General features: G+C 41.1%; 4 protein-coding genes and 1 long non-coding RNA gene across 11 annotated transcripts in view; 2 read left to right on the top strand and 3 right to left on the bottom strand.

Annotated features, from left to right (window-relative positions):
• Positions 1-6,913, top strand: part of LOC117551727 — an 18,514-nt gene extending 11,601 nt beyond the window's left edge. The window contains exon 2 of the mRNA XM_034224709.1: positions 5,994-6,913. Coding sequence (XP_034080600.1) covers positions 5,994-6,874 — 881 coding nt within the window. The 3' untranslated portion in view covers positions 6,875-6,913. The remainder of the gene's footprint in view (positions 1-5,993) is intronic.
• A 16,036-nt stretch (positions 6,914-22,949) lies between these two features.
• Positions 22,950-58,420, bottom strand: ncapd3 (non-SMC condensin II complex, subunit D3). Its single transcript, XM_034225269.1, has 35 exons — positions 58,270-58,420; positions 57,356-57,534; positions 56,474-56,636; positions 43,890-44,056; positions 43,380-43,550; positions 43,229-43,290; positions 43,061-43,148; positions 42,583-42,716; positions 41,708-41,780; positions 41,198-41,323; positions 40,030-40,282; positions 39,729-39,767; positions 39,299-39,385; positions 39,111-39,184; positions 38,820-38,954; positions 38,507-38,727; positions 34,852-35,043; positions 34,666-34,763; positions 34,067-34,176; positions 32,859-32,966; positions 32,468-32,582; positions 31,816-31,911; positions 30,989-31,227; positions 30,081-30,160; positions 29,497-29,634; positions 29,132-29,265; positions 28,682-28,890; positions 28,407-28,517; positions 27,677-27,844; positions 24,418-24,530; positions 23,932-23,972; positions 23,598-23,645; positions 23,443-23,505; positions 23,282-23,324; positions 22,950-23,190 (listed from the first exon to the last, which is right to left on the bottom strand). The coding sequence occupies exons 1-35, from the start codon at positions 58,334-58,336 to the stop codon at positions 23,121-23,123; spliced, it is 4,215 nt and encodes a 1,404-aa protein (XP_034081160.1). The 5' UTR covers positions 58,337-58,420; the 3' UTR covers positions 22,950-23,120.
• An 8,821-nt stretch (positions 58,421-67,241) lies between these two features.
• LOC117552694 lies at positions 67,242-68,212 on the bottom strand. Its single transcript, XR_004570013.1, has 3 exons — positions 67,993-68,212; positions 67,699-67,787; positions 67,242-67,265 (listed from the first exon to the last, which is right to left on the bottom strand). It is a non-coding gene; the product is annotated as an uncharacterized LOC117552694 (long non-coding RNA).
• Positions 68,213-69,757: 1,545 nt separating this feature from the next.
• Positions 69,758-120,847, top strand: LOC117552038 (zinc finger protein 239-like). 4 transcript variants are annotated; one of them, XM_034225251.1, is made up of 3 exons: positions 69,758-70,066; positions 72,790-72,922; positions 119,988-120,847. In XM_034225251.1, the coding sequence occupies exons 1-3, from the start codon at positions 69,962-69,964 to the stop codon at positions 120,653-120,655; spliced, it is 906 nt and encodes a 301-aa protein (XP_034081142.1). In that variant the 5' UTR covers positions 69,758-69,961; the 3' UTR covers positions 120,656-120,847. The 4 variants fall into 4 exon arrangements, with proteins under 4 accessions (XP_034081142.1, XP_034081125.1, XP_034081152.1 ...); XM_034225234.1 differs by having other exon boundaries at positions 69,758-70,120; XM_034225261.1 differs by lacking the exons at positions 72,790-72,922; positions 119,988-120,847 and adding an exon at positions 107,379-108,711.
• A 17,646-nt stretch (positions 120,848-138,493) lies between these two features.
• Positions 138,494-144,179, bottom strand: part of LOC117552006 — a 12,424-nt gene continuing 6,738 nt past the window's right edge. For 3 of the 4 annotated variants that reach the window (XM_034225181.1, XM_034225185.1, XM_034225190.1), the window contains exons 6-7: positions 141,502-141,717; positions 138,495-140,685 (exon numbers count right to left, since the gene is read on the bottom strand). In XM_034225181.1, coding sequence (XP_034081072.1) covers positions 140,018-140,685; positions 141,502-141,717 — 884 coding nt within the window. In that variant the 3' untranslated portion in view covers positions 138,495-140,017. Of the gene's footprint in view, positions 140,686-141,501; positions 141,718-144,179 lie in introns of all 4 variants that reach the window. The other variant, XM_034225199.1, reaches the window with a different exon arrangement.

The raw sequence follows: 144,179 nt of genomic DNA, 5'->3' as shown, positions 1-144,179 counted from the left end.
AATATCTTTGACAACTCTAAAATTTAGCTTTAGCCAATTACAGACCTTCGATAGAAACAGGCGTCCGTTTTACCTTTCAGTTGTAGGATCCTTAGTTGTCAGAGATTATTCCAGGCATCTCCCTCCGTCCGCTGGCTGCTAGTGTTTCCTCAAAAAAAAACTTTTCATCACGTCGGGGTCACCACTTGTTGGCGCAGAGTGGTTTTAAAACCCACCTCGGCTCCGCGTGTTCGTTTGGTGAGCATCTTGTAAAATCATAAAGGAAGGAATTCAAAGCACCAGATACAGGGTTAAACAATAATCTGTTTTAATGATAAACGGTAAGAATACATTACACTTTCAAAGGGGTAGGCCCACCCCTGCCCTGGTCCTAATGCCGGGAGAACATCATCAGTCTTGACGGCAGGAGGAAAGAGACCGGACACAAGACAGAACAGGCTTAAATGCAAAAACAAAACAGGAGGAGCTGTGGTCAGATGCTCCTCCTTTTAGGTTATCTCATTGGGGGATGCAAAAAGATGGCGTGTCGTAGCACCAGCGCGAGCCAGCCAGATAATAAACAAGTGTCTCTCCGGTTGTAGCAAAACACATCTGGAGTCCGTTATCTCACATTCTTGCAGACTTTCCTGACCGGCTGGAGATCTTAAGAAGAATATCCCCTTCCCCCCCTAGTCTCCTGTCCTGCATAACTGCACCCCCTTTATGTTGTAGCAATTTAGTACCCACACATGAAAGAATACAGCAGAGAAATCAATATAAAACACAAACACCAGTATAATTGAGCAGTTATTATACAGCCTTATGGCTCCTGCAATGCATACACATACACATTCTACCCTCTGCTGTCTATAGCATATGTCTATATAAGGGTATTTCCTCTCTGTCCCCTCCACTTCTCATATCTCCAGCTTCTTGTTCATATAAACAGCTACTATTAAATACAAAGTAATTAAGTACACACATGAATATATAAAAACACACTTCTTATATATCAGGGGACATTAAGATGAATATACCAAAAATACGCTGTATCAAACTTTCACTTCAAACTTTAAAGTTACTTCAATTTTCGCTCAGTATTAGCACAACAGGACAGATATCGTACGCAAATTTGTGTTGGGAGTAGGAGAAGTCAAGTCAGAGAGAGCGGCCGAGGAACTGCACGGCTGCAGCTTAATATCCTCCCGTCTCCCCAGGTGGACCAATCAGCATGCAGAAGGTAATCAGCTAACGGGCACCACCTGCTTGCTCACACACACACAGACACAGGAGGAGGGAAAAATGTACACACAAATGACCCAACGACCCAGGGTCGTAACAATACACTAAACAAGTTATCCAAAGTGTTGTCAGATGACATGGCATGCACTACTACTAGATGCAACTGGTGAATAAATCAGTGCACATACGGCACCTCTCTCTTTAATTCTTCCTGCAGGATTTTCTGCATCCCTCCATGTACTCCAGACATGACATTTGCCCCATCGTAACATTGACTGAGCACCTTGTCTGTACATAACCCAATGTCTCTCAACTTTGACAAAACCAGCTCAGTCAGAGACTTGGCATCACATGTTTTACTAGTTGCCATTGATACAAGTCTCTCCTTCACAGTGTTGCTTTTATCCACAAAGCGAAGCACAATTGAGATGTTTTCGCACCCAGTGGGGTCTTTGGTGCCATCCACTTTTAATGTGTACCACGCCTCTCCTATTTCATTTACTATTTCAGCTGTGATGATTTCACTCATGAGTTCAATTATCTCATTTTGTATGTGATTTGAGGTGTATGTGGCATTGGGCGGGATGGTGCTAAAAATCTTAGCAAGTTCTTTGTCCTTTTGAAGGGTGTACTCCATCATTGCTAGAAAAATACCACAACTCCCCTCGCCTCTTGCATCCAACGCATCAACAGAGCCACAGAAAGGCAACTGGTTTACAGCTATAAATTGAATTATGTCCACAATAGCTGCTACATAGGTGCGGTTTCTCTCCAGTTGTGCTGCATTTACAAGAGTGGAAACCTCAGTACTAGTCTCATTTCTTGCACGCCTCTCCTTCCACAAAGCCACTGACTTCATGTGCTCTTTGCTTGATTCATGCCTTCCCAGTCCCTTATGACGTACAAGAGCATGGCGCCAGTTGTTGTAGCTAGTTGTGGTGAAGGCATCTGACTTACTTGAACTGAAATGTCTACATGCATAGCAGAAGAGGCAACCCAGTCTCACGGCATTTCGTGTTCACCAACACGATTTTTAATCTATTGATTCGTGTTCCCCAACACGATTTGCCCCTTTTTTTTTCATGTTGCACAGCACGATTTTTTTTCGTGTTGCACAGCACGATTTTAAAAGCAATGTATTTCTATTGCCTGCAGCACGTCTTTTTCTCCGGTCGGGTCGAGGAATACCTGAAGCTGTGTGGTTCATAAAAACATGTTCTTACTCAATATCAAGCCACAATTATTGCTTTTATTTTAAATCGTATAATTTCGGACTTTTATTATTTTCAAAATAACACACTGTTATTTACTCACCAATAATACACAATTATCCTTGCTTTTATTTATTGGTTTAATTCCCTAATCTCGGGCTTTTTTGGCGTCCGTCAGGGACTGAATTTCAAAATAAAATATCCGGAAACAGACGTAGGACTATAAGGGACATTTCGAGCGTCATTGCGATTGTCAACCTTTCTGAGTTTAGGATGGCCGAAGACACTACACTACCCATAATCCCCAGCTATCGTTTAGGACTACAGTCCCCCGTAAGGTTACGCAGAGCGTCAAACAGCTGTGTGAAATGGAACGAAACCACGCCAGACTATCCAAAACTGGAATCGAACGCCCCCCCCCAGAACTACACATGCTGGATGCTGGCTATTGTGTTTCGCCAAATGTTCTATGGGACGTCTCTACTGAACGTTTTCGTTTTTCCCACAATTAGAAGTTGCCAGTATTAAACACATTGGCGTTATCAAATGTAAAACTATTATATATTATTTATTATAATTAATAAATGGGTGAAAATCGCTATATATACCCACATGACAGCTCATTGTTACTTTGTAATTCTACTCCACTACAATTCAGAGGTTAACCTGGTATTTTTACTCCACTGCATTTATTTGAGTTACTTTGCAGATTCTGATTAATTATGTGAAATATAAACAACCCTTAAATCAGACTTTAGTTACACCTGAGTAAAATTCAGGTAAGGTGATTATCAAGTGCCAACAATCAGATATTTGATAGTTGGTGCTTGAGAAGACTAAACATGTATCTGCAATTGACATGAATGGAAACGAGTAATAAAGTATATTCATTACTCGTTATTCTCTACTAATAGTTAATTAAAGACTGTATATTATGGCTATTTTGCACATCCCTTTCAAGATTTTCAAAGGTTTATTGACATATCATATACACAACTACGGTGTAGTTATGCAATGAATGAAACACTTGGGTCACAGGTTCCTCAACAGTGCATTACAAGACATCTATCAATATGTGTGAACCTCCACCATTAAACTGTCATATTCTGCACATTTCTTATTCTATCTACATACATACGAGTATAATTCATATGTATAATATCAGTTCAAATAAGTGCTTCAACATAGTTAACATTGCAGGAAAGCAATATATTAGACGTTAAGTACTTTGTCAGGCTTAATATTTATCTGTAGATAGATACCCCCAACGTTTTTTTCTTATTTAAAAGAAGACCTTAATCTGTTATTTAATGTTTAAATAAAGGTTAATTCGTTTTTCTGTTTTGCACCTCCTCCTATTAATATCTTTGTACATGCTGCACTAAACTGTTTTATTGTAGAGATCACTTTATAGTATCTTCTTGATTTTTTATATTCTATATTTCTATATTTATACTTTCCCCCTATGAAAGTATGTACTCTTAATATTTTTTTAATCAAACACAATAATTCAATAACGTGCTTTAACCACTAGATGCATACAAGGTACACAAATGTTTTCCGGATTTCATATCATATAAACACCAAATCCCAGCATGCATTGCGGCTAAAACATCCAATAAACGAGCTTAAAACCATAGCTGAGGATCTTGGGTAATGCCTATGTCCGGTTATTTTTATTTTGAAATTCAGTCCCTGACGGAGGCCAAAAAAGCCAGAGATTATGGAATTAAACCAATAAATAAAATCAAGGATAATTGTGTATTATTGGTGAGTAAATAACAGTGTGTTATTTTGAAAATAATAACAAATTAGAAGGAAAAAAATATTTTAAAAAAATACAGATTTCAGTATTCTGAGGCTCTGAGCCCCATTTATTTCCCTCACAGACGGCAACAAAAGTCCGAAATTATACGATTTAAAATAAAAGCAATAATTGTGGCTTGATAATGAGTAAGAACATGTTTTTATGAACCACACAGCTTCAGGTCTTCCTCGACCCGACCGAAGAAAAAGACGTGCTGCAAGCAGTAGAAATACATTGCTTTTAAAATCGTGCTGTGCAACACGAAAATAAATCGTGCTGTGCAACACGAAAAAAAGGGGCAAATCGTGTTGGGGAACATGAATCAATAGATTAAAAATCGTGTTGGTGAACACGAAATGCCGTGAGACTGGGTTGGAAGAGGGCATCTTTTTCACATGCATATTCCAGCCAATCTCTGTTTTTAAACCATGAGCTGCTAAATGAGCGCCTTACCCCACTGTACAGGCGAGTTCGGTAGCCTACTTTTTTAAATATACCTGGGTAGGCTCTGTTTTGCCGAGGTCCTCTGGCACTTGCGGGCCGCTGAGGGGTGGCGTTATTTGGGGCAACGAAGACGGCTGCGGCTGCTCCTCCTCCGCCTCCGTGGGAGAGGCGGGCAAAGCCGGCGAGTCGGGCGGGAGGTGTCCTCGACAGCAACGTAATAATGTCCCCATGATCTGAACTCTTACAGTAGATGCAGTGTTACTGCTGGCGATTAGGGCTGGTTGTTTTAACCATTTTCTGATGTCCATGATCATTGACTGGTGCTGCGTAAGCACCTTGCAGAGGAGATGACGAACGCGCAGCGGCACAGGTCACGCGCACCTGACATAATAACGTTACTTACCGTTTAAATTGACCAAATAAATGCAGCAGACAATGTTATTTAACCACAATTACGATTTATTTTATTTCAACTATATTCTTATTATTATTATTACTATTATTATATATGTAATAATTTTTTTCACTTTTCATTTTTCAAATGAGGGTGCATAACGACTCAACTGAGGGTGCAATGCACCCTTATGCACCCCCGTAGAACCGGGCCCGCGTCTCTAAACCCCAAACCCTCTCCCGTGCAGTCCTCTCGCCGGGTGCGGTGGCGCGCGCCTGTAATCCCAGTTACCGGGAGGCTGACGGCCCGTCTACACTACAGGCGTCGAAAAGGCTTGAAGCTGGGCGTGTCTGAGGCTTGGCGCTTTCTCGCGACCAACATGTGTGTGTGTCTGTGATGTGTGTGTCTGTGGTGTGTGTGTGTATGTGATGTGTGTGTCTGTGGTATGTTGGTGTGTCTGTGGTGTGTGTGTCTGTGATGTGTGTGTCTGTGGTATGTTGGTGTGTCTGTGATGTGTGTGTCTGTGGTATGTTGGTGTGTGTGTCTGTGTGATGTGTGTGTCTGTGGTGTGTGTGTGTGTGTCTGTGATGTGTGTGTTTGTGTCTGCCTGTGGTGTATGTGTGTGTCTGTGATGTGTGTGTGTGTGTGTGTGTCTGTGATGTGTGTGCCTGTGGTGTGTCTGTGATGTGTGTGTGTGTGTGTGTGTGTGTGTGTGTGTGTGTGTGTGTCTGTGGTGTGTGTGTGTCTGTGTGATGTGTGTGTCTGTGGTGTGTGTGTCTGTGATGTGTGTGTCTGTGGTATGTCTGTGTGATGTGTGTGTCTGTGGTGTTTGTGTATGTGTGTGTCTGTGACGTGTGTGTGTGTGTGTGTGTGTCTGTGGTGTGTGTGTCTGCGTGGCGTATAACTTTTTTTTTAGCATTCAGCTATCGGGTCGGGCATGCAACAGTGGCTGTCATCGTCAAGGAGGTTGCGGGTGCCATCTGGACCGCGCTGGTCGAGGAGACCATGCCGGTACCACAGACGGAGGACTGGAGAGCCATCGCTGCTGGGTTCCAGGAGCGCTGGATCTTTCCAAATTGCGTTGGTGCCATTGATGGGAAGCACGTGGTGATCCAGGCTCCGGCAAATTCTGGGTCCCTCTACTTCAACTACAAGTCCAGCCACTCCTTGGTACTGCTGGCTGTCGTGGATGCTGAGTACCTCTTCAGGGTAGTGGATGTCGGAGGTTTTGGAAGGAGCAGCGACGGTGGGAGCCTGCAGAATTCCGCTTTTGGAGAGAGCCTCAGAGATGGCAGTCTGCAGCTACCACCTGACACCGTCATCCCAGGAGCAGAGCGGCTGGGCCTTCTTCCCCATGTGTTTGTTGGAGATGAGGCTTTTCCGCTGCTGGACAACCTGCTGCGTCCGTTCCCTGGACGTCAGCTCACGCGTGAAAGGAGGCTGTTCAACTACCGCCTCAGCCGGGCCAGGTTGGTGGTTGAATGTGCGTTTGGCATCCTCTCATCTCAGTGGAGAATGTTCCGGCGTGTCATCACCACCAGCCCGGAGGTAACAGAGTTGTGTGTGAAGGCCACCTGTGTGTTGCACAACTTCCTCCGCAGGAAGACAATAGGAAGGTCATCACGCACACCTGTTGTCCCTGTCGTCGCAGAGTCGAGTGATGAAGCTCCAACCCTGCGTGATGCACCTATGATGGGCTCAAACAACGCCACACGCCGATCCATCCAACTGCGGGAGACCTTCTGCTCCTATTTGAATGAGGAGGGTGTAGTGTCATGGCAGCATAAAGTGGTGTAGGGTCACCATGGCTCCTCCAAACCAAAAGCTCTTTTAAGAGCTACCCATTTTCTTTAAAGAGCAAATATTCCAAATGAGCCATTTTAAAATCAAACATTCCTAATAAACATGTTTCTTGAATTGATATTATTATATTATGATATGACTAACAACCTTTTTCTTTCAGCCCTGTTTTTACTGATAAACCACTCATAATTTCAATAGGTTTTCACATGACCAATTACAGAAGAAAGCACATTATATATACCGACATACATGAAGCTTCTGGTATGTTGCAACTGACAAACCACATGAACAAGTGAAGACACAGTATAGCCATAACATACTTGAAATAATGTTTTATTTGGTGAATTTGAGTGAAGTGTGTGTGATGAGTGTAAAAAAATGTAATGTGGATCAGTATGTGTGAAAAAATTATTATATTATAAATTGTCCTGCTGGTCCATGTAAAAAATTAGCTGGTGTACCCCGAGGCGGACTCTTGCCCTCTGTGCCCTTGTCATCTGCCTCATGGTGGGCAAGAGGCTCTTGAAAAATTGCAAGTCCTCGTCCTCCTCCACCACTGGTGGGGTTGGCTGGGCAATTGCTGGGTAATTGCTGACAGCAGACAGCAGACTTCGTTCAAACGGGGACATCTCCCTCCCCCTCCCCCGTGTTTTGCCCCGGACCTCAGCATTCTCCTCCTGGCTGACTGCTGCTGGCTGACTGACTGGCTGGCTGGTGGACTGGCTGGCTGACTCACTGTCTACCTGGCTCTCTTCCTCTGCCACCAGGGTGGATGGAGGCAGGGTCTGCCGGGGGACATTGCTGGACGTCTCACGATCTATGATGAATGGGGTTAAAAACCCCATCACTGCCATGAAACGCCAGGGCTTGTACCCCCCTGCAGACCCTGCCCCGCTTCTTTTGGCCTCCTTCTCCATATTATTTTCCTTGCGGAACCTGTCCCTCAGACTCTTCCATCTCTTCTTGCAGACATTATCTAATGAAATGAAATGATAAAGTTAATAAATAATAAAGTGAATTTCTTGAATTTACTAAATTATTCCTCCATTAATGAATGCTATTTTTATGCTACATTCCATGCTGGCTAAATATACTGTCTATGCTTGATAGCTGTGAATCAAATGAAGTTTGATTTATATAGCACATTTATAAACGATTTTTGGTCGAGCCAAAGTGCTGTACATATAATAAAATTAGCCTACAGTAGAGACACTTTACAGCAAATACAACAGCACAGATTGTTCAGAATATCAGTATGAGAAAAACGACACCCTCTGCATGTATTATATGTTATATATTATGCTTATACTTATTATATTATATATAATATTTTTTTATTAATATATATTATATGTTATGCTACATTACTAGCTGGCTAAATATACTGTCTATGCTTGATAGCTGTGCATGTATTATATGTTATGTTATATATTATGCTTATTGTAAAGGAATATTTTAGTCTTGTTAAAGTATATAGAGTTTAGTGACTTGTCCTCGGGAATCTGTTTAATGGTTAAAGTATATTCCTGCCTGTAATGTGATCCATAGCTTCTCAGGAAGACACAGGTCAAGAGGTCATCTGATGTCTTGTCGGGGGAGAAGCTTGGCTCATGTGGGTTTGCAATGCAACGAGTCTTTGTCTCGACATCTGGCATGCATTAAAGGAAAACCCGCGTGTTTTAGGGCCCTCCTCTTCTAAGGTATAGATGTGTGCTTGGCGCTTTTGTCTTCAGAGTTGGCTGGTATCTTACATGAGAACTGTAGTATACTGTGATCTCTCCGGCCGTACGAATTCTCAATAAATATCAGTGTATTGACAGGCGAATCCAGTTTCCCTCATTTCATGATTGGCTCAACATTGCTGCAAAGAAGTTTTTACTTCACAATTGGCGTCGCGAACAGTTACCAACAGATCGTCGAGCTGGTGAGTGTAATTTCAAATCTATATTTTGACATTGCCTCGCCAGACTCTGTGATTGACGGTATAAAAATTACCTGTGGAACAGATAGATGCAATATTTTTGGTTCTCTGTGTGTGTGCACGGCAAATATTCGGAGAGACCTTAAAGAGGGCATCAGTAATGTGGAACTTCTGTTTAAAAGCAATGTAAAGATTTGTACTGAAAAGAATCGCCGAATTCTGGAGATTTCAACGGTTTAACTAGTTAAATCAACTCGCCTCGAAATCTCCCTGTTGCTGCTGCAAGGAGGGTGTGGGTAATTCCCCTCCCCCCCCCTGTGGAGAGCAGCACACGAGGAGAAACAAAGCACAGTCTCGTATTCTTCTTAAATCGCACCATTATGAGTTTTGGAACTAAACATAACTCTTATTAGGATGATACGAAATATTACGTCACGCTGTGTTTCATAAACTAAGGGGTTGTTGAATTTGGCTGTTGTTAAAATAAAGGGTACTGAATTTATTAAAAGTCTCTGCTCTCCGGATCGGGGAGGGCAGAGCACCACTAAATTAGCATAGTGGTTGTTGATTGAGAATAATGTGGTTATTACTCTTCAGCAGATTCCGTTCTTAGCACTTGTACAAGTATATATGAGTAAGAAGGCACTCATATTAAACAGATATTTCCCTACCCCCGCTGAAGTTTCCCTAATTCGGATTAAAATTAAGCTGGATGAGTTTAGCTGTCACCTGATATTTGTTGCGGGTTCATGTTTGTTTGTATAATTGTTTCGTGTTTGTTTGTCTACCCGCCGTCTTGTGCATGCTTTGTAACAACTAATAATGAATCAGTCCACAGCCAAGGTAAAATGAACTAAACGTTAGTTATCTCACCAAAAGTAAATGACAAGAACAAGACTCAGACATAATGATGATTGAACCCTTTTGCACTGTTTCTGCAAAATGAAAACTTTTTCATTATCTATTTCCAACTGGCCAGTGGAATTGGATAATTGATATAAGTTGAAGTTCAATTACAGTTTTTAAATATAGTTCAACATTCTTTATTAAACTGTTTCAAATTATTTCTAGTCATAATCCCCTCCTTTCTCTGCCCTGCTTGGTGCTGCAGAAGAAAAATAAAAAAAAATAAAATTAAAAAAACGCAAGACACGGGGTCAGAGACAGGCGTGACCTCTGGAAGGAAAAGATAATCTGAAGCAGACCACAGCACGGTGCGTTGGGGGTTTTATGGCCTCAGCACAAAGGAACATCTAATTTCAGCAGTCAGTTTTTTTTTTGGCAGAACTGTTGAGCATTTTTTAAATGTATTTTCATGCCTCTGCAAGGCTTAGTCTTTCTATCTGTAAAGCCACTGGTGTTAAGTAACTAAGTTCATAAACTCAACAAGTACTATACTTGGGCACCATTTTGAGATACTGGTACTTTATTTGAGTATTTAAATGTTTTGCTACTTTATTCTTCTACTCCACTACAGTTCAGTGGTACATGGTGTATTTCTACTCCACTACATGTATTTAATACCTTTTAGTTACTTTCAGATGTGGATGAATGATGTGAAATCTAATCAAGTGTTGAATCAGACGTTAGTTCCACCTGGAGTAAATCCACAAGCTACCCTGCAGTACACAAAGTCATTCAAACTAGCTGCACCTTTACCAGCTTTGAGAACACTTTCATGATCAATCATTATAAAACATATCATATATAGTATTTTGAAATAAACCAATCTGCACAGTGACTACTTTTACTGTCGCTATTTTCACTATATTTTGATGACAATACTTTTATACTTTTACTTGAGTAACATTTTGAATGCAGTACTTTTACTGTAACTTAGTATTCTATGGAAGCAAACAAGAGACAGAAGTATTTGAATTTTATTAGACACCGAATTTATAGCATTGAAAATAATTACTTTGAAAATCATGAATCTGAATTTTTTTTGCTCCGAATTTATCTATGTGAAATAAAAATGTAAAAATTCAAGTTAAAAAAATTCGAATGTTCAAATTCAGATCCCAAAAATTCAAGTGAAAAAAATTCGACATCAAAAATTGCGATGCAGCCTCATCCGGGCTACTCAGACAGGATAAGCAATCGAGCCCTAATGCAATCAAACCGACTTCTGGCCTATCAGAGCCAAGCGGCAAACCCCGGGACAGTGCGGTGAAGCCCAATGCTGCAAACTGTAGGCGATGGATGCAGATGGGAGCAATTCCCGTAGACCCTTTGTTAAAATGTCCAACTTAAAAAATGAACATGTTTCTAGCCTGGATCTACAAAAACATATTCTGTATATAGTTAGATTCCCCCTTCATGACAACGGGACTGCTGCTCCTAGCTCCTCTCTGCTAGCTCCGTTAGCTCCGTGATGCTACAGCGGCTCAGCTCATGAGGAGAACACTACTTGAACTCGGCAGTGTTTGTTGTGTTGGCTCCTGGTGGACTATTCGTCATGCAAATATAGGATTTATCTGCGGTTGAAACAGACCGTCCATGAATGCAGTTTCTTCGGTAAGTCAACCCTGCGTACTTTATGTTATGTTACTGGTGTTTTTATTAAGCTAACGTTAATGAATGTTTAGAGTTGGGGTAGCATTTGAGCAATCGTAGCTCCATCTGTGCTAACGATGCTATGCGTAGCATCCAAGAGTGTAAAACATTAAGTGGGATGCTACTGTCTACCAAAAGGCTTCTGTGCGAGGTTGCTAAAATAAGGTCATCCTTGTACGTTAGATAGTTAGTTTGCTATTTAGGTTACTGTATGCATTGTTAAGGTTCATTTAAATTCGCTATGCTCTACTATAGCATAAAATAGACTAGCTAACGTCAACGTATTGTTGAAGAGAGGCTTAGTGTATATTAAATCAACCTCACAATGAAATATGTGTATCTTTAAAATATGAACGTCACATTTCAAGATAATAACGCTCCCTTAGATATTGTAATATGGTTTGTTGAACTGGAGTTATTTATTGCAGCTAACCGCCTATCCGACGAACGACCCAAACATTGTTGTTTTTAATATTATTACCAATGCCTCTTTTAATTGTATTATCATCACACTTGAGAAACAGCCTTATCGTGGCTATACAACGGAACATGTAACTTAATATCTGCATTTAAGGACGATGAATAGCGTAGTCAATGCTTTAGTGACAAGGAAATGATTTGTTTAAATATGATATATGACGTTATCTGTGACTTCAGTGGAAATTAAGCTTATCCATTGCATTGCATTTGTTCAATAGGTGTGTGTCTAACCCTCACGTGTGTGATACATATGAATATGGCATATGAAAACAAATTAATTTGACTGACTCATGAAAACCTCATCCAAAGTAACAGTAAAATAAAAAGGACCTACACAATAATACTCAAACTGATACAGTATAAGGACTGTGATATCCAGCCATTTCTTAAGTATAACAATAAGATTATGACCTGTTTTTAAAAGAAGATAAAAAGTTGTTTGCATGGAAAGAAGTCTGTAACCCATGCATGTAACTTTACATCTGTTTGTTCAAAGTGTCCTCAAGATGATCCAGACAGGCTGGACCAGAGGAGGAGAGACAGATCTGGACCAGAGGAGGAGAGACAGATCTGGACCAGAGGAGGAGAGACAGATCTGGAGTCCTAGCAGCAGAGAACTTCAGCACGGATTCCAAGGTACACCTTTTTCATGCTTTACAAAGAATGCATAAAGTAATGACTCCAATACACTGATAGACATGCCATTAAACATGGCTGAATACTAGATCCCCTACACATCAGTGATGTTGAGTGGACTTTCTTAGCAAAAGGTTACATTTACATTACCAAGCAGCATCACATAGTGAGAGCTGCGACCCTTTGTCTTTCAGTGAGACAACCGAACAGAGCAAGCTTCCACAGTTGCACTAAGTTTTGATAACAGTTAAATATTATTTTAATAATACATTTATTTCAATGTTGATGAATTTAGAACGGTTTATTCATAATCTGATTATCTTTGTAGTACACTGTTGGATTTAAAAAACACATTCAAATAAAAAAATCATTATATTTATGAACAAACAAACACACCTCTTTCTTAAATAACACACTTGCTCTGCAATAATATGTCTTTTGATATTTCTGTTAGGAAAGGACACGCCTGAGAGACAGGACTGCTTCACCATGTTCTCTTTCTCTGAGGGTCCAGAAGAACATCCAAGAGTTAAAGGAAAAGCTGATGTGATGAGATTTAAGAGCAGTACAGGACATTCACTAAGAGACACTTATATTGTAACACAAAGACCTGCACACTGACTAGTTTTGTAGTCTAACAGGAACTTCATTTGTGTTGTTTTGTGTTTTACGTTGCACCTCAGAGACAGTGTGATTATGGTCAGGCCTATAAAGTTTGGCAAAAAAAAAAGTCAGCTGATCAAATGCATTTGCCTCACTTTATGAGCTTCACATCACTTGTGCCTTGTGCCGCCGAGTTTGGAACGTCATAAATAAATGGTACCAATCTTCAGTCAGATGTGAATGTGTAATCTAACATTTTCAGTAAGAATAACGGACAAAAGGAGTGCAAATACAAATTATTGAAATGTGAACTAAAAGTTATCAAGCATGAACCATCACCATTTATTTTTTTAAATAAAAAAACGAAATAAGTTACACTAAATGTTAATCTGTTAATTGACAGGCTAGGCCTGTGCAGGTGGTAACAGCTATGCCCAGCATGGGCTAAGTTCTGTAGGTGCAGCTGGTGTAAGTCCTCCTCCATCAGGTCTGCAGGGTCTTTCCCTGCGAGGAGGACTCCTCGCAGGGAAAGACCCTCAGCCCTCTCCGTCCAAAGCGACAGACAGGACGTTCATAAAGCTGAGGTTTCCCCCAAAGTCTCTAATCATCCATCCTGTGAATATGAGAGGGGAACAAATAGTGTAATAGATGCTTTGGACAATAAGAAATATAAAGTTAACTGTTGAGTTGCTCAGTTTTTTAGATTGACAGGGTTTAATAACACAAACAAAAGGAGAGAAATAAAGATTGGTCTTTCAATAGATTGTGTTGATTTTGTCTTTTGAATTGTTTGTCTGAAGTCAAGTAGCTAGAACTGTTACTTATAGTTTGAATGATACTGTCTGGTTATAATGTTTGGAGGAGGCATCACAGGTAAGAGCACCATTTGTTGTGTTCCATCCACAACAAATTGATGTGTGTGTATTTATTTATCTACTATTTCTTAAATCATTACTGTCAGTCCAAAACAAGAGATTTTGTTTTGGTAACATTTAAAAAAAAAAAAAAAAAAAAACATTATCTCTTTTCCACTACACTATCTTGAATACTTTAGTTTTTACGTCACTACATTTATCCAACAGCTTTAACATTGTAAAGGTGTCACTTCGGACTCTGGGTAATTATGACAGCATGTCCTACTCAGAGCCCTAGAGTCTCTCGGGCTCTGGTCCTACTATTTTGAGAGTTTGAACAAACCAGACCTTCATCTATTAATGTAGAAAATAGTCGGCACATTACACCATTATGAAAGTAATAATTAGTTAGCTCATTGTTCAAAATGAGCTCCAACTACAACAGTTAAGTCAACTCGTGCATCGGTAATAACAATAAATCAAATGATATAATATAATAGTATAACTTGTGTCTACTTTAAATACTCTAACAACACTTTCCTAATTATACTAGCATACTTTTACTAAAGTAACATTAACATGTTTAAATGCAGGGCTTTTGTAAGAGAGTATTTCGTATAGTGTATCATGGTCTACTTGACTTATCTAACCGAAGTGATCGTTACGTTACTTTGCAAACCCCCCCCACACACACACACACACAAAAGGACACGGTACCCGATTGCTTATCCTGTCTGAGTAGCCCGGATGATGCTGCATCGCAATTTGGACACCGAATTTTTTGACATCGAATTTTTGGGATCTGAATTTGAACATTCGAATTTTTTTCACTTGAATTTTTACATTTTTATTTCACATAGGTAAATTCGGAGCAAAAACATTCAGATACATGATTTTCAAAGTAATTATTTTCAATGCTATAAATTCGGTGTCTAATAAAATTCAAATACTTCTGTCTCTTGTTTGCTTCCATAGTATTCCTACACTCTGGTACTTCTACTTGTACTCAAGAACAAGATCTGAGTACCTAAGCTAACGTTAGCCAGAAACCTTCCATTTTGACACACAGAACAATGGGGTAATGTAAAGTAATTCACACAGCCTCTTCCCGAGGAGCAGCAGGTTCAGCTTCATTTAAATATGTCGTGTAGTAATAGATGGATTTATTTTTTCCTCTAAAGAGAGAATGTGTATTTTATGTTAGTATTTCAAAAAAAATCTCCTGGGGGAGAATCCCCCCAGACCCCAAGCGGGGGTTGGGTTTTCAGCATGTCAACTCTTTCACTTGTGAGGAAATGGCAGGATTGCCTCCAGGTCGCCCTTTTTATTTGCTACAAGACAAATGTGCCTTTTTTTATTTCATACAGTTCAATTTGGATTGAGACAGGGAAATAATCTAAACCTCACGCGTGGCGTTTCACTCTCCAGGAGCGATATAGCGTGTATGTAATTACATTTCAAATACTGATTTGAGCCCCACCACTGTATGGGTTAGCCCTACCATAGATTATCCAACACAAATACTCGGGAGCCGATAAGTCAATTAGTTGCTTATCGGGATAGGCACACAATAAAACAGTGGAAACAAACATGTGTTTGACTTTCATTAGTGAATGAAACTGTGTGCCCTTTATAGTCTGTGTCCAATATTGTGTATTTGTATATATATATATATAATATATATATATCCTAAATATATGCTAAGGTCCCGCTACTGACACGATAGCAGTCACTTCGTGCGCATGTGTGTAATTAAACCCATGATATCAAAATCTCACTCCAGCCAGGTACCCAAAGTTAGCAACCCTGCCCATACCCCAATAATATTTTATTGCAGATCAACATGAATCACACAAACGACCTATTTTGGATTCAAAACGGCAAATTTCCCCAAAAGATGACAAGTTTGCAGCCCTGCTTGTTATCGTTTTCATCACAGAGCTGGGAAAATGGTGTATTGATTACTGATCTGTGCAAGTCCAATTTGTTAACTGACTTTAGTTCTAATGTTAATGATTAATTTGATTTCAACCCATAAGTAATTATTTAAATTAACTCAACATTCCACATGATGGATTAGTGTTCCACATTTTTCCCACTAATTTGTTTATGATTAGGCCAATGGTAAAGAGAGACATTGATGACCCTGTGTCCTTTTTGTTAGCACGTGGTTCCATTTTGTCTAATGGCGTTGGACAGCTTCACTAAGAGTCACTCAGTTCTACCCTGCTACAGTCCGGCTGAGTGCAGTCACAGAGATGCTATGGCTGCTCTACATGACATTAATGGTTTGGTCCGAGAATGGACACCATTTCCTGCTCCCAGAGAGAATGACGCTCCTCACACTGAACATTACAGCCGTTGACACTGTCTCACGTGGGTCTGCTCCCCCCCACCGAGCCATGAACTGGAAGCTTGACGTCTGCTCTGAACACTTGGAACTGTCACACCAGCACCAACCCTTGGGTCAGTTAGATGAGACTAACGGCTTCACTTAGGGCATATGGGTCAGAAATATGACTCTCGTTACCATGGAGTGGGTTGTTTGTTTTTTAAGGCTATTCATACTGCTATGCAGAGTGAAGAGCCCCTACTATTTAAAAAATAGGCCTAATGTCAGGGGCCTCTTACTGCCTACTTCTGCATGTATTCACGTTATATGGACCATGTTTCCACCTGTTGAAACTAGAGGCTGCACGGAACTCAGGCTACAATACAACCATTTTGTTCTGCTCTAACGATTCAATTTATAGATTCTACATCAAAATAGTTCGTTTTTATTGTTTCCAATGATAACGTCACCTTAAGTGGAGGAATGCAAACCTGTTTTAAAATGTAAGCTTTTGAATTTCTTTGACATTTCTCAGTAATGACACCCTCAGACGCCCACTATCATTTATGCCAGTGGTTCCCAAACTTTGTTGTGCCCAAGGCACACCAAAGGACAAGTAAAAAAAAATCTCAAGGCACACCTATTGCGAAAAAATAAATAAATAAATAGCCCTTATAACACGTTATCACTCATATCATGTAAAGTATTTGTCAATGTGCATAATTATTTACTAATGCCAAATAAAATGTGACAAAGACAACTATATTACGAAATATTTCACAAATTAATTTGAAACTTTATCAAATTAGGCTTCATCAAACCAGCAACACATAATTTACACCAGACAGGTCACTCAGCCATGTTTATGCAGCACTGCACGTGGAGATGTGGACGCGCAAGTCACGCAGATTACGTACATATAAACCTACAAAGTACTGATATAGTCAATTAAAAAAAATAAAATTATTTTTGTGTAGTTGTATATTGCAATAATAACGTATGGTTGTCACAAAATCCCACGGCACACCCGGACTTGCCTCGCGGCACACCAGTGTGCCGCGGCACACCGTTTGGTAATCACTGATTTATGCTATGCTTTCAGTGGTAACTCAGATGCTTACATGGACTTGTATGTTTTTACTTCATATCTAACAGAAGTAAGAGAGAAAGAGATGGGGAAGTGAGTAAAGTGAGATGAAGAAGAGAGAGGGATGAGAAAGAGACAATAGAAAGAGATGGGGAAGTGAGTAAAGGGAGATGAGAGTGAGATGAAGAAGAGAGAGGGATGAGAAAGAGACAATAGAAAGAGATGGGGAAGTGAGTAAAGGGAGGTGAGAGGGATAGGAAGGAGAGAGAGGGATGAGAAAGAGACAATAGAAAGAGATGGGGAAGTGAGTAAAGAGGGATAGGAAGGAGGAGAGATATTTGCGAGTTGCATATTGACTCTGAGTTTTCTCGATTAATAGCTTATATAGACAATACCATGCTTAAATAGACTCCTAAGTTATTATTTCATATGTGACAATATGTAAGAAAAGAGAGGGAAGAGTCAAATTATATTGAGAAATTGAGCAATTGATTTCATATTGGAACATTCATTTCTCAAACCTATGTTTTATGGAAGAGGAAATGTACTTCTGATAAACTAATCCTTGATCAAACGGTAAATGGTGAATTAATATAACATTCAGAATCATTGAGAAAGGGTTATATCCACAGGGACTAGCTCACATTTAACTTAAAATAACATTTCTCTGCTTTGGACTGATGAGTATATGATTCTTGCATGTTAAATGACTAACACAAACCTTACATTTATAATGTGTCAGGAAGGCTCCCAAATCATTCTGAGGGGGCCTATCCTATTTTTGTAATTGAATGATAATGTGCTAATCCATTACCTTGAGTTGTCTGCACTCAGGAAAACATCCCTATTAAGTGTTAACCCAATAACTAGGACAGCTCTGAAGGCCAAGGGTCAGAGAGAGAGGATCACACTCTCCGGCTGCAGAGAGCACCCCCATCCACGGGCAAGGAGGCACGAGGTCGATCGAGATGAGAGGATTCTAATCTTCAACGTTCTGATGAGATGGGATGCTTCTTCATCTTTCTGCTCGGGGGGGGGGGGGGGGGTTCCAAACAGACAACTCTGCAGGACGAGCGATGGCTTCAGAGGCTTCATACAAGGTTCCATGTTTCTTGGAGGAGCAGATGTTTTCATAACCTCTCCCATCACGGGGGACACACCTGGATGCGCCACTTGGAATAGGCAGGTGCACTGCTCTCAAGCAGATAGCAGAAGGAATACAGGCAGATGAGCCTCTGTTTCACTGGGAGATCATAAAGTGCTCACTGAATTGAGCCACAAAAGCAGAGCAATTGGGGGGGATTGAGATATGGCGCTCTGATGAAGAAGAGTTCTGAGCCAATCAGCACCTCAGTGCTAATCTACAGTATCAGGATGCCTTTACACACCAGACATTCTGTGTCATAAAGAGAGGAGGAAAACATGTTCTTCTAGCTCTGATACAAAGATAACATTTGAATTGAATGATCAGATGATTACAGATGTACAATTAATGATTGTTTTTGTATTCCCAATGAACAGATATGTGTTAAATAGTGGTGATAAATATATTTTGTCAGATCAGATTACACTTTCACACTAAACTAATTAATTAATTGATATTTTCAGATTTATAAGGTATTGAACAATAAGATATTTCTAATATTGATTACAGACAATGTTACTATCCTTAATCATTACCAGGTAAAACAGATGTTTTGATATTGATTACAGTTGATACTCTGAATAAAGAACAGATGTTTTGATATTGATTACAGTTGATGCTCTGAATAAAGAACAGATGGTTTGATTCTTCCTTTTCAGATTGTTAAACATGTTGAGAATTGTTTAGTTTTCCCTTCAGATTTTGAAATGACATAATGATTGATAGTTGAAGTAATGTAATTAATTAAATATCATGCCTTACTCTTGAATAAAGCGTAATGAAGTAAACGTAAAGTAATGTTAAAGATTGAGGACACTGTAATTTTACAGATTATCTGTTTAATCTGATTACAGATTGATCGATTCATCACTGTGAATTTATACCTTAACTAGGAACCTTAGCTGGATATCTCATGATTCTGATTTATACCTCAATTGGATTTATTATAAATCCTAAATTCTAATTGTGTTTTAATAAGTAATTGCCTTGAAGTAAATCTTTGAGATGTAAACTGATTTAGAATTTGTGTTTGATGAATGAGATTAACTGAGTGATAAATGTTAAAAGATCTTATTTTTGAAAGATATATTTTGCTATAATATTGTTGTATTTCACGTGTTTATTATTGTGCTTTTTGACAAATGATGCCAAGCACTGAAGAGAGATGATTTTTATTATGATTGACTGTGTTCAATCATGGTGATTGAAGTATTTTCAATCTTGTTCTACTTTTGATGTAATTAATGTGAGTGAGCCCACACAACTCTGAAGACGCTTATTGATTTAAGTATTGACTGAAATATTCTTTAGACTAATGTTAATTGATTATCATAAATTGATAAAAGGGTGGATCTGTAAAGGAATATTTTAGTCTTGTTAAAGTATATAGAGTTTAGTGACTTGTCCTCGGGAATCTGTTTAATGGTTAAAGTGTATTCCTGCCTGTAATGTGATCCATAGCTTCTCAGGAAGACACAGGTCAAGAGGTCATCTGATGTCTTGTGGGGGGAGAAGCTTGGCTCATGTGGGTTTGCAATGCAACAAGTCTTTGTCTCGACATCTGGCATACATTAAAGGAAAACCCGCGTGTTTTAGGGCCCTCCTCTTCTAAGGTATAGATGTGTGCTTGGCGCTTTTGTCTTCAGAGTTCGCTGGTATCTTACATGAGAACTGTAGTATACTGTGATCTCTCCGGCCGTACGAATTCTCAATAAATATCAGTGTATTGACAGGCGAATCCAGTTTCCCTCATTTCATGATTGGCTCAACATTGCTGCAAATAAGTTTTTACTTCACACTTATTATAATGTTTTTTCATTATTATATTAATATATATTATATGTTATTATGCTACATTACTAGCTGTCCATTCAATGCTAAAACGAAGTAAACTGGATATAAACTTCCCAAACAGTTGAAAACCTACCAGTTTCACCAACTGTCTCTGCCACCTCCCGCCCTGCCTGGTTCCTCCGGTTTAGGTCCCGGTAGGTGAACAGAGTACAGTCATACAGGACTGGGACATTTACCACAGCAATGATTAATTTGTCCTCCATTTTATGACATATGGAAAATAGTCAAGACCTGCGGGATCAGCATACACGCGGTTTGATTGGCTAGCGCTTGTACTGGTGGGAATTGCAAAAACGGGATTTGATTGGCTGACGCCAGCTTCGAGCCTCAAAAGTTGAACATTGTTCAACTTTTGACGCTCGCGAAGCTTGCAACGCCTTGCCAAGCTACCCACAATGCAGTTCGGCGAAGTTTGAAAATATCCTACGTCACCCCATTCAAATGAATGGGCGAAGCGTTGAAAGCATTTTTTGACGCCTGTAGTGTAGACGGGCCGTGAGGCTGGAGGAGCGTTTGAGCTCAGGAGCTCTGAGCTGCAGGGACTATGCCAAACGGGTGTCCGCACTAAGTTCGGTATCGATATGGTGCTCCTGGGGGAGCCCGGGACCACCAGGTCGTCTAAGGAGGGGGGAACCGGCCCAGGTCGGACACGGAGCAGGTCAGAGCCCCCGTGCCGCTCAGTAGTGGGATCGCGCCTGAATAGACGCTGTAGTGAAGCCTGAGCAATACAGCGGGACCCAGTTTTAATATACTCTGAACCAGTGGTGAGCCGTGACTTGTATACCTAGGCCCTCTGACCCCCCCCCCTTCCCCTTCCCTTGAAAAAGAAAGAAGAGTTATTACGTCACACCGTATACTTCAGCGGAATATCAAAACAGCGGTCCGGGGTGCAAAACGCATCAATGACAGCAACCCTCTACCACACAAAACAACACCATTTATATAAACACCTATCATGAAAGGGCCACAGCCAATGAATTAAGTCGGCACGGCGGCCCACATTGAAAATGACTTAGGCCTACCTTTGATGATCAAATCACTTAAACACAAAGTCCATCCTCCTGTCATTTTGGATGAAGCACTTGATGGCAGGGTCCTGCAGCTGATCCTTTGCCACTCCAGTTTATCATTGTAACTCAATCTTGAAAATGACTCGGTTAATAATTTTGCAAACGATGTCATCACTATCACTGAAGTGAGCCATCATGAACGAACGCTAATCATAAATCTATCGATTAGATTTATGATTCGAAAATAATAAAAGTAGGGTAGACATGTGGATATTATCCGGCTGAACAAAACGTGCATTTATATAACAGGTTCGTTTTCCACAGACCTTATTTCAAGCTATTTTCCAAAATCCTATGGAGAAATCCCATTGCTTTTTTGTCGAGGGAATTCGAGCGCAGCTTACTTCCGGGTTTTAGGATGCGTCACTACACCATGGATGCACCACTTGCAGACCGCTTCACAGCGGGCGGAACTTGTCATAAAGTCCGCGATAATAAAGCCCGCCCATTTAGAGGGAAGATATTTAGACCCTCCAGAAAAACGCGGGCAAAAATCCTTGATTATGCAGGAAAAAATCCTTGATTATGCGGGCTAAAATCCTTGATTATGCGATCAAACATGCAGGATTTTATGTGATTTTATGCGGTGAAATTGCGGGAAGTTGCGAAATATGCTAAATATGCGGAATATTGGATATTGGGCTGTCTTATTTATTTATTCTCTCTCACACACAACCTGCCACTAACGTTAAACCCCTTTACTATTCAATTAAACACATTCAATGTTTATTTATTGTAAAAGCAATTGGGCTATTTTAATCACACTCTCACAACAGACGAGTTAACTTTTTTTTCCCTCAACTTTGTGTGGAAAAATGCGGGGATTATGCAGCCTTTTGATAAATATGAGGCCTTTTAAAAATCTGCGCCATTTTGCTGATTATGCGGTAAATTCTGCGATCGCAGAATTGCGTTTTTCTGGAGGGTCTATATGATTGGTCAATTGTACTGTCATTTGACATTACTCTCTCTTGTTGAGTTACTATGGCCCATTCCCAACGGAGGGGCAGGGTGTAGGGGGCGGTTTGGGAATGGGCCTAAATCTCCTGCACGTTATACTACAAGATTTATTTTTGAAAATATTATGCCTTTGCATAATTTTGGTGATTTTTTCTTGTTGTCGAGCATGTAAAACTGAGCAGTGCTACCAAAAAAACAATTCATATCAAATTAATGTGTGCTACTACTCGACCACTGTTATGATACAATGCTGTTTACTTGCTCAGCTGATATGTAAGCTATTATTATAAATTAGATCTCTCAGTCAAAAAATATATATTGAAAAACTCTAAAATCCATGTTTTTTGTTAAATTCATAATGATAATTTTGGGGGAGTTTCTTTGGAGGGTGGCCTCAAGAGACTGGCTGTCAGTGTCGATGAGTTTGTGACTTTCTCACTGGATTTAGTGACCTTTGGAGCATGTGCTGCAGCATTGGGCTGGGGACTTCTCCAATATTGCCCACCAAAGCTCTAATGCAATAGTGTTTGTGATATAGAGACTGAATATCACTTGTGGAATTTGACAACAAATATTCTGAAGTGAAGGTCACTTTTATTACCAAACAGATAAAAGACAAACAGTTACACAGACAAACAGTAAATATGAGAGAATATCAAACAACAGCACATAGATGGTGATGAAGATGCAAGACAAAGTAGTACTTGTGAAGATATAAAAACAGAGTTGGAGCTGAATCTTCACTAAACTATGGATCCTTTTTTCTTCTGGCGCAGAGGAGACTGCACGTTCCACTGTCTGAGTCCAGGAGCTCTGAAACACAAAATAAAGGGTTTTAAATCACACGTTCTCTACAGAAATGTCTCTAAAACACCTACCTAAGCATGGACAGAAGTAAACTCACCTCTGCTCATTGGACCGCACATCCAGAACACTGGACTCTGCGCCTGTAAGGAAACAGGAGAAAAACATTAAATATGTGCACCTCTATAGTTCTGTAGGACATACGGTTGATTTCCTAGAACTCAACTGAAAACAAAACCGGGAGATTTCACAGGGGCTTACTTGTTATACAGTCACTGAAGATTGCGCTGACTTCATCGTCAAAAGTAAAATTAATGTTGTTGCCTGGGAAAAAAATGGACAGTTGACTTTAGGGTGGGGAGTAGATAAAGAAGTGTAGAAGAAGAAATATTGTCCGCTGTGGGCTGAGCTCTTACCTTTTGGTGTGCTGATGGCTCTGTTGTCCACGGCTCCTTTAGGCATCACTGGAAAGTCAAATAAGACAAACTGTGAAATACTGATGGAGGATAAAAAAAACTTGCTGTCAGTCTTATTGGGCTAAATGAAAGATTGGGAATTATATGAAATTATTTAATTACATCTTTACCTCAATCATTTTCCTAGTCTTCCAGGTCTAACTGGTTGTAGGCAAATCATAAATAAGAGTTCAAATTGAATAGTTTGGTGTTTATTAGTTGCCGTGCCCTCATGGTGATGGGAGACGGGACCACACACATGCACGCACTAGTGTAAACCTCCAGTGTGTCATACCTGTTCCTTCCAGAGCCAATGACCTCGATCTGCGCACACGCCTGAAAAAATGCACACACATTATTATCTTTTTGTGTAAAGATCCTTTACAAAAATAAAGATGAACTTAGGAAATCCTGAGGAGCAGGGGGAAAAATGTAAAAAAAATTCAATGTGGATCTATTGGACCAGCATTACCAGCATGTGTTGCATGTCATTCCCCCCCTCTCTCTTTCCTAACATCTGTTTCTGCACAATGAACTATTCAACAAATGCATGAGAATAAAAACCTGGTGTAATCATAGACTGTATATAGAAAGGGTGTAATCCTTTATTCACCTACATATATATACACCTGAATACTGAATATAGTTTAAATCGAGTCAAATGTTAATGCTTCAGTCTGCAATATGAGCTGAAGATAGGACACATAAAGGCATTGTGACTCCTCTGAGGATAACCCTCCCTGCACTGAGTCCTGAGAGACAGCAGCTGATGGAGGCCGACCTGTCAGTGTGTGTCAGCCTGGCAGACGGGGGGTTTGGACGCGGGGGCTGCGGTGTAGCAAAGGTAAACGGGAGGAGGACCCGGGACCTGGCTGGAGAGGCCTGGACTGACCGCTGAGGAGAGAAACACCATGGTTGAGGGTAGGGGTACAATAAATCGACTTAATCGATGACCAAATTAGTTGCCAACTAATTCAGTCGTCGATTCGTTGGTGACGTCATCACGTGTTTTACGCGCCGTTAAGCTCCAACGTTATCGGTCTTTTTATCGGTACTGGAGACATTTAAAAAAGATGTCATATATATTATTGCTACAAAAACATTATATCGCAGTCTTAGTGTAGCCAACTCGTTTCTAATATGCAAAAAGACAAAAAAAATGCGTCTATGGTGTATTTTCGATCTTTCCAATCCAGACAAGATCTCTCTCCCGTCTGTGTGCGAGGGGGCGGGGAAGTTTTCACACACACTAGTGCTGTAGCGACGCGTCGACTTCAAAATATCGTCGATGACATATTTCCGCGTCGACGCGTCGCTACACACACGTGGGTCACCCAAAGCAACAAGCAGTTCGCACACAATGGAGACTGAAACGGCTACCACCTCCTCCTCACAGGATTGCGCACGAAGCCCCCAAACGAAAACATCTCGCCCTAGGTCTTCAAAAGCATGGGAATATTTTAAAGTTAGTCCAAAACGCAAAGATATTTATATATTTATATCTCACTGAGACTGCTGCATAGCCTAGACCGGAAGCAGCAGCTAGCTGTGGTGGCTACCATTAGCAGCTAGCATTTGCTCTCCGATTTTTACATAAAAATGGAATTATGGATTATAAATTCAATCATTTTTTTATACATAGACGTTAAAAACCTATGGATTAACCGATTCAGCCGCGTTTTTTCTCATTTTAATGCCATTGAACACGTCTTTTGATCAGATTGACAGCTACGGTGGTGAGACGATCTCCCTAGAAGCTCTGTAAAGGTACGTGTTGTGATGACTGTATTTGCTTCCCCTGTCGCGAGTCCGGATCACTCAGTGATGATACTATATACCTACATAATCTGTGGATTCTCAGCTTTAATCGGATATATTGTATGTGCAGCTACGATAAGTAATAAGGGTACTTTTATCTTGAGTTCTGTGCCAATGTCCGTTAGCATTTTTCGCTCAGGGGTCATTTAGATGCTTCTTATGAGACTTGTGTTTTGTTTTGGTAAACATGGTTTGTATCGTCAGTTAGCTGAGATTATTTCCGTTAATCTGGTATAACACATTAATAGGTTCTTAAATATTAAGATCCCCTGAGACACAGTATCGTGAAAACAATTTTTTTGACATTACGTTTTTTTGACATTACGTTTTTTATGAATTGAACAACAGAAAAATAATCGTTAGATTAGTCGACTAATCGTTCAAATAATCGCCCGATTAATCGTTTTCAAAATAATCGCCCCAGCACACACACACACACACACACACACACACACACACACACACAACACACACACACACACACACACACACACACACACACACACACACACACACACACACACACACACACACACACACACACAACACACACACAACACACACACACACACACACACACACACACACACACACACACACACACACACACACACACACACACACACACACACACACACACACACACACACAACACACACACACACACACACACACACACACACACACACACACACACACACACACACACACACACACACAGAGAGAGAGAGAGGAGATGGCGGAGAGAAAGTGCTCCAAGGTGTGGTTAAATGTTACACGTCTTGAGGTGGACAATGCTCGTTGTCAATAGTGTTTAGCATGTAAGGGCGGTAACACGAGCAATTTGTCTAAACATTTAGCTAAAGCGCACCACATTCAGACGGAGAAATGCACCGGGTTCGACTGTCTTTCTAGTAGCTCTGTAGCCCCCCCATCCACGAATAACTTTTCCACGTCAGCAACACACGGAGTTAACAAAATTATACAAACATGGGTTAATGATTAGAGGTAACTGAGTTATTTATGTTAGCAATGTTAATTTTGTTCACAATTTGTTAAGTTAATTTAATAATATAAGTATTTTTGAATCAAGTATTCATCTTTATTGTCTTCATTGTTAGTTTCCACATGCCTAAAACAACCTCAAGCTAAATCTAAAAGTTGAGCTAAATAAGAGCGTTTGAGAAATGAATCGATTAAAAATCGTTTCATTAATCGATAGATTAATCGATTATCAAATTAGTCGTTTGTTGCAGCCCTAGTTGAGGGAAAATTGAAAAGGTTTTATTATTACAATAACATCACATTATTACTATTCATTTCTAGTACAGTTTATATCTAATATTAAATCACATTTCGATATCTTAAACAGTTTATATATGATATTTTGGTTGTTATAGAATGCTATTTCAATTTCCAACACAACTTAAATCAAAATACTTGGGAATAATTGAATACACATCTTTCTTAATCAAGAAAAGTTGTTGAGTAATGTTGTCAACAACACACCATTAAATATATAATGTGTGTTTAATAGAAAGATTAAATCATGAAGGTTTATGGTTATGTTGCTGTGTGTGTGTGTGTTTGTGTGTGTGTGTGTCCTAGCATTACTATACTTGTGGGGACCTAAATCTGTTTACACAGTCACGTGTGGGGACCTCACACACTCCTTATGGGGACAAATTGGAGGTCCCCATGAGGGGAATCATTAATTTTAGGGTGAAGACTTGGTTAGGTTTAGGATTAGGGTTAGGCATGTGTTAGTTATGGTTAAGTTTAGGATAAGTCTCCAGGAAATGCATGTAAGTCAATGTAATGTCTCCTGAAGTGATGTATACATGGTGTGTGTGTGTGTGTGTGTGTGTGTGTGTGTGTGTGTGTGTGTGTGTGTGTGTGTGTGTGTGTGTGTGTGTGTGTGTGTTAGGGTTGTCTCGAATACCATTTTTCAGGCTCCGGATATTCGGTAGTAATCAGCAGCGAATATTCGGCCCGCGCGGAGAAAAGTCATATCTTGGCTACATATAAAGACGGATAAAGTAAACGATAAAGTTTATGGTTAAGTGTTAGCACCCCCCGAAGAGGCACAAGCTCTTACATATACATAGGAGATTTTCAATAAATTCAATAAAAAAAACAGGAATATCCGAATAACGAAATTGAAACCCGAATATTACTCCAACGATCGAATATTCGGGTACAGCCCTAGTGTGTGTTCTGACCTCTGCAGTGGGGGTCTGACTGACTCTGGTCAGGCTGCACTGATCCATCTGTTCCTCCATCTCTCTCTCCTTCTCTGCCGTCTTCAGAGCAAACTCCAGCTCTGCCGCCAGCTGCTCGTCTCCGGAGAAAAACTCCTTCACCTCGTTACGGTAGTCCTGCATCGTCACCTGATGGGAACAAGAGTTTCATGGAGTATCGTTGTAAAGATATTATTTCTTTCTCCGCTACTTTAATAACACCTCTAATATCACTCTATCCCCAGACTGTGTTTTTCTCAAATCACGCAATGAATGTTTGTTTGTGTTGCAGCGCCATTTCATCTATGTAGTAAATAAGTAATTGGTCTACTCTCATCCCCGGTATCATGTGAGGGACACGTCGGTCACATCAAGATAAACACGTTATTTTTTTGCAACCCAATTCAACGCTATATATATATATTGGTGTCTAGGTCAGTTTAAGAGCATGTAACATTACAATTTTGTCATGCATTTGCCCCAAACCATTCCCTTCTTAAAAGTGAATTTGAATATTCGGTTAAAAGTATTAGTAAACGCGAAATGATTCAAATCTAAACCATACCCAAACCTAGAAATATCTAAAGTAAAACAATACAGTATTCATACAATAGAACTTGTAGCGTTTGATCTTGTTTTTAATGATGCCTGTCATCGTGCTGAACAATAATTCCCTCTTATTTAATCAAATGACGGTGTGGTGGGGTCTCACCTGAAGGTAGGCCATGAGGTCTCTGAGGACAGGAGAGCGTTTCTGCTCCAGCAGGCTCTTCAGGGTGATGATGACAGGAACCACGTTCTCTATGAAGACCTTCTTCTGGACCTGTGGATCAAAGCAGAAAACCTGAGAGCTGCACACTGTTTTATATTCTACATAATAATATACATACTGTTGTATCGTGGGGATCAGCTTGTTCACTGCATAACAGGGAGTCAGATCACTGCCAGGGTCACTGACTAAAAAGTTAGTTTTCCCACACTGCTGACCTGCGACACCACCTTCTTCTGTGCGGCCTGCATGACGGCCCGAGCCATGATGGCCATGTTCTCCTCCTCCACCTCCTCCGCTGCAGCGCCTCCTGATGGACGGGATATGGCCTGCAGCTTCATCTCCTTCAGACTCAAGATTCTGAAGGTCTCTGACAAAATGTCCGCACCATCTGCATCCAAAGGCAGCTCATCGTCTGCAAAGCATGCTGGGAAGAGAAATGTCAAAGATTAAGTGATTTCATTTTTTTCCTCCAGGACTAAATCGGTTAATATTCGAGATCACAAAGAAATTGTGAAAGATGCCCCAGGATTTTAACGTATGATAAATCCACTTTCATCAAAAGAAGAGTTCATTCAGTTTATTTGATCATTTGAGTCATCAAGCTGATCAAGTTGGTGATCTATGGACGAGCACTATCCAGCTTCCACATCCTAAAGCACACACACCTAAGACGGTCTGGTTGATCTTCATGGTGATGTTGAAGCGCTGGGCGTCTGTGAAGTGCTCCAACAGGAAGCGGTAGATGCGAAAACGCTTCTCGTAGTTCCGAGCACCTTTCAGGGAAAACTGAAGCCTTTCTCTGCAGATGTTTTAAAAACAAGCCGATGAATGAAGAGGAAAAAGTATTCAATTTACTTTACAAATACTTCTTGAATGTATTGTAACAGGATAGATACTGCAGTGCACAGGTTCAGTTTATGTGTGCAGTTGTAACAAAAAACTGAGTTTAACATGTCACATTTGTAATAATCATAACTAATCAGCGAAACAAAGCCAAACTTGAACGGGATGACAGAAATGATATCCTCACCTCTCACTCTGTGGGAACTTGTTGTAGGACTTGTGATTGTCGTAGGAGTTGAAGTGGAAGATGCACTCGATGAAGTGCTGGCTGAACATCTCTGGGTTCTTCTTCAGCAGCAGGTGGAGCAGGCAGTATTCACACAGACTGGGACAGGAAACAGGAAGCGCTTAGGTTGAATATTAGGGTGGATTTCTTTAGGTGCTTAGAGTACGGGTGGCCATTTAACAGTACTGGGGATAACCATATCTGCCATATACGACTCAAGAGTCCATCATGTAGTTTGGTCTGTGGCTAGTTCACATTAAGAGCAGGAAAACTGAGTGTCTGTTATCGAAACAGCTGACCTCAGTTGACCAAGTAAAGTGACGATTACTTATAAACAGGCTCTGTAGTGAACGACTACCTAATGCTGAAGTGCTGACGGATTCTGTGCATGTAGCTAGACCAGAGAAAAGGTGGATAAAGGTCGGTGGGAGCACTACACTGTTTGAATGATTGCTTTTAAAAATGTGAAACAGGGTCAACATCGTTGTAAAATCATGTTTAGATGTTAAAATAAGTTTTTTTGTTTTCTATGCATAGTAACATACCTGGCGATGGCAGGGACTGGGTCAACCAGCACCACCATGAAGCGAAAGAAGAGGGAGCCCTTCCATTTCACAAACTCTTCCTGGAAGAGAAGAAGAACGGCATTAGGACAGACATGGAAAACACACCAAGCTAAAGGAGTAAAACCCAGTAGCTGAAAGAAGGAAGATTTAGAGGTTTGAATGTGGCAATGTTTTTTGCTGTCCAATCTGTCAATGTGTACATTTATGAGCAGAACCTGGTTGTGTATTTAATGAGCGATCAGATGTTTCCAAACAAATTATAATCTAGTTTTAAGTTATAAAAAAGCCTACTTTTCAATCAAACATAAATCTGTACGTCTCGATAATGTCTCTTCATAGAGCTCTTACATACATAGCCTTTATATTAATTGTTTTTAAGCTCAATATCATTGTGGCAGCGGGGTGCGGTTAGGGCGCCGGCTGCTGGAGTGAAGGGAGTGGCTCGGCCGGAGGCCAGACAGCTGATCGGAATCAGGTAATCAGGGACGGAATAAAAGCATGTCGTAACCTGGTTCTGGTCTGTTTTGCAGTAGGCGGGATCCTGGAAGGTCGCCAAAGGACCTGTGAAGGTTCCCACACGGGCAACGTTTGAGACCCGTGTATACTTTGTTTGGAGCTAATAAACGCCTGTGATCAACCAACCGGCTCTTTCCGTCCCTATTTGAACCCTGTGTGAGCGGAGAGGCTCACAATCATAAACAAATATTAAAGCCAAATTACACTTTTGCACATTGCACATTTAAATCTTGAAATGCCACCACCTATATAATGACATGAACAGAAGTTAAAAAACAATCTATGTGGAAAGATAGGAAGACAGAAGAAAGCAGTTCCCAGGTAAACGTCCATCTTGATACTCTGCATCCTGTCATTTGATCAGTTCCCACCTGCAGCAGGTTGGTCAGCATGATGAGCGTCTGCTCCCTGATGATGGCTTCGTTGTCTCCCAGACAGGCGGAGATGTTGGGGATGTAGTGATCCACCATGTTGGTGTATCGAACACACAGATCGCACATGATCACCACCACGTTGTTGCGCACGGCAACCTCCTTGCCCTCCTCCATCTCCCTGGCAAACACTGGCAGGTACTTGTGGATGAGATCCTCGTGCTGCAGACACAGCTTACCTGTAGCAGACACACACTTTAATGTATGACGAGACGGCAGAAATGCACAGGGGTGAGGCTATGAGGAGGAATGTAACTAAATATATTTATTCAAGTACTGAACTTAAGTATAATTTTTAAAAAAGGTACCGGTGTTGTGTGTAGTGAAGCCACTTTTTCTACGTTTCACAGGGAAATATTGTACTTTTACTGCACTACATGTATCTGATAGCTTAAGTCACTAGCTACTATGCAAATAGGGATTTTTGCACAGAAATCTTAAGAAGAATTTGAATTGAAGAGCAACTTTTAAGTTGGTTTACGTCGTTTTCACATAAAACAAACATGTTTGAAAATTCTGAAATGTTAAGATTGGCTTCTTTCCTTTTTAAGTTGTCATTGTTGACAAATTACAATATAACTTTCTCAACATTTTTACAAACGGCTACATTTCTAATCATTGAGAAAATAATAATCTCTGATAACAACGACTAGCATTACAGTCACAGGGGACATTTCTCTTAAATGAGTACTTTGCTTCCACCTCTGGCAGGGTGCAACATTTCATTTTACTGAAAGAGACACAGGAAGAGAGAGGAGACGGTTGACCTAAAGTGATGACTCCGTGCGCTCTGACTTTGGTCGGCATAGAGTTAGCTTTGAACTGGGACAGAGGCAGGGACGCAGGCAGCTCCTCTTGACACCCTGTCAATCACCAACATACACAATAACAACACATTAATACATTTATTTTTTACTGTACATTTTGAAAGCCCATAAATTAGATTTTACTTAAATATTGGACATTCCTCAAATACTATGGATTAATACACTTTGGCAGTGCATTTTTTGTACACTGATGATGCATGCATAAATTGTTACTCAACTGTACTTAAGATTAAACTGTAGGTAAGGAAGTCCTTGCTCATATTCTGTCTCAAGCATGGTTTTCTGACATCCAACACATCCTATAAAGTCATTTCAATACACAAATGCTAAACAGGTCTCCATTACAGTGTTTGTCCACCAGCGGGCTGATTGTTACTCTGCTAGTGCTGCTTATTATTATTGATCTTGGTCCATCCGCCCCTTCCTATTCAATGTTTTGTTGTCTGGTAAATCTTTACAAATCCTCTGGATTTCTGGATTATATATGGTATCACTGGTAGATTAAACAACCCTTAAACACTTCATTCAGGGTTCTTCCAGGGGGAAGCCTTATTTTTAGTATTTATTTTTCACAGATGTCAATCCTTCGTACCTAGCAGTTTTTCAGAGCGTGTTGTGAGGACCGACTCCACCAGCAGCACCGTCCTCTTGCCAACCTTGGCAGGACAGTGGAGTGACGCCACGCCCAGAGTGTGGAGGTGTTTGACCTGGACGAGAAAGCATTTTATGTGAGTTATGTGACATATAGTCAGTTTCAGTACTTTGTCAACCAGTTACCTTGGTTGGTTGTTGGCTAATGGTTGCCAAAAACATTGTGATATCACAAAGTGGCCAAAATCTGATCGGCTCATTTTCATCTCTTAACACAGACGGGACACATATTTATGTATAAAAGACATGTAAAGGTGGATTTTGCATCATAGGTGACCCTTAAAGAAGATGTTGGGGTAAGAAGGAAAAGAGAGTGAAGGGTCAGATCTCACCATCAGCTCCTCGTTCAGGTTCTGGGCCCCCTTTTCACTCAGAATGATGGGGGCCAGATAAGCCTCGCAGACCGACACCAGCTCACCACAGTGCTGGTTCAGAAAAGCCTGAAGAAGACAAAGTAAATCAAATACCACGACACATGACAAGTTGAAATTTGAGATGAGTAGTATTTTGATTTAATAATGATAAAGGACAGAAGCTGACATCATAATGGGAGAATATGTGTAAAGATTTGAATAAAGAGACATTGTTTTTTTAAAAGCATTAAACATCCGATTGGGAAAATACTGAACGTGCTCTTCTAAGGACAGAAGAGCGCATGATAACAGAGGTCCAAGTATATGACAGGATATGTGACATCCTAGGAGATAAGCATGACCCGCTGTTATAGACATGTGATAACTATGTGACTATGTTTAACATGATGTTTAGCCTCTAGGGAGATTGGCATAAGACAAATATGATCATTTCTGATGAGGGCCTCAGCTAACTTGCCCAAAGCATTGCATACTGCCTTGAATCAGTATTTCTCCATCTTAAGACTGTAAACTCTCTTGTATATAAGCATGTGAAGGACACTGTTCGGGGAACTACTTGCAGCATATTGCTGTATGTGATGACTACTTCAATTCTTGCAAGGATAATAAATACATGTATCCTGATTATTGAAACTCAAGCTGGTGTTGAGTGAGATGTTTCTAACAACATCCAATTTGCTTGATGCTGGTCAAGAAAAAGAAACTTCTGTTTATTGTTGTGGAATATTTTCCAAGGCCCATAACTTTGACCCAGTTTATCAGTTCAAACTGTCCTGACTGAGCACACGCACCTCGTAACCTTGGCTGCTGTGCTCTCAGTGTTCTGTCTCCCTGTTCCTGCCTGTTGGCGTCAGCTGATAGAGGTGTTATGATTTTATCTTGTTATGCAGCATGTTGATGATGCTCTCAGAACTAGTTAAATACATGGGTCTGAGGTAGAGTTCTTTAGAATTGACGTGGCAACTCTACCGTGAAGTCAGAACCTCTGGCTCTTGGACTTGTGATGTGAATTCTCCGGCCGTAACTCCAAATAAACCTCCAGTGTTTTGACATCAAAGCTACTGCTCCTACCGTGTCTCCTTCCTGAGTCGGTGACTCCCACTGCATAGCTACACAGAAGTTTCCTTTACATTTATCACTAGTTGTAAAGTGGCAAGATCTCCAACCTGAGTCTGTTTGATATCTTCACTCCGGCCGAGCTGATAGAGAGTCTCCACAGCGGCACAGATCACCTCCAGAGGCAGAGAGAAGGTCTTCAACCAAGACATGAGATCATCTGGAGACAGAGAAACATGGCAGTAAATGCACAGAAAGAAGAAGCTTGAGGAGCTATAAATGCAATTTCCAGCCCATTGCACTGCACAGAATACCTTGACAGTTAAATGCCATTTTACGTTTCATTACTATACACAGTATTTATCATCATTATAGTATTACTATTTCGGCGATTAGATAAAATATAAATTATATTTGATGCAACTTTAGTTACATTTTCATGACTTTTCCAAAACTTTGGAAAAAATATTGTTTTCCATAACCTTTGAATTTCCATGACTTTTCCAGGTTTTTAATGACCGTAAGAACCCTGCATAGCTATACTTCCAGGAACAAACATCCAACAGAATATTTATATGAAAAACAAATCAAAGAAAAACACTAACAAATGCATGTAGAACGGAATTATACATTTGACATGTTACTAGTAATAGTAACGGAATATATTTTGAAAGTAACCCTCCCCACCTGGCACACCACATGAACTTACCAATTATCCTGTCTCTGGTATCTGTGTTTAGATGTGTGGCGATGTCTCCCATCACACACAGGATGTGACAGCTGTTTGTAACAGGAACATCATTTGAACTAAGAGCAAAAAGAGACATTATAAAATCCTCTCAGCTGAAATCTGAGCAGGAAATAAATCATGAGCTAAATTGTTTGTCCTTGTCACCTGATCATGGTGTCCCAGGCGTCCAGGATCTTCTCGTAGGGCAGTCTGGAAGCTGAAGCGATCACCTTAGAGAGCAGCAGCCAGGCCCCGGAGGCGTGCTCAGCCTCAGTGTGGGAGATCAGGTTGGTGATGAACGTCTGTGTTACCATGTTCTGTTTGGACCAGATGCCGAAGGCCCTGCTGAAATATCGGCTAGGGACAGAGGACAAGAAATAAGGTCAGCAGCAGCAATTACGATGTGATCATTCCTTAAGCCATGGGTCGGCAACAGGCGGCCCGCGGGCCATTGTTGGCCCGCCAGCAATAATATTTGGCCCGTAATTTTGAGAATCAAAAATAAAATAAAAAATGTTCTCTTTTTTTTTTTAACAACATAGGACCGAGAGTCGCACATCAGGGTTTCCGTTAGCCGGTAATCACCGGTTTTTATCTGGTAAAATACATTAAAACCCGGTAAATTCAAAACCTGCTGGTCAAAATGTCTGGTAATAATTAGGGATGCTCCGATCGATGGGCCGCCGGTCATTATCGGCCGATATTCACTCTTAATAGTTTGATCGGTGCTCTCTATAAAGGCCGATCAGGAGAGCTGGATCTGATCGATATGGACATAAACGCGAGTGAAGTGTAACCGGACCCGATAGAGAGATCAGATCAGCTGCTGCATAATCACCTGAATCCCCGCCCACTATTTAGCGCGCTGCATGAGAAACTGACGGGCTGTCAGAGAGAGAGGGAGGGAGAGGGGAAAAGAGAGGATCCGTTTCTCCCGTGTTATTATCCAAAGTTAATGTAAACTTTTGAATAATGTACTTCATCTACTAAAAGTAGTTTGTTTGAATGTAATAATTATGTTGTTTGTTGTTTGTGGAATGATTTATTGAAAAATGAATCTGAACTTTTCGATCTGTAACGATTATAAACTGAAGCAATATAAAAATGACTCCCATTAACTGAGTTTTAAACATCAGCATATCCGGTCATAGTCCGGTGATTACCTGCTAACGGAAACTTTGCTACACCATTCTTATTATTATTATTATTGAAACATGACCGGTAAGTTTCAAATTTGTCCGGTAAAATAAATTCTGTCCCGACATATCCTTTACATTCATAATGTCAGCGGAGGGAGGGGAAGCGGCGCTGTGGAAGAGCAGAGTGGAGAGGGAGAGCTGTCATCTTCCCTTTACAAGCTTCAAACATGTATTTATCGTGTGATTTTGGAAATAAAAGTTCCATATTCTGAAAGCCAATACTTTGTTTATTTAAAATCAAACAAAACACCCGAACCCTGAAAAACTAGTTTTTTACGCAAATCCACGTTTATTTTTAAATGAGCCGTTGCGACTTCCGACTGATTTCGATAGAGCGGGTCACATATGGCAAATGTGTGGTTGTGGGGAACCAGGTCAATTAAAGTACTTATTTAACTATTAAATACATTGAGTTTGAGTAAAATACTTGGTTACTGATTAATTTAGGTTATAATATATTAAATTGCAAAGCAAAACATGCTGTAATTGATTTATTTTGTCCTTTGATATTTTTTAAAGGTTTTCAACCTGAAAGAATCCTAATGTGTCCTTGAAAAGTTGAAATAAAGATTAAGGAAAAAGGATTTGAGTAGTCCATGCGTCCTCTGTCGCCCCTCAAGCCTCTCAAATGTGGGCAAACACTCAAATAAATGCCAAAAACCCAGAGAACTTGACAATACTTATCAGAATAAAAGTATGTTAAATAACACTGCTACATAGTTAATAACTTTACTCAGTGGAGGCTCGTCCATTGAGGAAAGGGAGGACCATCCTCCCTACAATTTCAGAGAACAATAAATACACCTCAATTTAAAAGATAAGTCTGTTAAAATACAGATAATAGCCCTGGCTTTGGGACTGAAATGGGGCTAAAGAGGACGAGCCTCCCTTTGGGCGGGTCTAGCCAGAGGCTCTGGATTGGGCGCCTATATCATCAGTGAACCAATCAGCGGATCTGACTGCGCATCAGAGTGTTGATGGGGAGGGTTATCAGCGATATCAGAGTTTTTTCTGAACCGGGGAACAGGGGCGATGTGCGATCTTACCAAAATCAATTTCTTGAATTAGGCTTTAATTATGTTCTGGCCCGCCATCTTGCGGCTCAGCAAAAAGTTGGCCCAAGGCCAAATTGACTTGCCTACCCCTGCCTTAAGCAATGATGCTATTTTCAGGGTGCTGGTCTCTCTTAACAGATTTGAAGTGCTTTTTATGAACTGAGAAGTAGGCAGCTCTGTCTGTAGATGATTTGTATGTTGACTTTTCTGATTGTGACTATATGTTCTCTGTTTTTAATGTGTTGTCTGTAACTGCGCTGCTGATCTTTGCCAGGACTCTCAGGTGAAAGATATTTTGAATCTCAATGAAACTTCTCTTGGTTAAATAAAAAGTAAAAAAAAGAATTGTTAAGTTTGTCAAAATGCCTAATTAAAGCTGATATCAGTCAAATTAGCTGTGAAATTACGTCTTATTAGGCCTTGGCAGTAAAACAATTATAGGGGCTGACTAAGATAGCGGTCAAAGGACTGCGTTCACACCTGCCTTGTATAGTCCGGTTGAATCGAACCCTGGTGCGTTTAGCTGCTTGGTGCGGTTCATTCGGGTCGATGTGAACACAGTCTGAGACCTCTTAAGTGAACTAAACAACCGGACTCTGGTCCGCTAAAATAGGTGGTCTCGGAGCGCTTGCTAGTGAACTCTGGAGCAGTTCATCTCTGGTGTGAACGCAGTCCGCACCAAAACATAGGAAGCGTAGTATTTACGTGTCACAAGAACGCGGATGTCTTCAAAATCTTTAGCGAAAGAGTCTTTCAAGACATTCGCGGTTGTTTAGTTAAAGAGTGAAGCAGAATTAAGTGTTGAACAATGTCGTGTAAAGTAACAATTCTCCGTCAGCTAGGCTACATAAAAGTAAGAACACCTGTCGTCGGTGAAACGCCCTTCCTTACTGCAGAACGTCTCATTATATGTGTTATAATGTTTTTTAACGGACGTTGTCTGATTATATCATCATATGCGCGGGCCGCTAGTGTTTGTTGATCTCCAGATTAACAGCAGCATGAAAATAACCTGCCGATGCTCCATGGCGGAGGCTCCGGTAGAAATTGCCGGGATTTGCGTTTTTATCCCCTTAATGTCTGACCAATGGTTGAACAGCATTTCCGTGCACATGACTTGTGTTTAAAGTTTATAGTCCATTTGAGTTTTGCCCATGTGAACGCAAACCGAACCTTCTGAAAAATGAAACAATGTAACAAACTGTCGTCTGGTGTGCACCAGAGAGAGGACTATTAGGTGTGAATGCACCCTAGTCAGATATACAGTATCAACATAAATATAACAAAAATCAAGATTGAAGTTAATGTGATATATTATAATAGACAAGGAAAAATTGCTAATTTTTTTACTTCCAGTTTTGTCATGACATGTTGTGGATTTTTGTATTCTTTAATCTATCGATTTATATATTGGCAATCATTTTATTTACACTTTAGTACAGTTTTTACTTCAAGTACAGCCATATTTTACACATTGCAACTTCAACATTTTCCTCCTGGTAATAAATAAAAATAGGCGATTAACAAATAAGAAAAATAAAAGGCAAATAAAGTCTTCAGTCCAACCTGAGGTTCTTGCACTCGTTACAGAGCAGGGTCAGCAGGTCCCAGGTCAGCCTCTGACCCGCATCCAGGTGACGGCCGGCAAAGTACGCTTTGATTGAGCAGAGCACCACCTGGTCCAGAGCCTCCAGGGCCTTGTCCTGCACCGAGCTCTCAGCGTCCATCACAGCTGGCAGCACGCCCTGCAGCCACGCCTTCTGCACCACGCTGCACTCTGGCTTAGCCTGGTGCTCAGAGCAAAGGACAAAAAACTCTTTAGAATGTGCAACACATTTTTTCAGGTCGTCTCTCTCTGTGGCTGCTGGCTGAGACTCACAGCGAGCAGCTCTCCCACACAGGACAGGGCCTTCTTCTTCACGGACACAGCCGGGTCTCTGCAGCACTCCGATAGCTTCTCCAGGTTCTCCCAGATCATGGGGACCACGTTGTGTTTCAGCAGACCCACCAGGGCCTGTGGAGGGAAGGCAAAGCCACAGCGTTAAAGGTCACCTGTGCCTCTCTTTATTTAGCACAGGGATAATGCACAAAAAACCAGGGTGTAACACATATATAGGATAAGATATTGTACTGATCAATATTGGGATTTGGTAAACTACGTTTCTGATACCTGCAGTGCCGATTTCCTCACGTTAACCTTTGAGTCTTTCACGCGCCGCAGGAGAAGAGCAAGGTTCTCTCTTGCTGCATCAAACATAGCATTTATTTGTTGTCAATGTCAGACTTTAAGTGTATACATTTACAACCTAATGCATGTTATAATAATCATTTGAATGTGAGCAGAGGATGGATTCTCACCCTGACAGTCGGAGGGTTCGGTGCTGCTGAACTCCACAGTCCTGAACGGCAGAGTGCGGAACGTTTTCTGAGTCGCCTGGGAACTTCCTGAAACAATCACAGCACAGTTCACCACATTTTAAAATGTCCTCATTGTATCTTTCTTACACTATCACTGAATGCTTAATCAGCTTGTAAGACTCGCTAACTGACTTTAAAAACACACTTTTACAGCTATATGGTATATATCCTAGATAGTTTTGATTTTAGATTGTGAAGTTTTAGCAGCCTTGTGTTTGTCGCCTCAAATGTTACCTTCAGCTGTTATAAGTTATCCTTTTAAAAAAACAAGGCAGACTAAACTAAAAAAGGGTTTCTATTCTGGGAAACACCGTTAGCCTCTGTAGTCAGTCAAATAGGGAAGTGTGTATAAAAAAACAAAAGCGTGTACCTTCTGTGATTTCACCTTCCAGCACTGTCTGGGCTCCAGCTACACAGAGTGAGAGTAGACATGTTACTTTAATGGAAACAGCTCATGAAACAAACACAACAGCTCCTAAAATATACATATGAAAATATATAAAATGTCCACTTATGTTCCCTAATAATTTAATTAGATGTGTTTTCATACTTCAGTTCTACAAAGAGCATTGTCTGCTAAAACTGGTCCTGGTTTAAAGTCCAACATTAGCCCAATTCTGCACTAGCATTTCAAACTGAAGTGCATCTACAGGCCCATTGTGTGTCCTCACTGGCAGAGAAGAGGTTGTGGACGGCCCGGGTGACATTAGGGGAAGTCAGCTCCAGACACTGGGCCAAGCAGGCGAGGGAGTGTCCTTGAACCGTTGGCGAGTCATCCGTCCGCCGAGCGAACAGCAGACTCTGGATCAGGAACCTGTGTGGCAGAAAGCACTGGAGCTCCGGGTCCTGACACTCCTCAACCTTCCTCTCTGGCTGCTCCAGCAAAACCATCACCACGTCTATGGAAAACAGCCGACCCGCCACCTACAGGAGCCAGAATAACAGATTAGACACATGCAGAATATTCCTGATAGTGGTAATGAAGCGTGAAATATATTGAGATTAAAGTGACTTAAAGCCAACTTTAGAAATGAGGAAATCAGCATCTCCTCTATAGGCTTCAAACTGTTGTATGTCCATGAGCTGAAAGGCTCTGCACTGCGGAAAATAAAGCGGCATTTCCAGTTCATTTTTACCTTTCCGTTACTATACGTTGTTTTTTTTTGTAGCATTGGCTGGAAGAGAACCCACTTCTCCATAGTTTCTCCTTGGTTAACTGGACTTATAACATTCACACTGTACATTTTATATTGATATTTAATTGAATATTTCATTCCATGCACACTTATGTACATGATATCCTGCTTATATTGTGTTAACAGAAAATTGGCCCTTCAATAGTGTTTTTATTTGTCAGACAGTTTATACTTTTTTTTATCTTCATGGTCATCTGTATATTTTTCTTCCTCTCTAATGCTGGTTTATTTCTATTTCGAGATGTTTATATTTTAGAGTCACTATTTCTACTCTTTTAATTTGTTATGATGTGCAATGCCTTGTTTAGTTTTATGCTGCTGCAACAACAAATATTCCCAACATTTGATTAATAAAGTACATATTATCTTATTTACTACCAGTTAGCTGATAATACTGGGTAAACCTAAAAGAGGTTGAAGTATTTCACACCTCAACATCTGCACAATGTTCATAATCTCTCAATGCTTCTGAAAAATGATAACATCAATTAAACTGCCATTTCAGAAACACATTTCTCCTATATATCTCAATGAGTGACTCTGAAGTAGCCATACTTTTATGTAGTATTTTCCTGAAAAGCTGAAATCATCATGATCAATATCTATACAGAATATACAGATGTGTAGCGGTTTGAAGCTTCACCTTTGCTTTTTTTGTGAAGTTAAACAGCCACTTGATGAAGCAGGCGTAGTCTGCACTTGTCATCTGTGAGGTCAACATGCCCACAGCCTGGGCTCCATGGCTCCTTATCTCACTCTTCTCCACCATCTAAACATCCACAGTAGAAACATGACATCATAGTTATAATCAAGCATCAGCTAATAAGAATGAAACAGCGAACCATTCCAGTATAAAACAACATTGGACAGCTGATGCCGCTGTGCCTCCTTTCACATTTCATTGAGGTTGCTTTAAGAAGACGCTCAGAGTGAGGATTTATCTCCTTTTTTTGGGGGGGGGGTGGTTCCTGTTGGCTTAACTCCTCGGTTCTCTCCCTCGCCTCCTCTTCTCGCATCTCCCATGGGTAGGATTAAGACACGAGGAGTGGAGTTGGAGAGTTGAAACAAGATGTGTAAACTCGGAATTGAAAAAAAATCTGAACTTTACACAACAGGAAGTGAATGACTGCCGAGTGTTTACTGGAGGATGTACCTGAAAGCAGATGTGCTGCAGGAGGATTTGCAGGAAAGGCCGCGCCAGCTCTTTTAGGTCCTCCACAAGATGACTGTAATCACAAACACAGAAATCACGTACAAAGTCATTAAGGTTCATAACATGTGTAGAGCTACAGCAAATGGCTAGAAATGTTCCCTAAAAATCCGTCCCGCCTCCACCCGCTCTATATTTATTTGTGGAATCTCATGATTATTTGTTCTCCTATTTCGCATGTTTTTTTGCAAGCGGCCCCTGGAATATTTAGTCAGACTTCGAACTTAAGTTTAAAGAACCTCAAGTGTAAGTTGGCCAATTATCAGGAAATCCTTTATTTCCTGATCGTCGACACCTTGTCGGGATCGTTTCTTACATTTCTAAGGTCTAGGACTCTCATTTGCTTAAGTACAGACTGATCAGGAATTAAGTTATTTTAAACATGAATAGGTTTTATGCATTATCTTGGCTAAAACGCACAAATCCAATGTTTTTTTTAATAAAATATTTGACCACCAAATGTAGAATTTTAGGGCCAAAATCTTTTTGGGGGATCATACCACCGGACCATCTAGATTTCTTCGACTTCTTCCGACTGACTTCTATAGATTTGTATATTTCTATTTCTGTTCGGAGAGATGCTGATAAATCAGATGGCAGTAAGGATTCTCCAATTTTTCTTTTGCTGAACAAGTGCAATTACACACTAGAAATAAAAGAGAAACCCTGAAACATTTCTTCATACCTCAGTTTATATGCATGATTAAGAGTTCGAACTTTATACATTTCGACATGGATATTCAGTCAAATCGAAAACTGTGCAACTTATTCAAATGGTTGACTACTTTACTTGGTTCATATGTAAAATATCTGTTTACCAAATAAAGTGGACGGCCTGGTCGCGGGTGGAGAGGACGGCCGGGCTGGGTACGAGGGGGGTGGGCTTCCCTCCGTTGCCTTTTTTCATCATCAGGATGACGTAGAGGAGTTGGTGGAAAACCCTGCGCAGGGACTGCAGAACAGACACATCAGTTAGATTAGGAACAGCCCTCTGTTATGGCTTTGAACAAACAGAATATGTTCATCTAGCTCTTTGTCACTGCAGTGTGGGGAGTGTGTGTGTAACAGCTACCCATGTGTCTCCTGGGGGATATTCCATCATAATCTATTATTAATATTTAAATTGAATTTTTTTTAAGTAATGAATTTACAAAGCTGGAGATAAAACACGAACAGTCACTTTTCATGTCAACAAATCCACAAAACAGAAGTTGGTAAACATTTCTATTTTTAGTCAATTGAGTTTACATGTAAACCTTAGTGTGCCTACTATGGACCATAATCATTGGATCTTACTTCCTTCTGTTCTCCGTGTGTTGGCGAGCAGAGCAGCTGCAGGCCGTAAAAAGCCATCTCGGGAACGCTCTTCAGCTTGTTGATATCTCTGTGCAGAAAATACTGTCAGCTGGTTCAAGTCTTGAATACATCATCCATTCAAACAGAGAGAGGAGGAAGAAAACTCACTGCTGAGCAGAAAATGTTGACCCTCCAACAATCGGCTCAAAGGAAAGCAACTTGCTGAAGATCTGCAGAGGAAATGCAAACTTGAAACACTGCTGGAAATGTGTGTGTGTGTCTGTGTGTGTGTTTAGGTGTGATGATGGAATCATGTTACCTGTGTGAAGCTGCCGGCACTCTGCGGCCTGTCTTTGAGTGGAAACGTCTGCAGGAGTCTGAGGAGGCTTTGAACCAGCTGAACTACAGCCTCTCTGATCTTCATCAGGTCCTTACCAGAGAAATTAAGCTCCTCTTCCTCCTCCTCTTCATCTGCCTCATCCACGTCCATCTGAGGATAACAGAGACAGGAACCCTCTACAATCCATTTATTCATTTAAAAAAACTAAATGATTTAGTACATGTGCATCTATTTTGGATACCACATAATAAACCTAAGTAGATGTAATGTAAAACGTTTCAGTGACCTTTGATTATCAGCTGGTAGAGACAATAAATAATCCATTACAGTGATTATCTTTTTTTAAAGACTATAAGAAGGGGCCATTTTGAAAATGTTCCCTTCTCATGGTACTCTCACAGCATGACATTTTTTCCAGAAGGCAAAATTCTACCTGCTTGTTTGGGCTTTATGTCCTATCCTACCATCATTTCTGATTCAGGACCTTACCTCTGCATTGTCTTTGCGCTGAGGTTTGGAGCGCTTGCCCTCTGCCTGAGAGCTCTTCAGGCCGTCTTTCTTGCGCTTCTTCCCGGAGTCCTGAGGCCAGCAGTGAGAGGTCAGGTCCGAACACATGTCCAACAAAACTTCATGGAAAACCTTGTTGGCGATGCTCCCTGGAAGAAATAAAAATGTTTGCCTCATCAATAGAAATTTCTTATTTTAATTTTTTTTTTTTAAGACAAAACACTGATAAAAGACAATGTTTCCCGGAAGAGAGCCGCAAGTAAGGCTGTTCCACTACCCAGCATGCTCCTGGCCTTCTTCATCACTGTAAAAGCAGTGGCACTTAACAGGCAGATCCAGGACAGAGCAGGACTTGCACTGAAGTACATCTCTAACCGTAAACATTTTTTTCGAATAGTTTTTCTGCTATTATTGTTGTGCGAACTATAACCGTAGCTTACTTTTTTTTTGTTATTCTCAGTCTTTCCCTTTTTTCACACCCTTTGCTTTAACCCTTGTGTGGTGTTCGGGTCAAATTGACCCGATTTCCATTTTCAATGAATAAATAAAAATATAAGGATATTTTCGTTCAACCTGAAACTCAATGGCCGGGGCTTATTTATTGTGAAGGACATGTGGAATTGTTTTTATTTTTTTCCACTTATGAAAAAATGCCCACACGCATTTATGTCCTTCATAAGAGGTTCGGGTCAATCTGACCCGGATACAATACCAGGACAGAGACAGAGAACACACACAAACTACACACACACACACACACACACACACACACACACACACACACACACACACACACACACACACACACACACACACACACACCACACACACACACACACACACACACACACACACACACACACACACACACACACACACACACACACACACACACACACACACACACACACACACACACACACACACACACACACACACACACACACACACACACACACACACACACACACACACACACACACACACACACACACACACACACACACACACACACACACACACACACACACACACACACACACAGACAGACAGAGAAGCTGTTTGATCCTGTTTTCCCTTGATCTTTACCCTTTGTAGTGTGTACACAAAACTATCCTAGAACATTATAAACATTTTAGATCTTCCAGAAATGTATAAACATTTTACATTTTCTCGCACTGTCCCCCTCGCACCTGCATGCCAGAGGAGGGACTAAACAGAGACATAACCTCAGTGTAGTAACAGTGTAGTGCAGAACTACAATTATCTACCAACAAAATGGCCAAAAGATATTCTGCTCAGAGCCTTGGAGCTAATAATGGATGAGAGTGAGTGGAATGCATTAGAGGAACACGGTGAAGTGGGACAGGAAGACATTTCTGAAGATGAAGATAATGTGGAGGTAAACTCAGAATTTGACAGCAAATTGGAAGATGAACTTGACTCAGAAGCTGGAAGACCCCCACAGTCAGCTTCTGGAAGACCCCCACAGCCAGCTGTGAGGTCTGTGGACCCTCAAAGGACTCCAAGACACAGACTACATGCAGCAACTGCAACAAGTACATCTGTGCTATACACACGAAGAAGTTCTGTACATCATGTGTTTTCCTAAACGGACTTGCCCATTGACTCACATGATGTTCTGCAGCGTCACTTCATCAATATATTTTTCGGATATACTGTATTTTATGAATAGTGACTGTTAATTGTTTTTATTTGCTTTGTGTTTATATCTGTTCTATGTAATTTATATGGATGTTTCATTCTCTCTATTTCACAGCCAAATACTTTTGGATGTGTGGTTCTTGTGTTCCAATTGCTGATAAATTGCTTTATTTCCTTCAGGGCTTTGATTATTATATGACAGATTAAAAATAATAAACATTAATGAAAAAAATGTTCATTTACATTTGTCCTAGAAAAGCATGAGCAAAATGTAAACCTAGTTTTTATTACAGTATATATTTTTTAACATAAATTACATTTTTATCACAAAAAACGATGGACAATTCCATTGTTAAATTTGATCTAGCAAAGAGTATTTTCAAAAACTAATCATATATTTCATTTATATTGTTGGGGAATGAGTTAAAGACAATATATATAAGGAATTGTGCATGTTGAATTTAGTTCTGTATTTTTTTTAAACCCTGAAATATGTCCCGGGTCAATTTGACCCGAACATTACCAAAGGGTGCGAAATGTGAACATAACACAAGGATTAAGTGTGAAAAACCTTGTAAAGTAAGCACATGTTCATTAAGTTACATGTTCCCTCCTGCATTGCAAAATAAAAATAACAAAGTAAAGAAATAAACACAAAATATTAGGCAAAAGGGACATACTCTAAAGCAGGGGTCACCAACCTTTTTTAGGATGAGAGCTACTTTCACAAAATAAAACAAGTCGTGAGCTACTTTTACTCCTCTTTTTTTTGTTTTTTGCAGTCTATATATTTAGCACATTTTAACGTTATTATATGCTTACCTTTAACCTTTGTGTGCTGTTTGGGTCTGTGGGACCCGTTTTCAGTGTTTACTCTAAGACAGTGGCGAGCCGTCAGGGCCCTCTGTGAGAGCCTAAGATATTCTATTTTTTTATATATATATTTTTTGTTATATTTTTCATTAGTTTTACCAAAATAACTTGATTTAATTGTATTTAAAATAACATTTCCAAATAAATAAATCCTTCGAATCTGCCTGTTCAGTTTCTGTTAAATGCCGTCTCTGCGAGTTACTGTGAAGACGGGAGAGCTTGTTGGTCCCTCAGTATATTCACAGAGGGCCAGCTAGTAACTCAACGAGAGAGTAATGTCAAATGACAGTACAATTGACCAATCATATCTTCCCTCTAAATGGGCGGGCTTTATTTTCGCGGGCTTTATTTTCGCGGACTTTATGACAAGTTCCACCCGCTGTGAAGTGCAAGTGCAAGTTGTGCAGTGACGCGTCCTAAAACCCGGAAGTAAGCTGCGCTCGGATTCCCTCGACAGAAGGCAATGGGATTTCTCCATAGGATTTTGGAAAATAGCTTGAAATAAGGTCTGTGGAAAACGAACCTGTTAGATAAATGCACGTTTTGTTCAGCCGGATAATATCCACATGTCTACCCTACTTTTATTATTTTCGAATCATAAATCTAATCCAAGGGTCTCCAACCTTTCTTCATCTGAGAGCTACTTTGAAAAAATTAAAGTGGCCAAGAGCTACTTGCATCACATCGCTTACATTTATTCACATAGTACTCATCAGTTGAATTAAGCTATACTTTTGTACACGTACGAAATTGCAATACCTAAAGCTCATCACAAATCCTAACTTCACATCAAGGTCCAAGAAAACGAAAATGTCTCACATATTATTATGGCCCACATAGTAAAGTAAGTCACTGAAAATTCACATAAATGTCCTTAATCACCACCTGACCAGCATCTTATGCACTTATGGTCAAATAAGTGCATTCACTCTTTTGTACAGTTAGTGAGATGAATGGCACTGCATGGAGTCCACCATAGAGGTGTATGCTGGAGTGTACCCACTTAGGTTCACTCTAATAGAGTCATTTAAATGTTGATCAGTCAGTCTTGTTCTGTATTTAGATTTCATGACATTCATGTCAGAAAAAGCTGCTTCACAAAGGTCTGTAGAGCCAAATAAAGCAGAAATGTTCAGTGCTGCTTACCTGATGTTCTTATAGTTTTCTGGGTCTACAAGGCTCCAGAAATGTTGTGAGTTTTGCTGAGACTTAAGCTGAACATGATTTTGGAGATTTATAACCTCCATCCCCATCTCCACAGGATTGACACTGAACAGTTCAGCCATCTTTTTCATCTTCTTCTTCGTCTTGACATGAAATTATAAACCATAATAAATCAACTGTATAAGTCTAGCCTCCCTATATCTGTGTGTGAAGTTGTTCCATCCTCAAAAACAAAAAACTAATGCTTCTGCAGTCTAGCTGCAGCTTCTAGCTACGGTCTTCTGTTAAAAAAAGGATACTGAATGTCCTGAATGTGGCATCACACACATGACTTGAGTCTGAACACAGCAGACAACAGGAGTATTTACAACAGCATTATAAAAACAAAAATACTGCATGCTTACATACTTACATTCTCTGTCTTACTGTTACATTAATCCCATGAATGTATGAGACTAAGTTAGCTTCATCATATCTCAATCAGTGATTAAGTGAATAATAAAGTTTCTATCGGGTCACTATCAGCCTGTCACTCATTATTTTCAGGGAGGGGGCGGGGTTTGGTGGAACGGAGAGGAGACGTGATCGCGGAAGCTTTCCTCCTGCCTTCACAAACTTTACACAGGTATTTATCAACTGAAAATAGCAAGAGGACATTCATACTCTGCGATCCAAGACTTGATTAAATCCACCAAAAACCTGACATGACGATAACGAGTGTTTTTCAAAAAAGTGAAGTGCTTCATCCAAAATGACAGGAGGATGGACTTTGTGTTTAAGTGATTTGATCATCAAAGGTAGGCCTAAGTCATTTTCAATGTGGGCCAGCGTGCCAACTCAATTCATTTGTAATTGTTACTTGGCTGTGGGTGCCCTGTTATGATAGGTGTTTATATAAATGGTGTTGTTTTGTGTGGTAGAGGGTCGCTGTCATTGATGCGTTTTGCACCCCGGGCCGCTGTTTTGATATTCCGCTGAAGTATACGCTGTGACGTAATAACTCTTCAGAGGGGGGTCAGAGGGCCTAGGTATAAAAGTCACAGCTCGCCACTGCTCAAAGAAAATGTATTCAATTTAATTATTTTAACCTGCTTTATTTGGGGGTGGACCTCACCTCCTCTAGGGGGGTCCGGGGGCATGCACCCCCGGGAGTATATATATATTTTTTTTTAAATGTTGCAGGGAAATGCATCAATTTGGTGCACTTTGAGCACAAAATGAATTTATGGATACAGCTCTCAACACTCATATGAAAGGGAGTTGTATACTTTTCAATAATCCAAACATCTTTAGAATATGATCACAACAAATAACAAATCATTTACACTTGTTTATTCTTATATTATGTTACCTAGTAGTTGCATCCTATCTTTTCATTTATGCATATCTTACTAATCACTCCCCTTTTAAACTGTTTTTATTTTTTTACTGTCCTATAGTACACATTGTAATGATTTCTTACTTTATCTATATTACATAGATAAAGGTGTGCTCTCTGTCTCTCTCGCTCTCTCTGTCTCGCTCGCTCACAGAGGCTGTGTGCTCCTCCGTGGCGATGACGGCTTGCGTTAAAAAATAATAATAAACATATTTGTAAAGTGGGGGGACACAAACAGGATTTCGAAAAGTGTCCCCAGTGGAAATAACGCCATGCGTGTGTGTGCGTCAAGTGCAATAAATAAATATGCAAGTTGCAATACACAGAGTAAAACTCTGCCCCTCATGTGTTGTATAGGCTGGCTCGACTAGGCTGTTCAATGGGGCTGATGTGTTTAGATTCTGCCATAAGGAAAATCACGGTCACACTCCTTATGAAGTGTGCGGCTGCCGCTCCACATTGCTCTTCTTCCTGACTGAACGCTGGTCCCACAAATCAAGCAAGAACGTGATTGGTCGATATTCATTGTGGGGTCGGGGAGGAGGGGTGTTAGATAGATATATAGTTGTAGTAAGTAGATAGATTTCGCTATGATTGAGGTTTTGTTTATGCATAGGGTAGATTATTTTAAATTACATTTCCTTTTTTGTTTTGTGTATTTTTTACATTTTGGATTTGCTTGGCGAGCTATTTTTAGAACATGCCCCGCGGGCGACTCGATACTAGGTCTCCACGATATGCCTTTTCAGAGATATCATATCTATCGTGATAGTGCACCAGGGTAGGATTTTCACGGCGGCCATGACGACCGGTCTGGCCGTGAAGCCCCGAAAATAATTGTACGTCCTACGGCCACCATGGCCTGCGTGCCCCTGATACTGTTAAAATCTCGAAGTTGCTTTAAAAGCGCCAGAACAGTGGTTTCTGAACTGCGTTATGCTGCGTTCACAACGGACGCAATGCGAATATTCTCACCCTAACCGCTGGAGTTTCACCGCAGCTGTCAGCTGTGTTTACTCCTGTCATTCAAACAGGATGCGCTGGAGAGGGGGCGGGGCTTATATCCATGTAAATACTGTGGTGGAAACCACAGTATGTAAATACTGTGGTGGAAACCAACTACTACTAGGCCTACTACTACTATTTTACCGTGAGTTAATTGTAATACACGTTTCAAAATGATGCCGAAGTACCTAATTACTGATAACGGTTAGTAAAAAACAAGCCGTCTAGTAGGGCTGTGCATCTTCACTGGTCTCACGATTCGATTACGATTATCCTGTCAACGATTCGATTCAATTCGATATCTCGATGCATCACGACTCATACCAATGCGTTGCATCCTCAATTTTCTATATTACTGCATATGGCTTATTTTTCATCAATGCATACATGCAGTAAATATATATGAACTCTCTTTTTATTATTTAGAAAGTGCTTCAGAAATCAATAACATAAATGTCTTGACATTAATTTATAAACCAAAATAAATGAATTGTATAGGTCTAGCCTCCCTATATCTGTGTGTGAAGTTGTTCCATCCTCAAAAACAAAAAAATAATGCTTCTGCAGTCTAGCTGCAGCTTCTAGCTACGGTCTTCTGTTAAAAAAAGGACACTGAATGTCCTGAATGTGGCATCACACACAGGACTTGAGTCTGAACACAGCAGACAACAGGAGTATTTACAATAGCACACTTACATTCTCTGTCTTACTGTTACATAAATCCCATGAATGTATGAGATTAAATTAGCTTCATTATATCTCAGTGATTAAGTGAATAATAAAGTTTCTATCTGGTCACTATCAGCCTGTCACTCATTATTTTCAGGGCGGGTTTGGAGGAACGGAGAGGAGACGGTGATCGCGGAAGCTTTTTTTCTCCTGCCTTCACAAACTTTACACACGTATATATCGTCTGAAAATTGCTAGAGGACATTCATACTTTGCAATCCAAGACTTAATTAAATCCACCAAAAACCTGACATGATTGTAACGCGATTATTTTTGAAAAACATAAATCCCTGTGCCGCAGCGACACGGAGTGATTCAGAGCGGGTCCTTCTGCTGTTGGTTCTGGACTGGTGGGGTTGTGTTGGTGGATAAAGCAGACTGCTCCGTGTTTGGTGTTGCTGTGCCGCTGTCACGTCTGTTCCCTGATCTCTGCGTCACCGACCGATTTGATATTAAAGTGACAGAAAAAAAAAACTTTATAGTAAAGCCGCGGCCGGAAAATCAGGAAGCAACGTTACTACGCTATAACCGATTATCTTCCGTCACTGCATCGATACCGAATCGTCCACGTCCGCATCGCAATGCATCGTAGAAACGATTATTTTCAACACCCCTACTGTCTAGTCAGGATTCAGACAGTATTGCACTTCATTTATTGTCTTGGTTGATTCTGTTGGCTTATATTTTATTTTATCAATAAGGTATTTATATTGTTTTTCCCTTTTGAAACAGATGTTCAGTTATGCTAAAGTCTTTGATTGCACTTCAAGTCTAAAGTTTACATTTTAATTGTTTGGCACTGACTTTTCCTCATTGATGTTTTATAGGGGTGTAACGGTATCCGTATTCATCCCGTACCGTCACGGTTCGGCACACGCAGTCACACGACGAATACGCTTTTTTTTTACGAGTGGGAAAAAAGTCTGTCATTCAGGGCAGTATCCACTACACTATTTATAATCCAGTAGGGGTGTAACGGTACACGTACCCGTACCGAAATTATTCGGTACGGGCCCTTTGGTTCGGTACAGGTGTGTACCGAAGTGTACCGAACGAATATAACGTTAAAAGTAAAAAATTGAGAACGTGAACAACTTTTTGGAAGTAATCTCAGGTGCTGCGTCGCAGCATTCAGAGTAATTTGCTCACATTGGGTTCAACGCGTCATAGAGCGAGCAGGTCATTTCATTGGATGAGAGGCATACTATGAGAGCTGGTCAGAGGGATGCGTTCAAATGTAGTCAGTAATTTGAGGAACTGTCGAAAATTAATGGCGAACGCAGATAAAGTTGAGCTCGAAAATCCTCCAGCATCATTGAAGTCTCCGGTTTGGGAACATTTTGATTTTGCAGTTACGTACAAGGATGATGGACAAAGACAGGTGGACCGAACCAAAGCTGTTTGTCGGCATTGTTCAACTAGAATTGGTTACGCGGCTGGCAATACATCAAACTTGCACACTCTTGAAAAGGCATCACCCGAACGTGAATATCACCGGTACCAAAAGACTGAAGTGCAAACCCATCTCCCACTAGCATTTAAGCCTCCACCACTCGCAAAAAGTTCAGACCGAGCCAAAGCTATTACAAACGCCAAATATCCTTATGTTGCCATGTTAGCAAAGCGCTACCTGGCTGTATCTGCTACCTCTGTCCTTAGAGAGAGGGTTTTCTCCACAGCAGGAGACATTGTTAGTGCCAGCAGATCTGTCCTTTCGGCAAGCAATGTGGACAAGTTCATTTTTCTTTAAAAAAACATGAAAATACAATGAGAAGCAAGTCATGATGTCAAACTGGCTGCTTAGGTGCTAGTACAGTTAAAATACAGATTATTTCAGTTCATCGAAATGCTGCACCTTAATGTTCATTTCATTATATTTTGTATTTATTTGAGTGAATATTCACAGTTTAATAATAATTAAAAACCCAAAACTAATAGTTTATGTTTTGTGAGTACTAGTACAGTAAAGTTCAAATACAGATTATTTCAGTTCATCGAAATGCTGCACCTTAATGTTTATTTTATTATATTTTGTATTTATTTGAGTGAATACATTATTCACAGTTTAATAATAATAAATATATATATATATATATATATATATATATATATATATATATATATATATGTTTTGTGAAAAAAAATTCTGCTGTACCGAAAAGAACCGTGACCAAAAAACTGAGGTACGTACCGAACCGAAATGTTTGTGAACCGTTACACCCCTATAATCCAGGGGGCGGTATTCCGCCTAAAAGCTGTTTTCCAGCCACCCTTAAACAACAAATGAAGAACAAGAAGAAACACAACAACAAAACGAACAAAATACAAGAAGAAGAAAAGTTAGTATGGCGATTTCAGATAACACACAGGAGCTAGAACCCATCTGCTTCTTTTAAATCAGCTGTGTGGGAACATTTCGGGTTCCCTGTGGACTACAATAACGATTAAGTGTGCGAGTGGTGGATCGGACGAGGACGGTGTGTCGCCGTTGTTCTACAGTGGTGTGGTATGCTAATGGTAACACACGCCAAACATGCTAAATCACCCAGATTTGCCAATCACCGGAGCCGGCAAAAGACAACAGCAGTTCAACAGCTGATCCCCGCTGTTTTTAAGAAGCCAATAGGCATGAAAGCAGTGAGACCAAAATAAATAACGGAAGCTTTTGGCATATGTTTTTCAACGACTTTGCGCTCTTGAAACACTTTCTTATTATTTATGATGTCATATTTTCAAGACATTCTTTTTAGTTTTACAGCTTGATGAAACCTTTTTGTTTGACATCAGCCATTATAGATAATATGGCCATCTGAGTGTACTGTGTATGGTTTGTTTTTAACTGTTTAATACAGTTAATTATTCTAAATGTCAGAGTTCTTTATTTTTAAACTGAAACTTGCTACTGTTCAAACATAAATAACAACAAATTATGGAATTATGCATTTGGGACTTTTTTTTGCTTTTTCTTGTTGTACCGAACCGTACCGAACCGTGACCCCCAAACCGAGGTACGAACCGAACCGTGACTTCTGTGAACCGTTACACCCCTAATGTTTTACTTAGTTTAGTGGGAATGCTGTTAACAGCATTCCAACTAACTGTTATTCTACGCACGAAAAGTTTATTATTATTATTTCCGCCGACTTATTTTGGCCCTCTTCTCCTCCCGCATTGAACATCGCAGAAACTCCGTTCAAACATCAAAACGTTCAGCTCGGCTGGGAATCGATGGCTATTACTTTTCTCATTCATAACTTTCATAATTCCAGAGATACATCCCATAATACATCACATTTTTAACCATTGAAGTCAATGGAGAAATTCTTCAACTTCAACAAATCTTCATGCGACTTCAACTGCTAACTGTTCATTCATGCTTTCACTCAGAAACCTCATTCTAACTTTAAAATATTACACATCTTTCTGACATTATTCGTGTAAAACAACTTTTAAATCTGATTCTTACTTTTAGAGATATTAAACATTGTTCAGACCTTGTTTTAGAGGTTTTCTTCAGATTTTAACATTAACTAGAGTGCGTGATGTCACAGCTAGAGGATAGAAAATCTTGAAATTTGCCTTCATATTTTTTTTTTAAACTGCCATAATTCCCAAACCCTACATTCCTGAGACATAATTTATCATGACAAACGTAGGAAAACATCTCGTAGCTTGAAAAATGACAAATAATTAAGCAAAAATAATTAAACAAAATGCCTCTTGAGGGCATGAAGTGACAAAAACTTTCAACATGCCTCCATTAAACCCCATTGTAATTTCAGGCAGATATTTCCTCACGGTAGCAGCCGCACACCTTTAGTTAAACTACCAAAAAGGCCACATTATTAACCCGAAACTACACAAAAATTACACTTCAGATACTCAACTTCCTTGCCATGCTTCACGTTTTGAAATTTCACAGATATCTGTTACGGTTCTTCCACAAAACGTTCACAGGTAAGAGGTTTATCTCTCATTCAGAACAATGGAAACCTTTTATCTCTGGACGCCTCATTAGCTCAAATATAAACACCTGTGTCATGGAACACGATGATGTCATCACTCCAACTGACATGCTCCGAGCAGCAGACTTCAGATAATGGTTAAAGGTCCTGTCCTCAACAGCTCTAGTCAATTATCATCATATGCCGAAGAGGGAGAGAAGAGAGAGAGTAATGTTAAAACACGGTTTTCTCATAACTTCAGTGAAAATGCTCCAAACAGCCCAAAACTTCACAGGTTTGGTAACAATGCAGCCATCAACGCATCTAAGCATATTATGGGGTGTCTTCAAATGCCGTTGCCATGGCGACAGACAACTAGCCATGAAACAGGATGTCGCTGTAAGTCCAATCGACACGGTCCAATCGTCCCTGAATCTTCACTTGTATATCACCGGTCCATGACTCAACAGCTCTACGCCAAATCTGAGATCTCACCATATGCCGTTTCCATGGAAACGCATCCCTCGCCATAAAACGTGATGTCGCTATAACTCCTATGAAAATGTTTTAAAAGTGCTCAAACTTCACATTTGTGCTAACAGTCCAGCCGTGAAGACATCTACGGGACAGTTTTGAGATTTCTTCAAATGCTGTTGCCATGGCAACACAATGCTCGCCATGAAACACGGTTTTCTCATAACTTCAGTGAAGCTGCTCCAAACGCCCCAAAACTTCACAGGTTTGGTAACGATGCAGCCATCAACGCATCTAAGCGTATTATGGGGTGTCATCAAATGCCGTTGCCATGGCGACAGATCATTCGCCATCAAGTTAGTTCAGAAGTTTGCAGTTCAAATATTCTGCTGCTTTTCCAAGCCTTTTTACTTTATTTTCTTCTCTTATCACACATTCAAGCCCCCAGTGTTCATGTATCATTTTAATCTAAATTCTTCACTTTCTTCTTACACATTACATTTCAGCATAGCGTCAGATTTTCAGCATAAAGCATTCCCACTAGCAATTTCTTCAGGAATTGCATTCTCTAGTTATGTTTTACTCTCCTTTTCATGTTTATTGATGTTACATCACTGCTAGTGCTACCTAAAACAGAAAGTGCATTTTTATACTGAGAAACTGTGCCTTGAATATTTTTATTTTATATATAGCAAGAGAGTGCACTTTACTTGGTGAAGAAATCAGTGTTAACGTTTGTTGTGTAGGGTGTAGGCCTACCTACTTGAACACTGAGGAAGCCATATCAAAATTCCTGTTCATTCAGGGATTCATTGCAGAATTAAAACCAGCTTGAAATGGTATTTTGGTCTGTTACTCCTTTTTATTTGAGTTGCCTTGTAGGTGGTTGTACTGTTAAGTAACTTGAAAAATAACCATAATAACCGACATGAAAAAAATATCGTGATAAATATCGTCTATCGTGATACTGCTTGAAAAATATTGTGATATTATATTTTTCAATATCGCCCACCCCTATGCCCGCGGGCACCGTGTTGGCTACCCCTGCTCTAAAGTAAATCACCCAACAGTCTGTTGTAAACCTTAGTTTACAAACACACTTCCTGTTTCAACTAAGACCTAGCTACAGCAGTAATTAAGTGCACTTTTCCAAAATGTAAAATAAGCTTTCTTTCATTTTCATCTCCAAATAAAGTGGTTTTGATTATCTGGATAAACTAGTTTATTTAAAAACTGCTTCCAAATGTGTTCACACATAATGGCTACAAATTAGACCTTGTAACTGTATCATATGCAGACCCTCTAAAAGGTGTATATTTTTCAGATTTCCTCACCTGGTATTCCCAGCAGCAGCAGGTAGATGGAGGCGGCGTGCAGACTGCTCACCCTCTGCTGGATGTTGGCTGTTTTAGCTTTTCCTCCCAGGACAAAGAAGGAAAGCACAGCCACCAGAGACTTGATGGACACCTTGTTCTCCCCCAGGATCGCCCAGATACTCTGCAGGGCATCATGGGAGAAAGATAGACATACACACAGACAGTGCTTATTGGTTCAACCAGACAGGAGAAAACAGATATCCCCCATTAATACATACAGCTAATGTCGGGTATGTGACCAACATGATGGATGAGCAGCTGATCTATTGCTTCTCTGCCCCAGTCTGTTCTCTGCACATCCTTTACTGTCCCTCCCACAGACTGTCACTCTGATAACCAGATGATCACATCAGTTCAATTACAAACATCTTTGCATGTTCACATTTAACAGACTCATGTTGTTGTTATATGTACACACCACAGGTAAATATAAACATGAGCCGCTGTATATTGGCTGCAGTTTTATGTCTGTAGGGACTTGGCTTGCGAACCAAGGGGTTGCCGGTTCAAGTCCCAATCGGACCAAAACACAGAGTGCAGAGTTATAGTTGGAGAGGTGCCAGTTCACCTCCTTGGCACTGCCGAGGTGTCCTTGAGCATGACACCAAACTTTGACACCCTCCCCTAGGTCCTGTTTGTGAATGTGTGTATTTTGGCCAATGTGTTTAATGTAATCAAATAATAATAATAAGTAAAACATTTATTTTTCCTCAGGGATTATTAGAAGTATGTCGTATTAAACATATGCACACATCACTAGAGTAAGAAATGCTATACAGCCTGTATCTCCTTCTCAGTAATCCTTCTATCTTTGTACAGAAGGTGCAGGATGAGTTTTACCTGTGACGCTCCATCTCTGCCTGCAGATTGTTGTTGTTGTTGGTCAGCAGCATGGACCAGTAAACACTGGTACAGGGTCTTAAAGGACTTGTTCCCACTGACTGCGAGTTCGTCCTCTATGCTGTCCTCCAGTGGGGTTCTCTCTGTGAACTCTGAGTCCCACACTGCGTCGACCCATTCTGTAAATCACAAGTTATTATCAAATTAACTAAAGTGACACACCACCACAACACACTGAACTTTGGAGAATTATGTGGGAAATAAAAAGCGGGTTAATGTTTCAGGGCCAGGACTAAGTGTATGCAAAAAAGGAAACAACATGTAAAGGTTTATCTTAGGTTTAACATTAAGGAGTCGTGTGGTGCAGTGGATAGAGCGTTGGTGTTGGGATCAGGGGGGTCACAGGTTCAAACCCCACTGCATTCAGCATGTCGTTGTGTCCCTGGCCAAGACCTATATACAGTCTATGGCCAAGACACTTCACCCCAATTGCTCCTGTGGGGATTGCCCACAGTATTGAGTATTTAAGTCGCTTTGGATAAAAGCGTCTAACAAGTAACATGTAATAATTAAGATGTAAAGGGTTTGGTTCAGGGTATACTCCAACACTTTCAGAACTTGTTTATTCTTTGTAACGTTACAATACGGCTAAAGCAGCTTCAGAGTTGTTTTGCAGAAATAGCCACTGATATACAACACTTCAGATATAATGTCTGAAGTTCCGTTTGACCTGTTTAGCTTCCAAAGCAGGAGGCAATGTTTAATTTGGAAGGTATGTAAACTAAGGCAGGGAACACAACCCGGGAAATAACTACGTTATGTTTACAGGTCGGCCAAAAGTATACCATGTATTTACTCCCCGTTAAGCCATAAAATATAGTCGTTTCAAGCATACATGAAATACAAAATGTTACCTGGGGGAATTTGATTTAACTTCAGAAACTGCAGCGCAGATATCAAATCCATCTTGTTTTGAATCATCCCGCCCGAAACAACAGATTTTTACATGCGCAGTGAGTATTTCTTCTTCCTGGATTTAACTGGCGGACTACAAACCAAAGGTGCATACCGCCACCTACAGGCCCGGAGTGGACAACAACTATTATAAATTAATGAATGGTTTTTTTTAACTTTATTCTAGAAATTAAACCTTGTGCGTTAACATATGTATTTAAAGTCGTTTGAACCTGTAACTGTTTGTCCCGTTTTTACAGACGTTATTGTCCTTTGCTCGCTCTATTTCAAAACTGAACTTGCTACACCATAGATAGTACATTTGATCTAAAATTGCCTTTTTTTATTGTAAACAAGGGACCGTTGAGTCCTGTCCTATAATATTTTCGTAGAAAAGATAACTTGTTCTCTTTACATTTAAAAGGCTTGGCAAATGTGAAGCCAAAGCCGAAGCAGTTAAAGCGATTCGCTTAGTGAAGTAATTGGTCAAATATTTTCATCTGTTAAATAAGAGAAAGCGTCAAAACTTAAAAAAGAGATACATATCTTTGTTTGGATTAACTTTGAACAACAGATTATTTTCAAGAATCAAGACTTTTTCCAGACTCTTGACCTTTTTTGTATTTATATGGGAATTGTCTTTCTCTGTTAAGTAGCCTACTATTTCTGTAGAGTTGTAACGTGATGTGACAGACTGACATGTATAACAATCAGGTTAGTTACATATTTGAGGTCATTAACAAGGGGTTGATTAAAATGAACCACTTATACCGCTACTTATAACCCTTCTCCAATTATGTTTAAAACGGGTTTTGGGGATTGATTTGAGTTATTTGGTTGTTTTCTAAATATGTTCATGAAAGAGAGGAGATGCAAGTTACATTTTAATGGCCTAAAATTATAAAGAATGTGGTCCTTGATAAGCAGTGGTTTACTGTGTAAAGCCATACCCAAACTCCGTCAGTCAAAATCACCCAAATTGTGTTACCATGCTTATAAGATAACTCCCAAGAAAACTAAAAAAACAATCTGGACCTCCGGCAAATGACGGCTTTCGAAGTCTATCACTTACAACATGCAGAAACATTGCAACGACAGTTTTAAGGTATTTATGTTGTCTTGTCTGTTGAATGAGACAAGAGATGTGAACTGTGAATGGACATGGGATTTAAAAAACTGTGTAATTAATTGGTGTGATAGATTGATGCTCCTTGCTGCTCTCCGCCACGAGGAGGCGCTGTAGGATAAGTGGTTTGTGAAGGTTTCCATGTGAAGAACCAAATAAATGTAGAGAGAAGAAGCTGCAACATGTAAACACATTGTTGTTGAGTATGTGTGTTGTCCCAGGTGTGTGTTCAGAGTATACAGAGTGTGTATAGAGACTGGGTCCCGCTGTATAGCTCAGGCTTCACTACAGCGTCTATTCACAGGCGCGATCCCACTACTGAGCGGCACGGGGGCTTTGACCTGCTCCGTGTCCGACCTGGGCCGGTTCCCCCCTCCTTAGACGACCTGGTGGTTCCGGGCTCCCCCAGGAGCACCATATCGATACCGAACTTAGTGCGGACACCCGTTCGGCATAGTCCTTGCAGGTCAGAGCTTCTGAGCTCAAACGCTCCTCCAGCCTCAGCCTCCCGGTAACTGGGATTACAGGCGCGCGCCAACGCATCCGGCGAGAGGACTATGCACGGGAGAGGCTTTGGGTTTAGAGACGTGACGTCATATCTTGTTTTGTATCATACACAATGATATTCTTCCTCTTCATCAGTTTCAAACTTGTTTATCAAATTCAGCTGATGATTTACTTTGCTTACTTATTGGGAAGTTTAATTTAAGAACATTTACAATTAGACAGCATTAAACTATGAGTCTTTTCCAGTCATTTCCAGACTGGCATAGGCCTACATTTATTGCTTAAACTGAAAGTTTAACTTTTAAAGCTGTTCATTTACGATTCTTCGTATGAACATCTTGACATTTGTATATTAATACTAGAATAAGAGTGTGTTCTTTGTGCTTATGAGTTTAAACACAGTCACAGTGGCTTTTCATCATCATTTCTCAGTGATAATAACTTTTAATGGATAGTGGCTGCCTGTAAAATACATTAAATAAAACATGAGAAATATTAAAGTAGGCAACCTATTTTTTGGTTTATTTTTGTGGATTCAAATGACAGGTCTGATGACTGCAGAGATTGATGGACTTTATTGAACTTTAAGAAGAGCAGGAGTTGGTGATGAAGGTGGAGGATGAGGATGAGGAATAAAGGTATCTGATGCTCGGCTCTGGATCAGCTGCTGTAGATGGAAGTCTGTGAAGTCCAGGACCTGGAGGAAACCCGAGAAACTGGAGGTAGAGTTTGACGGAGGTTGAAGAGGGAACAGGGTTTTAGCAGTTAGAGGGCCAACAGGCGGGAGGTTTCCAGAAGAGGTTTTAGGTGGAGCATGCATCTGCAGCTTCCTGCTGTCTGCAGGTGGAGGCTGGGCATGAAGGCAGTTCAGATCTGCAGCTGGAAGAGGGGGGAGAAGTACTCAGATCTTGTACTTGAGTAAAAGTAGAAGTAGGCCTACTAGAGTGTAGGAATACTCTGTTACAAGTAAAAATCCTGCATTCAAAAGGTTTCTCAAGTAATAGTAGAAAAGTATTGGCATCAAAATATACTTAAAGAGCAACTTGCAGGTTTTTTTTTTTACTAGATTTATGCTTAACCTTGTCTGAAAATTACAATAAAAAAAGTGAATGCAGGATTTGATATGTTTTACAATCAATCAATGTTTATTTATATAGCCCAATATCACAAATGTTACATTTGTCTCAGTGGACTTCACAGTTTGTACAGAATATCAGTATGACAATACGACACCCTCTGTCCTTAGACCCTCACATCGTACAAGGAAAAACTTCCAGAGAAAACCCACAGTTTAAAGGGGAAAATCCTCAGGGAGAACAACAGAGGAGGGATCCCTCTCCCAGGACGGACAGACGTGCTGCAATAGATTCCGTATGTAAATCGAAAAGATTACAAGACATAAGGGCAGGAATTCAGAGGGAAAGGAGCCGTTTTGAGCTCTGCTACTAAAAACTGCTTTCTTTTAACGTCATACGTGTCATATTACCTCACATGGGGGAGCAACTTTCTCCTACTCGTTCTCTGCCCATTCCGCGGTAGTAGTTTATAGTTGGTTTGAGCGGTTGTGATTTAGTGAGCTGGTATTTTTTCGGTCATTTTACATTGCATTTCATCATTTGTAATCATGGTGAGCTTGTGTTTGTGCAGGTTGCACAAACTCGAGCCTGTCAGGACATCGAGTCCACAGTTTCCCTAACAGGAAAAGGACCAGAGCTAGCTTTCGTTCCTGGGTGCGTTGTGCGAGGTGCATCCATCTCCCTGCAGCACACTCTCCAAAGCTGAGGCCTATCAAACAAAGCGTTTTTAATCAGGAAACCGTATTACATCTCTCCCCGCTTCGCTCCTCTCTCTCTCCCCTCCGGTACACAGCACCGTAAGACTTGTGGAGTTGCATTAGGTAACGCTGTGGTGGCTGTACTGCTCCAGCCGTCTCCTTTATGTTTGTTTGTTTCCCCCTGTCTGTGTTGTTTTTGTGGGCGTGGTGGCTGTCACTCCTGGCTCTCGGCTCAACCTCCACTCCATCAAGCCATTTACAACGGCATATCAACGGAGGCTCCACACCACCTTTCTCTGCCAGATCGTTGTAAAACCAGTGGTATAACTTCAAGGCTACTTAGTGTGACCTGCCCCACCGGGGAGGGGGGGGGGGCTGCGATAATAAAAGGGGGTTAGGATACTTAACGCTAACCTGGGTTCCCCAATACGAGCCCTTAGGACAAGTCACGCAGATAAGAATAAAAGGATGGGCAGGGACGCGGCCTCAAGTTCAAATGTTTACAAACGTCTATTATATAAATAATCAAGTAAAAGTTCAGTAGTACAAAATGCAGATTAAAACGTAGGCTATTCAGCTTTCCCAGTCGACACACCTAAGTCCCACGATTGAAGGCTGGCTCTGACAAGGAGAGAATAACTATAATAATTACAATATCACACATAATGATAGTTAAAAAAGTGCTTCTTCTGGCCAACTGCTGAGGGTTTCCCCAAAACCACAATATCACCACGTGTAGCTGTATTCAATCAAACACTCACTACAAATCAACCATATCTGCATGCAAAAAGTGCCCAGCAAACCACATGCTCCACTCCACAGGCCAGGATCGTCACTGAAGAAGTATAAGCACAGAGACAGTATTAGACCTTGTGGGACAGAGTGGGTCGTTACAAGGAGGGTGCCGTCGCTTTAAAGATTTAAATCACTAGTTTGTACACAATACAACAAACTAGTCAATAAGCAAAACATAGAAGGTAGGCAAAACGGTAGCAAACTAATCCTAAAATAAATGGAGAAAGGAGATTAGAAATGGTATAAAGATTTATATGAATGTCCTTCAGTACATACAATTAATCTCCTACCTCTGATGCAAACGCATTCACTCAATTATCACCTCACTGGACACCTCTGCAACGGTGATTCTCTGCACAGTCTCTGCTGGGGCTGTCAAGAAGCCTGGCATTTACAGGCCACATGTTAACAATTTAGTGGTAGGCCTACACTGAATGGTACAAGTCCTAACAGCAGCTTCACATACCTCGTATAGGGGGAATACACGCCTATCAGCCAGACAACGATAACTGGAACAAGAACACTCGTAATAGTCACAGCTGATTTGGGTGAGGAGTGAGTGGACATTTAAAGTGTAGCGGGAGATGCTGAACTACGTACAGCTGCACGTTTTCCTTATATGGAAGGGCCAGCTGACGAAAGAAGGGGGGGGGGTGTCTTAAAGGGCCAGTGGCGGCCCAGCCACGTGAAGAAATGATCTGACAGCTAATCCTCAGAAAACAGTAGCGCCGGCTACAATAGCATTATAGCTAGTGATGGCGAGATGAAGCTTTGAAGCTTTCCAGCCAATTGGTTCGCAAAAGGGTTCATCTCATGAGGCTTCATAATGGGCTTCATTTGAACACAAACCCCCCCTGTTGGTCAAAGTGTGTAAAACAGGCAGATTGGACATCTCGACAGTGTGCTCTATCTCATACCGAGTTCCCAATGAGTAAAGCCTTAGAATAACTCGAAACAACGAACATAAAATCATATTTTCATGTTAACAATATTGTATTTATTCCAGTTTAATGATTGTGATTGAAAAGCCTAGAGGCTGCTAAACATTGCAAAGAGGGATTTGTATTCCTTAATAATATTCGTAACTTAACCATGTTGTAGCCTGAGAAAGGCTAAACCATATCAAAGAATACTTTTATTAACTACATTATCTCATTTAGCTGTAGCTTTTATAAACAAAAACAAAAGACGTATTGACCAGTCGTTGAACCAGGGACCCTGCAGTCAACTGCTTTCAGGCTGAGCCACAGCACGTAGGCCTACACTAAACCTTTCTGAAAAAAACACTAAATATATTTAGTCCTGTATTAATTCATTTATTTATTTTTGTATTCCTCCATTTATTTATGCTTTTATTTATTTATACTTTTGACATGTTCCGACCAGAGTTCCCGTTAGAATATTTTTTCGCCGGTCAACATGTCCGTTAAAGTTTAAAGAGCCTGTGACAGCATCCCAACAACTGTTGTGCAATGAAATATTGGGCTAATAGTCATCTCGAACCGTCAGTTTAAAAAAGAAAAAGCGATACCGTTCCGTTAAATATCAATAATTTCGAACATCGCGGGGAAATTCCTTCGACTCATTTTGAAGTTTTGGGGGAAGCCGGAAGTGACCTCAATGCGGGAACGCTTCACTGTGCGGCGAGAGAGCCAAACACGGACAAAGTGTGTTGTCATGCGTAGAAATGGTGAATTACTGAGTTTAGGCACGTTAATAACGTTTTTAATTAAGTTGACTACAGTATATTCATATTTGTCAGTGCTTTCATGTCAATTCGGCTTACATAAACATAAATGATCGTGGTGAAGATGATGATTACATTAGGATTACAAATCGGTAGTGAGAGCTACTGAATTTCCTCCCGTAGGATGTGATATAAAAACAAATCGATTATTTTTGTAGTTGTAAACTCAAGTGGATGAAACTACATGTATTAGTGCTTTCATGTCAATTCGGCGAACATATGATACATTAAATGATCGTGAGAATGATGATTAAAAATCGTTTGTTTGTGCCGGTGTTGTGTCACATTATGCCTCCCCGTCATGAAATGCCCCCCTTGTCACGGGAACGCGCATTTCTTAAATGACACGTTTACACCTCTAAATGACACGTTAACACCATAGGGTTACACCTTAAAACGATGTTTAAAACGAAAAGTAAACGTTCAGGGTTTTTATTAATGGTAATTTTCAGACTGTGAGTTGTTTAGTGGTAGCTCATAGTCTTGATTCTTCTGGTTTAACTTTTCGCTCCGTATTTGAGGTGTCGAAATTCGTTCGTCACTTCCTTTTCAGTTTGTTTTTTTAAATGTTTTTTTTTTATCATTATTGTTACGTCCTGTCTGTATAAACGTGCTTTAAAATGTATTGTTTAATTTTACCTAGTTGTCATCTAATAATCAAAATATGTTTACAAATGTTACATAGTCTTTGTCAGCATATATGCTATGCGTACAAAATAAAAGTGTGACATTCATGAAACTTGCTCCATTTATTGGTACCAGTCCTAGAACCATACCCTGAAAAATGCTTGAGGGTGGGATTCATAGAAACCTCTTTTTTTTGGGGGGGGGGGGGCATTTTATGACAGGCCTAGCCATCACAATATGCCCCCCCTTGCTATCTTACAAAATAAAAGTGTGACATTCATGAATCTTGCTCCATTTATTGGTACCAGTCCTAGAACCATACCCTGAAAAATGCTTGAGGGTGGGATTCATAGAAACCTCTTTTTTTTTGGGGGGGGGGGGAATTTTATGACAGGCCTAGCCATCACAATATGCCCCCCCTTGCTATCTTACAAAATAAAAGTGTCACATTCATGAAACTTGCTCCATTTATTGGTACCAGTCCTAGAACCATACCCTGAAAAATGCTTGAGGGTGGGATTCATAGAAACCTCTTTTGGTGGGGGGGGAATTATATGACAGGCCTGGCCATCATAATATGCCCCCCCTTATCTTACAAAATAAAAGTGTGACATTCATGAAACTTGCTCCATTTATTGGTACCAGTCCTAGAACCATACCCTGAAAAATGCTTGAGGGTGGGATTCATAGAAACCTCTTTTGGTGGGGGGGCATTTTATGACAGGCCTGGCCATCACAATATGCCCCCCCCCCCCCTTGCTATCTTACAACATAAAAGTGTCACATTCATGAAACTTGCTCTATTTATTGGTACCAGTCCTAGAACCATACCCTGAAAAATGCTTGACGGTGGGATTCATAGAAACCTCTTTTGGGGTGGGGTGCATTTTATGACAGGCCAAACAATAGTTGCATTGGTTGAAATGACAGTGGACAGTTAATGATGGTTCCTTCGGGGCATTATGTGCATCCAGGGCACAAGTACGGTTGATCAACTGGAGGCCTTTGTACACATTGGTGGTGGTACACTGCTGACAAATGTCACAGCAAATCTGAGAAAACAATAAATACTTGTTATGTAAGGTATGCATTATGGGATTTTGTTATGATAATAGAATATCTCTAATGTATTTCCCACTAACATTCTAACCATTCCTTCAATAATCGAAATCTTTCAAAAACATAAATGTTGTGTTATGAGAAAGAAATCCATTTTCAACAAAAATGTATGGAAAAACAAGCAAAACATTCATCCTTTATCAGTTAATGCTGAAGATGCCAAATATAGTAGCAATTACCAACGCAAATGTTATGTTGATAAAGTCTGGAAACATATTTCTGCTAATTTTCTTTATTTGTAATGTGCAATAGGAAATTACCCAATGTTCTTCATCCTGCTCCTCCATCCCACAGTAAAAGCAAAGCCTGCTTAGATCATCTGTTGAGACAAAACGTAATCAATATCTTCAGATAAACCACATTGCAGATTTGGGGTCAAGGTGACCCATTCCAATTTTTGACTAAAAGGTCAATTATATAAGGACACATTTGTTGTGGTCTTTTATTATTTTGTGTGAAGAAAAGGCAAAACACACACAAACACATAGATTTTCTAAATGATTAAATCTGAGCACAGAGGAGCCATCTGCTCCTTCTTTCACTCTCTCCTTACCCTCTTTAGAATGGGAACCTGCACAATGTCATTACAAAACATCCAAAAACTTCTTTCGCACTGTATGCATCAATTTAAGTTTGGTTCTCATGGTTATTTTGTTGTTCATCACATGTATTAGCTTTACAGCTTTGATTATAATAAGTTCAAGGTAAAAATTAACTGAGGATATCAGTTAAAAGTAATACACACCAATGAGCACATTGAAAGGAGGAAGATGGGGAAATCTCACATCTTAAATAAACCGCAGAATTGAAAGGGTGTGTTAGAGTGTGATGTGTGTAACCTATATGAAATTGCAGTTGAAGATGCCTGCCTGCGATGCTTCATATATTATCTGTTTGGAGTTGAGATACACAATATACTGTATGTAGTGACTATTTACCCTAATCTATACTTAAGCCACTGTGTTGCTTTTAAAACCCTGATAATTTCCCTGGTCAATATTAACCCAACAGTACCAATGGTCCAAGCAGTGATACAATACAACAATTTGCATGGCACATTATTAATATACTAGGTTATTGATGCATACTTATGAGATACAATTAATAAAAGTAACTACATGAAGTCATTGATAATGTTGAGAAAAGGTAACAAACCAGATTCTCTGAGGAGAGAAGTAGCAATGTCCAGCCTCAGCTCGTGCACTGCCTACTGTGAGGTTTCAAACTCAATTGCCTCCCCCAGTAAAATGTTCTCTGCAAACTGAAGAGAACCTTGATTAGTATATGGACTGCATGGTCTATGATTTTACCCTCAAATGGAATACAGACAAATGACCCAACAGATTTAAAGAATTACATGTTGTATATGTGTAGTTTGACACAATTCAATACATCTTTGATCAAGATGTATAAAAGCAAGTCAAGATATTCAGTCTAATTGCTACTGAATTTGAGTTTGAGAGTAATGTTTGGCTAAATGCATTTCACACTCACTTTTAAGGCCAGGACACCACAGGATGTGCTGTCTTGTTGGCGATTATGGGGGAGGGTGCTGCATGTCCATCTTGACACCTTGCAGCCTTTCATCCTCGTAAAGGCTCTACAGTATGTAGATAGTACATGTGTCAAGATGCAGCACATCATTGTCAAAATACTCATAAAACACCGGAACTAGTACACTGTATCAAATGTACCTTGTAGACTGCAGGCACACCTTCGTTTTGCCTTTCCCTTCTCCAAGTGGATCCAAGAAGAGGGTTTTCTTCTCATGGGGGTACATTACCTTTTATTATTCACATGGAAACACAACATGCATTAGGCAGGAACCATACATTACGCAGGTACGATGTAGGGTATTGTTTAGATTTGATCAATAATAAGTGACAGCATGTATGTGTGGCCCGGTTATCTTGCAAATCACTAATTATATATGGTGTATACAGCACTATAGATACAGATTGGAGCTTAAAATATGCTCCTATTCTCACCACCAACATCCAGTGATGGTTCTCGTTCACAATTCCCACGATGACTGTGTGTGCCATTGGATCAACCTGAGAGTAGTTGCAAAAGTATTACATTCCTGTTGAAAAATGCACATTTGCAACATTTACAAAAGCAAAGTCATTCCAATCATGTACATACCCGGATTCTTCCAAATGTATGTTTCCAGATGGCGGTCATAGCGTAGCTGTCAATAACAGCTGCTTGACCTTCATTGCGCTGGTTGATTTATCTGGGTATGGTTCTAGGACTGGTACCAATAAATGGAGCAAGTTTCATGAATGTCACACTTTTATTTTTGTAAGATAGCAAGGGGGGGGGGGGCATATTGTGATGGCTAGGCCTGTCATAAAATACCAGAAGAATCAAGACTATGAGCTACCACTAAACAACTCAGTCTGAAAATTACCATTAATAAAAACCCTGAACGTTTACTTTTCGTTTTAAACATCGTTTTAAGGTGTAACCCTATGGTGTTAACGTGTCATTTAGAAATGCGCGTTCCCGTGACAAGGGGGGCATTTCATGACGGGGAGGCATAATGTGACACAACACCGGGATGATTTTTAGTCCCATTCCACCACTGGCTACATGACCGTATGATCGCCCATATTGACGCACCTAATTCCTAAACTTCTAACAGATACAACATAAAGCGATCCTTCAGCCTCATATGAGCTCTCAGACACGTTCAAAATGAAACTGTCTGAGCTGTCTGAGCTTGCTGCTGTGTGCACCATCGTGCGTTTACATGCAGATGCTGGGATCCTGAACGGTGCAGCTGGAGCGCTGTGCCCGCAATGACGTCACACGTAATTTGGCGGGACTTGAAGAATCACAGAGAAGATCCAGGAAATTGTCAACATTGAAGGGCAGATTAATGGTTATCAAAGTACAAATATCCAAAATCAGTTCAGTAACAGTTTTCAAGGGGACAATATTTACTCAAATTGATGGGTTTGGATGATGGGGGAAACTCGTGTTACAGGCTCTTTAAATCTTCCGAACACAATTTCAAAAGTGCCGGTCAAAGGTATTCTTTGTTATTTATTGAGCTTTAAAACAAATTGATATGATTCGATATTAAACAAACTAATTATAGTAGATAAACTACATTATTCAAAAGTGTTCAGTAATTTACAATAACACGTGAATAATAAACGGAGCTCCCTCTCCTGACAGCACGTCAGTATCATGCAGCTCGCGGATCAGTAATGAGTGACCCGACAGTAGAACTAAACATATCTATAACTAGTTTAGGTAGTTTGAGAGGTAATTCAAATAGCTACGTGTGATATTCTAACCTGAAGTGCGTGTTTTGTCCGCTCACCACTGCATGTGATCATGCAGTGCTGCTGTCGACTCGTCAGCAGCAGCTGATCTCTCTCTCCCGTCAGATTAGACTTCACTCGCGTTTATGTCCATATCGATCAGATCTAGCTAGTTCTAGCTAATGATAGGACTACCTGCTTATTAAAAGACACCTAAACAATAACCGTCGCTATGCAACCGGGTGAGGCCACAAAGTATAGCGCAGCAGCATTATGCATTTGTTTACATGCCCACCGGAACCCCGAGGCATTACCAACAGATCAACGCGCAATCAACCCATACAGGACATCTCTTTCTCCACATTAAGTGTTAGACATTATAATTGACTATTCTTGTCTGTCACATACTCTTTTGTCTGTCACATAAGTGGCGCAAGTTGCGCAACTGATGCGGTGTTGCGCAAAGGGGAAATATATTTTGACCGGACGCTTTGACCGGAGAGATTTAGATGTGCCGGTCTACAGCATATTTTGGTCGGTCGTAGTCCGGTAATTACCGGCTAACGGGAACTCTGGTTCCGACAAGTGAGGGTCTGAGCTCTCTTAAATACATCGTGTCACCACCTCACATTTTGCGACAGTACTAGTTTCTTTACGTTAGTTCACCACAACATCAGACATCATGGCCTCCGGCTCCGCAGCTCCGGAGGATTTACCGGAGAACCAGGAGGGTTTAGCGGCCTCAGGAGACACTGGGACACCGGGGGCTGTTGCCCTGGACAAACAGGTGTGTCTGATTGTGCTGGGGATGGCGGGATCCGGGAAAACAACCTTCGTTCAGGTGAGTTAGCATCAGGAGCTAACGGGAGCTAACGGGAGCTAGCTGCTTCTGCTAGGGGTAAAAAACAGTATTAAAAGGGTGTAAAATAGATTCTTAAAAACGGTATGTAAACAGTATTAATATAGTATTTAAAACAGTATAAAAACAACTTCAATACACTATTCAAAACGGTATTAAAATAGTATTAAACACGATATCAATATAGTATTAAAAACAGTATCAATACATTATTAAAAACAGTATCAATATATCATTAAAAACAGTATAACAACTCTGTCAAAAACGGTATTAAAACTAGGGATCGACCGATATGGCTTTTTCAAGGCCGATACTGATTCAGATTATTAGTAATCAAGGAGACCGATAACCGATATTTGGAACCAATATACATTTGCAGTAAAATCAGAAAATATTGGTGTCAAAATGTAGAATAACACAAACTCCAGCACAACTTTGTTGAAATTCCTTTAAGCATATGTTTAATGAACTTTTCGACATCTTAAAACAAGAAGTGCAGGGAGCTTCCAGCAGCATTTATTATGAAGCTATAGTTTCTCTCATGAACTGATAGGACTCATTTTAATCTGAGACATGTGTATCTTTTTTTGTAACATGTTGCTTTCATTAATAAATGCTCAATGTTGACAGATAATTGTGTTAGAGATGTCAAAGTTTCCAAATATAACTGGTTTCCTCACTGTGACCCTGAGTAAAGTAAATACAGATGCTATACATTTAATAAAAATGCTATACATTTAATATAAAAATCCTTGATTATGCGATCAAACATGCAGGGTTTTATGTGATTTTATGCGGTGAAATTGCGGGAAGATGCGGAAAGTTGCGAAATATGCGGGAAAAATAAATATTGGGCTGTCTTATTTATTTATTCTCTCTCACACACAACCTGCCACTAACGTTAAACCCCTTTACTATTCAATTAAACACATTCAATGTTTATTTATTGTAAAAGCAATTGGGCTTATTCTGCCCTCGCAAGAATACTTTTCGGATTGCAGGCTTGGCAGATAGCTTAACACGGAAATAAACACCCAGGAGACAGCAGCTCAGTTTTGGATGTTTACTGATTAAGTTCCATTTTCATTTCCATTTTGTAAAACTGAAATACAAACAAAACCCAAAGTCATAAGACGTTGTCACATTAAACACTAAATAATAGTGGTGCACGATAATTATCGGCCGATAATTATCGGTCCGATATTAGGAATTATGACGTCATCCCGATAAACCCGATAACAGTATTAATAGCCCCGATAATATACAATATATATTTTGGGTAAAAAAAAAGAAAAAAATACTGCGGTGTGGGTGGATTGGGATGAGGGACGCTTGTTTTTCACTCGGCTCCTCCCGTTTTGCCAGTACTGTGGTATTAGTGGTTTAGGAAGAGGGGAGTTTTTCACAAATCCAGCGCTCCATAACTCATGCCTGGCTGTGACGTAAATGGTGTGCGGCCGTGAAGCCAGGACAGTAAACAAACATGTCGCCGGTAGTATGGGACTATTTCAAAGTTTCAGAGTTAGATAGTTCGCTTGCTATTTGTATTAACAAATGCAATGCAGAAGTTCCACGAGGAGGGAAAAAGGCAACGAGCTATAATACTTCCAACCTGATTAGTCACCTGAAACATCGCCATCGCTACGATGGTGTGTTAAAAGCGTACGAAGACGCCTGCGCTGCTAAACTAGCGGCGAATCCAAAGCCAGCTGCAAAGGCACCGGGGCTTTTACCTATCGACGAGGCTTTCGAAAAAGGCAAGAAGTTTGCCAGAGACGACCCCAGGGCTAAAACGATCTCTAACTTCATCATAGAAATGATGGCGCTTGACGAGAGTCAAAACTGTTCTTGGCTTTGTTTTGTTCATAGTAGTAATGCTCATGTCATTTGCTCACTACTAGTCTTTTTTTACCACCAGGTGTGCAAAAACTACAGGTACATTTAATATATATATATATATTATATTATTATCGGTTATCGGTATCGGTCTTGAGAAGCAGGAAGTTATCGGTATCGGTATCGGTTTCAAAAAACCAATATCGTGCATCCCTACTAAATAAACAAGAAACAAGACTAAAACAAACATTCCAAACAACAGAGTACCTGTTAGCATAAATGCTACAAACATTTCCACTGCTGTTCACAGGCTAACAAGTTTAGCATCATTCATTGTTCTTCATGTTTGCATATAATCAATTTAAATGTGCAACTAAGTATACACGGACAATATATGGAATGGTACTTACAGACATAAAGACCCTAGGATTTGAGCAAGGATTTAGTTGGCAGGAAACAACCCATGTGCTCCATAGACAGACAGAAACAGGAAACTACGGCAAGCATTTATGGACACCCAGTGCAACACCCAAAACCCTTTGCAGGCCCTCTTAAAGGGGCAGCACACTCCCCGCTTGGTATAATGTACCACTAAGTCCCTTTTGAGAAGGAGAACAACTTCAGAGACTTGAATACACCCTGGGAGAACCTTCTTTAATCACCCGTACTTCCACTTTACGGACCCTGTTGTCTTGACCAGGAAAGGTATTTACTATAAGTCCAGTAGTTCCTTTTGACCTGTCCGTCCTTCAGAAGCACAACGTCTCCGATTTGCAAAGAGGCTTATCTGCTTGCCATTTTCTTCTTGGTTGTAGTGTTGCAAGGTATTCTTGTCGCCAATGTGGGACAGCTCCGGAGGACGAGCAGGAGGGTGGCGTAGGCCGCGATGGGACCCCTCCAGAGTCCGCTGGATCGCCGGAGGTGCAGGAGTACTGGGATCGGGAGACGGTAAGACCCCGGACGGGAGAGGTTTCGGAGTAGGCGTGACCATAACCGTTGTCGGCGGGACAGTAACCCGTGTCGGAGGGACATGTGTAGGCAGGACCCCCGACGGGACAGGAGTTTGCAGGACACCCGACGGAACAGGACATAGGGTTGGCAGGACCCCCGGCAGGACAGGGTGTTGGAGAGTTGGAGTGTCCACTCGCTCTTTGATGTGCAGATTGTTAATGCAAGGGTCAAAAAGAGATGTACGTCCATTACTCAGCACGTTTGTCCTGTAGACATTGACGCTATCTAATTTGTGGGCTTTTCCAAGACAGACTTCTCCTATGATCATCCAACCTAGGTCGAGGCGTTGAGCATATGGGGCGTTGTGGGGTCCATTGCACAGCTCCCGAACTTTATGTGCCTGTGGTATATCTCGGCCAAGCAGTATGAGAATGTCTGCCGTAGAATCTAGTGCAGGGATCTTGTCCTCAACCCGGTTGAGATGTGTGTAGTGTTTTGCGATCTCAGGCGTGGGAATTTCAGATTTGTCATCTGGGACCATATCACATTCGATTAGAGTGGGAAATGAAATACACGTTTTGCCATCCAATGCCTCCATTATTTGTTTGCTCGTCGCCCTGAGGTTTTAAAGACTCTTGAACATGTCTTCAGTGTATAGGATGCTGTGTCATCATTAACGTCAAAGAGTTCAAAAAACTTTGTTTTTGCCAAGGACTTATTGCTCTGCTCATCTAGGACAACATACATTTTGACAGCTCTCTCTCTCTGGCCTGCTGGATACAATCTGACTAAACAAATCTTGGTGCATGATCTTGGCTTTACTTCAGTCCCACAGATGTCAGTGCATTTTGACGTGACAGCGAAAGGAGGAGATTCGTCTTGCTCCCCGCCTTGATATCTTGAGGTTACGGCGGCCCCTGTTGTCCATGGAGCCGGTCCTGGATTTAGTGCAGTAGGGTGGCAGTCACTGTTGCACTCTCTGCACTGAACCTTTTTGTCACAGTCTTTGGTTTGGTGGCTGGTTGATGCACAGCACCTAAAGCAAATGTTTGAATCCTTAAGATAGGCTTTTCTCTCATCCAGAGATGTATACCTGAAACCATGGCAATTCCTGAGAGGGTGTGGTTTGTGGTGGAGTGGACATTGCTTATCTGGGTTGACAGCTCTTTTTGCTGCTGAGCTTTCATAGCTGTTATCAAAGTTTGCTGAGACCTCTGTCCTCCTTACAGAGACTGGCGCTCTCATGTTGGGTTTGAAAGGCTCCTCAATCTTGCTTATACTCGGACCACCTGTGAGCTGGGCAAAGCTTGGATCATTGAGTATCTTGGCCTGGTCACAAACATACTTTGCAAAGATAAAGAATGGTGGATACGATACTCTGTGTGTTTCTTTGTAACGTGATGCTAGAGAGACCCACTTGTCATGCAGGGAATATGGCAGCTTTTGGACGATGGGAGTGATGCCACGGGATGTGTCTAGGTAGCTCAGACCAGATAGAAATCCATCTGTCTTGGCGGCTTCAAGCTCCAGAAGAATGTCTCCCAGCTCCCTTAACTTTTGATTTTCTCTGTTGTTGATTTTTGGGAAATCATCGACTTTTTTGAGGAGTGCATTTTCTATTGCTTCAGGTGACCCATAACAATCTTCCAACCTTTGCCATAGCATATTGACACCTGCTTCCGCATTATGGATGTGAACCGATCTGATTCTCTTTGCATGTTCAAAGGATTTCGGTCCAAGCCATTTACACAGGAGGTCGAGCTCTTCTCTTGATGACAGGTTCAAGCCCTCTGTGGAACTGAGGAATGATGCTTTCCAGGCCCAATAGTTTTCCGGCTGGTCATCAAACTGTAATAGCCCGGAGCTAACCATTTCCCGACGTATTCAATACTTGGCCAAATCTGCTGTAGCTGATGAATGAGACTCATTGGCTCCGGGTGAAACATCTGCATGTGGCTGAGCAGGTTGCTGAACATGACTGGATGGTCTTGCTGCGTGTGACTGCTCATGATGACTGTAGATGTTTCTGGATGGACCTTCAGCAGGCTGGCATCTCGCTCCTGAGTGTGTGCATGTCTAGCAGGTAGTTTAGGAAATCCACCTTCAATGACCCCACGTGGCTGTACAGCACCTCTTCCCATGTAGCCTTTAGCTTGCGCACCGTCGTCCATTGCGTGCTGGCGCCCCGGTGTGGGTATGGGTTGTTGTGGCTTTGAGTCTTGGTGAGAGTCAGGTGCTGGATTCCCCTTGTACCACTCAGTGTACACACTCTTTAGGCTTGCACGATCTGGATCTCCATATGCATCCTCAGCAGCTGCTTCGAGAACTTCAGCTTCAGCGATGGCAACTGCAGCAGCACTTTCTAGCCGCAATGTGTTGAGACTAGCTTTAAGCTCAGCTTTCTTTTGAATCATGTCAGCTTCTCTTTGTGCAAAAGAGGCTTGGACACGTGCAGCCTCTGCTTTTGCACGAGCTCTCTGCCATGGTGTTGACTGAGGACATGCGGCTTGAGGTATTGGAGCATTGTGATCGTGTTTCCCACTCATCCTTGTTGTCTGCCATCATGTAGACTGTAGCTTTGATGACAGAAGAATGCCGTTGTTTCTACTGGTATCCCATCTTCTGTGGCAAATCCTACAGGCGTGTGTCTTTTTACTATTCTGCCCTCGCAAGAATACTTTTCGGATTGCAGGCTTGGCAGATAGCTTAACACGGAAATAAACACCCAGGAGAAAGCAGCTCAGTTTTGGATGTTTACTGATGAAGTTCCATTTTCATTTCCATTTTGTAAAACTGAAATACAAACAAAACCCAAAGTCATAAGACGTTGTCACATTAAACACTAAATAAACAAGAAACAAGACTAAAACAAACATTCCAAACAACAGAGTACCTGTTAGCATAAATGCTACAAACATTTCCACTGCTGTTCACAGGCCCTCTTAAAGGGGCAGCACAGGGCTATTTTAATCACACTCTCCCACACTCTCTCACACTCTCTCTCACACTCTCTCTCACACTCACACACACACACACACACACACACACACACACACACACACACATACATACATACATACATACATACATACACACACACACACACACACTTCTCCGCCTCATTCAGTTTTCATTTACTTGTTCGTTATCTGACCAGCTTCAATCTTGTAGGCTACTCACCTCGTTTCTTGTAGCCCTCGAAAAGGTTTTGGGGGTTGATGCCTCTGTGAACGTGAGTTGTTTGGCTTTCTTGTCCGCAGCAGCAGAAAGCATTTTCGAATGTTTGAATGAATCAAAGTGGGTCGTCACCATCGATGTTCTCTTAATTATGCTCCAACACACAGTTGCACTGGGTGCAGAATAGTTTCCCCCCACTTTCGTGCAAGACATCGGGGTACTGCTTTGCCCGGTCTTTAGCAGAAATGTTCGTCGGTAAATGAGATGGATTAGATTTTTTCATCTTGGTGTTTTCTCTCTCGTGTGAGCTCCACACGTTCACTCTACGGTGTTGTTTACCTTCTGTGATGCGCGAGCTGATGACGTCGCGTCATCATCACCATCACTTCACGTCAAGACGAGTTAACTTTTTTTTTTCTCAACTTTGTGTGGAAAAATGCGGGGATTATGCGGCCTTTTGATAAATATGCGGCCTTTTAAAAATCTGCGCCATTTTGCTGATTATGCGGTAAATTCTGCGATCGCAGAATCGCGTTTTTCTGGAAGGTCTAATTTAAGAAAAAAACACCTAATATTCAACACCAGAAAATACCAATATTTGTTCTCTGGTCTGTGGGCTGATTTTGATTTAGGAGACTCATTTGGATTGGACAGATTGCTTATTTATTAGAAAAATAATTATCCACAGTAGAGATAATAATGTTCATCTTGTGCTCTCTATATCCAACAATCTCAACTCTACTTATGGTATTCTAAATCAGCCCACAGAATGAACAGATATGGCCAATTTCTAGGGCTGCCCTCGACTAAAAAAATGTATAGTCAATTAAGGCGATTAGTCGACTAATCGTCGCACGTTTATGATACATTATGATTATAAATATATTTTCTTTTTCTCCCAAAATGGTTGAAGGCTGATAAAGAGCTTTATTATAACATCATGGTACATTGTGCTTCACATAAAATATAAAATAAAACTGTAATAGTGAACCTTCAAAGTGCACAGGCGCAGCGGTTTAAACAGCAGAAGCTCCGGTAAGGATTCTTATTGTGTGTGTGTGTGAACAAACAGCGAGGAAACTCACAGAACATTTAGTTCTAGTTTATATTATTCATATCTGAATATAACAACCCAATAAATACTTCAGAGGAAACGGCAACACTGAAAATATGAGCGTCTGCAAAAATCCCTCATGAAATGAAAGCTTTATCGTTTTCTGAGGTCAGAATGATGTTTATGTTTATTAAGGATCCCCATTAGCTTTTGCTCTTGACAAAAGCTACTCTTCTTGGGGTCCGACACTTAAAACAATACAACCATAATACAACAACATTCAAGACATAAGTCCTGACATCATTAACAACATTAACAATATCACCAACAATCTCCAACATCATCAACAATGTCATCCACTTTCAATATCAATCTCAGCCAAGTATGAGTGCACAAGACACCCACCAGTACAAAGTATGTGATCAAATTAAATTAGGTTTCACAGCTCACAAGGGTACATGGCCATTAGTAGATGGCCCTTCAATCTCTTCTTGAAAGAGGCTCTGGACTCTATTTCAGCAAGGTAGTTTGGCAATGAGTTCCATTCTTTTATAGCTCTATAAGACACAGAAGATTTCAGAAGATTTGTCCTGAGTTTACGTGCCCGTAGATGGCCTGGTGTAGCTTGTCTAGTCTTATGGTCATGCTCGTCTCTTGTGTAAACTATTTGATCATAAAAATACAGTGGTTTTTTGCTAAATTGGACATTTTTTATTAAAGTGATAACACGAGATTGTAGACGTTTCTCAACCGGAAGCCATGATAGGTTTCTATGCATAACTCCAATATGAGTGTACCTCGAACAGTGGAAAGCTAGTCTGGCAGCCTTGTTTTGAGCTATTTGTAATTTCTGTGTATGTGTTTTTGCTGCTGATGACCATATGACTGGACAGTACTCAAGATGTGACAAAACCAGAGACTGAATGACTTGTTTGAAAGTGGTTGGTGTTACATACTTTGTACATTTTCTCGCCACAGCTATGTTCCTTCCCATTTTAGTTACGATACTGTCAATTTGCTTTGTCCACTGTAAACCAGAATCAAGAACAATGCCAAGCAACTTAGTCTCGTTTACCTGTTCCACTGGCTGACCAGCCAGTGTCAGGCTTAATTGAGGATTGCTGCTTAACATATGTCTGGATCCGAACACCATTGCTTTTGTTTTTGCAATGTTGAGTACCAGTTTGTTATTGTTGACCCAGTCTGCTATGGCTTTAATTGAACTCTATTTAAGTAGATTGTTTAACTCTCTGCATGTTGATGCTGTGCTGTACATTGTGGAATTATCAGCATACATCATTACACTGGACTTATTTAATACGTAAGGAAGGTCATTTGTGAATATAGAATACAACAAAGGCCCAAGTGAACTCCCCTGTGGGACCCCACACTGCAACACCTTACTTTCAGAAAAGCTCCCAATGAAAAAGACTCGCTGCCTTCTCCTAGTCAGGTAGCTCTCCATCCAACACATAGCCACAGAACCAAAGCCATAGCATTTGAGTTTGTTCAGCAGCAGACTATGATTGATTACATCGAAAGCTGCGCTAAAGTCTAACACCACAGCTCCTACAAGCCTCCTATCATCCATGCTCTTTAACCTGTTAAGCCCCAAGGTCCCCCTCGGCGGGTACTTTTTTTTTTTTTTTTCACTACACTGTCTCAGGGGATCTTAATATTTAAGAACCTATTAATGTGTTATACCAGATTAACGGGAATAATCTCAGCTAACTGACGATACAAACCATTTTTACCAAAACAAAACACAAGTCTCATAAGAAGCATCTAAATGACCCCTGAGCGAAAAATGCTAACGCACTTTGGCACAGAACTCAAGATAAAAGATACCCTTTTTACTTATCGTAGCTGCACATACAAGATATCTGATTAAAGCTGAGGTTCCACAGATTATTTAGGTATAGTATCATCACTGAGTGATCCAAACTCGCGACAGGGGAAGCAAACAGACATCACAACACGTACCTTTACGTAGCTTTTACGGGAGATCGTCTCACCTTAGCTGTCAATCTGATCAAAAGACTTGTTCAATGGCATTAAAACGAGAAAAAACGTGGCTGAATCAGTTAATCCATAGGTTGATAATGTTTCTGTGGAAAATATATTTTTATTTATAATCCATAATTCCATTTTTATGTAAAAATCGTAAAGTAAAGAGTAAAAGTTAGCTGCTAATGGTATCCACCAGAGTTATCGCAGCTTCCGGTTTTGGCTATGCGTCAGTCTCACACACACACATTACCAAATAAGGAGTATGTGGGAGTTCCCCTCGATTCCATTGGCTCTGGCGGTTATAAAGATCTGTCAATCAGCTAAATCGAGCAAGGGAGGCCAGAGATAGGTCAAATCCACCCAAATGACCCCAGAAGTGGGTGTTATTTGCTAAATCTCTCTAAAAAGGTCAAACTTGTTTTGCATCAATCTTGATACAGGGTACTTATTATATGTTGTAGTTTGGATTCCTAAAGCTTTTAGTCTACCATCCCATCATTCAAGGGTGGTTCATTTTTTTGTTGGATTGACACAATAATTTACATTTTTTTACTGTGTTCAATCTGAATTTACTTTAAAATAAAAACATCTATATTGATTCTGACACTTCTACATCCAACTCACAGGTGTAACCTTACTTTGAGAAAAAAGATTATTAATTTAACCCTTTTTAGAAGGGAAGATATGGTAATTTGTTCTGGGAATGTCATTTTCGAGCCTGAGACCTGAAAAACAGGCTCGGGGCTTAACAGGTTAACCAGTCGTCGGTCATTTGTGCAAGTGCTGTACTTGTAGAGTGACCATCTCTATAGACATGTTGGTAGTTCGTTGTCAGATTGTTACTTGAAAAGTAGTATTGAATTTGGGTGTATACTATTTTTTCTATTAATTTACTTAACACTGGGAGGAGACTTATAGGTTGACTATTGGAACCAGCAAAGGTTTTTATTTTATCCTTGGGTAATGGGATAACTTTGGCTTCCTTCCAGATAATAACAATGATTATATTGTAGCGTCTCGCTATAGGAACACAGGGAGGCTTTTTATGCCTTTTTTATCCGGGAGTTTATTAATAACGATCACAGGTTACCGTTGGCCGTAACCACGCCAAAACAATGAAACAACTCGGTTAATTCCCCACTTTCACACACATACTCCGTCAGCTCTTTCGTAGCATTACCCGGCTCTCTCTCTAGGAACCTCCCTCTTTGACACCCAACCAATCAGACGACACTCTCTCACTCTCTCACTCACCACAAGTCACAAGAACTGTCTATCAAAACAGTGACACGTTCGCTGACATTCTGTAAATAAACTGAACAATAAAACATTTGTCCTCAGGTTTTTTCAGAAATAATAGGCGCATTCACACCGCAGTACTTTTCACACTTTAGTTCCGATATAGTTCCGAAATGTTGCGTTCACACTAGGGGTTTCACCAACTAATCGACTAGTCGACTACCTCTACCACTAGTCAGCGCTGTAGGCCCTAGTCATCTAGTCGTGAACAAAATGGAGGCAAACGTGGGAGATGAGGATGCCGACATTGAGGTGCTGAGGTGCTGCAAAATGCTCCAGCAAAACACGTCCGACATTCAGGGGTCCTCATCTTATGCGCAAATGCGCCGCACCTATGCACTCTACAGTTTCAGTTTTAGCTCCGGCACTAAAAGTTGACGAACGTGCTCCACTAGCACCCCCCCCCCCCCCCCCCCTTTGAACAGCTGTTTGGACCTCATTTGGAGAGCAACAAGAAAACACGGGATTACTGCCAGCAGACACCCCATATCTCCACAATGGATAACCCTCTGAAGTGGTGGGCACAAAACGCGAACCGCTTTCCCCGTTTAGCCAAGCTTTCCAGGAGCTACCTGGCTACACCAGCACCCCAAGTGAACGGATGTTTTCCCTGACAGGCAACACTGTCACCCGACAGCGGTCGAGCCTACTTCCCTCACATGTTGATGCTTTGGTCTTCCTTAACGCAAACCAAAAAACCTGGTAGGGTGGACATCATTATCGAGGAGGACAGTAACAGCGAGTAAAGTGTTGCGTAATGCACACTGGATTTACGTTGCATTTATGTTCTCAACAGAGTTTTTGCAGTGGATTTGGTGAGTGCAGTTACTGTTTTTTATTTAATGAGCCATGTAACCCAAATTAAAATGCTGCTGTGTTACAGTGTTTAACATAACTGTATGCATTGCATTACAAAATACAGTTTTACACCTCTCTTTGTGTGTCTTTATTATGACGTAACAACTAGTTGACTATTATTTTGAAAAACTTGTTGATTAGTAAATATTGGTAGTTCTGAAACCCCTAGTTCATACCAAAAAAATCCGGAACTAAAATTAGTTCATGAGAACCTTTTTATCCCCTTTTCCGTCCCTGCTAGAGAGCAGGGACTTTCGTGGGAGAAAAATGTTCCTATTTCTGATTGGCTGGGCGGATTGCAAACCACGCCCCGTAAAACTCCCAAAAGGTTTTGTGAAGCCGCCATTTTATTATACTCGCATTAGCATTAGCCCAGCGCACAAACGCAGAGAGACTAACTTATGGCAACACAAAATAAAACATAGGAGCGGTGGAGATGAGGAGGTGTCGGTGTTCTGGTGATTTACTTGGAAGGCTGCTGGGAGTCCTTAGTTCTCATGAACTAAGTTCTGATGAACCTTTGTGGGAAAAGTACTGCAGTGTGAAAGCGCCCATTGGCCCGTTTAACCAAGTCTCACATTTCAAGAACGATTCTGCTGTCAACCCCCAAGATGCATAATCTGCTGGATTCATTTTAGTGTTGATGTATTTCCACTGTGATGTTGCTTCTCATATCAGGCTTATTCTGTTGGCTACAAATGTCTGAAACCTTAGCGTTTCATTCATGATGTATCTCAGAACAGATATACTATCAGTCCAGTCCATCTTGTCCATGCGTACTGCCAATACTGCTGCTGTGAGCTCCAATCTTGGGACAGTGACCTTTTTCAGAGGCACGTGACTTTCCTGACATATGTGAACGTCTTCCTCTTCATTTGTCATCTTAAGGTAGGTGACAACACTGTATCCAATCTCGCTTGCATCACTGAAATTGTGCAATTATGCAGATTTAATTTGCCCATAAATCTTTGGTTTGATACATCGATCAATCCTAAAGTTTTCTATCTGTTTTAATCCCATGAGCCATCTTTGCCACTGTTTCTTGAGAGCCTCCGAGATTTATTCGTCCCATCCACAATTTAGTTCGCACAACTCTTGTAGGACATGCTTTGCAGTGAAGACAAATGGTGAAAGAAATCCAAGTGGGTCATACACAGAGCCAGTGGTGGTTCTAGCTGATATGGTGCCATGGGCAGTGCACCTATTCACTCTTTATGATCGAGGCCAGCACAGTTTTACTGTTGCTTGTCCAATTTGTCAGATGACATCCTGTGAAGTGTAGTGACAGATTTTAAGCAATCATCAACATAGAAATGTCTTCTGACAGTGTCAACAGCTTCTGCAGAGAAATCATCTTTGTTTTCTTCTGCAGTTTTAGTGAGAGCATAGGTTGCTCAACTTGCTGATGAAGTGGTACCAGATAGATGTACTGTCATCCGGTACTCAGCGAGAGGTAAACTGACATCTCCTCCTGGCCACCAAAGAAAGTGAAGATAATACTGATCGGCAGGAGCCACCTTGACCTGATGATACATCCCTCGACATCAGCCATGAAAGCTGTTTGTTCTTGTCTGAATCGAATGAGCACAACAACGTGTTAGTGAGATTGGGACCTTGAATGAGCTTGTCATTTAATGCAGATCCTATCCTATATGATTCAAAACAATCGAACACTACACGAATATTGCCCTTCTTTGGGTGATGAACCCCATGATGTGGTAATGTACCACCTTTCCACTCTCAGGTTTGAGCTGCTCTTGGGGCAGTAGCTGAGCGTGACCTTTTGTTATCACAGCCTCCAAGAATGTTTTATATTCTTCATGGAAAACTTTATTCCTTTTTGAATTTCCTTTTTAATGATTCTGCTCTGCAAGTTTGCGATTGTTTGGCATCATGATATTCTTCTCTTTAAATGGAAGGTCAAGCTGATAATGTCCATCTTTGATTTGAGCTGAATCTGACATGATCTTTAAAAATTGTTTGTCTTCAATTGACATCTCTTTCTTCTCATCACAACTAGGGATGCACCGATACATCGGCCGAACACCGGCCATCGGCACATTGGCAAATGAGGTGACATTCACCGATGGCAGTCGCCAATGCTTTTGTTTTTTGTATTATAACACGGTATAATAAATGGAGCCTCTCTCTCCCTCAGCAGCCTTCGCTGCTACGAGTTTTGGTCACTCAGTGATGATACTTATACTATTGGAATCTCAGCTTTCAGATGATATCTTGTTTGTGCAGATGCGATATAGTATAAAAGATTGCTAACGTGAGTTATGTGCTAAGTGCGTTAGCACTCTTTCTCTTAGTGCTAATTCAGAGTCTTGGCGTTACCCCTAGTTTCCACCGGGTCCGTCTGTGCCGCGGTTTTGGTCCGGCGTCATACCCTACCAGGCGCATTTCAGAAGCGGAGCGTCTTTCCTGCCGGCTCGCAGTTTTTTGTTGATTTGGGCATATTTCCTGGACAGGCTACTTTGTACAGACAAAGTTAATAATAATTGTAATATTCCAGTTATAAACGACATTAATCCAAGATGTGTTGCTGTATTTTAGTGCTAAAAAAATGCATTCATCATCATAATTATTCTATATATATATATATATATATATAATTTACACAATGCCTGTAAACCGGAGGAGAATGCTGGCATTTCTCCTCCTACTTTAAAGACTATGGAGGGATAGGGTCTGCTAAATTAGTTTGTTTGTGTACATATATACAGGGGTGCACATAACTTTTTTGCCCTGGTTCTCACAGGAGCACCTGGAGATGTTGCTTGGTGCTCATCCTTAAAATGAAATAAACCGTAACTTTTGAGGGGGTCTTGACTTTATTTGCCAGACACACGCGCTGAACACACATGCAGAGGTGAACACAGAACACACATGCAGAGGTGAACACAAGACAACATTAGCACGACCAGTAATCCTACAAGCTGTCATCACTCCTGACTGTTCTCCTCACTGTCTTCCTCTCTGTCTTCCTCTCTGTTCTCCTGACTGTTCTCCTCTCTGTTCTCCTGACTGTTCTACTCACTGCTCTCCTCTCTGTTCTCCTGACTGTTCTCCTCACTGTCTTCCTCTCTGTCAGACATGGTAGCTGATGATGTAGGCCTACTTCTTCCTCTCTGGTTGAGTCTGCGATTAGATGCTTGCATCCACAAGTCAACAGCTGGTTTTGGGTCGAAAGTCTCTGTTGTCATCTTAGACAAGTGGATGTAATCAAATAAGTATGTGAACATAACCAATAACCTACCATAGCCAATAACAAATTAATGTAACTTATTTTATTTGTGTTGTTCATTCATATCTTATTTTACCTTAACATTTATTTATTTATGCTTTTTTTTTATCTCCAGTTTTAAAGGATATTTTTGGTTTACTGTCCTATAGTATACATTGGAATGATTTCAAACCTGTTTATCCCAATAATTATAAAGGAGTGCCTTGGAAATGTGTGTTTACATAAATTGTGATCAAAACGTTTGAGACCCACTGAGATAACTTAGACTAAAGTGAACTATCTAAACACTCAGAGTTATTTACCTCACTGAGCTGTAGTCATCACCCTCTCAGTCTGACTGGAGATGACTCTCCCTCCACATTATTGTAGAAACATCTTCTTCTTATATCTGTTAGAGCAGCTAGCACCAGATTCTAATAACAACAGCGCCGGAACCGGTGCACCCTCCCTCGCTCCCACACTCACTCGCATTTTGGCTGTGAGCTGCGGGCGCCAGATAAGCCAACATCCCCCATTTTCATCACTTACAGCGCCCATCGTACAGGGCAAATGAAACGTGTAACCGGGGTGAAAAGGGTGTTACATTTACTTTAAGGCGAGACACCCCAGGTGAATAGGGTAATTTTTTTAACTTAAAGAGCCTGTGACAGCATCCCAACAACTGTTGTGCAATGAAATATTGGGCTACTAGTAATCTCGAACCGTCAGTTTAAAAAAGAAAAAGCGATACCGTTCCGATAAATATCAATAATTTCGAACATCGCGGGGAAATTCCTTCGACTCATTTTGAAGTTTTGGGGGAAGCCGGAAGTGACGTCAATGCGGGAACGCTTCACTGTGCGGCGAGAGAGCCAAACACGGACAAAGTGTGTTGTCATGCGTAGAAATTGTGAATTACTGAGTTTAGGCACGTTAATAACGTTTTAATGAAGTTGACTACAGTATATTCATATTTGTCAGTGCTTTCATGTCAATTCGGCGAACATAAACATAAATGATCGTGGTGAAGATGATGATTACATTAGGATTAAAAATCGGTAGTGAGAGCTGCTGAATTTCCTCCCGTAGGATGTGATATAAAAACAAATCGATTATTTTTGTAGTTGTAAACTCAAGTGGATGAAGCTACATGTATTAGTGCTTTCATGTCAATTCGGCGAACATATGATAGATTAAATGATCGTGAGGATGATGATTAAAAATCGTTTGTTTGTGCCGGTCTGCATTTCCTGATGAGAATACAAACCGATGCTTTTTGTAGTTGTAGTACACCAACATGGATTAAACGTGTGTTTTTTTCACCACAATGTTGGGGAAATTAATGGATAAAATGCACGGATTATTATTATTATTATTATTCCCACTCCGATCGGGACACTAGGTCCACCGTTTCCCCGCAGCGAGGCTCCCCCCGTTGACAGTTTACGTGGGCTGGGTGCAGTCGCGGACTGGCCATCGGGACGAATCCCGATGGGCCGGTACCGAAGTGGGCCGGTCGGATAAGTCACTAGCACATCCCCCATAGGCGGCGCGTGAGGCTCAGGTTTGGGAAGGCTAAATAACTTTTTTTACCTGACGCTGCCCGCCTCCGGCGTCTATAGAAAAGAGATCAACTCAGTGTGCGGAGTTTAAATCTCTCAAGTCATATTACAGGATAAAGGAAATACAGTTTAAACTGCCGTAGGCCTATGCAGAGAAGACGCCGACGTGTCGCACTTATCATTCATATTACATCATCAATCAGATCATCGATCATATAATATCATAATATATCATATATTTCCTTATCTGCCGTATCTGGCCGTGCAACACTTACAGTGTCACATACTGTATGCAGAAGTATTATTTTTAGCAACACATTATGTTGACGAAACACTCGAGTCAAATGTAATTAAAGTCAGATCCACTCGTGTCTTAGACGTGAACGCGCTCTCAGCTGGTGAGAGAAACCCTGGCTTGATTTACCGAGTTGATAACCAGCGTCGTAGGACCGCTTAGCGAGATCTCGTTTGTTAGTTTGTTGTTGTTAGTTAGTTTGTTACTCAAACATATCCAGGGTCTGTTGAACTGGTCTCGTAGTACAGGGCACAGGTGGCTGGCAGCGCTAATGTCAAAGACACAGACATTGCATATATTTGTATTTTACCAGGATGCAGTGACACAAATATTTACATATTTACATTTACTATCTACAGCACCCGCCGCCCCTGACATCCCCCACTCCCCCCGTTGACAACTTACTAGCGGTACCGAAGTGGGCCGGTCGAGAGTCCCGGGATGATTTTTAGTCCCATTCCACCACTGGCTACATGACCGTATGATCGCCCATATTGACGCACCTAATTCCTAAACTTCTAACAGATACAACATAAACCGATCCTTCAGCCTCATATGAGCTATCAGACACGTTCAAAATGAAACTGTCTGAGCTGTCTGAGCTTGCTGCTGTGTGCGCCATCGTGCGTTTACATGCAGATGCTGGGATCTTGAACGGTGCAGCTGCAGCGCTGTGCCCGCAATGACGTCACACGTAATTTGGCGGGACTTGAAGAATCCCCGAGCAGATCCAGGAAATGGTCAACATTGAAGGGCAGATTAATGGTTATCAAAGTACAAATATCCAAAATCAGTTCAGTAACGGTTTTCAAGGGGACAATATTTACTCAAATTGATGGGTTTGGATGATGGGGGAAACTCGTGTCACAGGCTCTTTAAAGGTATCAGCTAGAAATGTCTCCAGTTAATTACTTACAATAAGGCAATTGTCTTTTGTATTACAAGTTTCTGAAATAGCATGTTTAAATATGCAAATTTCCATGATCTCATTAAATATGCACATATTTTAACACATTTCAGGAATCGAAATCTGAACTTTGGATATAGCCAGATTCAAAATTATTGTTTCATTTTGTAGTCATATTAGTATCTAAGGCTTTTACAGAAGGGATTTTGGATATCTCTTTTTATCATTCCAGAAATCAGAAAATACTGTCAACAGCCCTAAAATATCCATTTTCGCCATGTTTTTAGGTATACAATGTTGTATAATTCAGGCTATGAATTATATATGAACAAACCCTTCTGTAAAAGCCTTCATAATATTGATAGGAATATAACTGGAAGGTTTGGTGTATGTACGTGCTACTGAAGTTGAAATTTCGAACTCAGAGTAGGAGAAAAAACTCATTTTGAGAAAACGACCTTTAAAGATTGCAGTGAGGCGCTAGCTAAACCTTCCTGTTCTTTGGATGATAGCTTGCGCATCGACGCACTCCGTGAAGGTATTTCATGTTCAGGGTAATTTTTTTTTTTATAACCTTGCTTCGTGCAAGTGACAATTGTTGTAGTCTTCTCTGTGAACTTTTTTTTCGCCGTTCTTTTGGCATTTTGAGATTTCAATTTCTAGCTGAAAGCTAACCAGGAAGTGTTTTAGCACACCACGTGACGCATCTGAACGAATCACGTTGTCAGAAATTGACACCAGCCAATGAGATTTTGTTTCTTGGTTTAAGACCTCTTTGTGCTTTCACGATTGGTTGCTGATACAAAGGAAATGACCATATTTGGATCCGATGAGATTGTGCAGGAGAGACGGAGCTTTCCAGCGATACCTCTGTTGACATGGTGCACACAGCGGTCGCGGTACTTTATGTTACGTTAGAATGCTAACTTTTGGTGAATTTAGGAGAAATCTACAGACGCAAATAGACAAACTATAGTAAAATAAACACTTAAATGTGTATTTTGTACGTTTTCCTTCCAAAAGCCTGAAAGAAAACATGTTATGGAATCAAAATAGCACAAAATCTCAAAATTGACCAGTACTTGAAAAACGATGTTTTTGCCTGCCGTGTCTCGCCTTAATTATGAATATTGTTACATCAAAGCCGAAAATTAGGATGAGCCCCAACAGTCAAAAAAGTTTTTTTCCCTCCCAGAACTGCCAGCGCAGCGCCTCCACAGATCTGGCGCCCGAGGCGAACATCTATAGTGCTACGGGCCGGCCCTGAGTTCATATGCAACTCGCAAATATCTTTCTCTCTCTCCTCTCTTCTCTCTTTTCTCTTCTCTCTTCTCCCTTCTCTCTCTTCTCTCTCTCCCTCTTTCCTCTCTCGCTCTCAATGTTGGTGCGCAAATGCGCCTTTTTTCAAATTACCCGGTGCTCTTTTTTTGGCGGAGGTGCGCACCAGTTATGTGCAGCCCTGCATATATATATATGCTCTGAACGTTCCACTTCCTGCCCGACATTACCTTACGGCTGCGGTGCGTCAAAATAGGATTCATCCTAATTTTAGAGGAGCCCTGCGCCGAGACGCTTCTGGGACGCTTCTGAGCCGTAACGCGCCGCGTGTGGTGGAATAGCACCCGTTGACTAGAGTGGCCGCGATCTTTGCGAACACCGTGGCGCGGCCATAACGCAACGCGGCCATAACGCAACGCGGCCATAACGCAACGCGGCCATAACGCAACGCAACGCAGACGGACCCGGTGGAAATGAGGTGTTAGACTTGTTTCGGTAAAAAAAACAATCATGTTGTCAGTTAGCTGAGTTTCTTCCCGTTAAGTGGGTATGACACAATAGGTTGTTCAATTTGAAGAGGCCCTGAGACTAGGCCTGTCACAATAATTACTCATCTCCTATTTCATAATCTTTTATTATTATTATCATTATTATTTTAATTTTTTTCTTGATTTTATTTTTGATTTTATTAATCTGTGTGAATCTTTGCTGTCCTGTTTTTCACGCTTAACCTGTTGCTGCTTGGACAACTGAATTTCCCCACAGGGATTAATAAAGGTCGATCTTATCTTACCTTATAATCAATTTTGTTAGACGATACATTTTCCCGGAAATGATTGTGATAAACTATAATATTGTCGGCACCGTTGTAAGACCCTTTTAGACCACTGACATAATGATAATATATAATAATAATTCAAGTACATCCTTTCAAACAGAACTTTTTTATTGAACATTCAACATGGCAAATTAAATGTGAAATAATATTCAAATATATAAATTATATATAATAAATAAAGAACCAGCACCTTACCGTGGTAGAGAGGTTTGTGTGCCCTGATGAACCTGGGGGCTGTGTTGTCTGGAACCTTGTGTTCCTGGTAGGGTCTCCCATGGCAAATTGGCCAGACTAAGATTGGTTCAAAAGACCTCATGAAAGACGACACAGGAAGTGAGGATACCCGGCCCGGAGGAAGCCCGGGGTCCCCTTCTGGAGCCAGGCCCAGAAGGAAGACTTGTCGGCGAGCGTCTGGTGGCCGGGCTTGCCACTGTGCCAGGCACAGCCCGAAAAGGAAACTTGGGCAACACCTCCGCTTCTCCGTCCTGCGGGCCCAACACCTACGGGAAACAGCGATGGGATCGGGTGCGCTGCCAGAAGGGTGGCAGTGAAAGCAGAGGGTCTCGACGGACCAGACCCGGGCGACAGAAGCTGGCTTTGGGGTCGTGGAACGTCACCTCTCTGGGGGGGAAGGAGCTGGAGCTTGTGCGGGAGGTGGAGCGTTACCAGTTGGATCTGGTTGGACTCATCTCTACGCACAGCGTCGGCTTTGGAACCTTACTTCTGGATAGGGTTTAACTCTATTCTTCTCCGGAGTTGCTCAAGGTGTGAGGCGCCGGGCGGGTGTGGGGATACTCACAAGTCCCCGGTTGGGTGCTTCGTTGTTGGATTTTACCCCAGTGGACGAGAGGGTCGCCTCCCTACGCCTGCGGGTTAAGGTGGGGGAAAACTCTGACTGTTGTGTGTGCTTATGCACCAAACAGCAGTTCAGAGTATACAGCCTTCTTGGAGACCCTGGAAAGAGTCCTGTATGGGGCTCCTGAAGGGGACTCTTTAATCTTGCTGGGAGACTTCAACGCACATGTGGGCAATGATGGAGACACTTGGAGGGGCGTGATTGGGAGGAACGGCCCCCCTGATCTGAACCGGAGTGGTGGTTTGTTACTGGACTTCTGTGCTAGTCATGGATTGGCCATAACAAACACCATGTTCAAACATAAGGATGCTCATAAGTGTACGTGGTACCAGAGCACCCTAGGCAGAAGGTCCATGGTCGATTTCGTTATCGTATCCTCGGACCTGAGGCCGTATGTTTTGGACACTCGGGTAAAGAGAGGGGCGGAGTTGTCAACTGATCACCATCTGGTGGTGAGTTGGGTCGAGTGGCGGGGTAAGCCTCTAATTGGACCTGGTAAGCCCAAACGCGTAGTTCAGGTGAAATGGGAACGTCTGGAGGAGGCCCAAGTTCAGGAGGCCTTCAACTCAAACCTCCGGCGGAGCTTTTCGGGCATTCCTGTGGAGGTTGGGGACATTGAACCAGAGTGGTCGGTGTTCAAAGCCTCTATTGCCGAAGCCCGCGCGGGGAGCTGTGGTCTCAAGGTCTTAGGTGCCTCAAGGGGCGGTAACCCTCGAACCTCCTGGTGGACACCGGTGGTCAGGGAAAGCCGTCCGACTGAAGAAGGAGGCCTTCAGGGATTTGTTATCCCGGGAACTCCCGAGGCAGTTGTAAGGTACCGACAGGCCCGAAGGGCAGCAGCCTCAGCCGTGGCTGAGGCAAAGCAGCGGGTGTGGGAGAAGTTCGGAGAAGACATGGAAAAGGACTTTCGGCGGCACCAAAGTTGTTCTGGAAAACTATCCGACACCTCAGGAGGGGGAAGCAGGGAACCATCCAAGTTGTGTACAGTAAGGATGGGACGTTGTTGACCTCAACTGATGGATTGTTGAGGGCGTTGGAAGGAACACTTTGAGGAACTCCTGAACCTGACAACTCCGCCCTCTATGTTAGAGGCAGAGCTGGAGTATGACAGGGGATCAACACCAATCTCCCGGGGGGAGGTCACTGAGGTCGTCAAACAACTCCACAGTGGCAAAGCCCCGGGGGTGGATGAGATCTGCCCAGAAATGCTGAAGGCTCTGGGTGTTGAGGGACTGTCAACACGTCCCATCAACGTTGCGTGGAAGTCGGAAACAGTACCGAAGGAGTGGCAGACCGGGGTGGTGGTTCCCCTTTTCAAAAAGGGGGATCAGAGGGTGTGTGCCAATTACAGAGGCATCACACTACTCAGCCTAACCCGGGAAAGTTTACTCCAAGGTACTCGAAAGGAGGGTCAGGCCGATTGTCGAACCTCAGATTGAGGAGGAACAATGCAGATTCCGTCCTGGTCGTGGAACGACGGATCAGCTTTTTACTCTCGCAAGGATCCTGGAGGGGGCCTGGGAGTACGCTTATCCGGTCTACATGTGTTTTGTAGACTTGGAGAAGGCGTATGACTGAGTTACTGTGGGAGGTGCTGCGGGAGTATGGGGTGAGGGGGTCTCTACTCAGGGCCATCCAATCTCTGTACTCCCAAAGCGAGACCTGTGTCCGGGTCCTCGGCAGTAAGTCGGACCCATTTCCGGTGAGGGTTGGCCTCCGCCAGGGCTGCGCTTTGTCACCAATCCTGTTTGTAATATGCATGGATCGGATTTCGAGGCGTAGTCATGGGGGAGGGGGTCTGCAGTTCGGTGGACTAAGGATTGCACCACTGCTTTTTGCAGATGATGTGGTTCTGATGGCTTCATCGGTCTGCGACCTTCAGCACTCACTGGATCGGTTCGCAACCAAGTGTATAGCGGCTGGGATGAGGATCAGCACCTCCAAATCTGAGGCCATGGTTCTCAGCAGGAAACCGATGGACTGTCCACTCCAAGTAGGGAATGAGTCCTTACCCCAAGTGAAGGGAGTTCAAGTATCTCGGGGTCTTGTTCTCGAGTGAGGGAACAATGGAGCGTGAGATGGGCCGAGAATCGGAGCAGCGGGAGCGGTACTGCAGTCGCTTTAACCGCACCGTTGTGACGAAAAGGGAGCTGAGCCAGAAGGCAAAGCTCTCTGTCTACCGGGCCATTTTCGGTCCTACCCTCACCTATGGTCATGAAGGATGGGTCATGACCGAAAGAACGAGATCGCGGAAACAAGCGGCCGAGATGGGTTTTCTCCGCAGGGTGGCTGGTGTCTCCCTTAGGGATAAGGTGAGAAGTTCGGTCATCCGGGAGGGACTCGGAGTTGAGCCGCTCCTCCTTCGCGTCGAAAGGAGCCAGTTGAGGTGGTTCGGGCACCTAGTTAGGATACCACCTGGGCGCCTCCCTGGGGAGGTGTTCCAGGCACGTCCAGCTGGGAAGAGACCAAGGGGTAGACCTAGGACCAGGTGGAGGGATTATATCTCTTCGCTGGCCTGGGAGCGCCTTGGGATCCCCCAGTCAGAGCTGGTTGATGTCGCCAGGGAAAAGAACGTTTGGGGCTCTCTGCTGGAACTGCTACCCCAACGACGGATAAGCGGGAGAAGATGGATGGATGGATACATATTTATATTTGTAAGGGAAACTTCTGCAGCAATGGAGAGTCAGGACTCAGAGAGACACGAGGAGAGTTGGAGCTTTGATGTCAAACACTGGTAGTTTATTACAAGTCAACAGCCGGAGAATTCATATCACAAGTCACAGCAACAAAAGGTTATGACTGCACGGGTGGGTTGTCATGTCAATTCTGCCCAGCCTATCTCTCGATAGACCTTTTAACTAGTTTACAGAGAGTTAATGAGCATATTGGGGGAGGCGTAAACATCTATGGAGCTTTGAAAGACAGCGTTCCCACAGCCGTAAACCATTTCATGACCGAGAGTTGAACTGGTTTATCAAGATAGTTGGAGCCTCCCATTCCTTAAGAGAGATAACAGAGCCAGGGTTTGGTCGTAAACGTCAACAGGCAATAATGTTAATATCTTAGGAGTAATGCTGTCAAAATTATCACGTTAACGGTGGTAATTAATTTTTTGAATTAATTGCGTTAAAATATTTAACGCATGTGCAGAATGGCACGTCCCATACATCCCACCAGTGGCAGCGTCAGGGTATGGCTGGGGTAGGCTACAGCCATACCAAGAAATGGCTTAGCCCCACCATGAAAAATTATGTTAAAGTAAGCAAAATAAAGTCCGTCAACTCGCGCTGAGAATTGCACAGATAGCAGTTAGTACGATTGATTTCAGTAGCCACTTGTCAGGAAATACCGAAGACCAGAAACGGTTTTGAAAACTTTTGTCACGTAGTGATCGTCTTCTCAATAGAACATCTTTGATAATGTATTCTGGCCAATCAGAATCAAGATAACGGCGTGGCGTTGTTGCAGGAAGTCCCGACGGAGAATACTTTTGCTGTAGTAGGTGCACATAACTGGTACGCAGGTTATGTGCGTAATCTGAAATGCGTACCGTCACTTGTGTCACAAAGCGCATTTGCGTACCGACGTACTTGTGATGCTTTTCCAGAAGGCGGTTAGATCACCGGACGACAGAGTCGGTCTCCGTGTGCACAGACAGGGCTGCTGTTAACGTCGGTCTGTACAACGGAATTGTGCCAAAACTACGCCAACCGGCTGCGGAGGGAGACTTCCCCCCCCCACCCCCCCCCCCCCCCCCCTTCACTGGAGAACTGTGCTAAAACAGCTGATCACAACGTTCACACTCTGTGGTCACAAAGTACTCCACTAGCCGCCCCCCCCTGTCGACTTTCCTGAAGTACTCCCCCGTTGATAGAAATCAACACGTAATGAATTAAGACCCCACGGTTTGATGATTGATAGGTGTGTGGGCTGTCTTTCATTTTGACACGCAGAAATTTTTTATAATAAACATATACTGTATGTTAAATGGATATATCCGCCTTCTTTCATTTATCTTTCCAACAATATACATAAAGAAATGGCATATTTTGGACATAGTTCGAATGGTGATTAATCATGATTAATTAATTTTTAAGCTGTGATTAATCTGATTAAAAATTGTAATCGTTTGACAGCCCTATTTAAGAGTAAGGACGAATTATTCTTTGACATTTAGGAATAAGGAATACATATTCTCTAACAGTCCACTCTTTTTTATCATCTTTGATAACCTAATAATAATTTGGTCAATACTTAAATCAATAGGCGTCTTCAGATTTGAGTGTGGTCTCACCGTACATCAATTACATCACAGAGTAGAATAAGATTGAAACATTCAACCACAATGATTGCTCAGCCAATCATAATAAAAAATCATCACTCATCAATGTTTGGATCATCTTTTGTCAAAAGCACAATAATGAACACACACAAAACACAGATGCATAATAGTACAAACATCTATTTCAAAATAATATGTTTTAATAATTAACCATTAGTTGATCTCACTTATCAAACTATAAAATCAAAACCAGCTTGCCATTTAAAGGTTTACTTTAAGGCAATCATTTTTAAACTCAGGATCATAAGAGATCCAGCTAAGGTGTACACTTCACAGTTGTGATTTGATCAATCTGGAATCTGCAAAATTGCAGTGTCTTCAATTTTAGGATTACTTTACGTTTACTTCATTACATATTAAATCAAAAGACTATGGCATGATAACCAGGGCTGCACATAACTGGTGCGCAGGTGCGCTCCGCCAAAAAAAGAGCACCGTGTCATTTGAAAAAAGGCACATTTGCGTACCAACATTGAGAAAGAGAGAGAAGCGAAAAGAGAGAAGAGAGAAATATATTTGCGAGTTGAACCTATGATATAAACTCAGGGTCGGCCCGTAGCACTGGCGTAATAGATGTTCGCCTAGGGCGCCAGCTCTGGGAGGGAAACAAACATTTTTGACCGTTGGTGCTCATCCTAATTTTCGGCCTTGATGTAACGATATTCACAATTAAGTAAATGTAACACCCTTTTTACCCCGGTTACACGTTTCATTTGCCCTGTATGATGGGCGCTGTAAGTGATTAAAATGGGGGATGTTGGCTTATCTGGCGCCCGCAGCTCACAGCCAAAATGCGAGTGAGCGAGGGAGGGTGCACCGGTACCGGCGCTGTTGTTATTAGAATCTGGTGCTAGCTGCTTTAACGGATATAAGAAGAAGATGTTTCTACAATAATGTGGAGGGAGAGTCCTCTCCAGTCAGACTGTGAGGCTGATAACTACAGCTCAGTGAGGTAAGGACTCTGAGTGTTTGGATTAGATAGTTAACTTTAGTCTAAGTTCAAATGGTTTGGTCACAATTTATGTAAACACATATTTCCAAGGCACTCCTTTATAATTATCGGGATAAACAGGTTTGAAATCATTCCAATGTATACTATAGGACAGTAACCAAAAATATCCTTTAAAACTGGAGAGACAAAAAAAAATGCATAAATAAATAAATGTTAAGGTAAAATAAGATATGAATTAACAATATAAATAAAATAAGTTACATTAATTTGTTATTGGCTATGGTAGGTTATTGGTTATTTTCACATAGTTATTTGATTACATCCACTTTTCTAAGATGACAACAGAGACTTTCGACCCAAAACCAGCAGCTATCGCAGACTCAACCAGAGAGAAAGTAGTAGGCCTACATCATCAGCTACCATGTCTGACAGAGAGGAAGACAGTGAGGAGAACAGTCAGGAGGGTAGTGATGACAGCTTGTAGGATTACTGGTCGTGCTAATGTTGTCTTGTGTTCACCTCTGCATGTGTGTTCTGTGTTCACCTCTGTGTGTTCAGTGCCGTGTGTCTGTCAAATAAAGTCAAGACCCCCTCAAAAGTTACAGTTTATTTCATTTTAAGGATGAGCACCAAGCAACATCTCCAGGTGCTCCTTTGCGAACCAGGGCAAAAAAGTTATGTGCACCCCTGATGATAACATAATTACATTACTTCAACTATCAATCATTATGTCATTTCAAAATCTGAAGGGAAAATCAAACAATTCTCAAAATGTTTAACAATCTGAAAAGGAAAAGTTAGGCAAATATTCAAAGACTTTTGTAAAAACCTGGAAAGGAAGGATTACACATTCTTAAAACTTGAAACATCATTTTAGGTCTGTCTGTGCATGGGTAATACATTGAAGAGTAGTGTTGTTAAGCCTGATTGCTGGACAATTAATGATATTAACATTATCTGTTATAATATTAGAAATATCTTATTATTCAATACCTTATAATCTGAAAATATCAATTTATTTATTTTGTTTATTGTGAAAGTGTAATCTGATCTGACAAAATATATTTATCACCACTATTTAACACATGTCTGGTCATTGGAAATATAAAAACAATCATTAATTGTACATCTGTAAACATCTGGTCATTCAATTCAAATGTTATCTTTGTACGAGAGCTGGAAGAACATGTCCTCCTGACTCGTTCTCCTCTCTTTATGACACAGAATGTCTGGTGTGTAAAGGCATCCTGATACTGTAGATTAGCACTGAGGTGCTGATTGGCTCAAACTCTTCTTCATAAGAGCGCCATATTTCAACCCCCCCCATTGCTCTGCTTTTGTGTGGCTCATTCAGTGAGCACTGTAGTTGACCCCCCCCCCCCAGTGACACGGAGGCTCATCTGCCTGCATTCCTTCTGCTATCTGCTTGAGAGCAGTGCAACTGCGTATTCCAAGTGGCGCATCCAGGTGTGTCCCCCCCGTGATGGGAGAGGTTAGGAAGACATCTGCTCCTCCAAGAAACATGGAACCTTGTATTATAGAAGCCTCTGAAGCCCTCGCTCGTCCTGCAGGGTTGTCTGCTTGAGCCCACCGAGCAGAAAGATGAGGAAGCATCCCATCTCCTCAGAAAGTTGAAAAGTAGAATCCTCTCATCTCGAACGACCTCGTGCTTCCTTCCCCGTGGCTGGGGTGCCCTCTTCAGCCGGAGAGTGTGACCCTCTCTCTCTGACCCTTGGCCTTCAGAGCTGTTCTAGTTATTGGGTTAACACTTGATAGGGATGTGTTCCTGAGTGAAGACAACTCAAGCTAATGGATTAGCACATTATCATTTAATTACAAAAATAGGATAGGCCCCTCAGAATTATTTGGGAGCCTTCCTGACACATGCACATGCATAAATGTAAGGTTTGTGTTAGTCATTTAACATACAAGAATCATATACTCATCAGTCCAAAGCAGAGACATTTTATTTTAAGTCAAAGGTGAGCTTGTCCCTGTGGATATAACCCCTTCTCAATGATTCTAAATGTTATATTAATTCACCATTTACCTTTTGATAAAAGATTAGTTTAGAAATACATTTCCTCTTCCATAAAACATAGGTTTGAGAAATAAATGTTCCAATATGAAATCAATTACTCAATATAATTGACTCTCCCCTCCCTTTTCTTACATATGTCCCATATGTTATAACAACGTAGGAGTCTATTTAAACATGGTATCGTCTATAATCTATTAATCGAGAAGACTCAGTATCAGTATGCAACTCGCAAATATGTCTTCTCTCTTCTCAATCCCTCTCTTCCCTCTTCTCTCTAGTCTCTCTTCCTCATCTCTCTCTATTCTCTAACTTGTGTTACATATGAAATAAACTTGGGAGTCCATGTAAGCATGGTATAGATCATAATCCATTACTCGAGAAGACACAGTATCACCTGTGCGCAGCTTATAAAAAACAATTGTGAGAAACATATATTATGCAGGAAATGTATACCTTTGTTGAAAAACAAAGCATATCAGATTTGGGAGGAAAAGCCTCATCCCCCTTAACATCTGAGTTACCACTGAAGGCATAGCATGAATGATAGTGGGTGTCTGAGGGTGTCATTACTGAGAAATGTCAAACAAATTCAAAACCTTACATTTGAAAACATGTTTGCATTCCTCCACTTAAGGTGACGTTATCATTGGAAACAATAAAAACGAACCGTTTTGATGTAGAATATATAAATTGAATCGTCAGAGCAGAACAGAATGGTCGTATTGTAGCCCGAGTACCGTGCAGCCTCTAGTTTTTTCCAGGTGGAAACATCGTCCATATAATGTGAATACATGCAGAATTAGACGGTAAGAGGCCCCTGACATTAGGCCTATTCTAAGAATAGTAGGGGCTTTTAACAGCTCGCCAACTTACAGGCATCCTCTGCATAGCAGTATGAATAGCCTTAAAAAAACAAACAACCCACTATGTGGTAACGAGCGCCATGTATCTGACCCAAATGCCCTAAGTGAAGCTGTTAGTCTCATCTGACTGACCCAAGGGTTGGTGCTGGTGTGACAGGGAGGCTTCCAAGTGTTCAAAGCAGAGGTCAAGCTTTCAGTTCATGGCTCGGTGGGGGGGAGCAGACCCACGTGAGACAGTATCAACGGCTGTAATGTTCAGTTTGAGGAGCGTCATTCTCTCTGGGAGCAGGAAATGGTGTCCATTCTCGGACCAGACCATTAATGTCATGTAGAGCAGCCATAGCATCTCTGTGACTGCACTCAGCCGGACCGTAGCAGGGTAGAACTGGGTGACTTTTAGTGAAGCCGTCCAAGGCCATAGACAAAATGGAACCACGCACTAACAAAGGGACACAAGTAGTGGTGCACGATAATTATCGGCCTGATAATTATCGGTCCGATATTAGGAATTATGACGTCATCCCGATAAACCCGATAAAAGTATTAATAGCCCCGATAATATACAATATATTTTTTGGGTAAAAAAAAAGAAAAAAATACTGCGGTGTGGGTGGATTGGGATGAGGGGCGCTTGTTTTTCACTCGGCTCCTCCTGTTTTGCCAGTACTGTGGTATTAGTGGTATTAGTGGTTTAGGAAGAGGGGAGTTTTTCACAAATCCAGCGCTCCCTAACTCATGCCTGGCTGTGACGTAAATGGTGTGCGGCCGTGAAGCCAGGACAGTAAACAAACATGTCGTCGGTAGTATGGGACTATTTCAAAGTTTCAGAGTTAGATAGTTTGCTTGCTATTTGTATTAACAAATGCAATGCAGAAGTTCCACGAGGAGGGAAAAAGGCAACGAGGTATAATACTTCCAACCTGATTAGTCACCTGAAACATCGCCATCGCTACGACGGTGTGTTAAAAGCGTACGAAGACGCCTGCGCTGCTAAACTAGCGGTGAATCCAAGCCAGCTGCAAAGGCACCAGGGCTTTTACCTATCGACGAGGCTTTTGAAAAAGGCACTTTATTTGGGAAAATAAATATTGTCACTTTGAAGAGTCAAAACTGTTATTGGCTTTGTTTTGTTCATAGTAGTAATGCTCATGTCATTTGCTCACTACTAGTCTTTTTTTTACCACCAGGTGTGCAAAAACTACAGGTACATTTAATATATATATATATTATATTATTATCGGTTATCGGTATCGGTCTTGAGAAGCAGGAAGTTATCGGTATCGGTTTCAAAAAACCAATATCGTGCATCCCTAGACACAAGGTCATCAATGTCTCTCTTTACCTTTGGCCCAATTGTAAAACAAATTAGTGGGAAAAATGTGGAACACTAATCCATCATCATGTGAAATTTGGAGTTCATTTAAATAATTACTTATGGGTTGAAATCAAATTAACATTAGAACTAAAGTCACCTCAAAATTGGACTTGCACGGATCAGAATCTAAGCAATACACCATTTTCCCAGCTCTGTAATGAAAAGGACAACAAGATTAGGTACATTACGGGAGCGTTAAAACACCCAAACATGCACACGTATCTTATTCTAGTAGAGATTAGAGGACAGGTCTAATGTTGTGAACAAAATTATCAAGTCAAAGTTTTAGTTATTTTATCTTATGTACCACAGTTAATTTAATAATTTAAGGAGCAGTAGGTAAGTTTGAGAAACCGGCTCGAGATACACTTTTTGTTATATTCCATGGAATGCTCTTAACATCCCGATAGCAATGAATATCTTAAGTGCTTTGACAAAAAATCCATAAAAAAATGTCATCTGTAGAAGCCGTAATACTGTAAAAAGTACAACCAATCCGGCTAAACGGATTGGATGGCCTACCTGCCTGTCAGCCTACCATCGGGGCACAAACTTATCTCGTGCCCTCATTGGTCAATGTGCGCGTTCGTGTGTGTTGGAGGAGGGGCTCTATAAGGAAGTGGCAGATTTTCTCTGGTTGTGTATTTTCAAATTCTAGCGATCTCGAGCCGGTTTCTCAAACTTACCTACCCCTCCTTTAATCTTGAATTACTAATAACTCTAAAGAAAGCAACAATTTACAAAGTGGATAAAGTGAATACTCATCCAAAGTGTGTGTGTGTGTGTGTGTGTGTGTGTGTGTGTGTGTGTGTGTGTGTGTGTGGTGTGTGTGTGTGTGTGTGTGTGTGTGTGTGTGTGTGTGGTGTGTGTGTGTGTGTGTGTGTGTGTGTGTGTGTGTGTGTGTGTGTGTGTGTGTGTGTGTGGGTGTGTGTGTGTGTGTGTGTGTGTGTGGGTGTGTGTGTGTGTGTGTGTGTGTGTGTGTGTGTGTGTGTGTGTGTGTGTGTGTGTGTGTGTGTGTGTGTGTGTGTGTGTGGTCAAGTTTATTTATATAGCACTTTTCAACACAAGGCAATTCAAGGTGCTTTACAAAAAATGAAAGACATTAAGAAAATGGCATTTAAAATCAGTCATTAAAAAGAAAAGCTAATAAAATAAACATTAAAAGAAGAAATACATGGATAAAAGTTACAGTGCAGTCTAAGATATGAATAGTTCAATTAAACATTAAAAGAAAAAATACATGGATAAAAGTTACAGTGCAGTCTAAGATATGAATAGTTTAATTAAAAGCAGCGACAAAAAGAAAAGTCTTCAGCCTGGATTTAAAAGTAGTAAGAGTTGCAGCGGACCTGCAGGTTTCTGGGAGTTTGTTCCAGATATTTGGAGCATAATAACTGAACGCTGCTTTACCATGTTTAGTTCTGACTCTGGGGACAGAAAGCTGACCAGTCCCTGAAGACCTGAGAGATCTGGATGGTTCATAATTTAGCAGGAGGTCAGAAATGTATTTTGGGCCTAAACCATTCAAAGCTTTATAAACCAGCAGCAGTATTTTGAAATCTATTCTTTGACACACAGGAAGCCAGTGTAAAGACTTCAAAACAGGAGTGATGTGATCCACTTTCTTTGTGTTAGTGAGGACTCGAGCAGCGGCGTTCTGAATCAGCTGCAGCTTCCTAATATATTTTTTAGTGAGACCTGTGAAGACACCATTGCAGTAGTCGAGTCTACTGAAGATAAAAGCATGGACAAGTTTTTCCAAATCCTGCTGTGACATTAGTCTTTTAATCCTAGATATATTCTTTAGGTGATAGTAGTCTGATTTAGTAACTGTTTTAATGTGACTGTTGAAACTCAGGTCAGAGTCCATGACTACACCTAGATTTCTGGCTTTATCTGTTGTTTTGAACATTGCAGACTGAAGCTCAGCGCTAACTTTTATACGTTCTGCCTTGGCTCCAAAAACCATTACCTCAGTTTTATCTTTGTTTAATTGGAGAAAGTTCTGACACATCCAGTCATTGATTTGTTCAATGCACTTACTCAGTGTTTGAATTGGAGCATAGTCTCCTGGTGAAATTGTTACGTAAATTTGTGTGTCATCTGCATAGCTATGGTAACTTATTTTGTTGTTTTTCATTATCTGAGCCAGTGGTAGCATGTAGATGTTAAAGAGAAGAGGCCCCAAGATGGAGCCTTGAGGAACCCCACATGTCATATTTGTCAACTCAGATGTGTATTTACCTATAGAAACAAAGTTGTTTCTGTCCTTTAAGTAGAATTCAAACCAATTTAGAACTGTTTCTGAAAGTCCCACCCAGTTTTCCAGTCGGTCTAGTAATATGCTGTGGTCAACAGTGTCAAACACAGCACTGAGATCTAATAATACTAACACTGAAGTTCTGCCACTGTCTGTGTTTAAGTGGATGTCATTAAAGACCTTTACAAGAGCAGTCTCAGTGCTGTGGTTTGGACGAAATCCTGACTGGAACACATCGAAACAGTTATTTAAATGCAAGAAATTACTCAACTGTTGAAAAACAACTTTTTCAATGATTTTACCTAGAAATGAGAGGTTTGATATGGGCCTGTAATTGTTCATTACTGAAGCATCTAGATTATTCTTTTTTAAGAGCGGTTTAATGACTGCAGTTTTCAGGGCCTGTGGAAAAATACCTGAGTGAAGAGATTTGTTTACTATATGAAGTAGATCTGAGGCCATGCAAGGCAAAACATATTTGAAAAATCCTGTTGGAATAATATCAAGGCAGCAGGAGGAGGATTTCAGAAGTTGTATAATGTCCTCTAGGTTTTTATCATTAATCTGATGGAATTGTGTCATGGTGTTTGAATTGATGTTAAGTGGACACAGAGACAACACATTTGCTGTTCCTGATGCAGAGGCACTGACTGCTTGTCTGATTTTCTGAATTTTGTCAGTGAAAAAGGAGGCAAAATCATTGCACGCCCTGGTGGATAGAAATTCAGAGGCTACTGACACTGGGGGGTTAGTTAGTCTGTCGACGGTAGCAAACAAGGCACGTGCGTTGTTTTTGGTAATAATGTCAGAGAAGAACGATTGTCATGCGTTTTTCAATTCCAAATTATAAAGGCCAAGTCTCTCTTTATAGATTTCAAAGTGAACCTGGAGATTTGTTTTTCGCCACCTGCATTCGCTTTTCGACATTCTCTTTTTTCTGTTTTCACGGTCATGGCCTTTCTCCATGGAGATATTTTCTTGCCAGACACTTCCTTTACCTTAGTTGGAGCAATGGCATCTATAACATTTTTAATTTTTGAATTAAAATGATCTACTAGCTCATTTACTGTAATGTTAGCAGGGGCAAGTGTGGAAGAAAAATTCTGAGTAAACATTTCCCTAGTATTTTCAGTTAAATATCGCTTTGTGGTTATCTATTTTTGAACATTTTTGTGAACAGAAATAGAGCTCTCAAAGAAAACACAGGAATGGTCAGAGAGTGCAACATCAGTCACCACAACCTTAGAGATATTCAGACCCTTTGAGATAATTAAGTCCAGAGTGTGCCCCTTATTGTGCGTGGGCTCCGTCACATGCTGAGTCAGTCCATAGCTATCAAGAACACAAACCAGTTATTTTGCCCCTCTGTCCTGGGGGTTGTCAACATGATGTTAAAATCACCAACAATGACTAGACGATCAAAGTCAATACACACTATAGACAGCAGTTCAGTAAAGTCATCAAAAAAGCTTGCACAGTATTTGGGTGGTCTATAGATATTTAGGAACAGAGCTCGAGAGGAGCATTTCAGCTGAAGGGCCACATATTCAAAAGAATCAAAGTTCCCATAAGATGTCTTCCTGCATTGAAGGGAATCATTAAACAGAATAGCAACTCCACCCCCTTTCTTATGCATTCTTTCCTGACTCATAAAACTAAAGTTGGGAGGTGTTGATTCGATAAGAACAGCTGCACTGTTATTTTGTTCAATCCAAGTTTCTGTTAAAAACATAAAATCGAGATTGTGCTCAGTGATAAAATCATTGATTAAAAATGTTTTTCCTGCCAAAGACCTGACATTTAATAAAGCTAGTTTAAGTTTGTTAAACACACTATCAGTCATGTTTTTTGTAACAAGCTGTGGCTGACATGGAATCACTACTAAATTAGATAAACTCACACAAACGTTTGAGCGCTTCCTGTATCTAAGATGATTCACCGCTCTTAATCTATTACCTATCAACACAGATATCGGCAAAGCTATAGGCAGGCAGGGCCCCGGCATGTCCTGGAAAGAGTTGAGAGTGCCATACGCCCTTGAGCCTGGACCCAGCACATATCAGTAAGAGTTTGTTGCATTTTATACACACACATCCTTATCAGGCTTCGGAGACTGCAGATGCTTTCTTGATGAAGACGGGGGAGATGGTGCGCGTCTCCGCGGCGATTTTGGTGGGCGTCGTTGAGGAGCAGGGGTAAAGGACATGCTGCCAGCCCTGCGTATCGCCTTAGTTTGGTTATTGAACTCCAGGAAGGAATCGGTGCCAACCCTCTGTATCTCCTTCATGTGTTCAACGATCTCCAGGAGGGTGGGCGAGGGTGAAAGGGTGAACGGAGTATCCTCAAGGGCGTTGAGAGGGGGGGGGGGGGGGGGGGGTGACGGGCAGTGGAGACTCCTCCATGTGACTCATAGGTCTCCCATAATCAGAACATTCCTCAGGCGGGTGCAGTGATAATTCTTCAGGGTTTTCTGCGCGATGTGTTGTGTCTTTCTCCTGTTTTGATTCCTCTTGCCGCTTGTCTTTGGCAGAGGGAACAGATTGATGACGCAGGCAGTTGAATATGTTAGAGATAAACAATTTCACTCCTGACTTGTTCAGGCAAACTCCATTTGCCTTGAAAAGATGTCTGCGATCCCAGAAAAAGTTAAAATTGTCAATAAAATGGACAGAATGGTCAGTACAGGCAGTTGAAAGCCAGGTGTTCAGTGCAAACAATCTGCTGAATCTCTCCACTCCTCTTCTGACTGGCGGTAGAGGGCCACTGATGAACACCTCCGCATTTAGAGAGCTGACTGTTTCTAACAAACATTTAAAGTCTTCTTTCAGCACTTCTGACTGTTTCACAACATCATTTGTTCCAATGTGCAGTACCACATTCTTCACAGTCGGATGTTCAGCCCCAATATGCAGGATCTTCTCAGCCAAGTCAGAGATCACATCCTTGGGAAAACAGAGTACTTTGGTGTTGTTCTTACTACACAGACCTTTTACATCTCTTACAGCAGAGTCACCCACAATCAGAGTTTCAGGCCCAGTCGTTAGCTTTCCCTCTAGCCTTTTACTTTTGGAGTAGCTATTGGTCCTTACCCTGCTGTGTGAAGAGGACAGGTTATCCAGGTCATCAGAAAGAGATCTCCGGTTCTCGGTCAGCGGAGCATATCTGTTCTGGATTGGCACACTTGATGGTTTAGGAGGATTGTTTGTAATTCTCCCTTTAGCAGCTGTCCACTGCTGTTTCCTAGTATGAATAGGGGTTGAAGAGGCGCTCTTCCTGGGTGATAACAATGCAGGCCAGCCGGTCGCATCACAGATTTCAGAGCGCTGGGCTCTGCCTGTTATCCGTCCTCCCAAATCCCATGGAAATGATTTACTCTTAGGCTTTGCACCCAGAGAGTTCCAGGGAGGACTGCCACTTGTAGATTTATTACCCAGTACACTGTATAAGTTTGTGGAAGTCATCTGTAGAGAACGGAGGAATTTTGCTACCAACTATCTTAAGCTAAATAGCATGCAGTAGCCTACCAGGCTTTAGCTGTTGCTAGGCCACGCTACTGTAAGACTGAGGTCGTCGTAAAAATGTTGAAATATGGCTGAAACCCTCCGTCTATTTACGAAGATGAACTGTCCCAGTGATAAGTTAATGTCCAGGAGCCGCTGCTCGAAATTTTCAGAGAATAAGAATAGGAAAATCAGCATAAAAAGTAAGCAGAGGCAGGAGCAAGCAGAAAAGCGTCTGCACTGTAAGAAAGATAAAGATAAAAAAAAAAAAGGTTTACAACATCTGGGACAGCAGTGAGAATGTTTATGAGAAACAATCCGTAGCTCAGACTGAACTCGAAGGAAACTAGACTGGAATTTTTTGAAGAAATTGAAACACTTGTACATTAATTAAAGACATTTGACATTTAGCTTGAGCTGGGTTCAATACTCTCTTTATGGTATTTAAATTGGGCCAAGTAGAACCCCTTCATGGATTTGGCTTGCAACACAAAGTGATACTGATCTCTGTCTGTTAGGATTTGGAAGTCTCATGATTTATAGTTTGGGCCTGTGAAAGAGAGGCCCTTGGAAAACAACATCTGTCTTTGAACTGCAATTACCGATCTTAAAGAGATTGCAACATTATACTTCTTAAAAAAAAATTGCTCAATTCATTTAACACATTTATTATGCATACAATAAAAAACCTCAACAAATATATTGATCCTGGCTTAACCAGCGACCTTTACTCTATTGTTCATAAGCTCGGTTTCAGAAAACCTGTCAGTAGTTTAACAACTATTAGAATTGTAGTAATGTCTATAGACCAATTGTACTAGAAATAATTTGAAACAGTTTAATAAAGAATGTTAAACTATATTTAAAAACTGTAATTGCACTTCAATTTATATTAATTATCTGATTCCAGTGGCCAGTTGGAATAGATAATCAACAAAGTTTCCACTTTGCACCAACAGCGCAAAAGGTTTCAACAATAATTAGTATTATGTCTGAGTCTAGTTCTGTCTTATCTGCTTTGTTTCGGAATGTGTTCAATACATTACGTTTTTTTAAATTCATTATTACCATACAATACATAGATTAAGAATAAATGAAACAAATAATACAACATTGACCTAATTGAGCAGACAGATTTTTTTTAACCCTGATCTCCTCAGGCAGGTGTCGTTAAACATCCACGTGTAAATAACTATCCTTATTTTAATGTTGCGCTTTGTGATTGTGCGGCTTGGATCTGCGGCAGTAAGCCAGATAGACGACTTATTAAAGCGCTTTTCAAGGTGCGCTCCTTGAATTACGTTCCACACTTTATTCATAAGCACATTTTTCCACTTCCAGTATTCGACTTTCATTTATTGCATTTCCACAACATGCGGCACAAGCCTTTTATAACTTGATAACTTAAAGGGTCATTGAATGGTTAAAAACCGTTCCTCAACGGCGTCTTTCTAGCAGGTTGTCCATCACTGTCACTTTAGAGCAGACGTCATGGTGTTAATGTTAGTGTATTAATGCACAATATGGTTAGATATAGGTTAGAAGTTGCTGTATTAGCTGTGGTTTGAACGTTGATGTATTACTGTGGTTAGAATGTTGCTGTATTACTGTATCAAATATAATAAACACAAACGGTTAGTAAAAGTAGTATTTTGTTAACTGAAGGTTTGTATTAACTGAGTTTTTATTGTGTTAACTGTATATGTATTTATGCTTTTTAGATTTACTTTCTCTCTTTCTCTGTCCATCTGTTCTAGAAACCGAAAGGAAGAGAGAGACATCACAGCTGTCAGCAATGTGACAAATCCTTTACAATATCTGGACATTTAAAGCGCCACCTGCGTGTTCATACTGGAGAAAAACCGTACAGCTGTGAAGAGTGTGGGAAAACGTTCACTCAATCTGTTAATCTCAAAACACATCAACGTACTCACACAAGAGAAAAACCGTACAGCTGTGAAGAGTGTGGGCAAACTTTCACTACATCAAGTAATCTCAAAACACATCAGCGTATTCACACGGGAGAGAAACCATATTGGTGTGAAGAGTGTGGGGAAACGTTCACTACATCAGTTAATCTCAAAATACATCATCGTGATCACACAGGAGAGAGACCATATTGGTGTGAAGAGTGTGGGAAAACATTCACTGCATCAGGTGCTCTCAAAAAACATCACCGTATTCACACGGGAGAAAAGCCGTACAGCTGTGAAGAGTGTGGGAAAACTTTTACTCAAAATATTGTCCTCAAAACCCACCAGCTCATCCACACTGGAGAAAAACCATACAGCTGTGAAGAGTGTGGGAAAACATTCACGACATCAGGTGCTCTCAAAAGACATCAACGTATTCATACTGGAGAAAAACCGTACAGCTGTGAAGAGTGTGGGAAAACATTCACAACATCAGGTGATCTCAAATCACATCAACGTATTCATACTGGAGAAAAACCGTACAGCTGTGAAGAGTGTGGGAAAACCTTTTCTCAAAGTTCTAACCTTAAACTCCACAAGCGAATCCACACTGTATAGTTTTGAACGACTATGAGAGCCAAGCTAGCTGTTTCCTCCGCCTGATGTCCTGAGAGCTGTATTGTTATATTTTAAGAGTCTTTCTGAATTGAAGTCTGACTTACAGTTTTTTATGTTCTAACCAGCGCTCACACTATGCCAACACAAGGCCACAGAGATGCCGTTTCTCCCGATTTAATTCATCTTTGTAATGGTTCCTGACTTATAAAGAAATGTTTTGCTATGCTGTATTTCAACCATGGTATTGATTTTCTTTTTTTACATTATATCTCAACTGCTAGCCTCGTTAGGCTGCATTGAAGGAATTTAGTTTCACTGTTCATTAATCTGCCGAGTAGTTTCTCCAATAATCTGTTTAGTTAATAAAATGTTGTGACTTTAAATGTTCGATTGAGATGTTTTTGATAGTTCCTGTTGAGTTGGCAGTCTGTTCTAAAAGAAGAACCAATGATAAATGTATCCAGAAAATATTCACGATGTTTTCAGTTTGATTCTGTTCTCTTTTGTTTAAATGGTCAGACTTTACCAAAAATAAAAAGGCCTTAGAAACAGACTCACATCCCTGCATATTTTTTGTGTTTTTCCAGCACATCATAAACATGTCATTCCCTTGTTTTAGGGCAGGCAGGTCACTAGGGTTGGGTACCGAAATCTGGTTCCGGTTCAGACACAACTTTCTACACACAGCGGCTCCGCTGCCCGTTTAACAGCCTCATCTTTGTCAACCTTTCTTATGATCTTTCTCTAACATGTAATGAAGGTTATTAAGCGTTTTAGCTCCTATGCTGAATCTGAACAGGAATAGTTAAAATCAAATAAAAAAATCAGCGTTTCTCTAACAGTGCTGGGATAGAGGGATATGAAGGATGTCTAAAATGCATGATCTGTTTAGTATTTTGAGAAAAACACATCGACATGTTTTTTATATATCATATACTCATAATGTATGCGTAAAAGTTACATAATAGGAGACCTTAAAGACATGTTTGGCGGTTTCCGATTTATTGCAATCTGTACAGAGTCCAGTGGGGTGCCTGCCAATTCTGTGGAGTGTCTGGTTTAATCCTGTGTGTCCTTAACTTTGTAATGACCTTTTTCTTCCCTTGGGCTCCTGCTTAGTCTTCTACCCCTACATGTTTCTGGATGCTGTAGAGATGCCTTCCTGTATCGCTGAGATCCCAGTATTCTTGCCAAGTTTTTAATGATTATAATAAGGGCTGTACAATTGTTCATACTGGGTAGTTTATTTAGTTTAAAAAAAAATATCCGCTGATTTACAGACGTTTCTTTCCCCATGTTAGTCAATGGGAAAAAGTTGTTTTGGGCCGGGTGACGTCACGGACTGATACGGAAGTTACAGTACCGCCGTTTGGACACAACGAATGTTGGGCACAGAGTCCGGCGCACTTCCTGGGGGCTTGGGGTTGACACAGAGTCTTATTGCAAAGACTAGAGCACTTAGTTGGCATACAGGGAACTGCTTTAGGTTGGTTTAGGTCAGGGGTGCCCAACCAGTCGATCGCGATCGACCGGTCGATCGCGGGGAGATTCTCAGTCGATCGCGAGATGTGTCTAAAAATAGAACAACAATATTCTGTTTTATCGTTAATGTCCTATAACATAATCTTCCTGTGCCAGAATAATGCACTTGAACGCATCAAAGCTTTGTGATTGGCCGGCGTGACCCCATGTGTCGGGGCGTGGCTGGTGGGCAGTGGGCAGTGCACTAGTTCGCTAACATTGTCCGTGTCAACAGGAGTGACAGTCCGCACACACACAAGACCGCAATTATGGCAGAAGCAAAACATATATAATTGTCACTCCGAGTGGGAGGATGATTATTTTTGTATCTATTCCAATTCAAAGTCCATCTGTCTCATCTGCAATGCGAGCGTAGCTTTATCGAAGAAGGGTAATTTAGGAGCGGCATTTCAAAACAGTGCACAAACCATAGGCTACGAGACGGAATTCCCTCCTAATTCTGCCCTACGCTCCCAAAAGGGGAGGGGCCTGAAAGGACAGCTAAATGCACAGCAGTCCATTTTCACCAGGCCCAACAACAAGAGCAAGGCTGCTACCAGATTATCTTATCGTGTCAGTCACTTCTTGCGAAACACATGAAGTCTTTCAATGACGGCGAAGTTGTGAAAGAAGCATTCCTGGAGGCTGCCGACACGCTTTTGGGGGACAGTAAAAATAACAGTAGCATTTCAACAGGTTTTTGATATAATAAAAACTCAAGTTAGATACCGTTATTAATCAGCTGTAAGTTTTAGTTTATTTGAACTTATTCATTATAATTATTGTACAAAATGGTATAAGAATGCAAACTTAAATTGATTATAGTCTATTATCAATTCAGGTTAAGAAACTAGTGTTGCTTGCATCCTATTTTAAAAGGCATTTATTTTTATAATCTACTCAAATGCAACAAAAAAAGGGTTTGATTCTATTAATTTTGTCTTTTTTATTGCACTTTGGCTGCAGATTCCTGTGTAGCTTCAGATCTGAGTTGTCTTATTAGTAAGCCTAATTTTACTTGTGTAGCAACCCTATTTGTATATAATGGCAAAGAAAGGGTTCAGAGTATTTTCTTTTTTCCTGTGTCATATGTGGCAGCACTGTTCAATGTTTCTTGAAAACATTACCCACTGTAGTATGTGACGTGTGAATAAACTCTGTATCAACAATACTGTTGTGTGACTTCAGTTAAATACTTGTATGTGTGTAGATTAGAAAGAGGTAAGATAAAGGATCTGCAGTATTTTATGAAGTATTAATCGTACAAAGGTCAGTTTTATACAAGTAGAAGTGTGTGTTTACCTGGTAGTAGGCTGTCAGTAATGGCTACGCCTCTCTATTTGGACTGGTAGATCTCGGCAGACTGGCAACTTTAAAAGTAGCTCTCGGTTCAAAAAAGGTTGGGCACCCCTGGTTTAGGTCCTATCTATCTGAACGCTCTCAGTTTGTACGTGTCAACGATGAATCCTCCATGCAAACCAAAGTTAGCCATGGAGTGCCACAGGGCTCAGTGCTTGGACCTATTTTGTTCACACTATATATGCTTCCGCTAGGCAATATTATAAGGAATCATTTTGTAAATGTCCACTGTTATGCGGATGATCCATCCATCCATCTTCTCCCGCTTATCCGTGGTCGGGTCGCGGGGGTAGCAGTTCCAGCAGAGAGCCCCAAACTTTCTTTTCCCTGACGACATCAACCAGCTCTGACTGGGGGATTCCAAGGCGCTCCCAGGCCAGCGAAGAGATATAATCCCTCCACCTGGTCCTAGGTCTACCCCTTGGTCTCTTCCCAGCTGGACGTGCCTGGAACACCTCCCTAGGGAGGCGCCCAGGTGGCATCCTAACTAGGTGCCCGAACCACCTCAACTGGCTCCTTTCGACGCGAAGGAGGAGCGGCTCAACTCCGAGTCCCTCCCTGATGACCGAACTTCTCACCTTATCCCTAAGGGAGACACCAGCCACCCTGCGGAGAAAACCCATCTCGGCCGCTTGTATCCGCGATCTCGTTCTTTCGGTCATGACCCATCCTTCATGACCATAGGTGAGGGTAGGAACGAAAATGGCCCGGTAGACAGAGAGCTTTGCCTTCTGGCTCAGCTCCCTTTTCGTCACAACGGTGCGGTAAAGCGACTGCAGTACCGCTCCCGCTGCTCCGATTCTCCGGCCCATCTCACGCTCCATTGTTCCCTCACTCGAGAACAAGACCCCGAGATACTTGAACTCCTTCACTTGGGGATGATACTCAACTATATTTATCCATCAAGCCTGATAAAAACCAATCACCTAAATAAAATTCAAGACTGCCTCAAGGACTTAAAAACGTGGATGACCTTAAACTTTTTGATGTTAAACACGACCAAAACTGAAGTTATTGTACTCGGCCAAAAGAATCTACGAAACAAACTATCTAAAGATATACTAGTTATGGATGGCATTCATTTGGCCTCCAGTGAGACTGTAAGGAATCTTGGTGTTATATTTGATCAGGATTTATCCTTTAACGCCCACATAAAATCAATCTCAAGGACCGCCTACTTCCATCTACGCAACATTGCCAAAATTAGGCATGTCTTGCCTCAAAACGATGTAGAGAAACTAGTCCATGCATTTGTTACTTCTAGGCTGGATTATTGTAACTCTTTATTATCAGGGTGTACCAAGAAGTCAGTCAAGTCGCTTCAGCTGATTCAAAATGCTGCAGCTCGTGTACTAACCAGAGTTAGGAAAAGGGACCACATTACTCCTGTTCTGGCTGCCTTACACTGGCTCCCTATAGAACACAGGATATCATTTAAAATTCTTCTTCTCGCCTACAAAGCCCTTAATGGGCAGGCGCCATCTTACCTTAAATAACTCATTATACCCTACTGTCCAACTAGGGCATTGCGTTCCAAGAATGCAGGGTTGTTGGTTGTTCCAAGAGTCTCTAAAAGTACAATGGGAGCCAGAGCGTTTTCTTATCAAGCTCCACATTTGTGGAATCAGCTTCCAGTTTGTGTTCGGGCGGCAGACAGCCTATCCGTTTTTAAGAGTACGCTTAAGACCTTCCTTTTTGGTAAAGCTTATAGTGATAAAATAAAATAATCTAATAAGAGTGCATTGACATAGATACGTTGTGCATCTTCACCTATACATTTTAGTTCTTACTCTTTCACTTAAATCCTAACAACTTAGATCTTATATTTAAAACTTTATCCAAACCTTTCCCTTCTATGACCTCTCGAGGTTCTAATAGAGGGTAACAGGTTGCAGAGAAGGCCTAGCCCGGCCCGGGAGTGTGGAGCGTAGCCACAGACCTACTCCTTACCTCTAAACAATTCAGATTCCAGTGGGGACCTTTCTCCCTGTGTGCCTCTCCACCTCTGTTTTCTACTTCTTACTTGCTACCCTTTTCCCTCAACCTATCCTAAGGGAGTGCATGTATGTAGACACGTTAGTTTAGCTGCTATAGGCCAACCCAGTCTCACAAAAAAACGTGTAATAACTACGTTGGTCCACAACGTAGGATGTAGTATTTCTACAAAAACGCCTCTGAAATTGTAAAATCCCTACGTTTTTTTTCACCATTCATTTCCAATTGCTGGCGTCTATGTCACGTGATCTTCACATTTCTCCCTGCAGAAAAAAAAAACATGGCCGAACTTTGTTTTATTCTCGGTGTAAAATGCCTATTTTAAAGTTAGTTTGGCCATTAAAATGCATTTTGATGTCATTTGATGCGAGAAATATGAGTTGTTATTTCAGATTATGTGTGCAGTGGATGCACATGATCTTTAGTTTGCTAGTTATTACGAAGATTACTTCAGGAAATTGTGTCTATACAACGTTTTCATTGTCACCAAGGTGGTTGCTAGGGATGCTGCTATCGATATTATTTCTGTTATGTTGTGTAACTGTTTAATGGTGTTATCTTTATTGCTACCCCCTTCCCCGTCAACGTAAAGTGTTGGTCCACAGCGCAAACGTATTAGTTTAACAAAATCCGCATCTCAAATTGTGGCATAGATACGTTATTTTCCCCTGTGCAATTCTCCATTTACTCAACAATAACACATAAATGAATTATCCTTGTGTTTATTTATTTGTTTGATTAATAAACACAAGTTGGAGTCCGTCAGGACCGAGGGTTGGAGCAGCTAATTTGCTTTACAGAATATTACACCCGGAAGTAAGTATTCTATCCGCTTCGCTTGACAAACCCTGTGATAGTCCTCAAGCTATGTGATTGGAGAGTGTGCCGAGCGTCGAACAGCACTTGAAATGGAATGGAACCACGGCAGACTGTCCAAAACTGGATTTGAACGGGTCCACCCCATCCACCACCCCGTCCCCAGAACTACACATGCTGGCTATTGTGTTTCGCAACATGTTCTATGGCACGTCTCTACTGGGAGTTGTAGTTTTAAAAGACGTTTTCGTATTTCCCATAATAAGAAGTGGCCAGTATTAAAGGGTGTACATCCCTGGAGGTTTAGGGGATAGGAAACACTCAAATGTAAAACATATAATTAATAAATGGGTGAAAATTGCTTGTGCCCCTAGCATTACCCACATGCCAGCTAAGGTCAGAAGAGCTTTATTTAACAGCTGGTCTTATGTTTGTGACCCCTCCTGTTGTTAATTGATAAGCCTGAAACATGCACTTGTCAAGGTTCAGAGGCACATTTTGCAAATATGGCAGTAGCCATCAATCATCTTAAGATAAGATATACTTTATTGATCCCAAGTTGGAAACATTTGCGTTACATCAGCATGTGTAACAGTTGTAAATATGCAGTGGTGTTTATTTGTAAATCATTTAGTATAATCACACAAATTCTGTGTTTTATATTTAATAATTCTGTGTTCTTTATTTATTGATTGTTCAATACCTGACAAGATGAAAAATGTGGTCGCAGGTTCCTCAACAGTGCATTACAAGACATCTATCAATATGTGTGTACCTCCACCATTAAACTGTCGTATTCTGCACATTTCTTATACTATCTACATATATCTTATATAAGAGTACAATACATATGTATAATATCAGTTAAAATAAGTGCTTCAACATAGTTAACATTGCTGGAGGTATACACAAAGTTTTTCATTCATTGCATAACTACACCGTTTGTGTATATGATATGTCAATAAACCTTAGAAAATCTTGAAATCTTGAAAGGGATGTGCAAAATAGTCATTATATACAGTCTTTAATTAACTATTAGTAGAGAATAACGAGTAATGAATATACTTTATTGGGATCCTATTAATATCTAATAATAAAAATAATGAAATTCAATGACATGCTTTAACCACTAGGTGTCCCTTTATATCAGCTGTGCACCTTTATGGTGTAAATACAGCCTATCTACTAATTGGATCAAATATAAAAGTCAGCCGAATTAGTGTTGATACTGCAAGGAGACGTATTGTGTGAAAAGAAATGTAAGATGTTGTTTAATGGCTGATATATTTATGATCCATGTCACGTTTTCAGTGTTGGCGGCAGTTCCTCATGTTTGTCTCGAAGTCTTCTCATCAGGGCTCTATAAATAGAGAACTACGGCAGATATGTAATATGTAATGCAGCCGAACCGTGTATTACAATGCCGTTATGTGATGACTTTCAAAGAGAAAAGCAAGCACACTCGGAATAAAGTGTTTTCGGTCTGTTTCCGGTATTTGTTTATGACGATGTGATGTGAGATGTGAGACTGGAATTGCACAGGGGAAAATAACGTATCTATGCCACAATTTTAGATGCGGATTTTGTTAAACTAATACGTTTACGCTGTGGACCAACACTATACATTGACGGGGAAGGGGGTAGCAATAAAGATTACACCATTAAACTGTTACACAACATAACAGAAATAATATCAATAGCAGCGTCCCTAGCAACCACCTTGGTAACAATGAAAACGTTGTATCGACACAATTTCCTGAAGTAATCTTCGTAATAACTAGCAAACTAAAGATCATGTGCATCCACTGCACACATAATCTGAAATAACAACTCATATTTCTCGCATCAAATGACATCAAAACACATTTTAATGGCCAAACTAACTTTAAAATAGGCATTTTACACCGAGAATAAAACGAAGTTCGGCCATGTTTTTTTTTTCTGCAGGGAGAAATGTGAAGATCACGTGACATAGACGCCAGCCATTGGAATGAATGGTGAAAAAAACGTAGGGATCTTACAATTTCAGAGGCGTTTTTGTAGAAATACTACGTCCTACGTTGTGGACCAACGTAGTTATTACACGTTTTTTTATGAGACTGGGTTGTATAGGCTTGGACTGTTGGGGGGGGGGCACCTTACTCCGTCTTTCTGGCTGTTTGTACCTGTGTACTCTCATGTTCCGATTAACCCAGTTTCCCCCAGATCTCTTTTTTGTGTCCATATATACGCCGGGATCCTGAGTCGAGGCTAATCCTGTTGCTGTGGTCGTGTGTCCTGGATCCTCTATCCTGAGTACTGGATCTGAGTCCTGGACTTCGAGTCGTGGCTGAACCTGTCTCTGCGGTCCTGCCAGACTCTCACCATACTACTTCCCTGATGGCTCCCACAAGATTCCTGACATCCTCGTGGATTCATCTTATTATTATAGACACATGCATTTCCAAACATTTGGACTACCTATGTTGTAAATGTATTATCTTCTCGATTTACACACGGCATCTATTGCACGTCTGTCCGTCCTGGGAGAGGGATCCCTCCTCTGTTGCTCTCCCTGAGGTTTCTCCCATTTTCCCCTTTAAACTGTGGGGTTTTCTCTGGAAGTTTTTCCTTGTACGATGTGAGGGTCAAAGGACAGAGGGTGTCGTATTGTCATACTGATATTTTGTACAAACTGTGAAGACCACTGAGACAAATGTAACATTTGTGATATTGGGCTATATAAATAAACATTGATTGATTGATTGATGTAGAATCCATTTTGTTTTTGACATTAAATATCCCTGCTTAATGTCAAGAAAAAGCATTTATTTGTAACTGAACATGGTGAATGATTACAGAACTGAAAATAAAAAAAACATTTACAACACCTGTGAAAACACTAATCTCCTTACAACACTATTTAGCCTTTTTCAATGTTGGCTTTACATGGTTCCTAATGTATTGCGCATGAGAGCCCCCGCCTCACTACTATCCCTCCCCTGGGCCAGAGTGAATACCACACCATATTTTAGATCAGGCCGGGGTTAGGACTCTGTTCTTCTCACGTAAAGCACAAATCCAATCTTAAATAAGTAAATGTAAGATATGCAAATGGTACTCTTGAATCATCTGATGTTGAGAAATAATTTAGTGATTAATCTAGCATTTAACTAGATTGCCATGCCTGGTCTGTTCACAGAAAAGATTTATACATGTTAAACACCACTGCCTCCAAGTGACAGAATTGAGCAATAGCATTTCTGTGTGAAAACATTTTTGATTGAACTGAGCAAGTGAATACATACAACCCATATAGGCAGATAGCTAATGTTTAACAGTGTATTTATTGACGAGAGGAAAGCATAGGTTCAGGCTCAGTCAATGAACAACTTTATTTTCTTGACATTAATAAAACAGCATGGATCAGAGATCAATAAAGCGGAATGTCTGCCTTTCTAATACTCCTCTCCTTCCTCATCCTCCTCATCTCCCAGGCTATCAGCTCTAACCTCCTCGTAATCTTTCTCCAGAGCGGCCATGTCCTCCCTGGCCTCAGAGAAGTCTCCCTCCTCCATACCCTCACCCACATACCAGCACACAAAGGCACGCTTAGCGTATATCATATCAAACTTGTGGTCAAGCCGAGCCCAGGCCTCTGCAATAGCAGTGGTGTTGCTCAGCATGCACACAGCCCTCTGGACCTTGGCCAGGTCTCCACCAGGAACTACAGTGGGCAGCTGGTAGTTGATGCCCACCTTGAAACCAGTGGGGCACCACTGATTGTAGAGCAGTGAGAAGGAAAAAAGCTTGGTGCGTCAATTCATTACATTGCCAGTATTTTTCGTTGTTGTGAAAAATAATCGCAGCCTCTGATTTTTTAACAGCCCCCTCAGTCATTTCATCCTGGAGCCAGGCCTGCCGGGACCACCAGGTCGTCTAAGGAGGGGGGCACCGGCCCAGGTCGGACATGGAGCAGGTCAAAGCTTCAGTGCCGCTCTAGTGGGATCGTGCCTGTGAATAGACGCTAGTGAAGCCTGAGCAATAAAGCGGGATCCAGATCTGTGTACTGTAGTGGAAATTTCTATTATATCCTGATATGTTTAAACCAAATGCTTCTCATTTCCTGAGATGTGCTGTTTTCCTCTATCTACTCTACTTCAAGGCCACAGAGCTGTTTTGGCTACTGGGTTGAGACTCACACAAAGTCACACGAGAACTTCTACAGCTCAAGGCCAGGTGTCTAATAACAATGTGACCGTGTGAAGACAGATTTCTTATCTTCTCATCATTTCTTGTATATAAGCCTTGCTGCCATATTGAACAAACACTCGCGCAGAATATTCTATACTCTGTGAGACCTGTGTCTATATTTTATTGTATCTAATGTTTGTTTGAGGCTTCAAACAAACATCACCAGAAAGACAACTCTGTCTGATTCAACATTTATTTGTTTTGATCACTCTGACTTGTACTCTACAGTATTGGGTTTTTTAGATTTCCATAACAATTGGCGCTGCGAGCAGGGTCTCTGCAAGTTTGATTGGGAACACCTCCGGACGCTGGTGGTGGCCGGCTCCAGAATCCTCGGATCCTCCTCTACCCCGACAGAAACCGTATGGGACGAGAGGACCAGCGCCGGGGGTGGAACCGATTGACTTCACGAGATCCAACGAACTGAAAGGCTTTCAATACTCAGTGAGATGTACAGTGTCTAAATTGTTTAAAGTAAACGTAAGCAAACTCCATGACATTTATGAGAGGGGCTGCTCGAAGGGATATTTGGGGATATCCTGGGTTTACGATCAGTGTTTGTGTGATTTGTACTGAGAAACTAATATCACATCATCGACGGATGAACAAAATAGTGTTTTGATAACACGGGGTGTTTAGAGTAAACACTTAAAGACTTTGTCATAGGAGCAAAGCAGAGGGGGGGCTTGTACACTCTCCTGAGGGTTTGATTGTAGATGTCATGCGAGCAGAAATGGTGAAAACAGTCTAAATTAAATATATGGACGGAAATGTTCGGATTTCCAAAGGGAGGTTTTTTGAGTAAATTAAAAATCAAGAACCTAAAGAATAAATTACAAGAACATGAAGATGGAATTAAGGTTAAAAAAAAAAAGTTAAAGTAAAAGACTTATATAGAAAACTGGACACTGTTAGAGATTTAAAGGGATATCTGGTCCGCTTTTCAAATCTCCGCGCGTTCCTATGAAGCTGCTTATAATACAGGAAGGAATCCATATCTACAACAATAATCTACTTTAATGGCAATATGACAATGCAATACAATCATTACAATACAACATGATATATTACAGTTATATTGTAATGCTTAAGGAGTAATGCCGGCTTACTCCTGCCCCGGTTCGCATACTGCAGAGCTACTTTCACCCGAGGGCAGCATGTGAAGAAGAGGCCGAACGCCAGGGATCCTCCGGATATATACCAGAGTAAGAAGGAGGGGTTTGGTGTTAGGTCAGCTGGTCATCTTTTCAGGTCATCTCATTGGGAGACGCAACGCTGGCCAGCAGGAAACCAAACAGGCTCACTTTCCAACAAAAGGTCTCGAGGCCTGCATACCTACACCTCCCCCACAGAGCAATAAAACCCTGTTTACTCCAACCAGCCCAGAATGTTTATAGCCATTTGTAGTCCTTACATTTATGAAAGGATAAAACAGAGAAATCAATATAAAACACAAACACAGGTATTGTTTGAACAGTATTCACTTAACTGCTACTATTGATAAGCACCAGAGAAACCCAAGGGACCTCTCTTAATATCACAACCACTGTAGCTCGTTCTAAGTTGAATGCAAATCAGGACATGCTCTCACCTTCCCCCATCTTCCTTTGTCCTCAAAAACACATGTCAACAGGCCCCATATCCAGCTCACAGTTTTACCCAACTTATTCCCATTTTAAGCTTATCCATAGTTTGCTAACATGAATAAATACAAATATAACTCTACAACACTCACAGAAAGTGTTTATAATAAATACTGGGAGGATTAAGCAGAATGCCGTGAAAGAAGGCAGTTGGCCTTGGGCATTAAAGAAAATATTAAGGTTGAAGATGAATGTGAAGAAAAGAAGGAAAATAAATTATTTCCAAAACCATGTAAACCCCAGACATCTCTGTGTCTTTCCATTGCAGGCGTGGGGGATCCTCTCCTCGACTGTGGATTTCCTTTCCCACCTTCCCTCGCTGTTCACCTGCCAGCTGAGGAGGCGGCTGGACCAGAGGCCGCAATAACTACAAAGTTCTCCGCCAAAGTCGACATGTCAAGAATCTGGGCATGCAGGCAGAACCGGGAGGAAACAGTAAATGACTATTACCACCGCTTAGAAAAAGTGTTCATTGAGAACAGCGGCATTATCAAACAAGAGGCCGGTGTAGGAGTTTGGGAAACACACCTCTCAAACGCTTTCCTCACAGGCCTATCCCCGGCTATTTCTTCATCAGTGCGAAACTCCTGCATTGGCGTAATGGACGGTGCCCGGCTGGAAGAAATTCGCCGACATGCTGTGCAGGCTGAGAAACGCCTCTCAGAAGAAAAAGCCAGTGAGGAAAAGAGACGCCGCGCTCGCAAAGAAAAGGCCCAGCTGACCATGGTCCAGGTTGTTACAACCACCGGGACTCAAGGTGATGGCCAGGGCAGAGGGAACCGAAGAGGAGGAAGAGACCGCAATAGAGACCGCAATAGCAGATGTTATAACTGCGGAGAGATGGGTCATCGGTTCGCTGAATGCCCACACGAGAAGCAGAAAAAGAACTTTCGATCGGATAAATCGGACTGTAACAAAGACAATTCTTCAAACTAACAGTAGTCGAAGGAGGGAGTGGGGAAAGGAAGGAAATTCGGTCGGGAGAGAGAGAACCACTGCCAGCAGCATCTAACCAGGGAAGTGACACACACACACACACACACACACACACACACACACACACACACACACACACACACACACACACACACACACACACACACACACACACACACACACACACACACACACACACACACACACACACACACACACACACACACACACACACACACACACACACACACATCATGCTATTGAGTAATTGGACAAATGTAGAAGACATGTCTATGGGTAAAGAGGGTATATATGACAGTGAAACAGCATTTGAGAAATGTCCCACACTGACTTTTGCTGTCATGGGTGTTGATGTTACATTTTTTGGCTGATTCTGGGGCTACACATTCTATAGTAAAAAGGGCAGATTTGCCTGATTGCAAATTTAGTGGTAGATTTATGCACTCAATAGGAGCGGCTGGGGTGACTGTAAAGGAGAAGTTTTTGTATCACTTCAGAGTAGAGATAACGTTGATGATAGTAATCCATTTCCCACATCAGTCAAAAACAGTTTCTTTTATCCTCCGTCTGCCCTATAAATACTGGGCAGAGATCTGAAACTCCGGTTCGGCTTGGATCTCATTTTTCAACAAATGAGGGTTTTAAAGTCTGGCAGCCATCTCCTACGATGGTTCAAAAACTGGCAGTTGATGATAAAGAACTGTGTGAATGTGTATCTAATGGCTGCTGACATATCCTGATTCTCAGGTGTTGTTGCGGTTTGACTGATCAACGTATTTTCCACCTGCGGTGTTCATGGAAGCTTCTTTTTGCATTGTACTAACGTTGTTGATGATCCGTGTAAATGCTATAATGAGAGTTTTCTGTTAGAATGTGTGAATGAGGAGCTCATGCTTAAAACTATGCTTGAAGTTTGCTGCGCAGCTGGTTCCTGTTGCACACCCACACAACACAAACTGTGTCAAATCCCAGGGGCGGTCCACACATTTCACTAGCCAGGGGCCCCACTGATAGATAGAGAGATTTGGGTCTAATCGTTAAAGATTTGGAGTCAGTCACTGATTGGACACCTACACACACAGAATATGTCATGTACACATGTACATGTGTCACGTGATGTGTATCAAATGAAAATGTGCACGAACGTAGCCGTTCTGCGCACATTGCTGTTGGTTGAGGATGATGAGGTAATTCTCATGTCTCTGAGCTTCCTGCCGCGCTTTCAGATGTGCCATACTCACTCTGGGCAGCTCACAGATATGACGTATGTTTAATGTCCACGTTCCGTTCAAATCAACCCCTGTACCCATTGAAACGTGAAGCTGTTGATGGCATTCGGCCAGTGTTTACCTCTCTGCTTAAACAAGGGGTCATTATTCCGTGTAACGATACCGGTACGCACTCCAGTGTTTCCTGTCAAAAAGATCAGAGACAAAACCTCCTGACGAGTGGAGATTTGTCCAGGATTTACAGTAAATGCAGTTGTGCATGCCCGCTCGTACCAAATCCTTATCTGATTATTTCCCAAGTTCCAGCCTCTGCAACATTTTTTACTGTCCTAAGATGTCTCAAATGCATTTTTCAGTGTTCTTGTACACAAAGACAGTCAATTTTGGTTCGCATTTGAATATAATTCACACGTTTGTGTCAAGGCTACTGTATACAACCAGGCATTGTGTGAAAGGTTGGCCTCTCTCCAGAACAGTGTGGAGCTGATACCATTTCCTTGTTAAAATACCTCGCAGCCGAAGGCCAGAAGGCCAGTTTGTCAAAACTCCAATATGTACAAAGAACAGTCACATTTTTGGGTCATGTCATTTCAGGAGAGGGGAAAATGCTTTCAGATATTCTGCTCTGCCAAAACCTGTCACTAAGCGACAGATGATGTCATACTTGCGTATGTGTTCATAACACACGGCTGTTGTTATGCGTGCTGTGATGTTACATTAGTCCGTTCTCTGCTTGTAATTATGCCGTTACAAGTTTAATATTCTGAAAGCCAATGCTTTGTTTGTTCGAAAACAGATGAAAACAAACTGTCTTTTATACAAAATGGAAGTATTATACAAGTAAAACTACATGTTGCTTTAATCCCATGTAATTGTAGAATGAACACAGTCTTCCTTTGTATAAGTCAGGTGTCTTGAGTAGTCAAAATTACCTACAAATCATTGCACACATTGGTAAATATTATTTTCCACTTGTTACCATTGTGAGTCTATTTTTATGCAGCGCTGCGTGATTTTGTAGCTAGAATTCAGACTAAGTACTCAGATCTTGTACTTGAGTAAAAGTAGAAGTACCAGAGTGGTACAGTAAAAGTCCTGCATTCAAAATGTTCCTCAAGAAGAAGTAGAAAAGTATTATCAAAATATAATACGGTAAAAGTATTCATTGTGCAGATTGGTCCATTTCAGAATAATATATATGATATGTTTTATACTGATTGATCATGAAAGTGTTCTCAAAGCTGGTAAAGGTGCAGCTAGTTTGAATGACTTTGTATACTGCAGGGTAGCTTGTGGATTTACTCCAGGTGGAACTAAAGTCTGATTTAACACTTGATTAGATTTCACATCGTTCATCCAGATCTGTGAAGTAACTAAAGGTATTAAATACATGTAGTGAAGGAAAAGTACACCATGTACCTCTGACTTATGTTCACTGCCAACCTAAAAGTACCTCAAAAAAATAGTAATCAATGATGTTTTGAAAAGTTATTTGGCTGATTGTTTTTATATCGGCTCAGCCAGGTTATATGGGAGGCCCAGTCTACGTACACTCTAAAAACAAATGCTTGGCTTAACAAAGAGAATCAAGGCAATAGGTTGCATCGATGGTTATTGAGTTAAGACAACTTCTAATGAAATTTTGTTAAAGCAACAAGGTTATTTGAGTTAGGGGAGAAGGCGTTTCCTCTACAATCAGGTGTTTTCAATTACCACTTACTTAATAATTGTTAGCATAAACACAAGTTTTTAAGTTGATTACTCCAAAAGTTCCAACTTGTTTTACCGCATGATTTAAATGTAATCTTAAGTTGTGTATACTTAATTACCACATGTTGAACATGGACAGATGTTTTTAAGTTGACAGCCATTTGTAAATTAAGTTGCTCCAAATAATATTGTATTCAATAGGGTTTTTCTCTTAGCTTATTCATGTTTTTGCCTTTAAAGAAAGAAATTAATTGATTCCACAACAAAAATATTAGGCAATTCACTTTTTATTTTTGAACTGCAGTTGTTTATTTCAACACATGGTGTTTCAATCAGGAGAGTTTGAATTTCAAGTTGTATTTGAATGACAAAAGATGACACTCACCTTAAAATGTCCTTTGTATATTTCTATTTGTCTTAACTGTGGGAACTTGTCCAGGCATCTTAAGTGGGAGTGGACTTGAAATCCTTAACTCAAGGTGTAGAACAATTAAGTTATCAAGCCAATTGCATTACAATACCTCAACTTGAATTTAGTTTGAAGTCAATTAATGCAGAAATCAGAGTTTAAATAACACAATATTAAGTTGATGTAATTACCAACATTATTACGTCAACACAACTTAGAAATTAATGTTGCAACTTCAACTGTTTATCTAAATCAATTAACTCACATTTTTATCTTGCAACCAGTGCATTTAATTAAGTGGAGGTGAAAGGTCGCCTGAATTCGTTTTTAGACGTACAGATCACTCATTTTGAAATATTAAACTTAGTTTTCTTTTCTTTAATTTTTCATCCTTGTGTAGAATGCAATCACGAAACACACATTTGGTTGTTTATAGCATAAAGAACATCTGAGTGAGTTAATGTGAGGTGACGAACACGACTGTGTTGCCGAATTTCTCATGGTGTGCACACCTAGACCGGACTTAAATGACGTTCCTCTGACCAACGCTGACCTCATTTTGTATGTTGATGGGTCTGCCTCTCGCGACCAAGGGGGCACTAATCGGGTGGGTTTTTCTGTTGTTTCAGATTCTGCTGTACTCCGTTCCGGACCAATCCCATGTCACCTCTCAGCACAAGCAGCAGAGCTCATCGCACTAACTGAAGCCTGCACGTTTGCAGAAGGCAAAACCGTGACTATTTACACTGACTCACGCTATGTTTTTGGGGTAGTGCACGATTTTGTGGCTATTTGGAAGTGTAGACAATGTCTGCAAGCAGTACAGACCCAGTTTCCCTAATAAATTGGGTCTGCTAATTGACCTGCTGACTCAGCCGCAAAGGCAGCTGCTCTGATTCCTCTCGCACCTCACTTACACTCATTTGTTAAAATCCCTGTCTCCTCCTTCACTGACAAAATGTCATCACTGACTTCCATGCAGCAGTTAGCTACACCAGTTGAGAAGACTCAGTAGAAGGCTGTTGGGGCTGCTTTTGACCCAACCTCCAGCATCTGGGTTGGTCCAAACTCCAATCCATGTCTCCCAAGACATTTCTTCCCTCATCTTGCTAAGTTGACACATGGGTTAGACCATGTGTCAAAAGGGGGGATGTTAGAAGCTATAAATCAGGAGTGGTTCACAAGGGGGTTCACAGTAACAGCTCAAAAGCATGAAGCATGCCTAATTAGCATTATGCTAATGAGGCCATTACGCAGATAGGAGAATACATGGGCATAGACATCAGAAAGCATTGTGTTTATCATCCACAGAGTGGGGGTGGGGTGGAAAGAGAGAACGGCACAATCAAAAACAAACTAGCAAAATGCTGTGCAGACACAGGTCTGTCATGGACACAAGCTCTGTCCATTGTGCTGATGTACATGCGGATGTGGGAACGAACACGGAGTCAACTCAGCCCATTTGAAATCCTTTTTGGGGCTCCTCCACAGTATTGGACTCAAGGCTCCAGGATGTCCTCTTCCCTCCACAACTTTGTGTGAGGATGCTATGTTGCTATGTTGTGTGTTAACCTGTCATCCACTTTAGCGACTGCCACTGGTCCACTTCACCATCTCCAACCCGGCGACTTCGTGCTGGTCAAGGATTTCCGGAGAAAGAGCTGGAAATCCAATCGTGGGCAAGGTACCTACCTGCTTCTGGTCAACCAGACAGCGGTCAAGGTTGCCGAGAGAGAGCTACGTGGGTCCACGGCAGCCACTGCAAGGTCCTAGTCACCAACGGAAGACGACAACAAGTGATGTGTCCTAGTCACCAACGGAAGACGACAACAAGTGATGTGTCCTAGTCACCAACAGAAGAAGAAGACGACAACAAGTGACGTGTCCTAGTCACCACCAGCACCACACTTGCACTACATACACCAAAACACACTACACACAAGGTGTCACGAGCGAGTGCCAGCTGAGCGGTTCCATATGCTCTCTGGTTCCTCGTTTGTGTTACCGGTGTGCGGAGTCTGACTGTCCGTGTCACAAAATCGACCGAAGAAATACACACACACACCCCATGGAGCATTTCCACCTCGTGATGAGGGCTCACCTGGAAAGGCGACAACGCAACCGTGAGCAATGTGGATACTACTGGAGAGCCTGGACAATCATAAAATGGTTCCTCTGCATATTTGCCATGATAGTTGTGTTAGGACTAGTCCTATATTTTATGTATCCATGGTCAGCACACAGCTTGTCAGCCATGTGCACCCCAGCCATTTGAGAGGGATGAAACACAGCCTCTGCATCCAGAGAGTGTACCACAAAACGTCTCTTACACCACCTTATTTTTTCCTAGGCACTACTACTGGTTGTACTCCTATCCTACGGAACACGTGCAGTTACGGTGCTTACAATATCTCGTATTGTCGCATATTCGGTGCCCCTGGAAGAATCCTTTCTAACGTAGCATTCCCTGCTCTATCAAGTTCTGGCTCCCCTCTGGATAGGTACATGCACTCTAGTGGATTTGAATCCAGCAGTCACTGTCCTCACGTCCTTAATGTACACGACACATTATTACCCAAAGTTCCAACACCCCGACCACCACAAGGTAAAAAGAGATCTGACGTCCGCTGGAGCTAAATTCTTTGACGGCCTGTTCCCATGGTGGGGTACAGTAAACAATGCCCATAACATAGATACCTTACACGTTCAGCTAGAGAACCTCACTTACGAGACGACGCAAGGCTTCCAGGCATTGCACCCATTCGAACTTAGCAGGTGGCTGAGACTGGTGGTCCTGACTTACATCGGGCGGGTGGGAAGCATAGCTGGCTAGGATAGTTACAACCCTGACGATCATTTTCGGCCTATTAATCAGTTGTACCTGTTTGATTATCCCAATACTGAAGAAGTGCGTTTCCAGCATGGTATCCTCAGCTTTCGTTCAGTATACTGCTATTCCATTACACGACAATCCCTTGCGCCACAGTGAGATAGACCAGCTAGAATCAGAAGAGTCTGATTCCGACACTACAATATAATCAATATAATCATGTGTATCAAGTGTACTCTCCTCCTTTTATGCTTACATTATATTGGAGTCTGTCCTCCACAAAAACAGCCAATTTTCTATGATATATTTGGGATGTGTTTACTTAAACCAGCGATGGAGTGTATTCATTGATGTGTTATATCAGTCTATCCTGTTATTTGTTTTTTTTATTGATCAAGTATGATCAAAATGTAGTGGAAATTTCTATTATATCCTGATATGTTTAAACCAAATGCTTCTCATTTCCTGAGATGTGCTGTTTTCCTCTATCTACTCTACTTCAAGGCCACAGAGCTGTTTTGGCTACTGGGTTGAGACTCACACAAAGTCACACGAGAACTTCTACAGCTCAAGGCCAGGTGTCTAATAACAATGTGACTGTGTGAAGACAGATTTCTTACCTTCTCATCATTTCTTGTATATAAGCCTTGCTGCCATATTGAACTGCGCACACTCGCGCAGAATATTCTATACTCTGTGAGACCTGTGTCTATATTTTATTGTATCTAATGTTTGTTTGAGGCTTCAAATAAACATCACCAGAAAGACAACTCTGTCTGATTCACCATTTATTTGTTTTGATCACTCTGACTTGTACTCTACAGTATTGGGGTTTTTAGATTTCCATAACAGTACTTCTCCCCCCTCTTCCAGCTGCAGATCTGAACTTTGCCCTCATACTATTGTTCATACCCAGCCTCCACCTGCAGACAGCAGGAAGCTGCAGACACATGCTCCACCTAAAACCTCTTCTGGAAACCTCCCGCCTGTTGGACCTCTAACTGCTAAAACCCTGTTCCCTCTTCAACCTCCGTCAAACTCTACCTCCAGTTTCTCAGGTTTTCTCCAGGTCCTGGTGGACTTCACAGACATCCAGATCTACAGCAGCTGATCCAGAGCCGAGCATCAGAGACCTTTATTCCTCCTCCTCATCCTCCACCTTCATCACCAACTCCTGCTCTTCTTAGAGTTCTATAAAGTCCATCAATCTAGTCATCAGACCTGTCATTTGAATGCACAAAAATAAACCAAAAAATAGGTAGCCTACTTTAATATTTCTCATGTTTTATTTAATGTATTTTATAGTTAGCCAGCATCCATTAAATGTTATTAGTATCACTGATAAATTTTGATGAAAAGCCATTGTGACTGATATGTTTAAACTCATACGCACTAATGCAAAAAAAAAAACACACTCTTATTCTAGTAGCTGTAAGGGAAACTTCTGCAGCAATGGAGAGTCAGGACTCAGAGAGACACGAGGAGAGTTGGAGCTTTGATGTCAAACAATGATAGTTTATTACAAGTATAACGGCTGGAGAATTCATATCACAAGTCACAGCAGAAAAAGGTTCTGACTGCACGGGTGGGTTGTCATGTCAATTCTGCCCAGCCTATCTCGATAGACCTTTTAACTAATTTACAGAGAGTTAATGAGCATATTGGGGGAGGCGTAAACATCTGTGGAGCTTAGAAAGCCAGCGTTCTCACAGTCGTAAACCATTTTGTGACCGAGAGTTGAACTGGTTTATCAAGATAGCTGGAGCCTCCCATTCCTTAAGAGAGATAACAGAGCCAGGGTTTGGTCGTAAACGTCAACACACAGAATAGGTTAAATATCTAAAGTAAAGACAGAAATATTCTTTGACAGTTTCTCCCTTTTTATCATCTTTGATAACCTGAAAACATTAGTCTAATAAGAATTTGGTCAATACTTAAATCAATAGGCGTCTTCAGATTTGAGTGTGGTCTTACACAACATCAATTACATCACAAAGTAGAATAAGACTGAAACATTCAATCACAATGATTGCTCAGCCAATCATAATAAAAAATCATCTCTCATCAATGTTTGGATCATCTGTTATCAAAAGCACAATAATGAACACATATAAAACACAGATGCACAATAGCAAAAACATCTACTTTAAAATAATATGTTTTAACATTTAACCATTAGTTGATCTCACTTATCAAACTATAAAATCAAAACCAGCTTGCCGTTTAAAGGTTTACTTTAAGGCAATCACTAGTCAAAAGCATTTTAAACTCAGGACCATAAGAGATCCAGCTAAGGTATACAATTCACAGTTGTGATTTAATCAATCTGGAATCTGCAAAATTGCAGTGTCTTCAATTTTAGGATTACTTTACGTTTACTTCATCACATATTAAATCGAAAGACTATGGCATGATAACATAATTACATTACATCAACAATTAATCATTATGTCATTTGAAAATCTGAAGGGAAAATCAAACAGTTCTCAAAATGTTTAACAATCTGAAAAGGAAAAGTTAGGCTTTTGTAAAAACCTGGAAAGGAAGGATTAAACATTCTTAAAACCTTATAATCTGAAAATATCAATTAATTAATTTTGTTTAGTGTGAAAGTGTAATCTGATCTGACAAAATATATTTATCACCACTATTTAACACATGTCTGGTCATTGGAAATATAAAAACAATCATTAATTGTACATCTGTAAACATCTGGTCATTCAATTCAAGTGTTATCTTTGTACGAGAGCAGGAAGAACATGTCCTCCTGACTCGTTCTCCTCCTCTCTTTATGACACAGAATGTCTGGTGTGTAAAGGCATCCTGATACTGTAGATTAGCACTGAGGTGCTGATTGGCTCAAAACTCTTCTTCATCAGAGCGCCATATTGCAACCCCCCCAATTGCTCTGCTTTTGTGTGGCTCATTCAGTGAGCACTGTAGTTGATCCCCCAGTGAAACGGAGGCTCATCTGCCTGCATTCCTTCTGCTATCTGCTTGAGAGCAGTGCAACTGCGTATTCCAAGTGGCGCATCCAGGTGTGTCCCCCGTGATGGGAGAGGTTAGGAAGACATCTGCTCCTCCAAGAAACATGGAACCTTGTATTATAGAAGCCTCTGAAGCCCTCACTCATCCTGCAGGGTTGTCTGCTTGAGCCCACCAAGCAGAAAGATGAAGAAGCATCCCATCTCCTCAGAAAGTTGAAGATTAGAATCCTCTCATCTCGAACGACCTCGTGCTTCCTTGCCCATGGCTGGGGGGGCTCTCTGCAGCCGGAGAGTGTGACCCTCTCTCTCTGACCCTTGACCTTCAGAGCTGTCCTAGTTATTGGGTTAACACTTGATAGGGATGTTTTCCTGAGTGAAGACAACTCAAGGTAATGGATTAGCACATTATCATTTAATTACAAAAATAGGATAGGCCCCTCAGAATTATTTGGGAGCCTTCCTGACACATGCACATGCATAAATGTAAGGTTTGTGTTAGTCATTTAACATGCAATAATCATATACTCATCAGTCCAAAGCAGAGACATGTTATTTTAAGTTAAAGGTGAGCTAGTCCCTGTGGATATAACCCCTTCTCAATGATTCTAAATGTTATATTAATTCACCATTTACCGTTTGATAAAAGATTAGTTTATCAGAAATACATTTCTTCTTCCATAAAACATAGGTTTGAGAAATAAATGTTCCAATATGAAATGAATTACTCAATATAATTGACTCTGCCCTCCCTTTTCTTACATATGTCACATATGTATAATAACTTAGGAGTCTATTGAAGCATGGTGTAGTTCATAATCCATTACTCGAGAAGACTCAGTATCACCTGTGCGCAGCTTACAAAAAGCAATTGTGAGAAACATATATTATGCAGGAAATGTATACCTTTGTTGAAAAACAAAGCATATCTGATGCAGGAGGAAAAGCATCATCCCCCTCAACATCTGAGTCACTACTGAAGGCATAGCATGAATAATAGTGGGTGTCTGAGGGTGTCATTACTGAGAAATGTCAAACAAATTCAAAACCTTACATTTGAAAACAGTTTTGCATTCCTCCACTTAAGGTGAGGTTATCATTGGAAACAATACAAACTAATTGTTTTGATGTAGAATCTATAAATTGAATTGTTAGAGCAGAACATAATGGTTGTATTGTAGCCTGAGTTTCTTGCAGCCTCTAGTTTTACCAGGTGGAAACAATGTCCATATAATGTGAATACATGCAGAATTAGACAGTAAGAGGCCCCTGACATTAGGACTATACTAAAAATAGTAGGGGCTTTTAACATCTTGCCAACTTATAGGCATCCTCTGCATAGCAGTATGAATAGCCTTAAAAAACAAACAACCCACTCTGTGGTAAGGGGAGTCATGTATCTGACCCAAATGCCCTAAGTGAAGCCGTTAGTCTCATCTGACTAACCCAAGGGTTGGTGCTGGTGTGACGGGGAGGCTTCCAAGTGTTCAAAGCAGATGTCAAGCTTTCAGTTCATGGCTCAGTGGGGGGGAGCAGACCCACGTGAGACAGTATCAACGGCTGTAATGTTCAGTTTGAGGAGCGTCATTCTCTCTGGGAGCAGGAAATGGTGTCCAAGGCAACCTGATCTCACCAGAATGCGTGACTCCACCACGACTCCTTAACACCGCATTGCGTGGTAGAGTCACGCATTCTGCTACATTTACGTGTCGGCACCACGCAAAAAAACCCAATGTAAAGTGAATGAGGCTCTTTTGTCGTGGTGCACACACGCATTTCTACAACGTCCCGCAGTGAGCTTTTATTCTATAAAACGTTTTTAAAATCTACTATATAGCTTGTAGTAACTCACGGGAGACTTCTTTTATTTTATTTGTATTCATAATCATTTTTATTTTTCGTCAGAATGTAAAAATTATATTAGTTACGAATTTTTGTTTTCAAAAAACAGTGTATGTAATACAACTGTGATTTTTATTAAATTAGTTAGTTTTTAAGGAAGGCCAGAGCTTCAGCTGTGTCAAATAGATTGTTCCGTTTAGTTAACGTTATTTAAAAGATAATGATCATGTCCCCTTTATTGTATTACGAGCGTCCATTCCCATTGGATAACGGAGAATTTTACACCCGGAAGTAAGTATTCTCCTTACTGTCGATTGATTTTACAGTGATATCTGAACTACTCATCAACTCAAAAACACCAAATTATCCTTGTTAATTACACAATATTGATTGGTTTAAAATGTGTACAATGCTTTTGTATTTTCCCCCTTCGATTCGGAGAAACGAATATTTTTTTCGGAGTTTTTGGATGGCAGAAGACACTACACTACCCAGAATCCTCAGCTATCGTTTGGGACTACACCATGTGCTTAGCTTGACAAACCCCGTGATCAGTCCTCAAGCTCTGTGATTGGATGTTGGAGTGGCAGTGCGCGAATTTTACACGGAGCGTCAAAAAGCACCTTGAAATGGAATGAAACCCATCGACGGCACACTATTCAAAACAGGAATCGAACGTGTCCTATCCCCCCACCCCCTCTTAGGTCGCAGGCTCCTCCAATAGTGCAACACAATAAAACAGATACACAGAAGAAATAGTGCAATAAGAGTCTATATACAAGTTATTGGAATCTTTTTGATTCCAATCACTTGTTAGTTATTATTAGTTAAAGTTATTTAACCAGATAGAAGCATTGAGATACAATCTCATTTTCAATGCTGACCTGGCCAAGAAGGCAGCAACGTTACACATAACACATAACACACACATATAAAAGAGAACATAACTAAGAAAACAAAAGACAAAAAAGCAGTCACTACATTGTGAATATGATATAGATAAATAATTTCTATATAGCAGTCAGATGAATGTTATGGATGTTGTTTCAAATATCAGGTGTTTAATAGTCTTATGGCCTGTGGGATGAAGCTGTCCCTGAATCTGGTGGTTTTAGTCCGGATGCTGCGGTACCGCCTGCCAGACGGCAGCAGACAGAACAGTTTGTGGCTGGGGTGATGGGGGTCTTTTATAATCCTGAGGGCTTTCTTTAAGGTTAACGTGGTGTTTTTACTGCACTACATTTACTTTAGTTACTTTACAGATTTGGATTAATGATGTGAAATATAAACAACCCTTAAATCAGACTTTAGTTACACCTGAGTAAAATTCAGTGAAGGTGATTGTCAAGTGCCAACAATCAGGAGAGATATTTGATAGTTGGTGCTTGAGAAGACTAAATATTTATCTGCAGATCCGTATAAAGCATATTCATTACTCGTTATTCTCTAATCGTTAATTAAAGACTGTATATAATTGATATTTTGCACATCCCTTTCAAGATTTCAAGATTTTCAAAGGTTTATTGACATATCACAACTACGGTGTAGTTATGCAATGAATGCAAAACTTGGGTCACAGCAGGTTCCTCAACAGTGCATTACAAGACATCTATCAATATGTGTGTACCTCCATAAACTGTCATATTCTGCACATGTATTATTCTATCTACATACATCTTATAAGAGTATAATAAATATGTATAATATCGGTTAAAATAAGTGCTTCAACATAGTTAACATTGCAGGAAAGTTGATTGTCAAGTTCCAAAACAAACCATGCAATATATTAGACGTTAAGTACTTTGTCAGGCTTAATATGTATCTGTAGATAGATACCCCCAAAGCTTTTTTCTTATTTAAAAGAAGACCTTAGCCTAAAGTATTCTTTAATGTTTAAATAAAGCCTTATTAGTTTGTCTGTTTTGCACATCCTCCTATCAGGCACTAAACTGTTTTATTGTAGATATCACTTACAGTATCTTCTTGATATTTTCTATTTTCTATTTATATCATTGACCTTCTACTTTCCCACTATTTTGTATACTCTTAATATTTAAATGTTTTCATCAAATATAACACATTCAAAAGTGCTTTACAAAAATGAAAGACATTAAGAAAAAGGCATTTTAAACAGTCATTAAAAAGCAACATAATCTACCTGCATTGCAATTACTCCAAACGTGTAATAACGTGCTTTAACCAGTAGGTGGTTTGGGTTAAAAAGCTGTCAAGTTTACAGTGTTAACAAAATAAAATATACTGCTGTTTCTGGTTTAATTTACGACGGATATATTTTGTTATTGTTTTTATATTTGTAACACAAAAGCGATGAAAAAACCCCACAGCAACACAGAAAATATGGTCTTAACAGTCCGACCCAGCGGTCTAGTAGTTAATAAAAAACAATAATATCAAAACAGATTATTACTACTAACTTTATTGTGAAATTAAAACAGAACGGTAAAAGAATAGTTTCCGGTCTATTCTGATGCCCGATCTCTGTAGATAAATAAGGAACTACGATAGATGTGTAATATTTAATGCAGCCAAACCATTTATTACAATGCATTCATGTGATGACTTTCAAAGAGTAAAGCAAGCACTGCTGAATAAAGTATGATTTTATCTTTTACGAAACGTGTTTTTTCATATGGAATGCAGTTGGAGGTCAACCAATAACAGAGCTTGAGGACTGATCACGGGGTTTGTCAAGCTAAGCACATGGTGTAGTCCAGGGGCGGACTGGCCATCTGTAGAATCTGGAGAACCACAGAACGGCCGGTCGTGAAGAGCCGTTGACGGCCGGCCGGCCCTTTAAAGAAAAATTGTTTAACGTCATCTATTAAGTTGCGCTGACGGCCGACAGAGGGCGACAGCGGCCGCTAATGCAGTTGTGTGGTTCTTATCTGTCAAATAATAACACACGAAGAAGAAAAAAGACCGGCCACACTAATGGCGCGTTTCCACTGCAGCGGGTAGCTCGCTTTAAGCGTGCCGAGCCGTGCGGGGCCCGTTTTTGGTTGCGTTTCCACTTGGCCTAGTTTTGGCCCGGGGCTACTTTTTCACCTTTTTTCTGGCCCGACTAAATCGTGATTCTAGGGCCAGGAACAACCAGGCTGAGTCGGGCTGAGTATGCTAAGCTAGAGAGAGAATCGCTGGCAAGGGGGCTACAACTACAACAAGATGAACATATTTGACCGTGAATTAATTGTAATACACGTTTCAAAATGATGCCGAAGTAACAACATACTGATACCGGTTAGTAAAAACCATGAATTACTGCTTTGACAAGTCTGCAGACAGACGGCAGGCAAAAAACCCTTTTAAAATGCGTGTTTTCTAAATGTAGCTTGGCTAAGCTAACGTTAATTAATATGAATATAAATTAATATGCTCCGACCGTCCACACTCACAACAACGGCCTATACAGACATAAATAAACCAGCGACTGTATTCGCCATGACACAGGCAGTCTGTGGTTTGTACTTGTTTAACTTTTATCAAGTTTCTGAACAGATATGAAGAGCTGTGAGCTCCGAGTGCTAAGAGCTAACAGCTGTGTTGTTTTTCTGGGGCTCTCATTGAAGATGACGTCACGGCTCCGCCTACACTGCGTTACTATAGTAACTACCCCAGTTCCTAAACTGTAATGGAAATGCAGCATTAAAGTGAGCCGGGCCTAATAAGGCCTAACCAAACCGAGCGAGGCCTGCAGTGGAAACGCGCCATAAGGCCCAATCCCAAACCACTCCCTCGACACTACCCCTCCGTGATGGAGTGAACTCCGTCTGTAGCCACACTCGCAGCTCAACGAGGCTCCCTCCTGTCATACGGAGGGAGTAAATACAGCAGCAAGCTTTGGGACGGCCTCCCCTCTCTCCGGCAGAAACAGGAAATGCCGTAACTGTATGTAACAACGGTTTCAAATCAGCATCTCTTTGACAAAAAGTTTAAATGAATAACTCAAATAAAACTCCAAACATCTTTCATTGTGTTTCAAAGCTCTTTTAGTTTTAAACCTGATGTTTATAAGCTTCTTAGTTTTTGCAACGGTCTGTAAATATACACAACTTTATAATAAAATGCACACATTTACCTTTTTCTAGACTAAACACAGGTATGATCCTAAGTTAAAAACATATGAGGTTATCATGAGGTTGTTAACATCGCAGTTTATCAGTGGATGTTTGCTGGAACTACTTGTAAACAGCGTGTTTCCTGACGGACACACACAGCGTGACTCCGGTCAGGTAGAGACCGGTCTCAAGTCAGCACCACTGCAGACTCGCTGTTTGAGGGCTTGATAGCCCACTCCCCCTCCACACTCGTTGCTTTGGAACAGCCCTCAATATGGCGGACCCTCCGCGTGAACGCGCAAACGGAGGGGTAGGGTGTAGGGGTAGGGTGTAGGGGGCGGTTTGGGAATGGGCCGAAGAGAAGGGATTAGACGCCGCGGCAGACAGGGAGAATGAAAAAACATGGATACAAATCAAAGAAAACGAAAAGAAAAAGGTGGGCCGAGAAGGCAAGAGAAAAAAAGGTGAAGTCACTCGCAGGTGAAGCATATAAATGTCGCAAATTGACAGACCTTTTTGGCAGCTACAAGCACTATCAGCAGCAGCTTAGAACAAATGCAAGATGATGAAGAGAATGATGAGGGTGCGAGTTCAGATATACAGCCAGCCTCCTGCGTTCATGATGAGGGACAGAGTTGAGCTGGTGGAAGAACCAGCTCAACTGGCACACGTGCAGGGCAAGAGCAAGAGGTGGGTGAGAATTATCCCCTGAACTCAGTGGCGTTTTCTCCTGGAGGCCAAGGGAAGCCAGGCTTCCCCTGTTTTTTGGATTGTAGTTATAATATTAATAAATAAATAAAAACACTTAGTTTAGTTTCGGTAATTATTCTGCCGGCCCGTCTCTCCCCCATTCTCATTGAGTATTTTACAAAGAGTGAAACAGCGCCCCTCTAGATGTTATGGTGAAACAGTATATTGCACTCTCTGTTGCCAGAGGAGGCCAGCCGAAATGGGCTTCCCTTGGTGAAAAAAATTGAGGGATTGACCAATCAGATGAGGCTCACGTCATGCCTCACAATCCAATCAAATCGCATCAACTTCAGTTCGTACTGTATCACCGCCCTTAAAAAGTAGCAAGCAACTGAAGCAAGTGCAATTGTGGAGGGTGGAGATTTTGAGTATTTCATCAAAAATAATTGTACTAAACTTCCGCTACAGCAGCAACTAAAAATGAAATCTGATGACAGGCCAATGCCCAAACTGGAGCTGTGTACAGAGAGGAACAAAGGAGCGAATCGGACGTAAAACTTTAAATAATAAACAGCGGATTTCTAACATTTGACATTTCATGTGGCCGGACTGGGTCAGTTTCCAGGGCTGAATTGTAGTCCCAGTCCGCCCCTGGTGTAGTCCCAAACGATAGCTGAGGATTCTGGGTAGTGTAGTGCCATCCAAAAACTCCGAAAAAATATTCGTTTCTCCTAATCGAAGGGCAAAAATACAAAAGCATTGTACACAATTTAAACCAATCAATGTTGTGTAATTAACAAGGATAATCTGGTGTTTTGAGTTGATGAGTAGTTCAGATATCACTGTAAAATCAATCGACAGTAAGGAGAATACTTACTTCCGGGTGTAAAATTATCCGTTATCCAATGGGAATGGACGCTCGTAATACAATAAAGGGGACATGATCATTATCTTTTAAATAACGTTAACTAAAGGGAACAATCTATTTGACACAGCTGAAGCTCTGGCCTTCCTTAAAAACTAACTAATTTAATAAAAATCACAGTTGTATTACACACAATGCACTGTTTTTTGAGAACAAAAATTCGTAACTAATGTAATTTTTACATTCTGACGAAAAATAAAAATTATTATGAATACAAATAAAATAAAAAAAGACTCCCGTGAGTTACTACAAGCTATAAAGTAGATTTAAAAATGTTTTATAGAATAAAAGCTCACTGCGGGACGTTGTAGAAATGCGTGTGTGCACCACGACAAAGGAGCCTCATTCACTTTACATTGGGTTTTTTTGCGTGGTGCAGACACGTAAATGGAGCAGAATGCGTGACTCCACCACGCAATGCGGTGTTAAGGAGTCGTGGTGGAGTCACGCATTCTGGTGAGATCAGGTTGGTCCAAGGCCATAGACAAAATGGAACCACGTACCAACAAAAGGGTGTCAATGTCTCTCTTGCCCTTTGGCCTAACCATAAAACAAATTAGTGGGAAAAATGTGGAACACTAATCCATCATCATGTGAAATTTTGAGATAATTTAAATAATTACTTATGGGTTGGAATCAAATTAACATTAACATTAGAACTAAAGTCAGTCAAAATTGGACTCGCACGGATCAGAATCTAAGCAATACACAATTTTCCCAGCTCTGTAATGAAAAGGACAACAATATTATACATGACGGGAGTGATAAAACACCCAAACATGCACACGTATCTTATTCTAGTAGAGATTAGAGGACAAGGTCTAATGTTGTGAACAAAATCATCAAGTCAAAGTTTTAGTTATTTTATCTTATGTACCACAGTTAATTCAATAATTAATCTTGAATTACTAATAACTCTAAAGAAGGCAACAATTTACAATGTGGATAAGGCAAATACCCATCCAAAGTGTGTGTGTGTGTATGTGTGTGTGTATGTGTGTATGTGTGTATGTGTGTGTGTGTGTGTGTGTGTGTGTGTGTGTGTGTGTGGTGTGTGTGTGTGTGTGTGTGTGTGTGTGTGTGTGTGTACAGCTTGTCTTGTCTTGTACACAATGCCTGGTTGTACACAGTAGCCTTGACACAAACGTGTGAATCTGTAAGGTTTACCCTTATATTCAAATGTGAACAAAATTGACTGTCTTTGTGTACAGGAACACTGAAAAATGCATTTGAGAGATCTTATGACAGTAAAAAAAAATATGCTGCAGAGGCTGGAACTTTTGGAGTAATCAGATAAGCGACTTGGGACGAGCGGGCATAGCTGCATAGCATTTACAGCTGTAAATCCTGGACAAATCTCCACTCGTCAGGAGGTTTTGTCTCTGATCTTTTTGACAGGAAACACTGGAGTGCGTACCGGAATCGTTACACGGAATAATGACCCCTTGTTTAAGCAGAGAGGTAAACACTGAGTCCATCAACATGGACATTAACCCTACGTCAGATCTGTGAGCTGCCCAGAGTGAGTATGGCCCATCTGAAAGCGCAGGAAAGCTCAGAGATATGAGAATTACCTCATCATCCTCAACCAACAGCAATGTGCGCAGAACGGCTACGTTTGTGCACATTTTCATCTTATACATGTCACCTGACATATAGTACATAACATATTCTGTGTGTGTAGGTGTCCAATCAGTGACTGACTCCAAATCTTTAACGATTGGATCCAAATCCCTCTATCTATCAGTGGGGCCCCTGACTAGTGAAATGTGTGGACCGCCCCTGGGATTTGACACAGTTTGTGTTGTGTGGGTGTGCAACAGGAACCAGCTTCGCAGCAAACTTCAAGCTTAGTTTTAAGCATGAGCTCCTCATTCACACATTCTAACAGAAAAACTCATCATAGCATTTACACGGATTAACAACATTAACAACGTTAGCACGTATAATGCAAATGAGAAGCCTCCATGAACACAGCAGGTGGAAAAACACGTTGATCAGTCAAACGCAACAACGCCTGAGAATCAGGATATGTCAGCAGCCATTTAATACACATTCACACAGTTCTTTATCATCAAATGCCAGTTTTTGAACCATCGTAGGAGATGGCTGCCGGACTTTAAAACCCTCATTTGTTGAAAAATTAGGTCTAAGCCGAACCGGAGAATCAGATCTCTGCCCAGTAAATGTATTAGGCAGACGAAGGATAAAATAAACTGTTTTTGACTGATGTGGGAAATGGATTGACTATCATCACCGTTATCTCCACTCTGAAGTGATACAAAAACTTCTCCTTTACAGTCACCCCAGCCGCTCCTATTGAGTGCATAATCTACCATTACATTTGCAATCAGGCAAATCTGCCCTTTTTACTATAGAATGTGTAGTCCCAGAATCAACCAAAAAAAATGGAACATCAACACCCATGACAGCCAAAGTCAGTGTGGGACATTTCTGAAATGCTGTTTCACTGTCATATTTCAAATATGTACCCTCTTTAACCACAGGCATGTCTTCTACATTTTCCAATTTTCAAAAGCATGATGTGTGTGTGTGTATTCACTTCCCTGGTTCGATGATGCTGGCAGTGGTTCTCTCTCTCCCGACCGAATTCCTTCCTTTCCCCACTCCCTCCTTCGACTACTGTCAGTTTGAAGTACTGTCTTTGTTACAGTCCGATTTATCCGATCGAAAGTTCTTTTTCTGCTTCTCGTGTGGGCATTCAGCGAACCGATGACCCATCTCTCCGCAGTTAAAACATCTGCTATTGCGGTCTCTATTGCGGTCTCTTCCTCCTCTTCGGTTCCCTCTGCCCTGGCCTTGACCTTGAGCCCAGGTGGTTGTAACAACCTGGACCATGGTCAGCTGGCCCTTTTCTTTGTGAGCGTGGCGTCTCTTTTCCTCACTGGCTTTTTCTTCTGAGAGGCGTTTCTCAGCCTGCACGGCATGTCGGCGAATTTCTTCCAGCCGGGCACCGTCCATTACGCCAATGCAGGAGTTTCGCACTGATGAAGAAATAGCCGGGGATAGGCCTGTGAGGAAAGCGTTTGAGAGGTGTGTTTCCCAAACTCCCACACCGGCCTCTTGTTTGATAATGCCGCTGTTCTCAATGAACACTTTTTCTAAGCGGTGGTAATAGTCATTTACTGTTTCCTCCCGGTTCTGCCTGCATGCCCAAATTCTTGACATGTCGACTTTGGCGGGGAACTTTGTAGTTATTGCGGCCTCTGGTCCAGCCGCCTCCTCAGCAGGCAGGTGAACAGCGAGGGAAGGTGGGAAAGGAAATCCACAGTCGAGGAGAGGATCCCCCACGCCTGCAATGGAAAGACACAGAGATGTCTGGGGTTTACATGGTTTTGGAAATAATTTATTTTCCTTCTTTTCTTCACATTCATTCCAACCTTAATATTTTCTTTAACGCCCAAGGCCAATTGCCTTCTTTCACGGCATTCTGCTTAATCCTCCCAGTATTTATTATAAACACTTTCTGTGAGTGTCCAGTTTTCTATATAAGTCTTTTACTTTAACTTTATTTGTATTTCTACTTCTTCTTGAAGAATAAATGTATTCTTTAGTTTCTTGATTTTTAATTTACTCAAAAACCTCCCTTTGGAAATCCAAACATTTCCGTCCATATATTTATTCTTTAGACAGACTGTTTTCACCATATTTTACTCTCATGACGTCTACAATCGGGCCCTCAGGAGGGTGTACAAGCCCCCTACTTTGCCTTGCTCCCATGACAAAATCACCTCATTTGTTTCTCAGTACAAATCATGCAAAAACTAATCGTAACCCCACGATCTACGACGGGATAAACCCTATGTGATATTTGTTTCTCAGTACAAATCACGCAAAAACTAATCGTAACCCCACGATCTACGACGGGATAAACCCTATGTGATATTTGTTTCTCAGTACAAATCATGCAAAAACTAATCGTAAACCCACGATCTACGACGGGATAAACCCTATGTGATATTTGTTTCTCAGTACAAATCACGCAAAAACTAATCGTAAACCCACGATCTACGACGGGATAAACCCTATCTTCGAGCAGCCCCTTTCATAAATGTCATGGAGTTTTAATTACGTTTAACTTTAAATAATTTAGACACTGTACATCTCACCCAGTATTGGAAAGCCTTTGAGTTCGTTGGATCTCGTGAAGTCAATCGGTTCCACCCCCGGCGCTGGTCCTCTCGTCCCATACGGTTTCTGTCGGGGTAGAGGAAGATCCGCGGATCCTGGAGCGCCCACCACCAGCGTCCGGAGGTGTTCCCAATCGAACTTGCAGAGACCCTGCTCGCAGCGCCAATTGTTATGGAAATCTAAAAACCCCAATACTGTAGAGTACAAGTCAAAGGGATCAAATCAAATAAATGGTGAATCAGACAGTTGTCTTTCTGGTGATGTTTATTCGATGACTCAAACAAACAGCAGATACAATAAAATACATATATATTAGGGCCGGGACTTTAACGCGTTAATTAAGATTAATTAATTACACAAAAATTAACGCGTTAAAAAAATTAACGCATTTTAATCGCACTTATTTTTGCACCGCGGAACGTTTCTCACTGGATGAGTTTCAGGCGTACCGATTATACTAGAGCACCAACTAACGTTCATGACTTCAGACAACAACAAACCACAGTGAACAACAGTGGGAAATGTTATTTTAAAAAACGGACGGATGGAAGCGTCGATAAGAGCACGGTTGTGTGCAAATTATGCAAAAAGGAATTCGCATATCACCGCAGCACATCAAGCCTCAAGTATCACCTCAATGCAAAACATATAGCAGCTAGCGTGGAAGCTAGCGTGGACGTTAGCCTCTTTTATCGCGTTCACACCATACAGTCTATGGTTCACACCAAAAAGAGCCGGTACTAAAATTAGTTCATGAGAACCTTTTTACCCCCACGAAAGTCCCTGCTAGAGAGCAGAGAGCTGCTAGAGAGCAGGGACTTTCGTACGGCTCTCTTGTGAGAAAAGAGCTATATTTCTGATTGGCTGGGCGGATTGCAAACCACGCCCCGTAAAAACTCCCAAAAAGTTTGGTGAAGCCGCCATTTTATTATCCTCGCATTAGCATTATTAGCATTAGCATTAGCCCAGCGCAGAAACGCAGAGAGACTAACTTATGGCAACACAAAATAAAACATGGGAGCGGTGGAGATGAGGAGGTGTCGGCGTTCTGGCGATTTACTCGGAAGGCTTCAGTAGAAGCTGCTGGGACTCCCAGCAGCTTCTACTGAAGCCAGTCCCCAACTCCGGGGACTTCCGGCCGGGGACTTTGGGCGGCAGTATACGCCGTGAAGTGGTTTGCGGCCTGCCAGTAAACCCAAAGCAGAAGAAGAAGAAGTGACGTCAGCGGCTTCATTTGTTCTCATGAACTAAGTTCTCATGAACCTTTGTGGGAAAAGTACTGCGGTGTGAATGCGCCTAATGGTATACTAAAATCCATGTGAAAAAAATTGCTTCTCACTGTTCTCAGGTCAAATATTTATATGCGATTAAAAATGCGATTAATTTCGATTAATTAATTACAAAGCCTCTAATTAATTAGATTAATTTTTTTAATCGAGTCCCGGCCCTAATATATATATATATAGACACAGGTCTCACAGAGTATAAAATAAGTCTGCGCGAGTGTGCGCAGTTCAATATAGTTTTCAAGCTTATATTGAGGAAAGGGTGGGAAGGTAAGAAATCTGTCTTCACACGGTCACATTCTTATTAGACACCTGGCCTTGAGCTGTAGAAGTTCTCGTGTGACTTTGTGTGAGTCTCAACCCAGTAGCCAAAACAGCTCTGTGGCCTTGAAGTAGGATAGATAGAGGAAAACAGCACATCTAACCAAATGAGAAGCATTTGGTTAAAACATATCAGGATATAATAAAATTTCCACTACAGTACTTCTACTTTTAAGTAGAAGTACAATACCTGAGTACTTTTACTTTTACTCAAGAACAAGATCTGAGTACTTCTACTTTTACTCAAGTACAAGATCTGAGTACTTCTACTTTTACTCAAGAACAAGATCTGAGTACTTCTACTTTTACTCAAGTACAAGATCTGAGTACTTCTACTTTTACTCAAGTACAAGATCTGAGTACTTCTACTTTCACTCAAGTACAAGACCTGAGTACTTCTGCTTTTACTCAAGTACAAGATCTGAGTACTTCTACTTTTACTCAAGTACAAGATCTGAGTACTTCTACTTTTACTCAAGTAAACAACTGCCTCCAAGACAGCATACAGAAATAATACTACTTACTAACTATACTAATAGTATAATTGTTAAGAACAAATGTAACAAGTAAGTAATTACAAAAGAGATAAAATACCATCCAGCATCACATATCAATCATTTAACCTTTAGTGATATTGATCAAGGATCAACTCAGTTGTATATTGTATTTTAATTTCTATTCCAATGTAAGCTACTTCCCTGCTTATGTGTTACAACCAGACAGCATTTCTAGGGCGCAATTTTCATTTCATTTCAAACCTTTATTTAACCAGATTGGTCCCATTGAGATCATAGATCTCTTTTTCAAGGGAGACCTGCGATGTCTGAATGACGAAGGGCAGAGAACTTGGATGTCTTACTTTATGGCACAATCGCTGTCTGATAGAGCCATTGATGACATGGCTCCCCACCCCCATGTGATCAACTAAATTGAATTTACTGCTGAGGAACCCAAAATGTTTAAGTTAGTGATCTCAGGGTTGATGAGGTTGGTTGGTAAGACTACTTTCTGGCCCCTGTTCTGCCAGCCCCATCAGCTACACTGAAGGA

The sequence above is a fragment of the Gymnodraco acuticeps genome, unplaced genomic scaffold, assembly GCF_902827175.1.
Source record: "Gymnodraco acuticeps unplaced genomic scaffold, fGymAcu1.1, whole genome shotgun sequence".
Classification (NCBI taxonomy): domain Eukaryota; kingdom Metazoa; phylum Chordata; class Actinopteri; order Perciformes; family Bathydraconidae; genus Gymnodraco; species Gymnodraco acuticeps.
This window is presented reverse-complemented; position numbering and strand designations above follow the sequence as displayed.

Bases quoted from the DNA above. Each gene is read 5' to 3' on its own strand.
- ncapd3 (XM_034225269.1), bottom strand. From the start codon at position 58,336: ATGATTCAAAACAAGATGGATTTGATATCTGCGCTGCAGTTTCTGAAG. The intron at 43,551-43,889 runs GTAAGGTCCTGA...TGTTATCCTCAG, and splicing joins AGCGCAAAGACAATGCAGAG to ATGGACGTGGATGAGGCAGA. The intron at 43,149-43,228 runs GTGAGTTTTCTT...TTTTCTGCACAG, and splicing joins TCAACATTTTCTGCTCAGCA to AGATATCAACAAGCTGAAGA.
- LOC117552038 (XM_034225234.1), top strand. From the start codon at position 69,962: ATGGCCTCCGGCTCCGCAGCTCCGGAGGATTTACCGGAGAACCAGGAG. The intron at 70,121-72,789 runs GTGAGTTAGCAT...TCTTGGTTGTAG, and splicing joins GGAAAACAACCTTCGTTCAG to TGTTGCAAGGTATTCTTGTC. The intron at 72,923-119,987 runs GTAAGACCCCGG...TTTCCATTGCAG, and splicing joins AGTACTGGGATCGGGAGACG to GCGTGGGGGATCCTCTCCTC.